This window comes from Argentina anserina, chromosome 2 (assembly GCF_933775445.1).
Source record: "Argentina anserina chromosome 2, drPotAnse1.1, whole genome shotgun sequence".
NCBI lineage: Eukaryota > Viridiplantae > Streptophyta > Magnoliopsida > Rosales > Rosaceae > Argentina > Argentina anserina.
Genome location: NC_065873.1, coordinates 17,927,112 through 18,067,931, shown reverse-complemented (window position 1 = coordinate 18,067,931; position 140,820 = coordinate 17,927,112). Strand labels below are relative to the sequence as shown.

The 140,820-nt window shown below is 37.2% G+C and overlaps 18 protein-coding genes across 32 annotated transcripts in view; 11 read left to right on the top strand and 7 right to left on the bottom strand.

Annotated features, from left to right (window-relative positions):
* LOC126784578 (protein LOW PSII ACCUMULATION 1, chloroplastic) overlaps positions 1–909 on the top strand; it is a 2,633-nt gene extending 1,724 nt beyond the window's left edge. Inside the window, exons 4-5 of one of the 3 annotated variants that reach the window (XM_050510045.1) lie at positions 57–218; positions 830–909. In XM_050510045.1, coding sequence (XP_050366002.1) covers positions 57–195 — 139 coding nt within the window. In that variant the 3' untranslated portion in view covers positions 196–218; positions 830–909. Of the gene's footprint in view, positions 1–56; positions 316–829 lie in introns of those variants that run through there. The other 2 variants (XM_050510046.1, XM_050510044.1) reach the window with 2 other exon arrangements.
* A 451-nt stretch (positions 910–1,360) lies between these two features.
* LOC126783667 (photosystem I reaction center subunit IV B, chloroplastic) lies at positions 1,361–2,494 on the bottom strand. Its single transcript, XM_050509175.1, has 3 exons — positions 2,128–2,494; positions 1,664–1,729; positions 1,361–1,564 (listed from the first exon to the last, which is right to left on the bottom strand). The coding sequence occupies exons 1-3, from the start codon at positions 2,383–2,385 to the stop codon at positions 1,460–1,462; spliced, it is 429 nt and encodes a 142-aa protein (XP_050365132.1). The 5' UTR covers positions 2,386–2,494; the 3' UTR covers positions 1,361–1,459.
* Positions 2,495–3,343: 849 nt separating this feature from the next.
* On the top strand, positions 3,344–6,992 carry LOC126784088 (uncharacterized). The gene is made up of 7 exons (XM_050509585.1): positions 3,344–3,475; positions 3,566–3,640; positions 3,742–3,876; positions 3,971–4,093; positions 4,604–4,739; positions 4,816–4,873; positions 4,953–6,992. Exons 1-7 carry the CDS (start codon positions 3,358–3,360, stop codon positions 6,048–6,050), a joined length of 1,743 nt encoding a protein of 580 aa, XP_050365542.1. The 5' UTR covers positions 3,344–3,357; the 3' UTR covers positions 6,051–6,992.
* A 6,274-nt stretch (positions 6,993–13,266) lies between these two features.
* Positions 13,267–18,590, top strand: LOC126783276 (uncharacterized). 2 transcript variants are annotated; one of them, XM_050508716.1, is made up of 6 exons: positions 13,267–13,517; positions 14,248–14,394; positions 14,665–14,744; positions 14,911–16,761; positions 17,415–17,565; positions 17,667–18,590. In XM_050508716.1, the coding sequence occupies exons 2-6, from the start codon at positions 14,265–14,267 to the stop codon at positions 18,389–18,391; spliced, it is 2,937 nt and encodes a 978-aa protein (XP_050364673.1). In that variant the 5' UTR covers positions 13,267–13,517; positions 14,248–14,264; the 3' UTR covers positions 18,392–18,590. The 2 variants fall into 2 exon arrangements, with proteins under 2 accessions (XP_050364673.1, XP_050364674.1); XM_050508717.1 differs by lacking the exon at positions 13,267–13,517 and adding an exon at positions 13,941–13,985.
* A 3,280-nt stretch (positions 18,591–21,870) lies between these two features.
* Positions 21,871–23,650, bottom strand: LOC126782414 (uncharacterized). The gene has a single exon (XM_050507654.1). It carries the CDS (start codon positions 23,350–23,352, stop codon positions 21,946–21,948), a length of 1,407 nt encoding a protein of 468 aa, XP_050363611.1. The 5' UTR covers positions 23,353–23,650; the 3' UTR covers positions 21,871–21,945.
* Positions 23,651–23,791: 141 nt separating this feature from the next.
* On the bottom strand, positions 23,792–26,318 carry LOC126782415 (tetraspanin-18). The gene is given in 8 exon segments (XM_050507656.1): positions 23,792–24,115; positions 24,547–24,750; positions 24,972–25,076; positions 25,186–25,266; positions 25,721–25,745; positions 25,747–25,809; positions 25,975–26,092; positions 26,095–26,318. Coding segments are annotated over 8 exon segments (837 nt in total). The 5' UTR covers positions 26,261–26,318; the 3' UTR covers positions 23,792–24,040.
* Positions 26,319–36,045: 9,727 nt separating this feature from the next.
* On the top strand, positions 36,046–37,026 carry LOC126784560 (uncharacterized). Its single transcript, XM_050510023.1, has one exon. It carries the CDS (start codon positions 36,070–36,072, stop codon positions 36,874–36,876), a length of 807 nt encoding a protein of 268 aa, XP_050365980.1. The 5' UTR covers positions 36,046–36,069; the 3' UTR covers positions 36,877–37,026.
* A 19,574-nt stretch (positions 37,027–56,600) lies between these two features.
* Positions 56,601–63,252, top strand: LOC126782339 (uncharacterized). Of its 7 annotated transcripts, none has more exons than XR_007670755.1 (18): positions 56,601–56,840; positions 56,936–57,023; positions 57,117–57,219; positions 57,300–57,374; positions 57,462–57,578; positions 57,693–57,766; positions 58,009–58,111; positions 58,242–58,284; positions 58,712–58,774; positions 59,180–59,409; positions 59,954–60,074; positions 60,166–60,269; positions 60,497–60,610; positions 60,692–60,862; positions 60,965–61,108; positions 61,194–61,339; positions 61,498–61,725; positions 61,918–62,604. XR_007670755.1 is itself a non-coding variant. In XM_050507563.1 (16 exons), the coding sequence occupies exons 1-16, from the start codon at positions 56,954–56,956 to the stop codon at positions 61,644–61,646; spliced, it is 1,827 nt and encodes a 608-aa protein (XP_050363520.1). In that variant the 5' UTR covers positions 56,602–56,953; the 3' UTR covers positions 61,647–61,911. The 7 variants fall into 7 exon arrangements, 1 of the variants encoding a protein (XP_050363520.1); XR_007670753.1 differs by adding an exon at positions 62,728–63,252 and having other exon boundaries at positions 56,602–57,023; positions 61,918–62,338; XR_007670754.1 differs by lacking the exon at positions 61,918–62,604 and adding an exon at positions 62,728–63,244 and having other exon boundaries at positions 56,602–57,023.
* Positions 63,253–66,128: 2,876 nt separating this feature from the next.
* On the top strand, positions 66,129–75,083 carry LOC126785439 (CLIP-associated protein). 3 transcript variants are annotated; one of them, XM_050511135.1, is made up of 21 exons: positions 66,129–66,702; positions 67,255–67,410; positions 67,509–67,571; positions 67,778–67,846; positions 68,012–68,165; positions 68,459–68,617; positions 69,001–69,098; positions 69,314–69,388; positions 69,505–69,573; positions 69,689–69,774; positions 69,857–69,974; positions 70,084–70,182; positions 70,264–70,618; positions 70,778–72,564; positions 72,780–72,881; positions 73,491–73,595; positions 73,683–73,757; positions 73,843–73,911; positions 74,063–74,131; positions 74,282–74,383; positions 74,841–75,083. In XM_050511135.1, exons 1-21 carry the CDS (start codon positions 66,370–66,372, stop codon positions 75,000–75,002), a joined length of 4,305 nt encoding a protein of 1,434 aa, XP_050367092.1. In that variant the 5' UTR covers positions 66,129–66,369; the 3' UTR covers positions 75,003–75,083. The 3 variants fall into 3 exon arrangements, with proteins under 3 accessions (XP_050367092.1, XP_050367093.1, XP_050367091.1); XM_050511136.1 differs by having other exon boundaries at positions 68,456–68,617; positions 70,862–72,564; XM_050511134.1 differs by having other exon boundaries at positions 68,456–68,617.
* Positions 75,084–81,273: 6,190 nt separating this feature from the next.
* On the top strand, positions 81,274–81,939 carry LOC126785465 (two-component response regulator 24). Its single transcript, XM_050511166.1, has 2 exons — positions 81,274–81,577; positions 81,691–81,939. Exons 1-2 carry the CDS (start codon positions 81,353–81,355, stop codon positions 81,862–81,864), a joined length of 399 nt encoding a protein of 132 aa, XP_050367123.1. The 5' UTR covers positions 81,274–81,352; the 3' UTR covers positions 81,865–81,939.
* Positions 81,940–86,838: 4,899 nt separating this feature from the next.
* Positions 86,839–91,063, top strand: LOC126785446 (chaperonin CPN60-2, mitochondrial-like). The gene is made up of 17 exons (XM_050511143.1): positions 86,839–86,981; positions 87,076–87,100; positions 87,196–87,327; positions 87,643–87,802; positions 87,903–88,078; positions 88,182–88,277; positions 88,408–88,512; positions 88,672–88,758; positions 88,837–88,926; positions 89,037–89,117; positions 89,207–89,275; positions 89,445–89,618; positions 89,701–89,800; positions 89,878–89,981; positions 90,219–90,324; positions 90,435–90,513; positions 90,627–91,063. The coding sequence occupies exons 1-17, from the start codon at positions 86,944–86,946 to the stop codon at positions 90,733–90,735; spliced, it is 1,731 nt and encodes a 576-aa protein (XP_050367100.1). The 5' UTR covers positions 86,839–86,943; the 3' UTR covers positions 90,736–91,063.
* Positions 91,064–96,990: 5,927 nt separating this feature from the next.
* Positions 96,991–102,009, top strand: LOC126785447 (transcription factor PIF1). Of its 3 annotated transcripts, none has more exons than XM_050511144.1 (9): positions 96,991–97,161; positions 97,789–97,880; positions 97,963–98,716; positions 99,056–99,154; positions 99,237–99,302; positions 99,414–99,479; positions 99,645–100,031; positions 100,343–100,439; positions 101,151–102,009. In XM_050511144.1, exons 1-8 carry the CDS (start codon positions 97,159–97,161, stop codon positions 100,436–100,438), a joined length of 1,563 nt encoding a protein of 520 aa, XP_050367101.1. In that variant the 5' UTR covers positions 96,991–97,158; the 3' UTR covers position 100,439; positions 101,151–102,009. The 3 variants fall into 3 exon arrangements, with proteins under 3 accessions (XP_050367101.1, XP_050367103.1, XP_050367102.1); XM_050511146.1 differs by lacking the exon at positions 96,991–97,161 and adding an exon at positions 97,462–97,680; XM_050511145.1 differs by lacking the exon at positions 96,991–97,161 and adding an exon at positions 97,462–97,698.
* Positions 102,010–104,146: 2,137 nt separating this feature from the next.
* LOC126785463 (uncharacterized) lies at positions 104,147–107,013 on the bottom strand. Of its 2 annotated transcripts, XM_050511163.1 has the most exons (8): positions 106,914–107,013; positions 106,775–106,806; positions 106,654–106,695; positions 106,358–106,399; positions 105,779–105,880; positions 104,926–105,014; positions 104,711–104,761; positions 104,147–104,627 (listed from the first exon to the last, which is right to left on the bottom strand). In XM_050511163.1, the coding sequence occupies exons 1-8, from the start codon at positions 106,985–106,987 to the stop codon at positions 104,604–104,606; spliced, it is 456 nt and encodes a 151-aa protein (XP_050367120.1). In that variant the 5' UTR covers positions 106,988–107,013; the 3' UTR covers positions 104,147–104,603. The 2 variants fall into 2 exon arrangements, with proteins under 2 accessions (XP_050367120.1, XP_050367121.1); XM_050511164.1 differs by lacking the exon at positions 106,358–106,399 and having other exon boundaries at positions 106,914–107,000.
* Positions 107,014–108,014: 1,001 nt separating this feature from the next.
* On the top strand, positions 108,015–109,655 carry LOC126785457 (ribonuclease H2 subunit A). Its single transcript, XM_050511157.1, is given in 3 exon segments — positions 108,015–108,253; positions 108,255–108,614; positions 108,616–109,655. Coding segments are annotated over 3 exon segments (885 nt in total). The 5' UTR covers positions 108,015–108,058; the 3' UTR covers positions 108,946–109,655.
* A 1,805-nt stretch (positions 109,656–111,460) lies between these two features.
* LOC126785441 (probable disease resistance protein At5g66900) lies at positions 111,461–115,106 on the top strand. The gene is given in 7 exon segments (XM_050511137.1): positions 111,461–111,520; positions 111,616–112,287; positions 112,376–112,716; positions 113,195–113,550; positions 113,711–113,922; positions 114,089–114,483; positions 114,485–115,106. Coding segments are annotated over 7 exon segments (2,526 nt in total). The 5' UTR covers positions 111,461–111,477; the 3' UTR covers positions 114,992–115,106.
* A 1,523-nt stretch (positions 115,107–116,629) lies between these two features.
* On the bottom strand, positions 116,630–119,815 carry LOC126785451 (26S proteasome regulatory subunit 4 homolog A). Its single transcript, XM_050511149.1, has 6 exons — positions 119,260–119,815; positions 118,223–118,468; positions 117,566–117,735; positions 117,270–117,486; positions 117,033–117,173; positions 116,630–116,930 (listed from the first exon to the last, which is right to left on the bottom strand). The coding sequence occupies exons 1-6, from the start codon at positions 119,740–119,742 to the stop codon at positions 116,847–116,849; spliced, it is 1,341 nt and encodes a 446-aa protein (XP_050367106.1). The 5' UTR covers positions 119,743–119,815; the 3' UTR covers positions 116,630–116,846.
* A 4,526-nt stretch (positions 119,816–124,341) lies between these two features.
* Positions 124,342–124,782, bottom strand: LOC126785464 (S-protein homolog 1-like). Its single transcript, XM_050511165.1, has one exon. The coding sequence runs from the start codon at positions 124,780–124,782 to the stop codon at positions 124,342–124,344; it is 441 nt and encodes a 146-aa protein (XP_050367122.1).
* An 8,584-nt stretch (positions 124,783–133,366) lies between these two features.
* On the bottom strand, positions 133,367–133,762 carry LOC126784087 (S-protein homolog 1-like). The gene has a single exon (XM_050509584.1). The coding sequence runs from the start codon at positions 133,760–133,762 to the stop codon at positions 133,367–133,369; it is 396 nt and encodes a 131-aa protein (XP_050365541.1).
* Between the last annotated feature and the right edge of the window lie 7,058 nt (positions 133,763–140,820).

Here is a 140,820-nt window from a genome sequence, read left to right as displayed (position 1 = left end):
ACTCTTACGTTACCATCTCCTGATGAAGGCCAAATCATTTTTATATGTACTTTTAGGTACATATCTCTACGCCTCGATGGTCGTGTTCGTGGCAGTGGCAGAGGTTACCCGCCTTGGAATGCTTTTGTTGCACAGTTACCTCCTGTTAAGGGAATGTGGTCAGGTCTTCTGGATGGTTTTGATGGAAGAGTTTGAGCAAACAAAAATTGTTTCTATAGGTTAGTTTCTAGTTTTATATCACTTGATATCAATTCTTATACTCTGAATTACAGTAGATATGCTTATAATTACTACATCTTGTCAAATTCAGATTCGTATAAATATAATTCAGATTTCCTTTCACCCCCGGAAGTGTGCACATAGGAATTTGTATGGTGTTTGCGGTGGCATGATAATGCATATGCTAACTGTATTAGAAGTTTCCTATTACTGCTGAGAACAAAAACATTGGATACCTAGCTTCAAATGTCTATTTGAAACAAGTGGAAAAATCAAAACAGTGGAAACAGGAGGGAGCATAGTTCACTTGCTCAGTGATTCACTTGGAAGTGTCAATATCACCTTACATGTGATAGGAACTTAGGCAGTGATGATAGGAAAATGTTAAATTATCTTCTGCAGATATATCTTTGCTGAAACAATGTCACTGTAATAATTGTTAGTCATGCATTACTTGTGAGCAACTGCAAATTGCTGAGTACTGTGAAGTGCTGTGTCATTTCTTAGGCATTGATGAGAAAGTCAGGCAACATGTCAAATTCATCCTTTAGGTTCTCTGTCAACTGGACTTATTATTAGCTGCTTAACTACCTTTTTTGTGTTTTCAAAGAGAACAATTTCGAGCAATTGCATGGTGAAGACGAGTGTTTTTGAAATTCACACCTGGTTGGCACTCACCATCAATGAGAAGCACCTAATACCTCTTCATGGGAAATTTGGAATTTAGACTCTGATTAAACTTTCTAATGACACAACTTCCTATTTCTTGCTGGCATTCTGTGTTCTTTTCAGATTTTAATATAGATACAGCTAGGAAATTGCAGGAGTTGTGTGTATATAAATAGCTGAGGCTAATCTTTACATTAGGATCAATAGACCTATATATATCAAGAAATTTATTCGGCCTTGTGGGTGTTGAAGTCCATTTTGGTGTCAGTCGCAGCTTACTTTCATGAGCAATTCATTGATAATTTTTTAGTTCAAAGTAGATTTGATTTGAATGAGTTGGTTCGAGTTACTTCCATTAGTTCCCTCATGCTTGTTTTCAAGAAATAGCTAGAAAGTACAATTAGGAACACACTCTAGGAACTCTATTCATTTGGATCTTTACCAAACTTGTAGTTGAAAGATAATTGGGAGGTGGAAGAAATCAGAGTATGATACACATAGGGGATGAAACACGAAACTGATTGATAGAAATAGAATTAAGATCACAATTTACATTGCAGCTAGCACAAGCTCATTTAACTTCTTCAATCTCGTCCAATGCATAGTTATTTGTGGACACATTTGCGTAGTTAACTTTGTTGAATCTAACCACGACTGGGTAGCGGGTGTTGGGGTCCTGCATAGTAAAAAAAACAGCAGAGATATTAGAAACCTAAACAAATCCTGAACTTGTTCATTGTCATTTGAAATGACAGAGAGGTGCTAGAGGCTATACCTGATCCACAGCTACAACAGATCCAATGCCTTTGAACCAGTAGGACTCCCTCCTGAGAATCTTCACCTGTGAGAGAATAGGTTACAAGGTTATTCATCTAAAGTTGTGATGAAGTGTGAGTATGATTGTATGAAGTACTCAAACTAGTTGCATTCATTAGGAACTTAATTGTCGCAACTGGCCCGAGTGTTTTGCTCGATCTTCTGATCAAGAACACATATTTTCTGGTGAGTTCTAAAGATTGTTATATATTCAGAGTATTAGCTGATGCTTCTACAAAGTCCTTGATGAGTTTGGTGTCTTGTTTCAGTATTTTCTACTACTGCATATTTATCTGAACCAGAATTTACTATGTTGTGTTTTTGAACTTAAGACCTCCTGTAATGCTCTATTACCATGTTAGACAGCTGCCTAGAGTCTAAAAGCTTAAGCATATATGAAACTAAGAACAGGGTAAAACTAACCTTGGTGCCTCTCTTGGGTCCAATTGGTGGTGGCTTAGGCTTTGCTTCGGGGGCCTTGGTGGCTGCTGCGGCGGGCGGCGCTGCTCCTTCCTCGGAAGCCCTGATCACAAACCTACCACTGCTTGTTCTGGCATTGGTGTTGGTCTTGGAAGAGAAAACCAACATGCTAGTCCTGCCAGCCGAGGCAGCGTTGCCGGTTGCAACATTAGGTGTGACAATAAATCCTGAGGCCGCTGATGCCATGCTGCAGCTAGCCATTTCTTGGTCTCTTTCTTTCTGTTTGTGATGAACGTAAGTGTGTGGAGAAAAATTAGATTAAGAAAGAAGAAGCCAAAGAAGATTGAGAGGCTTTGAATGAATTGTCCCAAGTGTTTCTATGCGTCTGGGAGCAATTATCTGATCCTTCAACGTGGGAATAAATCCATTTCCGCCACTAGGGTCCTGACACCTGTGTACCATATCCTTCTTGTTTGGATAATGTGATTACAAGTCAACTCTTTCGTTCAAGTTCAACCAGCACGAGTCGACTCACTGAGTGTGTGCCAAACACAATCACCTCTTGTTCGTTTTTTTCCTGGGTGGAAAAATCCTTGTAATGAAAGTGCAGTTTACTTGCACGGTAAAGAATCTTAGAGGAGTCTCGAGTCTCTATATATTTGCAGTTTTGCACATTGTTAATCGGTATGACATTAGTTAGGTGCAAGATGCTTTTGTACACAAAAACAACCCAATTAAGTTAGTTTAGTCGTCCAACTATACATTCATTACGGATAATTCATATTTTAATGCTTATTACTAGAACAAAACTAACAATCATACAATAATGAATTTATAGAGAACATCATATATAATTACATGTGTCTCTTTTAAATTTTAAATTGTAATAAATAAAATGTGATGCGAATAACTCCAAGTTATAAAAGTAACAGTTTTATACCTCATTGATCTCATACATGGTCTTCTGACTTTGCAGAAACCTGTGTTTTTCAGTAAATAATCGCCTGATTGCTGCGACTCCGTGATATATTTCTCTCATTTAAAAAAAAATTATACTTCCGGTTTGATTAAAAAATATAGTAGGCCCTAAAATGGAAATTGTATTTTCAAATGATAATGTTTTAAAACCACCCGCACGCTCCTCACACGTGCCGTTTGGCGCCTAAAAGAGCCCACTACGAGTCTGCAACTTCTCAAAAAAATCGAAACTAGGGTTTAGCCCACCACCCCAAAATGAAGCGTAAGGTTCCCGAACGCATCCCCAAACCACAATTGCAGATCCGATCTCCTTCACAGAGACGTCAAGGCCTTCGTCGGAGCTCCGATTCCCTGTTCCCCCCAAATCCCACAGGTTTCGCTCCCAAACCCTAAACTTGATCTCAAATCGATCATATTATTAGGAAATTACTCTCCCCAGCTGAAATCGATGCTCAATTTTCAGACACCAGCTGCAGGAAAGGAGTCAAATCTTTGAATCTCGATGACGAAAATCGCAGACCTCCGAGAATTGAATCGGGTAAACATTCCCAAGCTCTCGCATTTTTCATAGATTAATAACTTTTGAACTGTTCTTGATTCAAAATTTTGGAATGGTTGATGTTCTGATGCAAAATCTAGATAATGCCAAGACTTCCGAGTATGCCTTCTTTAAGAAATTGAAGGAGGATGTGAGCAATAATCATCAGTCTTGTTGTTCTAAGAGTAATCAGGCCTGTCGAGGAAGCAGTTCAAAGCCGAGAGACAGTTCCGGAGGTCATTATCTAGTACAATTTTTGAAGAGGTGATTGTTTATTTAGGCCATTTAAGTGTGCCCACCAGATGTATGACGAAATGCCTCACTGTGCAGAGAGGACTAGCAGTATTCAGAATAAGTGCGATAACATCAGGTCCGCGGGGGTCAACAAAGATGCCATACCGGAGGGATTTGAGTCATCTCACGCACTAAATGGCAGTGCGTTAAGAGAGACAGGTATTCAAGTGAGGTATAGTTAGATATTTACCGCATGAATCAATGCGCTAAGAATTCTGCTGTGTTATAGTTTTGATTGGCACCTGTGTGTATTGTTTGCTAAGTCAAATCAGTTGAGTGGAGAAATATAATGCAGAGTTATGGTTTGAATTAGTGATGTAGATTATGTGGCTCTAAGTATGCAGCTAGGATAGAAATTTTAAAGTTTGTCGTCATATATATACTTACTACTTTCATTACTTTTCGTAGAATTAAAGAGGACAAGAGCTTGTGCAATGTTGGAGGATTTGAACGGGAAAGAGAGATATATGGTAGATGAAACTGAAAACACCCTGAAACATAAGGGTATTTGCATGTCAATCCTCTACATTCTTTACCATGCTTTGTTTGACTTTCCAATCTTCTTCCAGCAATTTTGTTTCTGATGCAACTAGGTCTAAATTATTGGTCTTTTGACAGACTTGTATATGCAGTTATGATGACACTGTTAAGTAATTCTAAATCATTTAGGAAAAGGATTAGATCTCTTTGAAGAAGTAGAATCTCAAACCAGGCACACAAATGTATTCGAAAGGAAGAGACGGAAATTACTTCAGTGGGTCAGAGAAACCTCCTTTCCTGAAATTGATGATTATTGTATGGATGGGTGAGATATGACATTCTATATGTTCTGTAAATTGCTTTATGTTTTTTTGTTGATTATTCAAGATATATGTTCTCAGGTCCAATTTGGTATCAGTCCTCCTCAATCGGCTGATCCCGAAGAGCTGTGAGAACAATGTATCCTCTTTTAACTTTCAGACCTTAACTTGTTCTTTTTCATGGTTTTTGATTACTGAAAGACTATTTGGTATTGCAGAGTGTTAAGAATCCGAAGTTGATGGAAGTGTTGCCCAGTGAAAAGTCTATGCCACTTCCATCCCTTGAGTCAGATATTCATTTCAAGGAACTTCAATTGCCACCTGCGGAAAGCCTTATGGATCTTGGTTCTGACCCTTTTTCGGGTGATTCTACATTATCTTGTTTGTCAAAAAGATCCAGAGGGATTGTTTCTTGCTCCTATTCTCCAACTAGTTCTACTTATAAGAACTATCTTGATTACACAGTGTGGGAACCTGACTCTGCATTATTACTAGGAGGAAGCGCAGTTTCATGTCCAAATATTGATTCAAATTCTATTCTCCCACTCGAAGAATTTGGATTGGCAACATCTGGCTGTGTCAAAGAACTGGATATATTATATCCGCCACATAAATATATGCATGGAAGAGAGCCATATGCTCCTATGCTGGGTTGGGATTTTGATAGGATGGACGAAGGAAAATTATCTAACTTGTCCAGACACAGGGCTGACTTGGAACTACTAGGAAGTTGTACAATGTCATGTCCTATGATTGATTCAGTTAATGTTTTTCCATTCAGTGATAATGGATTGAGGGAACCTAGCCATGTTAAAGAGCTGGATATCTTCTGTCAGCCAAGTGAATATTTGGTTGAGAAACCACAATGTGCCCCTATGCTGGGCTGGAATTTTGATAGCACAAATGAAGAAAGTAATGCACATAGCTTATCAAGATATAGAGCTGGTTGTGAATTATTGAGAAATAGTGCAGTATCAGGCTCTATGGGTGGCGCAGATTCTGTGGTTCCATTTAAAGAATACGGATTGAGGGCGTCAGGTCATGTTGAAGAGCTGGATATTTTCTGTCGGCCAAACAAATATTTGGATGGAAAAGAGCCTTGCACTCTGATGCTAGATTGGGATTTTGACTATGCAATTGAAGAAAGAAACTCATCAAACCTATTCAGACATTCAGCTGAATACACACCTGCATGCCTGACCAGTTATAACAAAAGTGATGTTGAAAGACTGTGTCTTGAAGGCAGATACGACCTACAATCAGATTTCAGCAAATTGAGCTCCCCTCAACCCTATCCTGCATACCAAACGATCTAAATCAAGCCAAGGGTTGCATTTATAGCAGCGTATGGGAAGGTGGCACAACCATTTTTCCTCTCCAAAATGATCATTGGTTTAAGCGGAAGATTATCAATGAGGGGCATCCTTATTCTAATGCAGAATCTCTCCTTCAGCTAAGTAGTTCCTCGGGGGAGCATTACCCATCTACTTGCCATGCTCTAGAATTTCCTGGAGAGGAAGGTATATCTTCCCATCTTCTTACTTATGATGATATGAACATCAGATGCCTGACTGACTCAACTCATAAAAGAGCTGTGACTTATTTCATGAGAGATAATGTTAACATCCACAACAGCTCAGCCCTTTGCCTCCAGATATCGCTCAACAGACAGAAGGCATGGCCCTTGGGAATTGATATTGATAAGGCAAGCTGGGATGTGAGTGAGAGGGAGATAAGTTTTGGCTGTGATGTCAATCAAATTTAATTGTGAAGTGTAATGGCTGGATAAGCTTCAAATTTTGGGGCAGACATTAGTTTTTGAGGGTCGCAGCAATATGTTCAGGTAGCAGTTGCAACATCTATGAATCACAGTACAGGCTTTCTTTATTTTCTGATGAGATGATAACTAAACATCGGGGGTTGAATGCTCATTATGTCAAACCATTATTATCTAGCAGGTTCTTGCTAAATGTTGTCTGCTCTTATCAGAAAGAATGCAAGTTGACATTTGCCCCAGGTTCTTGCTATATATATGTTAACGTCAACTTTTAGTGTCAACAGCATGATAACACATTCATACCTCTCAGGTGGCTCGGGATTTAGGTGGAAGTATGATCACTCTCGTGTAGGTTCTACTTACGCCAATGAGTTCTATCATTTCGCAATATGTAAGCGCTCAATATGGTACAAATAGTTTTACAGTATTTCATATGAAACTCAAAGTATTGTACATGTGAATGGTTTCTTTAGAATCAAGGCATTTGTTCGAATTGTTGCTAAACTTAAAATGAGAGTTCATATTGCTTCCTCTTACCATGATTGGATCAAGTTGTCAAACTTGAATTGAAAGATGTTAGGTACTGGTAGACCGTACGGATTATACTTCAACTTTCAAAGTAGTTGAGACGAGGGCAATAGTTAATTTCTTTGACATGTCATGTAAAATGAAAACTCTTAACAGATGATTGTCATTGTGGAGGACCCCTGGATGTGTTATCAGATTAAAACCGTATTGATTGTGAAATTTTATAACAACACGAGTGATAAAAACCAGTGGTTGCAAAAATTGGTTCTAGAAACAAAAAGAGAGATCTATGGAGATTCAGGAGGATGGACCCCAAGAAGTCATGTATCTTTGATTTTTGTTGGAACTATTATCGTGACACATATATAAGAGGTAACGATATATGTAGTTAGTATTAAATTTTCAATCTGAGTGAATTTCTGAAGCACGCATCTCTAACGTGTTCATCTAAACCTAACAGATAACCACATTCTTGTTGATGTGTTAAATATTCTAATGTATATATTTGTCACTTTATTTAAAATTTTGTTCAATTATCCTTTTATGATTTAGTGAACTTTACCTCTTTATGATTTTTAAATGTGGTAGAAAATCATCATATGACTATTGTCTTACATCTCGCAATTGATTTCGCATCCTCGAGTGGCAATGAGTACTTTTTCTATTGAGAATTTATCTTTCTATGAGAAGTGGCACTTTGCACACTATTGTGTAAGACTAATTGTAGTTCAAACTACAAACCCTTCTTCTAAGTTATACCACTTCAACATTCAAATTGAAAAAGGCTATGGTGGATGGTGGGCGCCTAAGACGAAATTAAGAACCGAGAAAATGGAAGCTGTGGGTAAAACACTTTTCCTTCGATCACTCGAAATGGGGCTGATTGGTTGATGTTTAATTTATCTTTCGAGCTTTGATATATAATCCTAACACTTAACTAGACACGCAATTATAATTAGCAGCATATGTGAATCATAATATTATGTTAATCGATGAAGATGACTTGATCAATCGGAAACAAAATGGTGAGTCATTTTCATTTACATGTGCACCCTATATGATTCAACATTGACAAAACTATCAAAGATTTGAGGCCCCTCCCAGATTTTCTGCCGGATTATATTACACACTAGTTGAGAAACTAGTCTTTACCCCAGCAAACGAGATAAATTTAGACAATTATGCTCATAGTTATTTTCAAAACTAAAAGACAGTAATGTACATACAAATGAAAGTCACACCAAGTATGGTTCTCAATTCTCAAACATATGTCTAAATTTTCGAACATACTTTAATATGAATTTGTAAAACGAGAATATGAAAACAAATAGGAATACAGACACGTGTACAAATAAAATGTAATTTATTGATAATCAAGCGCGATATTACAATCTTTGTGAACTCATGTGATTCTATCTCCGTATGTAACTTGGCTTAAGGGTGATATGCACTTAATCTTGAGAGTTTGAGTTTGAGTTTGATTTGGTTTTGGATTTGGATTTGGATTTGATGAAGAACGAGCAATTTGGTAGCTTGATGATTCTTCGTGGGCTTGAGTTTGGATTTGGATTTGATGAAGAACAAGCGATTTGGTAGCTTGATGATTCTTCGTAGACTTGAGTTTGGATTTGGATTTGGATTTGATGAAGAACGAGCGATTTGGTGGCTTGATGATTCTTCGTGGACTTGAGAGACTTCGGGATTTCTCGAGAGTGATTTTCTCTCTTCTTCTCAAGTCCCCTTCTCTTCATGTTGGAAGGGGTATTTATAGTGTTAAGACTTCTATTTTATAAAATATTTTAATGACACTAAAATAATTAATTTCTTTAATTGTATAATTAAATCAATATGTATATTCTGATTAATTTAAAATTAGTTATTCTCATAACTAAATTAAACAGAAAATAATTGATTTAATTATAACCGTTAAAGAATTTATTAATTTAATCAAATGTTCAATTACCATTTCGAATCGTCAATGACATTCAATTTTCCGATTTATGTCGGAATCACGTAGCTTCAATTACGATCATCCATTTATGTGCTGACACAAGTTTTATTCGGATCCACACTAATTTTATTGACTTTTAGGCCACATGTGCAATTTTGTCGGGTTCTTGGTCGATTTAATCATTTAATGAAGATGATTTACTTCATTAAATTTCATGTGTTTACATAATTCACTGAATTCCGAATCGAGTCATATATCTAAGTATCTTATCAGGACTAGGAAGTTGCTATTTGTGAACGAGAAGTTAAGCTAAGATTAGCGGCTGTTTGTGTGTTATGGTTTTCAGTCAAATCTGTATTCAAGACGATTTAGTTATAGGGTTTCTGAGGCTGGTACATTGGGGATTAATCAATAGCAGTCGCAAACACCATTTTATGACCTTTTACAATGTCACTTGATGAGTACAAAGTCACAAACATTTGTGTGTTGCATTATTGTCTTTGGCCCCAAATTGGGAGAACCATCATATTAGTTGTCGGAATTAAATAAGAGTTTTAGTTAAGATAGAGTGAGAAAATAAATATCAAATCCCCCACTAGTGTCCTCTCAATATATGGGCAAAAAGAAGATCTTTTGTCTTCCAAGTTCTTCATCGTGATCTGTGGTAGGTCCTTCCATTTTTCGTAGCACATATAAGTTGAGTAATCATATCAATGCCAAATATCTTACCGTGGGATTGAAATGTTAGTGACAAATTGATCAACAATTGTTGGCCTATAATATGTTTTACCCTATGCCTTTCTCTTTCCCTGCCACATTTTTCCCCATATGCTTTAAAATGTGATAATGCATGGTTAAAGCTTTAGTTTCCTTTTCATGGTAAAAGTTTCACACTCTCATATGATCAAAACACACTTAGATGAGTTAGATAATAGCTGATCATTTACTTTACCAATTATACTTTCTAGATCTTAAAGTATAAGTAATTGAGCACGGATATACCTTTATGGCTTAATCCACATTTAGATGAACGTCAATCAAATATAGATACAACACACCAAACTACAAGTTGAATCCGAAAATCCAAAACCCTTTTTTCACTATCACACTTAATCCAAACATATAAATAACGCTCCGAGATGTACAAGCATTGCCAACAAAAGAAACGCCGCTTAATATCAGACCTGGCCCGTCGGTTGTGCCTAGTGTGTGCCAACATAGTCAAAAAATTTGGAAGGTTAACAAAATTTTTGTATCACTATGTAACAACTGGTTTTTTGGTTTGAGTTTTGGATGTGTGTGTGGAATCTCTTATCCCCAGTTTGAAACCTCTTATTACTTTTTTTTTTTTACTAATTTTCCTAAATTTCATAAATCATAAACTCATAATCTACTCTCATTCAAGTCAATGACTTCCTCACTTCCCTCACAAACACAGAGTCGGCCAGTTCCCTGACTCAGTGACTCCCCTCATTTGAGTCATCTAGCTCAATAACTCGTATAGACCACTAAGACAGTGAGACTAGTCGTCCTCTCCCTTTCTCTGGCCTTTATTCTCCTCTCCTCTCCCACTCTCTTGCCTCTCCGAGACTTCAATCTTGACGAGCAATCAAGCATCATTAGGAAGACGAGATGAATCTGGGTCCAAGCTGTCAAACCTCCAACTCTCAATTGTCCAACTCTCCAAGGTATGTTAGTTATTTAGTTAGTCTGAATTGAGTGCTTGTTTTTTGAACTCTTTTCAAACTGAATTGATTGAACCACCAATTGTATTATATTGAATTTTGATGTTGATGTTGGTCTTGAAATGAAAATGTGATAGGGGAGTTGAATTTCGTGTGATAGGGGAAATTACTGTTAAATTTGTATTAGATTGAATTGATAATTAAACTTTGTTTGAATATATTATGTTTAATGTAATGAATTTTGAAGTCAATGTAACATGCTTACAGAGCATTCATTTTAAAAGTCAATGTAACATGCTTACAAATTATTTGCTTTTGAATTCAATCTATTATGCTTTTACAGAAAATTTTATTTTAGTCTTCTATCTTTTTGTTGTTGTGATCTTAATTGTTGGTCTGCTTATATAGATGTCTATTTGGGATACTATGCTTCTATTTTTGGTTTATTGTTTCCCTTTTTTCATGAGCACATAAGGGGTCACATTTGATATTTCGCACAAGGTCTCCAAATACAGAGCATTCATTTTAAAAGTCAATGTAACATGCTTACAAATTATTTGCTTTTGAATTCAATCTATTATGCTTTTACGGAAAATTTGCTTTTAGTCTTCTATCTTTTTGTTGTTGTGATCTTAATTGTTGGTCTGCTTATATAGATGTCTATTTGGGATATTATGCTTCTATTTTTGGTTTATTATTTTCCTTTTTTCATGAGCACATAAGGGGTCACATTTGATATTTCGCACAAGGTCTCCAAATACGACGGACCGGCCCTGCTTAATATACATGTCGAAAATTGAATATTACTGTAAATGTATTTGATGTTCTTGAATAATAAAACATAGCAGGGTTATCATACTTAAATGACCAATTGTCAACAGAGAAAAACGACATACCTTACGTGCCCCCAACAATTTTTGGGAATGTCTCATGTTTGCACTCTTCTTAAAAAGGAAAAAAAAGAAAAAAAAACAGAGAAAAACAAATTTGTCATCTAAAATTATGTTCGCAGTGCATCAAGACAATTATACTTTGTTGTTTAGTTACCCTATTAGATTTTCACTCTTAATTTGCTCTAGGAGGGGGCTGAATCTTTTCTGTCTTATGTCGTAACCTCTGCTATCAAAACAAACAAGACCCATAAAATTAGTAAAGAATCTTCTTATCTTATTTCCTGAGCAGTAGTAATTTCAATCTTTTTTTATCTGATATCAATTATTTGAATATCATACCCAATTATACCTAATTAAACAACTACAAAAATTGCATTGGCATTAGATAATTGACCACTCTGTTTTCTGGTATCCACTAGACTATAAATTCTTTAATCAAATCCTCAATTATGATTGGAGTAGGTAGGTGTGCATGTCCAGGGATTCAAAGACTTTATATCAAATCCTTTTAGGAAAATACTGCTGGACATAATTATCAAAGGGAGATAAACCTTAAAATGAAGGGCATGCATGGACATGATTATTGTTTATGTACTAATTACTTGAAGACTCATTCCCACATAATATAATCGAGGTTTTGAATTGATGGTAGGGAGATATGCGAAAATTCTGATCATATACGTAATATAGATTCTTGATAACGACCATTACATTCAATGATGACTATATGTATGTGGTCATTTGATGAGTTGAGCAATCATAATATATTTTTTTACGTATACTTATGGTTTCGTGTGAAAAAAAAGTCATCAACAAACAAGATTTTTTTACCTAAAAAACAAATCAATACTCCATATTGCCATAAAACCATAGAAGATTTGGGCATTTGCCACTACTAGGAGCTGTAACGATACAGAGAACCCATGCCAGTGGTAAATATCTGGAAAAATTGATGGTAGCCAGACCCAATAAAGTGTGGCAAACCGTATCAGACTCTGTAATGATCAGTAACATCATTTGGTCAAAAGTATGAGATTCTTCCTCTAAAGTCTAAAGTACAATACCCCATTTTTCTATCTAGGTCACCAAGACACAATTATTTTAGCTTATAATATCAATCAAACTAAAATTACATCTTCCGCTTGCAAAAGTGAACAATTTCAGTAAACATTCATTCCACACGCCCTCGCAAAAGAAATCAAAGATCATTAGTCTTACTTCCTTCTAGAATTCATTTGGATCACTATTAAGTTCAAGGTAATAATATAAAGGACTATACAATTTCAAGGAAGACCCCTCAATCTACGTAACAGAAGTCATGTACGTCAACTATAATTACGTATAAATTAAGCTTAAAGAACACATTTACCGGAAAAAATAGAAAAAAGATCTTCTACCCAAATCACTCTGTCCGTATAGTTTGCAAAACAATTCGTACAAACTACAGAGAATCAGTCAAGTAATGAATTTAGCATTGAGAAAACATCTCAAAGATTGCATCAATATATCGGTAAATACACTTAGGCCAGGAGTGAAAACTTCGTAGAATATAAGGTCATAAACAGAAAAAAAAAAAAAAAAGAACCAAGCCCTGTAAATATGCCAGTATTGTCTGATTTATCCACAATTTTTTTTTCTTTTTTTCACACACACACAGACCTCTCTCTCATAATCGTCGTCTGCTTCTTCCTCTCACTTTCTGTCTCATAAATCAAATCAATCACACACGTAAACCAGTCCCCCATTTCCATTTTCAAGTCCAGACAACACACCCCACACAGAGCTAACCCAACCTTCTAGAGTCGGTGGAGACTCATCCAACTACAAGAAGCAGCACAACCATCTCAAACTCAACAACCAACCCCACACGCTTAGCCGATCTATTCAGATACCGGTGTAATCTCCGGCCACGTCATCACCGGAATGAGAGCTCCCGACCACCTCAACAGGTCTCCCAATCTCTCTCTCTCTCTCTCTCTCTCTCTCTCTCTCTCTCTAAAAAAGAATGCAGCTTGATAAAGACTCAAACTTCAAACTCACTTTCCGATCTCGCATTTCTCGAAGCTTTGGCGAATCTAATACTTTCCCAGACCCAATATTCTCTTCCTTTTTTGGGTTTAATCAAGCTCAATGATTCTGTTTTAATTGGGATTTCTTTTGCTAATTTTTTCGATCTCCCAAAAAAATAAAAATCCAAACTTTATTGGGTTCCTTGCTTTTTTGGGGCGATTGGAACTTGTCATAGTAAAGTGAGTGATCAGTGGTTTTGGTTTTGGTTTTGGGTTTATATATGTAATTGGTTCAGAGCTGTTCCCAGAATTTGATGTGATATTTCACTCCATTCTATTTGTCTCTATTACCAATCACTCCCTTCTCCCTAGTTTCCTAATTGAGATTCAAGTTTCAAGCTTTGAGAGGTTTGTGCTGGTTTTGCATGAAATACCCCAAAAAAAAAGGACCCTTTTGCGCTTTCTGTGTGGAATTATTAATCATGATGAATATATGGTAGCTTGGAATTGTTTGTTGTTTTGTGATTTGCTTCGGTGTAAGCTGTCTCTTTTTTTTGTCAATGGTTTTGCTCAGTTGTTTGACTAGTGCAGATTTCTTTTATTGCTTTAACAATTCAAAGAAATTGGAAGTGATTGAGTACTGGGATTAATGTATTGTGTGATGCAACAGGTGCTGAATTGAAGGGGATGCATAGCAGCAAAGCCCACAACGGCGATAAGCCGATCCCGGGATGCCTGGGAAGAATGGTCAACCTGTTTGATATGAGCACTGGAGTTTCTAGAAACAAGCTGCTCACTGATAAGCCTCACCGTGATGGTAATTCGCTTGATAATTTGGTCATCATTTAGATATTTAATGTCAAAAATAGGACATAAAATTTAGCTGTTCTCTTTCGTTTGGATTTTGAGGACACAATCAATAACATTATGTTGATGGCTAAATTTTGGTTGGATAGTTACTTCTCTTTCCTCTATTGCCTACCTTTTCATCATACAAAGTTTTGAAAAGTCCAATGGTCAAATAGATATGTTCAATTTTCGGCTGGTCTAAGTAGTCAAATATAGTACTGAGATGCTGTTTTGGTAGGCTCTTCACTCTCAAGGAGTCAATCGGATGTGGTAACAATGCTGGGTTCCCCCTATGGAGATCAGATAGAGGATAAAGTGGTAAGTTTTATGCAGGATTTCTACGACTAATAAAATTATAGAAGAGTGATAACTAGCGGAACAATTTTCTTGTATTTAATTCAAAATGTCAGTTTCTAAATTTGGGTTGGATTGAATGGGTGGTTTTTTTCTTACCTGATTTCTGATGGCGTGTTACTGTGTTTAGATTGTTTCAGAATTGAGGAGAAGTTCATCAAACAGTAAAGCAAATGGCACACCGATAAAGATGCTTTTAGACCAAGAAATGTCAAAAGAGGTGGAAACTAAGAAAAATCCACCTAATGTAGTTGCCAAGTTGATGGGTCTTGATGCTTTTCCACGACAGCTACCTGATTCAGCCGCTCAAAGAAGTAATGCAAGCAATTGTTCTCATTGTACTAATAATCATTCCAGTGTACCATCCGGATGTTGGCAGCAAGAAGATGAGTTTTTAGACAAGCAAATGCAGCATGAATTCCATCAATGTCCACAGCAGAATGATTACAAAGATGTTTATGAAGTCTGGCAGCAACCTCAAAAGACTAGTTATGGAAGAAATAAATCACCACAGAAGGGAAGGTATAATGAGAAGCAGATGGATCTTGTTCGTCAGAAGTTCATGGAAGTGAAACGCTTGGCTACAGATGAGAGGCATCGCCAATCCAAAGAATTTCAAGATGCACTAGAAGTATTAAGTTCCAATAAAGATATGTTTCTCAAGTTTCTGCAAGAGCCAAATTCCTTGTTCTCTCAACATCTATATGACTTACAATCTCTTCCTCTAGCCACAGAGACAAAGCGGATTACTGTGCTTAGACCTACAAAGATGGTTTCAAACGACAATTTTGTGGGATCAGGGAATAAGAGTGATAAACAGACAAAGAAGTCATCCCAGGTATGTCAAGCTGTGTGGGAAAGCCACCATGTATACCCTCCTATCATTGCCGATCAGAAAGTCGATGAGTACTCTGCTCCACCAACTCGTATAGTGGTGTTGAGACCTAGCACTGGGAAGACTCTAGATGGTAAGACTGTGGTCTCTTCCCCTATCTCATCAGCAAGGTTACAGGGTGAAAACTTCTATGAGGAGCATGAAGATGATGAGGTGCAAGAATCAATAGAAGTTGAAGAGGAGATCACACAGACGAAGCGTGATAATTCCATAGGCCACCGGAGGGATGAAACTTTGCTTTCCTCTGTATTTTCCAATGGTTATACTGGGGATGAGAGTTCGTTTCACAAGTCAGAAATTGAATATGCAGCTGGAATTCTCAGTGACTCAGAAGTCATGTCACCATCTCCTAGGCATACATGGGATTACATCAATAGGTTTGGCGGCCCTTTCTCTTCTTCCTACAGCCGCATGTCATGTTCTCCAGAATCATCTGTTTGCAGAGAAGCCAAGAAGCGACTTTCTGAAAGATGGGCCATGATGTCATTAAATGGAAATCCGCAGGAGCAAAGACATGCCCGAAGGAGCTCTAGCACGTTAGGTGAGATGCTTGCTCTATCAGAGGTTAAGAAGTCAACAACATCTGAGGATGAAAGTAGTCACAAGGAACAAGAACGAAGGGAATCAGTTTCATGCTTAACTAGTGAATCCAGTAAGGAACGGTTAGTTGATTCTCCTTGTCTTTTGAGGTCAAAATCTCTCCCTGTGTCTTCTGCAGTATTTAGCAGCCCGGTCAACAGTGCAATTTCAGATCATGGCAAGATAGATGTTCCTAAAGAGCTGAATAAGACAAAGAGCATGAAGTCATCATTGAAAGGGAAAGTCTCAAGTTTGTTTTTCTCCAAAAATAAGAAATCAAATAAAGAGAAATCTGAGGCATCTCAAGCAAACTATGAATCTCAATCTTCCTTTTCTGGACAATTGAATTCCCAAGTTCGTCCTGGAATTACTAGTGATGATGCATCTCAGTGTTCCAATGATGGTGGATTTGAAGGGTGTTTTTCTCCTGCTCTATGTGGTGCTTCAGGGAAAGACTCTCCGGTTGTAACAAACGTCGAACAAAAACAAGGGACATCTCCTTGGGAGGTAATTCAGTACTCTATTCTTCCATTACTACCTTCTTAAATGTAAAACACCGAGAAAAAAGAGAAAAAGAAAAAAACATTTCTATTAACACACCCTAATTTTCTATTTGCACACACCTCATATTACTCCTATAATTTAATTGTATTTGCAATTTTCCCCTTAATTTAGCTTTAGAGGGGGTGTGTTAATAGAAAAATAGGGTGTATTAATGGGTTGTAAAAGGAGGAAATAGTTTTGAGGATGTACGTTAGTATATCCGGACTCTGGTTGCTCCTTTGCTTTACATCTACCAGCTATACCAAGACGGAGAATATATTACCATGATATGTTATTCTTTTGTTGTTTGACCACTCACTTATCAGCATTTAATATGTTAGTTTTACTAGACATGGGTTCAAGTGTGGCAAGTACGATATTTGGGGTTTCAGGGTTTAGGGTACTCAATGGAATCATTAATATGGAAAGTTTATATGCATGTCGATGATGGTTTGTAATTCAAGCTTTTATTAGTGGGTGAAATTGACTGCATTCATTTGACTGGGCATTGCAAATATGGTTTCCTTTTCTTTTTTTCCCCTTCTCTTTTCTTCATATTCTTGGACCTCAAGTATTTCCTGACAATATCATTGAATATCACTTATTGGAATCCGCAGGTAGGATTGTCTTTGGCAAAGCCTGTGGCGCCTGGAAGTGTTGTTGAGAATCAGGACCAGCCAAGTCCAATATCAGTTTTAGAACCGCCATTTGTAGAGGATGAAAATATTATTCAAGAATTTTCTAGATTTTTAAAGCCAGACCACCTAGGTAATTTCCCTTCTCTCTTTGATTATTTTCATTACTATTTATTTCTTATTTTATTCCTTCTTTGTGGCTGTCTTATTGAGGAGCTTTGTTTGTTATTACAGGAAGAAATCTTAAGTCTAACTTAATTGACAAATCACCGCCAATAGGATCAATTGCTCGGACCCTATCGTGGGATGAATCTTGTGCAGAGACTGCCACACCATATGGTCCATATTTAGTAAAATCACCTTCAGTTTCCACTAGCACCGAGGAAGAAGAACAAGACTGGCATGCTATAGTCCAAACTCTTTTATCAGCAGCCGGCCTCGATGGTGAGCTGCAATGTGACTCATTTTTTGGTAAATGGCATTCACTTGAAAGTCCTTTGGACCCATCTCTCCGAGATAAGTACGCCAATCCGAATGACAAAGAGCCTTTGCACGAGGCAAAGAGAAGGAAATGGCGATCAAGTCGGAAGCTTGTATTTGACTGTGTTAATGCAGCCCTAGTGGACATCACTGGTTACGGTGCATCAGACAGCGGCAGCACAAAGACCATTTCGTGCAGTGGGGCCCACGACAGGTACTTGGAGGGCAATACCTTCTTATTGGCAGATCGGGTATGGTCCCGGGTGAAGGAATGGTTTTTGAGCGAAGTGAGGTGTGTTCCGGAGGACGGTGGGGACATCAACAACCAGGAGGTGGAGAGGGTGGTGAAGAAGGAGGTTGTGGGGAGAGGGTGGCCTGAGCAAATGAGATGTGAGATTGACATTGTAGGAAAGGAAATAGAGGGGAAGTTGCTGCAAGAGCTAGTGGAGGAGGCCGTTGTTGATTTTGACAGGGAGTAAATGAAACCAATAATTTCATGTCATTTTTTTTGCTCTTAATCAATTTCATTGTAACTATTATTTGTGCATTTGATTTTCAACAATTATGGTCCCCCTACCCACCTTAGTTGTTTAATCCCACAAACATTTCAATGATTGTTTCATAATTTGTGTCCGTTATGTTAATATACTAGTGTATAATAATGTATGTTACTTCCTACTTCCTAGCTGACTTTGTCTAGCATTCAGATCATCACTCTTGTTTGTATTGTGTAAGGTGGAATGTTTAATAGGAATTGACAACAAATATTATGTGTCAAATTGCTGTGTTATTGCCCAAGTACATCGTAAATGAATCATCCAACCGTTAATATGCAGGTGTAAGTATTTTTCGAATCATTGAAAACTTTTAACGTAATCCAAAATCATGAAAACTAATCTGGAATTAGGTGGCTTTTACAGAAAAAAGTCCGGGACGAAGCATCAGAAATATTCCGTTTAGTCATTTCTGGTGTAAAGCGAGAGAATGGAAACATTTATAACTGGCTTTCGATAGTTTGTTGGCAAATACTTCTATGTTGGTATAATATTCTTCATGTAGACACATGAAATGCCAATCCTGAAAACTAACTGTTGGCCCCAGAAGTATTAATGTGATGTGGTAGCTGCTGCTGCAGATCTTTATTTGTTTGGTTGGAAATTGATGAAAGAATTTAGCAACTCCTATTGGATAAGAGTTTGGATGCCAAGATATAAATGGGGGTTCTTGCAAGTAGGTGTGGTTGATGGATTAGCAACTTCTCTGTTTGGATGGTTATGGCATCCAAGAATTTCACTTGAATTTCAAGCATAGTAGACAACAAGTGAACGCTCACAAAAAGAAAAAACAACAACACAAGTACCGTAAATTTTGGCAAAATGACTCCTCAAATTTCAACATGTTTATAGTCAATGTTTGTAACTTGGTATCCTCAAAGACTTTCTAAACTCAGAGACTAATCGACGGCAATGTTTATAATCAACATGTTAAACTGCTTCCTCCTCTGGTCACAAAAAAAATAAATTGGAACTTAAAACTCCAATTAGCTTCGGTGAGATTCGGACCTGGGTAAGAGGGATTCTCACACGCTAATGTGCGTCATTGATTAATGTTTAGTTTGAGCATCCCCTCAACAATTTATGTAATTCTTCTTACAATGTCTCCGAAAAAATCATTATCCAGAAAAAAAAAGACAAAATAGAACAGAAGTACTGAACAGAACTCAAGGAGGACCAGATATATACGTGTTACAGTCTTGCAGACTCTCATAATCAGACAATTAGTACCCAAAAAAAAAGTCATTGCAAGTAGAAAATTTGAAAAATGAGCATCTAACTATCAACTGTCTAATGAAGTCATGAGTCAGAAACCAAATCGATAATAAAAAACTTCAGACTTCTCAGAGTCCCTGTGAGATCCCTAAACTTGCTGAGGCCAACTGTTCTGCAGGCCACAGAAATATAGTATAGAGTAAAAAAGGACAGGAGTGACAAAGATTTCGCAGAAGGGTCGATGTCGTCATCATGATCATAGAGATCCAAATTCATATCTCTGTTGCCAATTTTCAGATTCCAGCTACTCTCAGAAGTTTGGTGTCATTTCATAATGAAGAAAGGAGAGAATATGCAGCAGAGTAGCAGTAGTACTAGCTCTGGTGTAAGGAAACTCGTGACCGGAGCTTCATGACCATCCATGGAATCAAAGTGAGATAATTATGACAGTCATGGAGTTCTTGAAGGCTGAATGAAGCCAGAGATGTATAGGACCATTTCTAGTGCCTAAAGAAAGGACAGCAAAGAGAATATTATATGTCACTCGCAGTTTTGCATGCATGACATAAATGTGTCCATGGTCCCTTCCTTTTGTTTTTTCATCACTGTTAATCTTGACACATGAATACAGTAAGATGCTAAGTTTTATTTTTATTTTCAAAAATAAAAAAAACTATAGTTGAAGACTCTGGACTTCGGGAGCATCATAATAAAGCTAATATCAAAGATTTGGGTGTGAGTGAACTTAAAATTAAACCACGAAATCTCAGATTGTGCTTCATACCATTACCAACTATGTGCTCCATCCCTTATTACCACATGTTCCTGAGCATGGCAAAACTTACCATACCATGATCGCAGAAAGAACTTTAGAGCAACGAAGCAATCAGAACTACTTTGAGATCTTATATAATACGCAAAATCACAATACATTAATTTCACCAACACAAAATGCATATCAAATCAAAATAAGCGAGTGAACAATGATATGCTTAAGAAAATGGCGATCGGTTCAACCGGAGCTTAAATCCTGCTGCATCAAGAGGAGAAGAACTTAAGAAAATATTCATATTGATATGAAAGTCCGTAACATTGTTTCATTTTTTTTGTAATTTCAAAAGGGTGGGTCTATTACCACCCCACTATCTACTTTGTTCACCATTCATGCTCATTTCACCCCATATTTTTAATTTTAATATTAAATTTATTTATTTCACAAACTTTTTTTTTCAAAAACTGTCCTTATATGACATATTGAATTGAAAAAGAAATTTTTTATAGATCTTTCAACTAATTACACCATTATGGATTCATATACATTTTTTAATTTTTTTTCTAGAAAAAATTTCAGTGTTTATCTAATATAAATGACAAAAAAATCATAGATTAACAACTTTGAGTTGTAGAAACAAAATCATAAATTATCAAATTTGAGCAATGAAAAAAAGTTTGATTCCGGTGTTAAATTTTATTTATTTATGATGTTCCCGAGGTGTTACAATTAAGTTCACATTAACAAATTACATGTGAATATCTAACAGAAAATATGGAAATTTTTCAATAAAAAAGTGAGATATATTTTCATATTAGGGTGGAGAAGATTAATATTGCATGACATGATTAATTAATTATATATTTTAGAAAATTGTTGTACTGAATTGTCATTTTATACTTGGGTAATAGTCTTTCAGTAATTGAAATTTTTGTGGGATGAACAATATAATTGGTGGGGTGGCAATAGCCGTACCCTTCCAAAATCACAGAGCTTTGAAGATACATATAATTTTGAATTTACTTTGTTACAATGCAAAATCTTCCAACCAAGGAAACTGGGGTTCCTACTTACAGAAAAAAGAAAAAGAACAAAGAAACTGGGACTCATACCATCGTGACTAGAAATTTCTTCCCTCTGTTAGTTAGTTTAGTAGTTTTAATGAGCAGCCAAGTAAATTCAGCATTTCCCCAAACAATGACCTCACCATTTTGAGGGAAGTAAATAAGTAAATTTGCCGACCACTATTTTTGTGTCAATCCTTTCATGACATGTGTATTTTCACAACTCATATTTATATAATAATTGAGTAATTAGACACATGTCATGAATTTAAAAAGGTGTGCACAAAAATAGTGATCGGCAAATTTATTTACTTATTTTAAGAGTCTAGATATATCATTCTTAGTTACAACATTTGAAGAAAGTTTGGAATGAATAAAATGCACGACTTCATATCAAGCCTCAACTTTAGATACTAAAAGCAATACAATCACTCGGAGCAAATCACAACTAAACAGTAGGCTAAAAGCCTCAACTTCTTGATCAACATTGAGAGCCATGACGGCTTTGGTAGTCTAGGAACTGGTGTCGGCCACCATGGAAGAACTAATGGCAAAAAGTGGCCATCAACACTAACATTGCCCATCTCAACGAGCCTTGACACATCTCCCGTTCGAATGTTGCACAGGCAAATTTCATGATCAACATCAAGATACAACATGTCACCATTATTTGGATCAATAGCTAAATAGTCCCCAACACTATCAAGACTCAATCCCAGAGAATAAACTCCGGTCAGTTTCCAACACAATTCACTGCTGCCGGCTCCATTCTGATCACAAACTTGTTCTTCTCTCCAGTCCCAAACATATAGAGTATCGTCAGTATCATCTTCCTCTTCCTCCCCGTAGTAACACATACGTAGACCCCCTTGACACACACCAAAGCAGTTAATGGTTTCATGGTGACTCTTTACTATTTCACCATCAAATTCCATGAAACGAAGTTTATAATGATCGCCATTACCATTGCTGTTGATCATAAAAGGATCCATCCCAACATGACGGTTGGTAAACCAATCCCACCAGTACAACATTCCATTGTAAGCACAGCTAACCTCGCTTATGTTCAAATGCAAAGGAACAGGGGAAGCTATGATCGATTCTTTCCACTCACCTGTTTCAGAAGAGAAAATCTCTGCAATAAATTTGGAGGATTGATAAGGATTCGCCTCGTCTACAAATGGAAGTATCCTAACAACCTTGCACCTATAATCAGCATTAAGCAAAATGGTGTTGTGTCCTGTTCCTTCCTTCGTGTAATCATAGTAGTTGCCATCACAGATGATTGCTGCTGGTATTTTCTTGTGTGGCCAAGTATAGGACCGCGGAGATGGAGGAAGAGCAACCCATTCCAGAGTGTATGGATTGCAGATGTAGTAGAAGTCCATCCCATTTTCGCAGCACAAAACTAAGTCGTTATAAATTGCTTTCACAACTGGCTCATCTTTCAATCCATGGAAACTCATGAGCTTTCTGAACACTGGTGCTAGCAGATTGGACGACCGGCATGATGGTGACCATGAAAGTTCCACCCCTTTGCGGTTTATCAGAGTACGAATGGTCACTGGCGCTTCCACAGCAGTAGTTTGGAGATGGTATAGAAAGCGGCCGATGAAGTAGGGATCTGAGATTAGAGCGTACCAACGCTTGGAGACACACTTCAACTGGAACACAAGCTTATAGCAAGGAAGTCGACAAAGGATCTCGACCAATACAACGCCAGGCAGATCATCAATATTCATATGAATTGCTTGTGATTCTGACCTTTCATGGATGGATGAATGTCGAGGAGGCCGGTGGCTCATTGACCAAGTAGGATCCTCCGACTTGTTCATTCTGTAGCAACAGCATCACCTCCCTTTATGCAGAAACTTAACTTGGAGAGAGGAGACCCAACTAGCCAGAATATATATCGCCAAATTCTTGCACAAAGTCCTACCCTTTCATCAATTCCAATCCTAATCGACTCATGCTTGTTGGAGGAGGATTACGGACAAAAGGTTTGGGTCAACTGGGAGGATTAGTTTTCTTTTAATTTGTTTTTAGTGTCTGTTTTTGGTGATGAAAGCTGAAAGGGCGGGGATAATTAGGTAGATGGAGGCATGGGGCATGGTACTTGATATATTATTTTCTGTTAACATCAGTGGGTTATTTTCCTAGTTTCTTTCAGATACAGTTCTGACTTCTGAATGGAGGACAGTACAACACAAAAGTCATGGAGTTGCTTCGATGTAATCTCTATTGTTTCATAACTTTAAAATGAATATGATGATGGTCACAAACAATATATCAAAACCTTTCTACTATTATCATAATATCGTACTGAACACATATACAAATTGATACCAGGCAAAGCAGGCAATAGACTAACACACTTTTGAGAACTTTGTATATACACATACACCAGTGTCATGTCCATATGTATTAGATACCAAATTTAGAAATGATAGCATGCAGAAAGCATTTGGAGATGAGAGAATGATGATATACAGTCAAATATCAATGAAAAACCTTTCTCTGTCTTCACTGCCTGGATTTCATACTCATTGATGCATTCTGATTTACGGAATTGTATTTATCACCAGTGCTCAATCCATACTGCACAATGGGAGAAGAAGGTTGTATTAGAGAAACAAGGTTTCACACCAGCACTATTGTAAGAAGATCCTGATATAAGCATCTACTACGAGATTCCACATGACTAATAACAGAATGAACTAAGGATTCACGCAATGAACTGCAATGAGTGAAAACAAATCCATTTCTAAATTATATACTTTTCGGACCAAGAATATGCTCTTAGGTTCATATTGCTTAAAATCAAGCGGAGCATGTTTATAGGCAGCATCCTATGTCTTCTTTACCAATATTTTCTGATGAGTCCTTACCTTTTATGTTTTCTACCTTCTTCATCATTCACTCTCACGAAAGAAGAGGGCAGACAGAAACTAAAGATAAAGTTTTGCTACTGGAAAATAGGGGATCAAAGTAAGAGATTGTGGATTTCGGATACTGCACAAAAGAAATACCTTATCTCTTATTCGTGAGCTCCAAATGTCAGAGTGAGTGCCTCTACCGTCACCCTTGCTTGATGCAGATGCTTGGATTGACTGTTGATTTAGCAGGGGCTCCCAGGTTCTACTCCGAGCACCATACTCATCTTCAACATCATAGTCAGTGTTACGAGTAGATATCATGCCTCGTAGAATGATTGCAATTAGCAGAGATAAAGTCTGACCTTGCAAGAAAGATGTATATGAGAAAACAATCATCAAACTCAATCACCAGAACAGGAATGCTCTCATATGCTTAAAGGCAGCCATGTTTCTTGAAAAAAAAAAAGGATCCTGCAACTGTGTACTTGTGTTATAGCAGTGTGAATGAAAGACGGGTGCTGATATTGATACTATGCAATAAAAAGGGCATCAAAGACATCATCATCACTGCAGCATACCTGTACTACAACAACAGCTATCCCAACCCACTTACATATGTCAATGTTCTTTTCAATGAAAGATCGCAGACTCTCAATTTCCCCAGTTGTGTCAACTGGAATATCCTGTACAGGCATAATAAAACATCGTTAATTTTATTGGGTAAACAAGCCAGGTCAAAGGCCTTGCAGATATTACTTGAAATAATGTTCTATATTGTAAACAACACAACACCTTGTCCCAATGGCGATCAATTGCTATGAAAGCTACCAGAGCTGCTTCCGCTAAAGTTAGTATTGTTATGAGCAGACTGTACTAATGTTTGCAAAGAGTTAAGAGATATTAGGACATAAAATGAATCGCTTAAACTCTTGAACAAATATTCAGTCTGTACAATCCAACTTGTATGACATAACTCATTTTAACACTTTAACTAGAGCTCAATGCCTCAACAATCAAACAATTCAAAATTGTAAATAATGTTCTTAGACTGTATATATATGCAGTGGGATAGTAGGAGCTGGAAGACAGCATAAACCAAGGGATTTTTGTAAAATCCAGTTTCTCTTTCTCTCCTTCTTTCTATTTTTGGGTAAGTTCATCTAGTTTCTAATATGAAAAATCTTAACAACCATCTACTTCTCCGGTGTCAATCTACAAGTTTCACTAAGCAGCCAAACTGACCAATTGAACAGTCTGAAAACATCAATCTAAGCTACAGAAGTAACGAGGCAACAGTATAGAAATCCGATGTATACTTTAAGGATACGAAACACAGGCAGCAGCCGTTGATCGATACAGCCTATGAAAGTAATGCAAAGGAGCAAAGCCCCCACTCCCATAAAACAGTAGATGAACCTGCCACCAACAACAACAACGTCACATATAACATCACACCAATAGACATCACCTCTCCCTCTAGAAACTTCCAACCAATTCTAAACATGTAAATATTCAATGCCAAATTCAAAAATAACAATCAAAACCCTAGAAATTCACTAAAATTCAAGAAACTTAAATTACCAAGGAGCAGGGAGGTTCAAGGCGTTCAGTTGAAACCCCAAGCCTTCATCCAACCCAGACACCAGCTGGACTCCGAAATTGACCTGATCGGAGACCGCGCCGGCGCCGGAGCTCAAGGAGAGTCCGGGGAGGGAGCCGAGGGCGGAGGGAAGACCGGAATGTGTTGATTCCACGGATCAAGCATCCACGCCGAGTAGATTAGGATCGAGACGCCGACGAAGGCTTGGAGGAAGTTGAGGAACTTAAGCACGAAGGCCAGGGATACGTGGCAGCAATTCGGGCGCATTTGGATCAAGAACCCTAACCCTAACCCTAACCCTAAGTTTAGAGAAATCTCGATTTAAATTTCGAGTGTTTTGTTTCTGGGTAGGAAATTTGAAAAGGATTGTGAAATATGAGTTCAGGGCCTCTGTGTGGGCCCCAAACTAGAGGAAGGGAAATTGTTTTACCGTTGGTAAGAATCCTATACCAACTGTCGGAACTCGGAAGCTTCTTTTTTTCGCTTGGTTGTTTTATAGCGGTAACTTTAAAAGGGATTTGACAACCGTCAAAAGCGATGGCGCCAAAATGCCAAATTATGTGTTGGGGTTTATGGAAGAAGCCATAAACCCGTGAATATTTAATATGAAAGTAGTCATTGCTCATCTTTCGTTCTAACCTTGATGCGTAACAAGGCTTATGAATTAAAGAAAATACTAAAGGCTTTTTTTTTTTAAGAAATAAAATGGTTATGTAAATTATAATTAGTTTAGTGTTTTTGTTACAGTTTTATGCGTAGTATTGGCGGTATTAAGAGGTTGCAGCTGCAGCTGTCTGTTTCCTTTCTATTTTTTAGTTGGGTCCTTCTCTATCTATATATTGGTAAGTTTCATTTCTTATGTATGCCTATTTATATTCGTTTTGCAGTTATATTTGGCTATCTTTTGTTTAACTGTTAGATTGATAAGGGTCGTTTTTTTTTTGGCAGATCCCCTTTTTGTTTTGGCTGAATGCACTTTGCACTGTTTTGGTGAGTTATGTTCAGTTGTGTAATTTGGGGAACTTGGTTGTTATTGTTGGCTTTTAAAAAAAGTTCATGACTTATTATTTTTGTTTATTTATTTATATAATTGGGTGAATGGGTTGCATACTAGCTATGGCTCTGCCTCGAAGAAAACCATCGGCGAGGATGAAATTCTTCCAAGACAATGTGTTCATAAGTACCAATGAGACTAATGTTGTTGGAACTAAAGGGACAGCGGTTGCAGAGGGTAATATATCAGTGGGAATAGTCTTTGTTTCTTTTGTAAAATATTATTAATAGATTTTTTTTTCATGCTGCTCTATTACAGTAATTGTTTTGGTTTAATACATGCCTTGCTGGCTTTAGGTGAGGCTATTGTGTTGTTATTTGAAATTGAGTTTCAAAGTAATCCTTATTAGTCAATGTGTGTGTTGTAGTGTGAAAGAGGTGTCGAAAGAAGAGGCAAGATGAAGGGTACGGTCTTCTTCTAATAGTGCCAGTGTAGTTGTGGACAAACGTAGTAGGAAGATAAGAAGGGTTGAAGAAGTGACTGGTGCAGCACATTTTGTTGGACTGCTCATGGAGGCTGACAATGATGCTCAACTTGCTGAACAGTTGCCTGGGTATTTGTTCTTTGACTGCTTTGTTTGGTTCTATGGCCATGGAATCAGTTTTGATCATAAATTTTTTAGTGTTGGACGTTTATGTTTTGTTGCTATATATGCAGATGATAACGAGTTCACATCGAGTGCATGTGGGCATGCATTATAGCAGAAATAGAAAAGGTAGTTTATTCTGTTAGTTGTTTTAATTTGTTCACATGTGGGGCTGATTTCGGGTATGGAGAAGCAAATCAGCGACATTTGAAAAACAGCCTCTTATTTACACTTGATGCTGTCAAAAAGGCCGAGTTAAGCTTGATCAATTGAAACCAACTCCTGAATTGCTTGAGTATCTCTTAAATCCAATCAATGGTCGAGATTGTATGTTGTTTAGGGACTATCCATCTGTACAATTCTATCTTTGTTTATGCCTCGATAGGGGTCAAAATTGATTGCAATATAAACAAATTAGGCATCATCATCTAGTTCACGGATCTAAAAAATATGTGGAGGACCGCAAGTTTGATGGGCTTTTACCCGGCCTGGCCCGCGAGAAAGTCATCTTCCGTGGGTAAAACCAGATTCGGCTTGTCAAAAGCCCGCAAGGCCTGCCCCGTAAAAACCCGCGAAGAAACAAAATATTATACATGCATATAATATATTATACATATATCAGTTATATATTTTTTGGTAATAATTATACATAAAATTATATATATGTTAATAATACTATATTTAAAATTTTTATATTTATTTATATTATAACTTTATATTAGATTTAAAATAAAGTTGTAGCATTATGAAGCAACTATATGAAGTTTATGATGTAAACTTCTCGATATTAATCGACACCAGCTGATGTTATCGGTATTAATATTTAGGAACCCTGTTAAAATTTCATCTAATTCGGACCTCGTCTAATCGTCAGAATTTCCGATAAACCGAAAAAAACCACTAATATGCCTTAAGTGAGGACCCATTACCAGGATGGAAACGTTGAAAGCCGTTTGCATATATGAAACCATCTAATTTTTATCACCGATCCTCATTTGGCAAAGCTCCGATCAATGAGGTTTTAATATATCAAAATGCTTTTTTTTGTTGACCGTATGTACGGACGATCAAACTATGTCCAAAACGGACGAAATTTTTACGGAGTCCCTAAATATATATATTGATCACATCTGCTGGTGTCGATCAACCGTATTTAGAACCGGAGTTTTCGATCGCCGAAGTGTTCACTAATGTATCATAACCTTTATACTAGGTTTAAAATAAAACTATCGCATTATGAAGTGACTATATGAAGGAAACTTCTCGGGGTTAATCGACACCAGCTGATGTGATTAGTACTTATATTTAGAGACCCTGTATAAATTCATCAAATTTGAACCTCGTTTCACCATCAAAATTTCAAGTAAACCGAAAACACCAATAATATGTTATAAGGGAGGACCCATTACAAAAATATGAACGCCGAAAGCCGTTTGCATATCTGAAATCACCTAATTTTTGTTACCTATCATGCGTGGTCGCACCAATGAAACTCATTTGGCAAAACCCCGGTCAATGGGGTCAATATGTCAAAACGCCTCCTTTTTGGTTGACCGTAGGTACGAACGGTTAAACCATGTCCAAAACGGACAAAATTGTTACAGGGTGCCTAAATATATAAACCGATCACACCTGCTGGTGTTGATCGACCATATTTCGAACTTAAGTTGTCGATCGCCTAAGTGTCAATGTATCATAACTTTTATATTAGATTTATAATAAAACTATCGCATTATGAAGCGACTATATGAATAAAACTTTTTGGGATCAATCGACACCATTTGATGTGATCGATATATATTTTTAGTGACCCTGTAAAAATTCTATCCAATTCGGACTTCGGTTGACAGTCAGAATTTCCGGTAAACCCAAAACACCACTAATATGCCCTAAGCGGAGACCTATTACCAAGATGCGAACACCGGAAACCGTTTGCATATATGAAATCACATAATTTTTGTCACCGATCATGCACGGTTGCACCGAGGAAACTCATTTGGTAAAGCCCCGGTCAATTAAGGTTTTAATATGTCTATACAACTTTTTCTTGGTTGATCGTAAGTACGGATAGTCAAACCATGTCAAAAATGGATGAAATTTTAACGGGTTCCCTAAATATATATACCGATCACATATGCTGTATCTGCTGGTGTCGATCGACCATATTTCGAATTGGAGTTGTCGATTGCCGAAATGTCCACTAATGTATCATAACCTTTATATTAGGTTTATAATAAAACTATCGCATTATGAAGCGACTATATGAAGGACACTTCTCGGAATCGATCGACACCATCTGATGAGATAGGTATATATATTTAGTAACTATTTTAAAATTTCATCCAATTTGGACCTTACTTGACCGTATGAATTTCCGGTAAACCAAAAACACCACTAATATGCCCTAAGTGATGACTCATTACCAAAATACGAATACTGAAAGCTTTTTACATATTTGAAATCACCTAATTTTTGTCACTGATCGTGTGTGGTCGCAACGAGGAAACCCATTTGGCAAAGCTCCGGTCATGGAGTTTTATTATGTCAAAACGCCTCTTTTTTGGTTGACCGTAGGTACGGACGGTGAAACCTTATTCAAAACGGACGAATTTTTACAGTGTCCATATATATATATATATCAATCACATTTACTGGTGTCGATTGACAATATTTTGAAATTAGAATTTATTTGTGACTTTTTGTAGAATGTTTTCTATTTTTTTATTGTTATAAACCCTTAAATAAGAGTATTATGTGTATTAAAAAAACTCGCAAGACTCGGCCCGGCGCGCAAAAGTCTGCAATGTCCGCTTTAGGTGGGCAGGCTTAAATATGAATATTTGTGAAAGTACCCGACCCAACCTAAACCGTCACTTATTTAAATGTACTAAGGCCCAGACTCGTCAATCATATGTCGGGCCGGGCTGAACTCGGCCCATTGACGAGCCCTATAAACAATGAAATTGCACCTTATATTTTTAAAATTTACGGATAAGTCCATCATTTAATAGGATCTATCTTGCCTGTTGAGGGTGAGACCCCTAAATTTGCTCAGTTGTACATCTACGATACTTGGAATGAGGTGAGAAATCAAATGAACATTCTAGATCAGTCCTCTGCAGCAAAAATTGACCCGAGCACTGTTGCTTCTTTGATTACCATGTTTGATGAATTTAGTGAGTGATCAAAAACATATCGGGCTATAAGAGACAGATATGAATCAAATGTGATACCTTCAGTAAGCATGACACTTCAGGGTACTTATGAGTTGGTAGCTGTATTGAATCCATTTCGTGTCTCTGTATTTTAACTTTAGATGGCTTTTGTCTACATAAGTGACATAACATATTGAAATAATATTTGAATTAGCCTGATAGCATGAAATATCGATTTGCTAGATACTTAAAATGTAAGGACGAATCATCATGATTACTAGATTTGTATAGTATCACAGCTCTAAGTTTGAGATATTTTTGTTGCTTTGCGTAACTACACATGGATTTCTTAGTTCTATTCACAGCTCTCAGTTAAAGATATTATTGTTGCTTTATATGCCTAATTTACATATTGGTTTCTTACATATTTATCAACTCCCTTAGTTTAGCTATAATTCCACACTTCAATTTGGACATGGTTGTGATTCCATGAATGAATCAGTGGGGCTAGCAAGCTAGGCTTTCAATATAATTCCCTGACAAATGCTTTGGTTAATAGAGTTTTATCATTATCTTAAAAATGAACTGAACAGAGTATGTATCATTATCTTTAAAAAAGAACTAACCAGACTACATTTAGTAATTTAATGACTATTCAATTATGACTAAAAACAAGCGTAATTCATCAACAACATTTACATTCATCAGTCATCACTCCATCATATATGAATAGTGATTGGTTTTGATGTAGACTAGGACATGAGAATTTATTCATGTACAGTCTCTTTGATTTTATTCATTTCATTTAACATTTTTTATAATGTTGTTGTCTTTTTTTAATAATCATGAGAGTCCGTATTAAGACACGATGACATTAAACTTAATTCTGACTTATTTGATATTGTTATTTGATTGGTGTTGTGAGGTTTGATTTATTTATTTTTCTACAGGTTTTATGCATTGTAATTTTCTCAGTTGCGTTCCACAGTTGTTTGTTCCCCTGGTGTTCATTGTTTCGGTGATTCTATGTATATATCCAGGTATTTTGTTTTGGTTTGTTGTCTGTGATTATAATTATGGGGTTTCTCTTTTTTATTTTGTAAATTAAAATGTGTGTTATGGTGCGTCTTTTGTCATTAGGTCCTCTTTTTATTTTGTTTGCTGGTGGCCATCAAGGTGTTGGTAAGTGTTTTACTTTCTGCTGTAGTTTTATCAGTTCAATTTAATTGTTAGGTGTGTTTTGGTACTTATGTTTTGGGCTGTTGGTTATTTCTCTGATTTGTGTGTTGTAGATATGGCACTTGGAAGAAGACCTTCTGCAAGGATGAAATTTTTTCAAGATAATGTCTTCATAAGTAATGCAGAAGACATTACAAAAAACATAGAAAAATGCCACAAATGCAAAAGTCACAAAAGTATAGATTTGTGGCTTTTAATAGTGTGACCATTGTAAAAAAAATCTCACATATTTCATGTAAATATGATAATTTAATTATTATAATAATTAAATTACTCACATTTGCTTAAAGTTTATGGCATTTTTTATAATGCCACCAAACTAAGACCACACATGTTGCGTGTCATTTGTCCAAGTTTTTGTAGTGGGATAATCAAATAGGAACTCAGGGGGCATCAACTGTGGATGCGGTAGTGGGATCAGGTATATTACGGTACGTGGCACCTTAGCTGTTAGCAATGTCGATATGTGATTATGTCTTTTGTGAGTAAAAAGTTGCTGGTCTGATGGTTGTGATAAAATATTTTGTTTAGCAGGTGTTTGATCGTAAAATATTTGTGTGCGATTTTAAACTAGGTTTACTATAAGTATAGGAAAAGGAGAGTGTATTCAGTACTTCAGCGGAATGCGGGCACCAGTATCACATGATGAGGCACGTGACTCTTCAAAAACATATGTTAGTCACCGTCAATTAACCTAGACCCGAACCCGGAATATAAACCCGGAATCCTTAATTCCAAACCCAACTCCGCTCAGGCGACCACTGTCCGTGCTCCGGCAGAGGATAAAGAAACATCAACGGCGCCCCCAATCTAGCCAAGAGATTATCAAGAAGGATTGAAGAAGGTCGCAGGAACTTGACTCTTCACCGAGAACTTCGAATCCTCTAATATGCCTATGTTTTGGTTTTGCCGAATGCTTGCTTGAAACTTACATAGAGGTATGAGTTTTCAAGAGGAGAAGGAGATGAATTGAATGATGGTGATTGCTTGGCCAACGATAGCCGGAAGGCGTTGGCACACAGCGGCAAAGCCGCATCGGTTCGTCCCGATGCAGAGAGAAGAGAGAGAGCTTCGTTAAAGAGAAACTGATGGGATTCTTAAAATAAGAAAGGATCTGATGGCTGAGATTGGTTTTGATAAATTAACGACTACAATTGTCTAGATTTTATTAAAATATAGAACGGTGTTTGAGCACCGTGGTGTATACCATCTGATTCCTAGGAAAAGACCAAAACAAACACAACTCAAAACCATATCAAAGAAGATCGGTTTGTACAGGAACCTTGACAAAGCACTCCAGTAATTTTGTGCTTATGCTGTTAACATTAATGTTGATTGAAGAATCTCCATCAAATCCAACCAACTAGCTAGTAGAGTCCTTGTTTGTGTTAAGAACTAAAATTTCAGCGAGAACATAATTATTGAGAATCCGAAAATTCGAAATTTTGATTTTAAAAAATAATTAAGTAAATTGATGGAAATTTATATACAAACATATAAATTTTGAATGAAACTTTGAGAAATATTTATTTGATAAATTATCTACTATATGTCATAAGAAATTATTATATAACTATTAGTTTATAATGAGTTATAGTAATTTGAGGTGAAATAATCGTCGAACATTATTTAAAATTTACTTAAATATATATATAATGGTGATCAGGTGCGGACGTCCCGATTCTGGCAACGGCACACCGCAATGGCGCGGCACACCACCACAAGCACACTACCCACCTTCCGGCGATCCCGTCTGTGCCAGCCGGAGCTCCATCGGTGACCCAAGGCGACTGCAAAATGCAAAAATCAAGTTTTTAGACATATTTTGGCGATTTCGCGATTCCGGCCACCGTGGGTCGCCGATAGAGGTCCGGACGGCACAAACGGAATTTCCGAGAGGTAGGTAGTGCACTTATGTTGGTGCGCCGTGCCGTTGCCGCCTGCCGTCCTCGAAAATGGGACGTCCGCACCTGAAAAGCCTTATGTGTGTGTCTATATATATATATATATATATATATATATTTACTCAAAGGGAGACTAAGAACATGAAATTACATGAGTGATTTAGAACCATATAAAGGATCTATGAGGTACAAAATTTTCACTATCTTCATTAAGCCCTTGAGTAAAATCCTGAGTATATTGTGAAGAATAGTCATTAAATGATACCTCCTCTTTATAATTTTGTATATACTGACTTGTATGCCAATCATAGGGGTCGTGAGTGATTGGCTGTGGATTGTGGTACTGGTAGTTCTCGTTCGGATCAAGAATTTTTTGACTTTGACCATAACCATAGCTTTGTGAAGATTGTGCATCAGATTGGGTCCATATGTTTCACTTGATTGCATTTCATTAGATAATAAATACGGTGGATAAGGCATGTTGAATTTCCTCTATAAGGGTAAGGTTCATCATTGCTTCCTCTTAGACCAAAGTGGTTCGATTCCCCTCAACAACTAGTTCTGTTTTATTTCAATTTAAGGTGAATGTTGAGACATGGAATGCAATATATAATAAAAAAACCATATATAACAATAAGTTTGTGTGGTAGAATTGACTATAACTTTGTGTTTGCAAAATGATGGATCATATGTTCGATTCTCTTAACCAGTGATTTTTTATTTTATTTGAAGTTGGTCTGACACGTGGCGATATTATGAAAATATCGGGAAATTTAGAAAGTTTCCGGATATATCAGGAAATTTTGGGGAATTTCAAAATTTTCCGTCGAAAAATTATTAGTATGTAACAGATATATTCATATGCTGAAAAATGGAAACTTTCGTGGAAATATCGAGGAATTTATGGATATTTCAGTCTTTGGTTTGTGTAGCTAGAGGAGACTTGACAAACGTTTTTGTCTCTGGTAAAGTCCTTGTTTGTAGCTTGCGAGGAGACTTGGCTAGAGTCTTCATGGACCAATTCAAGATACCGTAACAGATTTTAAAAAAGGTTAATTTTATGGTTGTTTGTCCCGTTATTCCTTAATATACGATGGTACTGGTTTTGATTGGAAGATCAATTTAATTATAAAATTCTAAACATGGATTGTATTTGATGAAATTGGTCCACTAATTTGAACATTTGTAGTTCATCATATATATCTTAGGAGCCACTATTAACACAACCTTATGTATGTGTTATTCGTTGTTATGTGTGATGTACCATTATATCTAGATATATTTACTTTTTTTTTTTGAGAAATATGTCTTTACCTTTCCTCTTTGTTGATGGAGATTTTCATTGTCATTGAATCATAATAATACTGAATATAACCTTTTTATTTCTTTTTTCCATTTTTGTGTGGGGGCAACCAAGAAACATAAAACTCGGCGCCTCGGCGGTATGTTAACGAATTGGTATACTACAAAAACGAGACTTCAAAATGTACACAGAAAAAATCTAAGTAGACCCAGCATATTAAAACTTTCCAAATAACCCACTATTTCATGTTTAAGACACCGTGTTCTCTAACTTCACAATTTACTATTCAATCAAAAAAACTTCGCAATCGACCTTATACGTATCATAATTCCTTGTATTCCTTCAGTTTCTACATCAAAAGCATCTTGAACAACTTTGAAGCGAGTTTTTCGTCAAGGGTCTTGGAAAAGATGGAGGAAACTATGCGAGGTTTCTTTTCTTCCTCCAAATCAAAATAGCTTGGACCATTCAAGGAACTGGTTCCAATTTTGAATTAGTTGCCAATACTGACTATATGTTTGGAGTTTCCACATATAAATATGATTGGAATTGAAAACTCGACCGGCAAGTTTGTAATTTTTTAATTACTTAGTCTACTTAGAATTCTGATGGGTACATTTAATAAGGGAAATTATGCTGTGCGCGAAGTCATATGATGCAGCAGCAGAATCTATTATACACACTCCACATACAATATGTGCATTTATTGACAGCCCTCAATCTACTATTGAATTATATATGTATAGCATGCAGTGGTGCACTGTAGCTGAACCCAATTTAATAACACCCAACATAAATTTAGCAACTGTTTTCTTGCGCGTGAGTTTCACAATCAATGGACGGCAACGTGACCATGAAGAGCACCTTCCAATACTGGCTGGTTAAGCATCCAACAATCCTCAACTTCAAATGGATCCCGGGGGAAACTCCATGCTCTACTCCACTATTCCTTGCAGTCACCATTGGTTCCTACCTCGCCCTGACTCTGTTCCTCTCCAATATCCCCCTCTCGCTCATCAAGCCCCGCCGTCTCAAGCCGGTTACTATCGCTCACAACGTAGTCCTGCTGGTGTGGTCACTCATCATGTCCGTGGGTTCGTTGGTTACCATTTTCTCCCACGCGCCCTACCCGTTCTGGATCATCTGCCTGCCGCCAAAAACCCCGCCAACTGGGCCACTCTTCTTCTGGGCGTACATCTTCTACCTCTCGAAAATCTACGAGTTTGTCGACACCCTCCTCATCATCGTCAGCGGCTCTTTCCACCGCCTCACTTTCCTCCACGTGTACCACCACACCATGGTGCTGCTCATGTGCTATCTCTGGCTCCACACCTCCCAGTCTCTCTTTCCGGCCGTCATCGTCGCCAACGCCACCGTCCACGTGGTAATGTACACTTACTACCTGATGTCGACTCTCGGAGCGAGGCCCAAGTGGAAGAAGAGAGTGACCGAGTTTCAGATATTTCAGTTCATGTCCAGCTTCGTCGGGTTGGTGTGGATGCTCTACTATCATTTCAACAGGGAGTGTGGTTGCTCTGGGATCTGGGGATGGTGCTTCAACATCTTCTTCTACGTTTCTCTTCTGTTTTTGTTTATGGACTTCCATTCTAAGAGTTATGGTACCTCCAAGAAAGATATCTAGCTCATGTTAGAATTTTCAGAGAAATCGATCGAAAATCCAAATTGAAGATCAGCCATTCATGATCAATCGATCATGGACTAGTACTTTGTATTCTCTAGTAGAGTCTTATGTCATAGATTCACTTCTGTAACATGAATTATATCTTGCTATTTTGAATCTACAATTGAGAAACTTATTTTATTAATCCTAGATCATCATCAACACTACAACAATAATACCCTTTTCCGACCATGAATTTTCGGACTAATGCATTTTTTGGTCGGTAATAATGATATTTCCGACCAAATATACTTCTCCGTTGAAAATACAATTTTGAGTTAGATTTTATTTCTGACAAGCTGGCACGTCGTCGGAAATGTGGTCGGAAATAAATAAATACGACTAGGTTTTTATTTGGTCAGAAAAAAGACAGTTATTTTCGATGATATTTTGTTTGGTTGGAAAGTCATAAAAAAACATTTCTTAATAACTTCTATTCGGTCGGATAGTCGTCGAAAACTACATAATTATTTCTTATGTAAATTATTATTTTTATTTAATGAAAGGTGGTCACATGACATAGTATAATCAATTAAAAAGTTTTTATTTCAATAAACAAATAAAGAGCCTCCTATTTGATATATGATAGTTTTTTTAAGGGGTTTGAAACCCAATCTCACTGTACTTTTCATTTATTAAATTATTAAAATAATTATAATATAGAGACATAATACCTAAATTCTATGCTAAAAAAACAATAGCTTAGAACAAGAAAATGGGACTCTCAAAGCACACAAATTAACAACAAGGAGATACAACTCAAATTGACCCAAAAAAAAAAGAGATACAACCCAAATTGGTCCATCAGGAGGCATTGAATTATTTGTGCTGTTTTGGATTAGTGATATTGAATCAGTTTAACCGTTCTTATTAAGAAATAAAAAGAAAATAAACCTTTTTTCCTGACCACGGACACGCCGCAGCACCATGTTATAAACTCTGTGAGCTCCGAGCACGTTTCAAGCGGTTTAAGCAAGCTTTACATAAGTACGGAAAGGGAAATTCAGCGTTCTCACTCTCTTCAATTTCAAGTCTTTCCAGCCCAACACTCACATCCTCAGGTCATACTAATCACTCTTTGCTTTGATCACTCAGGTTCTAAACCTATCTGGGTTTCTTTGGAATTATCATTTCGCAATTTATGACTTTCGTTTTATTTAGTGTGTTTTTTTCTATATTGAAGCTTCAATGATAGTAAAAAGTTTAAATGGGTAGTTTTGTCTCAATTGATTTGGATGAATGTAAAACTCAGGTCTTGTTTTGTAATCTTAAACTTCTGCTTAACAAGCACTGATCTTCCCACTTTTGGCTATTGCGCTTCTATACAATTAGACACATACCTTGAACATCCTTGTTAGTGTTGCAGAAAGAAACCTTTTTGATAGGTTCTGTAGAAGTTAAAAAATTTCAAGTGGTGATGTTTGAAGGCACTTGAAACTGTGAAGTGTGAACAGATTGATGACTATGGAATATGGATACAATTCAACGAACAGGTCTGTAACATGGAGGTTTCTTTGTTTTACGTTTTACGTCTATAGCAACTGTTATATATGGTTTTGATGAATCTTTTTTGGTTGGACCCGGCGATTTACGTCTTCCTGAATTGGGAGAGCAAGAACAAGTCTCTCTTCATTCTTTAACTGCTCTGCTCCCCTCAGAAAATGTTATTTATTTGTTGTTTCTATAAGATATACTGCATGCAGAGTTTGATACTTAATTTGTTTGATCATGTGTAGATCTGTTGGATTATGTACTCGGTACACTGGTGATACTACTTGAGTTGTTTACGTTCTTCTCTCCTTAGTTGTTTCCCGTCTCATCATTCTATTTATGCATATACTCAAATTCTTATTTCCAGTTTCATTATATATACACATATGATCGATATGATTTTTTTTATCTGTGATTATCCTCTAATATATGCGATTTAGATAAAACATTGGTTGACTTTGATTAATTCTCTGGTTTGGGATTTCCATGATTTGTGAGATGAATTTGGCATATTGATTAATCACTCTTATCTTTTTGTTTTATTTTTTCTCTTCTTTTTGGTGAAGAAATTAGTCACTCTATCCGTGTTGTACATAACCTGAAGTCTTTGTCTTTCCCTTTTGTGTAACAGGGATAGAAGCTCACAGCAACAAAATTGCGGAAGAGCATCATTTCATACCTTTTCATTTCAGAAGATTCTTGGCCTAGGTTTCACTACAGAGAAGGGCTACAATCTTCATGTTTTAAATTTAAGAAATAAGAGCAAAAAATTTATGCTCTTTTATGTCCCCGGTGACCAAGTGTACTACTATGTCATTGTTTTATTAATAATATTCCTGGTACCATTAAGGTTTCTCTAAGTAGATTACGAAAACCAAACCTGGAAAAATTGTAGTACTGGTCTTCTAAATTTTAGTAACTTTAACAATTTCTGACGAAACACTGAGAAATAATTAGCAGAAAAAATACAATTTTTGACGAAACGTACATCAGATTGAAACTAAATGGTTAGAAATAAAAAATTTGACAACGTTATGGTCGAAAATATTTCGTCAGAAATGATATTATTCTCGACTATTTTCTGATGAGGTTTTTTTGGTTGGACAGAGTGACATTTACGACGGAGTTTCCCACAGTAACTTTGGTCGTAAATGACTATTATTTATGACCAAAATGGTCTAAAAAGAACATTTGTGACCGGAGTAGTACCGACCCAGCCCGACTAGATTTATTTGGTCTGAAAAAGTATTAACGACCAAATTAGGGTTTTTTGTTTTTTTACTATTTTCAGGGTCAGAAATCATGTTTTGTGTTGTAGTGCAAGATCTCTTACAATAATTGATTCGCCAGATTGAGTTGTACGTCGACCAAATATTAGGTCCATCGTGCATGTGTTGCAGCAGTTGTTACTGAAGTTATAAATTAATGCATGTCGGGCTATGATCTAACTGTTTAGTTTGTAGAGCGAGGCTTCAAGATTATTGGGTTTAGGGTTTAGATAAAATATTGAGATATTTGTTTAAATTTAAGCTATTTGGTTTTGCTTTATATATATATGCCGCTTCAGGTGCAGACATCCATACTGTGCGGATTCGCCGATTCCGGCGACGGCAGACCACAACGGCGCGGCGATCCCGTCTGTGCCGGCCGGAGCTCCATCGGCGACCCACGACGACCAAAATCTGCAAAAATCAAGTTTCTGGGCAGATTACGGCCGCCGTGGGTTGCCGATGGATCCCCGACCAACACAGACGGGACCGCCGAGAGGTGGGGAGTGCGGCTGTCGTGGTCCGCCCTGCCATTGCAACCTGCCCTCACTGAAATCGGCAAATCCGTACCTTACTTAAGGTACGGACGTCGACACCTGAAAATTTTCCTATATATATATATATATGCTAAATAATATATACACAAATATTGACAACATTAACATATATATAGATTATTGGGGTAGCTAGGTACGTATAAGGAAAAAAATTTATTTTTATTACTGCACTAGCATAAGGAAATAGGAAAAACAAACTTAAAAAGAAGCTACAGCCACTCCAAGCCGATGCTTGAGATTTAACTCATGCAATAAGACATTAGCAACCATTAATCCCACAAAGCTTTCACTCTTATTCGAAACGGATTGAAAAGCGAACAAAGCCAACTGCAAACAAACCAACAACACAAAAAATAGCAGAAAAAAAAAAGTTAACCTAGAGCATAGAAAACACCAAACCCAAACCACAACCAACAAATCGATTCTACAAAAATGGCAAAACCAATCAACAAATGAACAAACAAAAGATAACCAAATAAGTTGGAAGACCCATTGAGATGACAAAAGAGACCTAAAATTGTGACCCAAACAGCAGAAAACGAAAAAAAAAAATCATTCACGCAAAGCAATAGAAGTAAGAGTATCCAATCTTGTTGTGTCGATGACAGACAAAAATTGATTCCACACACGAACAAAGTAGTCAATTATGGCAAAAAAAATACGACCATTATCAATCTAACAGTTAAACATAAGTGTGACACCTGGCTAGGGAAGCTAGCATGCAGGCAAGTCATGAATCCCACATCGCCCGCAGGAAAGTGGAAGTTGTGCTTATATGAGCAGAGTCAGCTTCCCATAGTGAGATGTATTTTGGGGTGCTACCTCAAGAACAAAACTATGCAAGTCAGTGGGCCCAAAGCGAACAATATTTCAGCTATGTGGACTGGGCTGTTACATATGGTATCAGAGCTTGTCTGCGGTTAGAAGTGTGTGACGAGGACGTCGGCCCCTTAAGGGGGGTGGATGGGGGGGGTGGATATATGTAACAGCCCAGTACACATAGCTGAAATATTGTCCGCCTTAGGCCCACTAGCCCGCACGGTTTTGTTTTTCAAGTAGTACCCCAAAACACGTCTCACTATAGGAAGTTGACTCTGCTCATATAAGCATAACTTCCATTCTCCTGCAGGCGATGTGAGATTCATGACCTACCTGCCTGCTAGCTTCTCTAGCCATGTGTCACAATCCACCCCCCTTAAGGGGCCGACGTCCTCGTCGCACACTTCCGGTCGCAGACATGCTCTGATACCATATGTAACAGCTCAATCTACATAGCTGAGATATTGTTCGCTTTGGGCCCACTGGCCCGCATATTTTATTCTTGAGGTAGCACTCTAAAATACATCTCATTATGAGAAGTTGACTCTGCTCATATAAGCATAGTTTCCACTCCCGCGGGCGATGTGGGATTTGTGACCTACCTACCTACTAGCTTCCCTAGGCAGGTGTCACAATCCACCCCCGTTAAAAGGCCGACGTCTTTATCGCACATTTTCGGCTACGGACAGGCTTTGATACCATATGTAACAGCCAAGTCCACATAGCTGAGATATTGTCCACTTTGGACCAACTGGCCCGCACAGTTTTATTCTTAAGGTAGCACCCCAAAATGTGTCTCGCTATGGGAAGCTGACTCTGCTCATATAAGCACAGATTCCACTCACCCGGGGCGATGTGGGATTCATGACATACTTGCCTACTAGCTTCCCTAACCAGGTGCCACAATCCACCCCACTTAAGGGGCCGACGTCCTCATCGAACACTTCTAGACCTAGACAGGTTTTGATACCGTATGTAACAGCTCAATCCACATAGTTGAGATATTTTTCGCTTTGGGCCCACTGTTCCTCACGGTTTTGTTCTTAAGGTAGCACTCCAAAACGAGTCTTACTATAGGAAGCTGACTCTGCTCATATAAGCGCAACTTCCACTCTACCACAAGTGTTGTGGGATTCGTGATCTACTTGCCTGCTAGCTTCCCTTACCATGTGTCACAATCCACCCCTTTAACGGGCCGACGTCCTCGTCACACACTTTCGAACGCGTATAGGTTTTGATATCATATGTAACAATCCAATCCACATAGCTGAGATATTGTCCGCTTTGGGCCCACTAGCCCGCACGGTGTTGTTCTTGAGGTAACACCCCAAAACACATCTCACTATGTGAAGCTGACTCTGCTCATATAAACACAACTTCCACTCTCCCGCGGAAGATGTGAGATTCGTGACCTACTTGTCTACTAGCTTCCCTAGCCAGGTGTCACAATCCACCACCCTTAAGGGGCCAACGTCCTCGTCGAACACTTGCGGCCCTAGACAGGTTTTGATACCGTATGTAAGAGCTCAGTCCACTTAGTTGAGATATTGTTCGCTTTGGGCCCACTGGCCCTCATGGTTTTGTTTCGAAGGTAGCACCTTAAAATGAGTTTTACTATGGAAAGCTGACTCTACTCATATAAGCGCAACTTCCACTCTACCGCAGGTGTTGTGGGATTCGTGATCTACTTGCCTGCTAGCTCCCCTTGCCATCTGTCACAATCCACCCCTTTAACGGGCCGACGTCCTCATCACACACTTTCGAACGCGAATAGGTTTTGATATCATATGTAACAATCCAATCCACATAACGGAGATATTTTCCATTTTGGGCCCACTGGCCCGCACGGTTTTTTCTTGAGGTAGCACCCTAAAACACGTCTCACTATGGGAAGCTGACTCTGCTCATATAAGCACAACTTTCACTCTCCCGCGGATGATGTGAGACTCGTGACCTACCTGCCTGCTAGCTTCCCTAGCCAAGTGTCAAAAGAAGGTAGTCAAATATAACTACAAAACAAATATAAATAGGCATACATAAGAAATGAAACTCACCAGTATATAGACAGAGAATGATCCAACTGAAAAACAAAAAGAAAACAGATAGCTGCAGCCCCTTAATACCCCCAATACTACGCATAAAAACTGTAACAAAAACACTAAACTAATTATAATTTACATAACCATTTCTCAGTCCAGTTAAAAAAGTCTTTAGTATTTTCTTCAATTCATAAGCCTTTTTACGCATGAAGGTCGAATGAAAGATGAGCATTATGTCCATCTTCATATATGGGTAGGTTAATTAGGACATGAATAAATAAGAGTGCATGCATCAAATGTGTGGAGACCAAAAAAATATCAATGTGATGCTTATGATGGCCTACATTATATCTTTATTGATGAAGAGGTAACTACATTGCACATGATTATGTGCAAAAACTAAAAAATATATGTTCTATATTGCTTACCATTTTTTCTATTTCCTGATGTCTTCTTTTTGGTCAAACATCATATTCTATATTTGTTTTTGATCAATAAGAAATACACATTCTGTCGGTTTCCAGCTCATGTATTTTTCCTAAGATGTTTTCTTAGAGTATGTTGTTCTAATAAGGATATGGAATCCTTATTGATGATGTTTTACCTATAATCCTTTTGATTACAGAGAAGGAGGAGGCTTTACAGCCTACCATTATTAGAAATAAGATTCATATTTGGTGAGGAAACATGTTTGTCCTTATGGCTATATAAGGTGGGGTTCTGCTCTACGTTTAGGTATCGTAGAGATAAAGAGTAAAGTGTGTTTCATTCTCGATTAGAGGGTGATAAGGGATAGAGAGAAGAGTCCTTATTGTCTTAGTTTCGTGTACCCATTATCATTATAGTGGAAGAGTGTTTTTTGTCAAGTGGATGTAGGCAAAGCTTTTTGGTGAACCACTTCTTCCTTTCCTCCCTCCTATCCTCCTAGCTCCTCTTCTTCTCTTCTCTGCTTTGGAAGCCACAATTGTCACAGTCCCTAGGGAAAACCTCATTTTTAATCAAAAAAGTACTAGAGTCGTAATGCAGAATATCAACAAAACCATAGTATAAACCAATCCAATAACCAACAAGAACAATTTTATAATTGGAGATGATGTACAGTGTAAACCAATAAGCAACATAAGTAATTTCCCTACTATTAAGCGTGGGTGGATTTTACTGTTCACAGCTTGACACTGTTCATAGTACAGTGTGAGGACAGTTTACCCTTATATTTGGCTGGGTTTGGATAAGCGAGGGAGGGTTAGAGTGGTCATTAGAGAGCTGTAGCCTTTGCAAACACCTATTCTTTCTCCTTTTCTGCGACTACAACACCGCTCGGTCTCTCTCTTCCACCGTCACCACCGTAGTCTTCGCTTAAAACACCCGTTCTTTCTCTCTTTTTTGCGGGTGTGGGGGAACTTATGTGTCAGACGAGTCGGGTTAGGTGGAATTTTTATGTAATATGTGTGTGGGGAGGGTCAAGTTTATATGCTCTGTATTTCAGTCAGGTTTAGTTTTGCGGATGCATGTATGGTGTTCTGTTTTGCTGCCATCTGTTGGATGTGTGCTAAAGAAAAAAAAGAGTTGTGGGTCATTGCTTACAAGAGTGCTTTAGGCTGGTAGCTCACGATTTGCTTCCCTTTTTCTTTTCCCCGATTGTTTCCTTCTCACCCGTTTTGCAATTTGCCTCCTTTTCTTGGATTTGTGATTTCTTCTGTACCCGTGTTGTTGTGTTTGCGATATGTGGATTGTGGTTGTTATATTTTTTGCTGTGTGTTTTTGTGTCTGTGGGTTGTTGTTGTTGTTGTTGCTTGGATATGAGAGAGAGGGACGTCAGAGAGAGTTTTCATGAAATGAATTATGGGTAGTTCATCTAGATCAAACTCTGAAGGTATGGTATTTCATTTCAACAAATCGTTGAGTTATCTTATTTCGATCGAATCATGAAGGTCTGGGCTTTGCATATGTGATTGATTGCTTTTGTGATTTTTCTCAGTTACAAATAAACAAACCATGGTTTGATTTGCTGTGGTTTATTATGGGCATTCATTAGAGAGTTTATTTTTGTTTCAGAAGTCTTATTGATAATGAAAATATGTTTTGATATTTTGCTCATGGAAGAACATGAAGGTATGTGCATTCGATTTAGTTTTTATTTTATTTTTTATTGCCATTCTGGAGATTGGTGAGTGTAATTTGAGATTGATGAGATTTGGTAGGATTAGTTTTGGAGTAGGACGGTCTTGTATTACAAGTGGATAAGTATCCTAGCCTAACAAACAATTAAACTCAAGCTTTAGTATTGATTGATCAATTCTATTTGTGGCTACTCTCTTAAAAAATATAGCACAGATTTTGGATATTACCAACACCAAGTTTTTTAGCTTAGCATTGATTTAGGTCAGAAGAGGACATGGATCAATAGATATGATTAGTTTTTGGTATTTTTCTTTCATGGTGACAATTATGATTTGATAGTAATCTGTGTGAACAATATACTGTCAAAAAAGAATGGATTTAAATAATTGATCATTACAATCATTTTCCGAATACAGTTGCTATATCTCCAATGGGAACGTCCTGTACCTAAAATCGATGGTGAACAGATAAAACAACGAGGGTTGCTGCCCCATGATCTCCACAGTTGAGGGGAACTGCCCGACCATGATCTCAACACCTCCGATAAATATTAGAGAAGATGGATGCATCAACACCCATCACTCTTCCAAATTTTTGTTATTGCATAAACAGAATATTAAAAAACCTGAGAATCAAATCCAATATCAGAATTTCCAGCTCAGGAGATTGTAGCAATACACCGTGGTGGGTAAACACTAGCAAATAGAAAGCTCAATCTAGGTGAGAACTTTTTGTTCTTTATTAATAGAAGATTCAAGCATTATGTTTTTTATGTTTATGTGGCGAAGCACAATCGTTGTTCTGGGTTTTAACTCAACTTTATATAGGTAGAGTGTGGGGGAATCACATTATTGGATTTGCATCTAATTAAATTGTGTGATTTTCAATTACTTTTAGAACCATTTTGTGTTGCTGATAAGTTTTCTTTGGAAATTTATATTATCACTGGGTAATTTATGAGTTTGAGGAGATATTGCATGTCTTGCATAAGGTGCTCGATCTTGCATAATGCATGAGTTTTTGGGTGAATTTGTGTTGTGATGTAATGGAGATCATGCCAGGCCATATGGTACCTTTTTGTCACATAACTGTTGTTTTTCTCATTTACCACTTGAGTTATGTGGTTATCGTTCTTTCTAGATTCATTGATTTGCAAACGACTTTTAGCTGGAGCATATCCCTTTCCATGAGGATTGTGTGATAAACAACTCAGATGTTTTGTTCCATGTGAATAGCCTGACTAAGATTTTGCTCTAATTCCCTTTTCCCGTTTTGCATCAATGAGGATTTAGTGAAGTTACTCTGTTGTTTTTCTTTCTAGGGATCTATTAAGTAGCTTTTATTCCATACTAAAGGTTGGTGCACTCTAAATGAAAAGAACATTAAACCTAAATCTATGTAAAGTTTGCAGAAGTCTGGACTGTACTACTATGATCCACTAATCCTATTATAGCATTTATTGAATTATGGCCCATATTTCTACAAGTTCTTTAGATTGGGTTGATGGTACCCACTACTAAACAATGAAAAAGTCCCCAAAAAAAGAAAAAGAAAAAAACTACTAATGCTTTTCTTTTACCTCATTTTGTGTAGTACTGATATATTAATAACTGCTAACTTAAAACTATTAGTCGGTCGGAATTTCATTTCCATTTACATATAAGACATCTGGGTCTTACTCTCTTTTTTTGGCACTGTTCATCTTTGCACAAGGCTGTCTTTTACTATGTATTAATTATTTGTAATTTTCTACATTTCGGGGGTAGAGTTGTACTACATGTCTTGCGGTGAAGCTTAATGAAATTCTATTAGGAGCATATATAACAAGCAAACCTGATCCAATACATAGTTGCTTCACTGATGGAAATTTGGTTACTTGAGCGGCTTGGCTAGGCCACTTGGAGGTCATTTCTCAATTGAGCATTGCTGGATATTGGAGTATCATTCTGATTTGGTGTTACCGGGTAATCCTTTTACCCTCAAAATGTACATTTGCCAAGTCATTATTCGGAATAAATTTAACAGATACCCTGCACTTCAGCTTTTGGACCTCACCTTTTACTGAATGTTTCTTTGGGGTTTAACTTATTCATTTTATACTTTAGTGAGTTTAAATAATTATTACTTGAATAACAATTAACAGGCTAATGTGCTTAAATATATAGTTTACTAATATACTGATAATATAAAGTAATGCTGCTCTGATTCAAGATGTCTACAATATCAAATTAGTCTATTACAAAAAAATGTCTTTAGACTCTCTTCTGTTTAGTTTTATACTTTCGTTTACTTTAAAGTTTAAACTAATCAGTATATATTGCGCTCTTCATTGACATGCCTCAAACTGGTATATAATCTACTTTTAATTAATATGTCACCTCGACTCTAATGGGAAGACAAGCAGAGGCTTTCTTTGGGTTTTCATGTTCAGAATTACTCAATAAAAGATACTATGAAGCTAACAACTACCTACCTAATATATTTAGTTGCAGGAAAGGGTGAGAAAACTAGTTGTAGATAAACGTCGATTTGTAGTTGATGTGAGCTTTGATCATTGTGGGTCATTTATTTTTGTAAACATGAGCTGGTTGTATTCTTTAGTAGTATGAAGTATCTTTTGGTCTATGTGATTATAATAGGTGTTCGTGTTAGGTTCCTAAAATTTAATATTAAATTAAATGGAGTGTGAGCGTAGAATCTTGGTATTTTTGTAAGTTCAACTCTTTAGAAAATGAGTTTTAAGTTATTTCATGTACAATGAGTGAAGTTATATTCTAATTTTTCTCTGTGCTATGAGTTGCAAAAATATGGCATATACTTTATACTGTTTTCAGTTTTTATCCCAGTTATATGCATTAATCCAATGACAAAGTTAAGGGCAAAAGAAGGGACTTAAAGTATTACTTTCTGATGGGTTTCTGCTGTATGTTGGCTTATTTACTATATATATATATATATTATAGCTCGGTTAGTTTAGGTACAGTAGCTAAAGTACGTACATTGATGGGTCTTTAATTGGGCTGGGCTGCTTCGGCCTGTTCTAGAGTCATCTCCATGTACAAGTCGCCCTTATCTCTATCTTTGTTTCCACGTCGGTTGAATATCGCATATCAAACAGAAATAGAGAGGAAGGAAAACGTGATTCTCATAGATTTGGTGATCATCCAACGCAGCATATAGCGAGATCAAGAGTGTGCCGAGACGAAAGAGAATAGGAATAGAAGGGAGTTTGGTCTGCAACAGAAGAGAAGAGGACAAAGTTCCTTCTTCTTGGCAAATTTCTACATGTAATTCGGTTTAGTTTTGTGAACTCTGAGTTTGGTCATTTTGCTTCGATTTGTATCTGATTTTGAGGCCGACTTACAACCGCATCTGTGTTGGGGTGGGTTTCTGTGGTTATTTGATGAAAATGAGATTTTGTTGTTAGGTTCAATCAATTGAGTTTTAGTTATGGGCGAGTCTTTCCTTTGTTATTTTTTACCTGTGTTCTGATTTCTGACTTTGATGTTGTTATGTACAATAAGTTTTATAATTGGAAGATTGTTTGTTTGTTCTTTTTCTATTTGTGTTTGTTTTATAAATTACTTTCATTGTTATAATTGAAATAGAGAAATTGACAAATTTTAGATCTAACCCAAAAGCTAAAAGATCTGATTACAGCAAGATTAAAATGAAAAGGAGTTGATTTGCAACTTATTGCATGCTCTAATGTCACATATAGAAACCTTGAGAGAATGAACATGAGAGGGCATGTCAATAAGTTGTTCATAATATTCTATTTCCTCTCACTCACATTTGTAGGCTTCAAAGTTTAACAACAAAAAATTAAGTAGAAACAAAGTTGATCAGGGAAGAGACCCACGAGTTTAGAGAATGTGTCAAAGGAAAATTATCAAAGAAAGATCTCAGGCTACTGTAATTATCAAAACCTAATCTCTATCCAACACTTGCAAAATAGAGACTTGGGATTAGGGTTTAGGGAGAATAAAAAAGGGTTGGAATCAGTTTGTATGTAATTTAAATAGAAGCAAAATAGTCTTATGTCAAACATTAACTAATTTGATCTAGAGTCAGATACCATAATCGAGCTGGGGTCGATTTGAGCTTACTTTCTAGGCACCACATATAATTACTATGATGCTCCTATATATTTTCAATTTTTTCATTTTGCATCAGTCTTTCTTCTAATGCCAAGTTCGGATAATCATGTTCAATAACTATTTTGTATGTGTTTTTCAAAGCATTGTGTTTCTTTGTTGTTTTGCAGATTTAACGCGAGTGTTTTGTTAGTGTTCGTCCCTTTAGTGCTCTCTGTGTTGCTATTGTTCCCATATTCTTCAGGTTTCAATTTTGTTTTTCTTTACTATTATGGTTATGGTTATCAAAATGTATTATATTTTCAAACGCCACATTTTTTTAGATCATCGTTGTTGTTCACATAGGTGTTCAAGCGAATTTGTGTTATGTTGTTTCTGGAAGGGAAGTTCTAAATTCTGTGGATTTTGTGGTGTTCCTGATGGACAATAAATTAGGTATGTAATTATGAGTGCGAATTCATTTTTTGTTTTGTTTACAGCATAGGTACATTTTCATAAATTCTAAATGGATTTGTTACATTCTAAATGTTCTTAATGATAATGTAAATGTGGCGCGCATGTTTTAAAGTTATTGTATGTTAGTGTGATTGTAAATTGTTAATGTAATGTCTTAGTTTTAATTTTGTTGGTGTTGTTTAATTAGTGACTTTTTTTCTATGTATATAATAGTTGTGTCGCAGCAACCCCGCCGACAAAGGCCATCCGGAAGAATGTGAGTTTGAACATCTTTTTTATGGAAGTAATGGTGTAGTGCCAATTGAGGCCTCAGCTGTTGCTCCAAATATTCTTAATGATGTTGTAGATATGACAAACATGTTTTAGTGTTTCAGTCAGTGTGTTAGTGTGATTGTAAATTGCTAATATACTGTATTAATCTTCAATCTGCTAATCAAATATTTAAATTTGTTTGCATATGCAACATCCCAACATGCATCTGGGAACAGAGAGCTATCTGAAGGGACAATAGTTAATGAGAATGGTTTCAATTATGGTATGATTCATGCCCTTCATTAATTATTCAGGATTGAATTTGGTGAACAGATATGAGATGATTCATTAGTTATACAAATAAGTGTTGTTTGTATTTTAAAATCTATTAATTAATGGATTGAGAGAAATGGTCTATTTTAAAAAATTTGTGTATTGTAGATACATCACGTAGATATGAAATAATGAAGTATTTTCAAGAACATCTTTTCCAAGAAGGTGATCATGCTACGACTTTTCCTGGGGAAGGTATGCATCTATAGTAATTAGATCTTTAATTTAAATTTTTCATGTTCATCTTCAGTTATAACATATGGTATTGTGTTTTTTAGTTGTCAGTTGTCACTCATTTCGCCTTTTCCTTTTGTATTTGCGTGTATTTTTTATTTTATTTTTGGTATCAGCTATGACGCTTTTCATTATTGTTTTATTTGATTTACGTGTAGTATGTACAAGAACGTACAGTCAAAAGAGGAAATTTGAAAGAGGAGAAGCGAGCTCTGCTAATCAAAGAAATGTTGTTGGGCAAGCAACAAATGATGAAGTTATGGTTGCGGTTATTGAGGACAATGCAAGTATTATTTGTTTTATCATTTGTTTTTATTATAAATATTGTTTTATGATGTTGATATGTTATGTGGAATGTTAAATTATATGCGAATTTTTGAATACCATTGTTACCGTCAAGATGTTAACTATTGACAATTAAATGTTTTGACTTACATTAGAGTAATATGGAGCATATATTAATATTTCTGTTTTCAGTTGAGCTTTTCATTGATTGAAGTAGTTAATCATTATAGTTAGTTCATGATTGTTGTTTATTCGTGGCAAATAAATATGATTGATGTAACCGTATTGTTTTGCAATTAATGAGGGAAGTAGTCATATGAATTCAAGCGGACATGCATTTTACCAAAAAAAGTGAGGAGATTCTGTCTTTGATCTATTACTACAGTTCTTTTACAAAGTATGTCATGTATGGTGATTGATTTCAATATGTTTTTATTTCAGATGTGTTTACCGACTTAAACGATAGTGGTGATGATTGATATAAATGTGTTCACTCTGATGCAAACTTTTAGTTGGGAGAGGTAAATAAACCGAAATCTAGAAGATCACTCATTATTTATACATAATGTTGTCAGAAAAAACGAGTCAGACTTGAAAAATCAAAACCAACTCCTGAATTACTTGAGCAATATTTAAATCCTGACAATGGTCGAGATAGTGTACGTTTTCGACAAAATATACGTTTGTACAATTCCATGTTTGCTTATACATCGATGGGTACAAAAATTGATTATGGTATAAGCAATGGATGTGCACCTTATGTGTTTAAAATTTGTGGACAAGTTCATCATTTGATAGAATCAATGCTGCCACAATGTGGTGAGGCTCCAAAATATGCACAATTATATATTTATGATACGTGTAATGAAGTTTCAAATTGTATGACTGTTATTGATCATTCTCATACTTCTTAAATAGAACCAAATATCGTTGTTGCGCTTATTGAAATGTTTGATCGCTTAAGTGAATTGACTAAAACATATCATGCTATTAGGGACATATTTCAATATGATTCTTTGCCTTCGTTAAATATAACTATATTTGCTCCTCAACACGTGATAATAAGCAATATGAGCGTCCAACTAATGATGAGATATGAGGTTTAGTTGTTGGTGATATTGGTGAATTTGATTTAAACAAGGATATAATTGTTCAATCTACAGATGGTTATTTGCGTCGTATTTCTAAAATACATCTAAAATACATGGTGATATAAATCTATTATTAGAACCAGTAGTAGGTAAAGATAATAAAGAACCATACATGATGTCAATGCGGAGTTTCATCACATATTATCTTAATTATAGAAATAATAGTATGAACACTGTATTGAAAGGGGGAAGATTGTTTCAACAATTTTTAGTTGATGCTTAAGGTACTATCGATGAAAATCATTTGAATTATATAAGACAAAATCAAGATAAATTTTGTATTGCAAAATGCGATGAGATTTATACTAATGTCTCATATGGAGAAGAAAATAGCCGCGATATTGAACGAATTATTTTTCCAAGTTCACATACGGGTTGCCCAAGAGATATGGTAAATAATTATCACGATGCAATGGCGATTTGTCGTCAATATGGAAATCCTAATTTATTCATTATTTTTACTTACAATCCTAAATGGCCAAAAATTGTAAGATAATTTAATAAGCATATGCAATATAAACAAGAAGATAGACCTGATATAGTTTTAAGAATTTTTCAAATAAAATTAAAAGATATGATTGAATATATCAAATCAGGAAAATCTGTTGGTCAAACTAGAGCTCATGTATATACAATTGAATTTCAAAAGAGAAGATTACCACATGCTCATATCTTATTTTTGTTAACAAAGAATTATAAGTGTCACACTCTAGATGACATTGATTCGATAATTTCAGCTGAGTTATTAGATAAAAAATCAAACCCAACTCTTTTTAATATTGTTAGCCATTTTATGATTCATGGACCATGTGGACCTATAAATTTGAAAGCTCCTTGCATGCGTGACAAACACTGTTCAAAGTCTTTTCCTAAACCATACACTAATTATACTATATTTGAAGGGATCAATGCTCCTATATATAAACGACGTAACGATCCTACAAAATTTACATAAAAAAATGGTATTGAAATTGGAAATGAATTTTTTGTTCCATACAATATTGAATTTCTATTGAGATACAATACTCACATTAAGATTGAATTATGTTCACAGTCAATGTTAATTAAATATTTATTCAAATATATAAGTAAAGATCATGATAGAGCCCGAATTCTGATATATGGAGAAAAACATGATGAAATAAAAAATTACTTAAATTGCCGATATCTAACTCGGCATGAACCTATTTAGATAAGTTTTTTATTGATGTGCATTTATGAAGTTATCTTAAATTGAATTTAATTGGGGCCTTTTCTTTTATGTAGGTTTTTGTTCCTGATTTGCTAATGTTTGAACTCATTTAAGGTGAGTTTGTTTCAGTTTATGATTGGTCATGGGTTTTCATTGCATGTGTCTCTTTCTTGGATATGTTTTTGAATTTTTGTAGTTTCTTTTAAAAATCATTTTTGGGTTCTTGATTTTCACTTTTATTCCATTTGAAAATGCCATTTACTGGTGGAAGCTATCTTTACGTTGATATTCCATATGTTATTTGCTATATCTACACGCTTATTTGTTTTATAAGATCTAACTGATTAACTTTGTATTAGGTTACCGATGTTGCCGATCGAATTGGTGTAGGAGTGCAATTCAGACTTTTTGGTTATTTGATTAAAAAAAAGGTATGGATCCACTTAATTATTTGTATGTTTAAGAATTTGGGGTGTGCGCATTAGTATTTTGTTACATGTTGATCTTTTGAAACTACAGTGTTTTTAACTACTTTTCATCTCATCTAACATTAGTATTTACCTTTATAAGGTATTCTATTCTAATGGATAAGGTAAATACTTCCCTACATTTTGTAAGCTTCTGTTTTATCTGAGATTTCTTACTTATTGACATTTTGTAAAAAAAAAAATGATATACAAGTACTAAAACCCTATGTGTCGTTAGGTGTTGTATTGCTTTAGATGTGTACCATAAAATATGAGGTTGCAAACAAGAATGACATATGTCAAAGATTAGACTGACCACTATAAAAAAAACCCATCTAATAGAGATGGAACATATTGCAAGCATAACCTTTTAAATTCCAAAAATTAATTTAGTGAAAATAAATCAGGTGTTAGGTGTATACTTATTTAATGGTGGGCTTTCATTTTTCATTTTTATTGAGAGTTTTTTTTCTTTATCCTCAGGTATGCTTTTATTTCATTTCTTCTCTTTTTATACAAAAGATTATCTATTGGTTTGGTGAATTTTGGCTGTAACTATTATGATTACTAGGTTTTGGCTTGAAATTTTATTGTATATACTAGAAAATTGTAGGGATTATAGTTAAAGGTCGAGCTTTGAAGTTCTCTTTTGAATTTCACTATTCAATGTGCAGTTTTAAAGTTATTATGGAATTGCCTACACTCTTGCAAGGTCATATTACGATTCTAACTCTTTTATAATTTGATTGGGAGTATATTCATTCAAGAAAGCATAATTGAGCAAGTAAGCATTACATTTTATAGTTTGGTCGTTGGAGAATATACTCAACATATGTATTTTTTTTAGTCAATTCAACAGATGTATGATTAGTTGAGTTTTGGCAGGTAAATGCTTACATAGAGATGCCAATCTAAGGTTATTTTGGTCAATGCAAGTGTGTAAATGCTATTAAAAGAGAACTAACATAGGGATGCCAATCTAAGGTTATGGTGAGCAACATGACCAGTCATATCCTTACTTCATCAAGTTTCTCATTTTTGTTAATTTAAATTCAAAATTTCATTGCAATATAAATACTCATGCTTATATTTCTCTATTTATGCAGATATTATAGAGTAAAAGTTGTCAAATGATGTTGAGCACTAGAATGCAATTGTGATCAAGATTGCAGAGGCATGACTTTGCAACATATGAAAGTTTGTATCACAAGTTTTCTTCCATATCTTAAATGTAATAATAAAGTTATACAATAGGTTAAACAACTTCAATTTCACAATTTCTTTTTTCATAAACAAACCCGCAACAAAGTGTGGGCAACCTATCTAGTATATAACTAGACATGATCAAGAATCAAACTACAGTATAAATCAATGATCAATATACTAATAACAAAACAACTAAGAACAAGATTAACTCTAAGATGATCAAGAATCAAGAAAAGTAGAAATAACCAACTAGTAGACTGTTAAATAGCTAGATAAGCACATATATAGTACGTAGTGCTCAACTGCCTGCTACTTCTATTTTCTATATGACTTAGGACCTTATGTGGTTAACTAGGGCTAGTAGACTGCGATTGTTTCTCTTTGCGATGTAGCTGTAATGCTTATTGTGCCCTAATAAAGCTAATTGGCCGGCCATAAATTGTGATATTTTCATGACATTGCATTATATGGCGCTCCAAACTAGCTTGATAATAAGCAACTCAACCTCAGTATGGTGTTTGGTTGATCTAACTTAAATCACTCAACTCTTTGCAATGCGGCTTATTGTCACGAGCTTACTCTTTTGCTATGCAACTCGTGCGGCCTTAGCAGCTCCCTTATGCTAAGTCAGCCTTACTCTCGCAAATGCCCTGCTAGAACAATTGAAAGGCAAAGAAGAATATCTCGAAAGAGAACTTATATTGAACAAGAGAGAACTTACAAGTATGCTTGATAGCTTGCTTGATTACTTGATGGTGTAAATGAGAGGGGTGCCTTGCTATTTATAGGCCTCCTCATCCTACTTTACAAGTTCTAGATACTTCTAGGACTATGTATATTCTAGATAACTCTCCTTGAGTCTATCCAAATCTACAAGGCTAGAGAGTTCTAGATGACTCTCCTTAAGTCTATCCAAATCTATAAGACTTTGAGATTATCCTTGAGTGTTCTAGAGGATTCTTGAATAGTCCAGTTCCACTAGCCTCTCCAAGGTTCTAGAGATTTCCGGAAATGTCCCAAGGCTTCTTGAGACTTCTAACATCTTCTAGGTTCTTCCAAAGGGTTCCACCATATTCCGGACCCGCCTAGAATGCTCAAGGTAAAATTTTGCTTAAGTTTGGCGGGATGTGACATTATGCTAGCTTGATCTCACTTAAATTACTGATTTGTAGCTAGAATATATTGATCGAAGATAAGACAACATGATGTGGAGTATTAGATATAAAAACTTCGTGAAGAAAAATCATTGTTCCAAAAATCCGCTGCTTACTCTGCTTAGGCAGCATTTAGAGCAAATGCACCTATTTAGGGTGAGTTGGACTAATTTTCAACACGAGTTGATATACTATTCATGTAAATTAGTCTTCGACTATACAATAATATGAGTAATGTATGGACTAATTACTATTCATGTATATAAAACACATATTTCTATTGAAAAACAATAAAAATATCCAAGTGGCACCATGTGCAAGGATCAAACATATGCAAGTAGGCTCCGCATGTCAATTGGTTACCTATTATGAAAATTAACCCATGAATTGATGTGATCAGGTGTGCTCCATGTAGGACCCAAGTCTAACCCGGGCTAATTTTCTTCCGGTAGATGCATGTTTTTCCCCAAACCTCAATCCAACCCACCAATTGCTCCACTGCAGCATTTGCTCTTACGCACTAGATCTTGACGGCACGGCAAGGAATGTCCAAGTGGGGCTTCCGGACGTTTTAGAATTTAGAGTATAGACGGTTGTTTAAGCGGCCTAGGCGGACTCTGGCGGGTCCAGCGGACCAACGTTTGACTTTATATTTTATGTTTTAAGAAAGATCAAGGTTCTCCTAAGCTCAAAACGACGTCGCTTCTCAGGACGAATTTTCTGCGCAACGTTCTGCTCTTTAATCCCGCACTCTATCCGAGCTGCTTCTTCTTCCGCCGGAATAAGCTCTCAACATTTTTCCGGTGAGTTCTGCATCCCGTACCTCCGATATTTCGTAATAGTGGCAATACCAATTCCGGCAATCTCCTACAATCTTCTTTTCGAACAAAACGCGCAGATTGATTTCTCCTTAACCATGAGCGAGAGTGAGATTCCGTCTCTCATCTCTCTCTGCCTCGACGCAGTCAAATCCGATCTTGTTCGCGGTAAATTTCTTACTCAAATTCACAATAGCACCTGATTCATAATAGCAGCTGCGTTTTCAGAACTTGAATTCGGAATTGCATTTTTTTTTGCAGGCGATGATCTGCTTCCGATTATCCAGGAGCTCCCTCCGAACTTGCTCGATCTTCTCGTTTTGCGGTTGCCGCCGTTCGCCTTGCAGAAGCTGCACCGAGAAATGTAGGTTTTCATGAGTTTACTCTAGGGTTTTCGAATTGTTTTTCGGCCTTTTTTGTTAATGGAATTTCTTGTTCAAGCAGGCCTTATGATGATCAAGAGGATGAGTTTTCTGATGAGTGCATTGGAAATGGTAGAAAGCGAGGACGGTCGGCGAGGTTGAGTGTTTTCGTGATCATATTTGGTTTGATTTTGTAGTTGAAATGAGTTTAGTATAGCTGTGAATGTGCCTGGTAATGTTGCAGGTCAAGGAAATTCGACAAGGCGTGGAGAGAGTTTTATAAATCGCGGTGGCCAGTGCTTGGTAGTAGGATTGAAACGGATGACTGGCAGCAGATTTATTGGGAAACTCATCTGCAAAAGTATGCATTTTCTTTTGGTCTATATTTGTTTAGTTATTGATGACAGGAAAGGAATTGATAACTTATGTTAATGGTTGACTTGGCATTTTTGTTTTGTGAAACCATAAAGAACAGATGTCTAGATGAAGTAGCAGAGCTAGCTTCGCTGCCCTCATTTGATGGGTGCCTTGGTGATGTCAAGATTTCAGGTATACTAGCGTGGCTGCTTTAATATAATCCTTCTTAATGATATCAGTTTGAGCTTCTCTATGTGCTTGATTGTCATCTTTACCTACCTGTATTAAACTGAATGGAAATATGTCTCTTGTATTATTATTATTATTATTATTATTATTTGAAATGTGTCTTCCTTTTCATGAAGTTTGTCTATTCAGCATACTTGCTAATTTGTTATGTGGCTTATCTGATAATTTGTGATTCTTTTATGCAGACTCGTTATTGAAATTGATAGGTTGTGAAGGTGATATGGCTACGTCAACTCCTGGTTATTCCACACTTTATCACCATTTTCTACACTTTGGTTATTTAGCCAGGTAAGTTTGCAATTGGATGAGAGCATAGTCCCTGTCCTTCCGAACACGGTGGACTGGTTGTATAACAGACTTCAATACTTGTCTTTGTGCAAAATTGATGTTCTTAGATTGTGCTCTTATTTTTATGCAGAACCTTGAGACTTCAAAATGTTTTTTGTGGGGAAGAAATTTGTGTAAGTCACTCTATTCATGTATAGATGCCAAGAGAGTTCCAATTTAGATTAAAAATTAGTTGGACAAACCTTATGTGCATCTGAAAAAGAATAGTGTTACTAGTTACTACTACCAAATTACAAAAGTCTTATGCATCTATTCTGAAGACGTACCAGGAATCTGTCTGGACAAACCATTGTGCTGAATGCCATACCTTCAAGCTCATTCCCTTCCCTATACATAGCCATCCCTTCAGTGGCTCAAAAACAGAAATAAACTAAATGACGTCACTAGAGTTGTGAGGAATATCATGATAAACAATGGCGAAGACATTTATTGGCCAAAAGTAGCCGTCCCCTAAAGCCCTATGTATGCTTGATTTTATATATTTTTAAATTAATGCGACTCTAATTGGTTTGTTCACGACTGTCATATAATCTGTTGCAGCACTTATTGAAGAGCAGCAAATTGCAGAGCTTGGAAGTAAGGTGGATAAGATCCAAGGACCATGTATGCTCATTTCTTCCTATTAATATGTTGGGAAGCTTCTTTCTCAAGGACAGAATACTTCTCTAGAAAATAAGCAACTTTTCTGAATTTTTTTTTGTAGCTTGAAGTTTTATGCTCTAGTTAGTAGGTGAGCTGAGACTCTGGTAGAACTTGTATCTGACAAAGTAAGATATGAAATGCAGATAAAGATACCTCTCTCATGCTGCGGATTGGGATATATATGATTTAGTTTTACCTGCTATACCAATTCGCAAAGTAAAACAGAAATTTTCATTGTGATTCTCATGTACATCTCCAGATCTGATTCTTTTAGCTGGTGTTTATTAAATATTATAGAGATTAGGTGATGAACTTTTGTTATGTGCTGGTTCAATCAAATGCCTAATGTCATTTTCGTTTCTACAGATTAACGGAGTATGCAAGCTTCTCAACCAGAACAGTGAAACTTTAACCTCGCTTGAATTCATTCACTGTACACTTTCTTCAGCTTCTATCACAGAAATTTGTACTTCTCTATCCCCAAGGAGTTTGCAAGCACATGGAATAAAACACTTCTCTATCAGCACAACTAGATTTCTTGAAGCCAACCCATCGTCTGTACATATCGAACTTGTGTCATTTTTATCTTCAGGAAGGTGAGTCTGTTTTTTCAATTTCAGGCCAATTAAATATATATCTTAATATATGGCGTGTGTTCGTGACTGGTTGAAGTGGCATGCCTAGAAACTCATAAATAAGAAAATAATGTAATTATGTTTGTGTTTGTCTGTGTCTGAGTGCACTATGAATTTCATGTTGCATAACTGATCTTTGGAGGCTTGTTCAATTAAAGATAAACCAACTTCTTGTGATTCTTTCCAGATAAAGCCTTGGAATTATTGGCATTTCAATTTAGTCGACTGAGAGTTTTTAGTGTGTTGTTTTTCATAGTGCACTTGACATCTGATTCAAGTGGCACTCAAAAGCTTGTTAGAAGGACGCAAATAGGTGATAAAAGATGCTAATAATATCGTCCTACGACCATTCCAAAGGGTTAAATATCTTGATTTTGTGTTTTACTATAGGTCTACAACTTTCTTGAATCATATCCATCTGTAGGCATTCATTTGCATCTTGATTTTTTAGTTGCCCCAATAGCATTCCCTTTTGCTTCTTCAGCTCATCTTTTTTTTTCTCCAGGTCTTTGTATTGTTTGAAACTCTCCGACAACCACCATGGCCAGAAATTTGCAGAAGTGGTATTTAGTACGCTTCTCAATGCCTCGTCCAGTCTATCTGTCCTTGACCTTTCAGAAAACAATGTAAATGTTGCATTTTTTTTTTATCAATAGAAGATTTATTGTTCTGTTATATCATTTGTGCAAAGTAACATGATTACACACAACTATACAGATATCAGGCTGGCTTTCTGAACTCTGTGGGAGATCACAAAGGAACCGTCGAACACCTTTAGAAGTTGGGAAGTCCTTGCAATCATTACGGGTGCTCAATTTAAGGTTTCAATCTATGTAAACTTATAATCCTAAATTAATAATATCTGGCAGTTAAGATATCTGGATCATTGAACTTTTAATGGTGAACAGCAACTGGTTTTCATCAGTTCCCTGGGACAAGCACAATCCCTCTATTTGTATTGATATTAATCATATTATGCAACACAGCATATGTTGAACGATATACAATCATTCAGCTTTAAAACTATTGGTTATTTGTATCATTTTAGGGGAAACAATCTCAATAAAGATGATGCAGATGACCTTAGGTATGCTCTTGTTCATATGCCTAAGTTGGAGGTCCTGGATATGAGTGATAATCCTATTGAGGATGATGGAATCAGGTCAGTGGAATTCTGAATTGCTACATAAGTATTAAATGTATAAGATATTTGGTCTAACATTGTATATCATCAATGTCTCAGGAATTTGATTCCGTTATTTATGGAAGCTTCAGAAAAAGGCACTCCCCTTGTTGATTTAATGTTGGAAAACTGTGAGCTTTCCTGTCATGGAGTGACTCAACTTATGAAAACCCTTTCTAGCCTAAGCCGACCATTAAAGTCTCTATCTATTGCAGGAAATGACCTTGGCAGGTTTGTCTTATCGACACACGGCAGTGGCTTAGTTAGACACTGCACTTCTGTATTTTTGTTTCTTTCTCAAGATTTACTGTGTTCATAATTACGATTATGCAGTCAAGTAGCAGCAGCTTTGGGAGAACTTTTGCGTACACCCATTCAAGTACTGGATGCTGAAGGTATTGGATTAGGTTCATCTGGTTTTCGGGTTCTACAAGAAGAACTTACTACGGAAATAGAGCTAGTCGAGATCAACTTAAGGTTCAATATTATCATTAATACTTTTCTTCTGATTTTTGCAATTCCTGGTTCCAGAAAAAAATTTATATCAATTGATTATGTGCAGTGAAAATCGTGGAGGAATTGAAACAGCAAATTTTTTGTCAAAGATTATTTCAATGGCTCCGAAACTTGTTAAAGTCAACGCTGCATATAATCTTATGCCTGCAGAATCATTGACGGCCATATGCTCTGCCATTAAAAATGCAAAAGGTATCTGTGTTGTCTGCCTGAAAGTCTTATTATAATTCAAGTAATCCATTTAAGAGTTGCTGGTGATTATGGAGTGGACAGGTTTAGTGTGCCTTTAGCATGCCTGATTCTACATATTAAAAAAAAAACTTGAACTTTAAAATATACTTATTTGTTAGGTACTCTGCGGCATTTGGACTTGAGCGGAAATATTTGGGACTATCAGCCGGTCTATGATTCTATGCTTGCCGACATCCAATGTAATGAAGGGTTCGTTTTGATTCTTCCATCACTTACTCCAGATTTACCCTATGATGCTGACCCATAGAGAGTTGGCTCATGATGCAATTTCTTCAACCAAACTGACACGCAGTTGCCACTTCCCCACTGTGAAACAAAGTATGCAGGTATCAGTCTACTTAGTGAATGCTATGTTGTTTGAATTGCCTGCCAACTTTTCCAATGATAGGTAGCAAGTGATTGTAGTTTCACTCGTCAGTCAATGTTTTGATGACCCTTTTTTTTTTTTTTTTGAAAAGGTCAATGTTAATCTGTTCTGAATTTACTGGGTGTCTGAATTTACTCCATTGCCTATGCAGCTATTGATTTGTTAATCTGTTATGGCTAATAGAAAAATCATTCGATTATTAAATTTCAAGGTGGTCGTGTAGAAATCAGTGAGACAAACTCATAGCCTAAGATTAACATGAGGTCATCCGTTTCTGAGATGATTGATGAAAAGACACCCTAGCATTCAGCACACTGATCTGTACAAATGTGAACCAAGCAGATTACGACTGCTTCTTTTGTTGATTCGCTTGTAATTGACTTCTCTCATTACTTGCTTTTCCAAAATCACACCTTTTCCCTTATTAGTCGATCGCTCGAATCGGTTGCAGAAATAGAAGCAGAAGTGGAGGGAGATAGTTATGATAGCTCTCTTTATCTACATTGATGCATATGCAGAAGAACATAACCATGTGCTACTGTTCAGCTACTTGAGCTCACTGATGCCCAAAGGTTACCCACCATACCCTATCAGCCACCCTGTAAAGATCATACTATCTATATATTTCATATTGTTAATGTTAGCATCCCCACTTTGATTGAGCTGTTTAGTATTAGACTATTACTATTGTATCCGTGGCTAACCTAACGTGGTTAAAGTGGATCATTTTTGTAAGGGTGGTTGTTGGCTAGGCTTAGTCACGAAGTTAGGCTTTTTCATATATGATAGGCTTTTTCATATATGATGAATCTCTTTCAGTCGTCTTCTTTTTTTATAACTTATCCTTTCCCTAATCTCTCATATATATTAATAATGTATGATGGTGATGATGATGCCTTTGAATGAATGACCCGTGAACAAACTTGTTTTGTTACTAATTTCTGGTTAAACGTATCATCAGTTTTGGCCGGACGAACTCTGTAATCATCAGGGGTGAAACTTCCAGCAGCCAAAATATCGAGCCCCAGGAATTTCTAGCTTTCCGCAGTTAACACGAAGTATTACTCTTAATTATGCGATGATAATGCTAGTTAAGTATGAAAACTAGGTAGCTGAATCTACCTCGCGGGAACAGAAAGTTCAGTGGCGACTGGTGAGGCAGAACTGAGAGATATTTTGAAGGAAGCAGAAGAATGTGCACTGTGAAAAGACACTGATTCTGTGCCCTTCTGATCATCATCCCCGTTTGGCAAACTTTAAGGTTTGTAGTTCTGGCTACCAACCTTGAGCTTCAGCAGTCGATCACAAATACTTGTTAAATGAAAATAGATATAACGTGTGGTGTCTGGGAAGTTGGTCCGGACTATGCAGAGTTTTAGATTTCACTTTCATTCGTTGAGACTTGAAACAAATTAAATGGCAAGGTTCATAGTGACCAACTTCATGGGAAACATCATGCCCCATTGCCCCAACATCTTTGCTCATGTTCATTTTTCTGTTAGGTTTAAAGTCTATTAAAATTGGAATGCAGACATAGTCCATTGATCTCACTTGTTTTGTTCAATTTATGTATCTTCAGATTGACCATGATTAACAACAAGTATGGACTAAAACAATTTTCTTCATCGAAAACTCTCAAAATCTCAATGCACTTTTAGAATTAGAAGATACTTTTTTTTTCGATATAGAATTAGAAGATACTTAGGATGCTATTGCATTTTTTGCAGACCAACTGCAACTTGAATAATAAAGCCACTTAGTATGGTCGCAATTGACGTGAGAATATCATAATTGATTGAAAATCAAAACAAAGTTGGTGCCTTCATGATGTCATTACTCAGAAAACTTTATAATGAAGTATTTGATTACATGCAATGGATATTGCCATCTAATGTCATATATGAGGTCAAAATCCAACGTACGGAACCAAAATTTAGACTTAAGAGGGGGTTCAGATATAAGTGCGTAAAGTATAATAAGAATAAACTTATCACATTGCATTTGTCTTTTTATATATATATTTTTAAAACAACCTTTTTAGATTTCATAAAATAAAACAATCGAGTAATCTAAATATCAATGATGATGAATTGAGCGAACCATTCTAAAAATAAAGGGCAAACGTCTGTTTAGTCCCTGTATTTTTGGTCGGACATTCATTTAGTCTCTGAAGTTTCAATGTCATCTATATAGTCCTCGAACTTGCAACTTTTAATGTAGATAGTCCATTATGTCAATTCATCTATTAAATAATGAGGTGACCGTTAAATATCATCCCAAAAAACAGGTATTTACCAAAATGTCCTTATATCAATGTTTTCTTTTTATTTTCTTTAGTATTTCTTTTTTATAGTATGATGAGGTGACCGTTAAATACCATCCCAAAAAAACATTAATATAAGGACTTTGTCAACTAATATGGTATTATACTATATTTGATCCTGATTTATTTTTGGGCAAACGTCTGTTTAATCCATATACTTTTGGTCGGTCATTTATTTAGTTCCTGAAGTTTCAATATCATCTATATACTCCTCGAACTTACAACGTTTAATCTAAATAGCCCATTCCGTCAATTCATATGTTAAATGATGAGGTGGCCGTTAAATATCATCCAAAAAACGTGTATTTACCAAAATGTCCTTATATTAATGTTTTATTTTTATTTTCTTTAGTATTTCTTTTTTATTGTCTTTACTTGACAAAGTCATTTTCTATTGTTTCTTTGTGTCTTCATATAAATTTAACATAAGGTGAAAATCATAAATTTATTAGATAATTGAAGAAAATATTAGAAAAATACTCCTAGGGCAAACGTTTTCTAATATTTTATCAAATTATCTAATAAATTTATGATTTTCACCTTATGTTAAATTTATATGAAGACACAAAGAAACATAAGGTGAAAATCATAAATTTATTAGATAATTGAATAAAATATTAGAAAACGTTTGCCCTAGGAGTCTTTTTCTAATACTTTCTTCAATTATCTAATAAATTTATGATTTTCATCTTATGATAAATTTATATGAAGACACAAACAAACAATGACTTTGTCAAGTAAATGCATTCATCTCTCTTAAAAATATATTGAAAACAATAAAAAAAGAAATATTAAAGAAAATAAAAAGAAAACATTAATATAAGGACATTTTGGTAAATACACGTTTTTTGGATGATATTTAACGGCCACCTCATCATTTAACATATGAATTGACAGAATGAGCTATTTAGATTAAACGTTGTAAGTTCGAGGAGTATATAGATGATATTGAAACTTCAGGAACTAAATAAATGACCGACCAAAAGTATATAGATTAAACAGACGTTTGCCCAAAAATAAATCAGGATCAAATATAGTATAATACCATATTAGTTGTTGTATAACGAGTTTTAGGTGAGAACTCATGTCCTTTCATATACAAAGATAGACTTGTGCCTAGGCTAAGTAGTGTTGGGCCAAACTATTCCAAACTGACAACTTTTAAATATATATTTTTATTATAAATTGGGTAAAATGAGCGCACATTCAATACTATAAATATAAGTTGTTACAAATATTTTATCTTCTCTCAGTGCTAATAATACTTAGATTGGGTTTAGTAGTTGCATTAAGATCGAATTTTATACAATTTTACAATGTATATATCATGATTGTGAAGAATGACAAGTTTCTCATAAACACTAGTGTTTCGTGCTCTGAGCACGATATTAACACAATCAGAATTTTTCATTGTAACATTTTCGAGACTTTCTACAGGTATGTCAGCAACAGTGTTAGTGTTAGACAATGAACACATTTACAACGATAAGATACTGACAGCAGTCTGAAGACAAACCATATCAACCAACATGATTCATTGGACTCCTTTCCGAAGTATCATGAGTCTTTTTTTCTTACCTCATAAGGTAAAAACATTGAAGTAACAGAGGAAATGAATTTATTGCAACACATTAATACACATTGAATTATCAAATTGCTGCACCTAGGAACTTAATTTCAAAATTCAAGCCCACCCAAATCAGGAATAAACCAGGTTCTCCTAGAATGGAACTGTGATTTGAAATATTTTATTTTCTCCTTTTTTCTTTATTGAAGAAAAAAACACTTACGTAATTACGTAAACCTAAATAAAAAATTAAAGACAAATAAAATAAAGACACTGGTGACGACGATCGTTGTTGTTCACTGTATTGTACTATTGTAGTAACTACCATGTACAAAACAGTAAAGAAGACAGTGGTAGAATCCGTAAATTACATACAAACCAAGGGCAAATACCTTAACTGCCCCCCAGTCTCAACCATTTTCTTCATCCTTTCTTTCTTCTCTTTCTTTCTCTCAAAAATCTAAACCAGGAAAACAAGCAAGCACCCATCACTAGGCTTCAGCCTCTCTGAATTATATCCACCTTTTATAAATTCAACTCTCTCTCTCTCTCTCTCTCTCTCTCTCACATTTTCACACTACCACTGACTCAGTGATTCAGTGGCTCAGTGACTCGGTGACTCGGTGACTGACACAGCAACACAATCGCATGCCCTAACTCCGGCGGCCGGAATCACTTCAGATCTGAGCCGTCCAGCACCAGATCACGCCGCGATGGAGCAAGCGCTTGAACTCGCGCGCGCCAAGGACACGAAGGAGCGCATGGCCGGAGTGGAGCGCCTCCACCAGCTTCTCGAAGCTTCCAGGAAGAGCCTCACCTCGCCGGAGGTCACCTCCCTCGTCGATTGCTGCATGGATCTTCTCAAGGACAACAACTTCCGCGTCTCCCAGGGCGCTCTCCAGGCCCTCGCCTCCGCCGCCGTCCTCTCCGGCGACCATCTCAAGCTCCACTTCAATGCGCTTGTCCCCGCCGTTGTCGAGCGCCTTGGCGATGCTAAGCAGCCCGTCCGCGACGCCGCCAGCAGGCTCCTGCTTACCCTAATGGAGGTTTGTTCCTATTTTGCCCTCCACAGTTTGTTCTAATTCCTCAAATGTACTTCAATGCATGCTAGAATTGATTTACTCCGAATCCGAATCCGTATCCGTATCATCTACCTTGCTACTTGAAAATATATTAAAATGTTGGATAATTTGGTCCTTAGGAATAGTTGATGAAGTCAATTTAGTGGATGTAGTTTGGATTTGTCATTGGTAATTTTAGTCCTATAGAAGGCCACATTAGAGGTAATTATGCTGTTAGGCTGGTTTGCGATGTAGTGGTTATTGCTTACTGTTATGGTGTTTTTGCCGTTCACTCCAGTGGCCTACCGCAGAAGTTGGTTGCTATCTTCCAGATGATATGAAATTGGTAATTGTAATGGCACACAAAAACTGGGGAACTATTTGCTTCACCTTTTGTTTGAAGCTAGCATCTACATTAGTGTTTACAGTCTTTTTGACTTTGTAGTCTTTGGTGTTACTTTTAAATTTCAATGTCTCCTTCTGAAATTTCTCTCCGACAATTACGTAGTCTGAATTATTGTTTTATTTATGCTGCAGGTTTCTTCTCCGACGCTCATTGTTGAAAGAGCTGGTACTTATGCTTGGAGACACAAAAGCTGGAGAGTTAGAGAAGAGTTTGCACGAACTGTCACCTCAGCAATTGGTCTTTTTGCATCAACTGAACTTTTTCTTCAGCGTGCTATACTTCCGCCGGTGTGTTTGCTGACTTCTATGAATAAGACAAATATTTCTAACAAGTTGAGATGCTCACAAGAAACAAACTAAATAATTTCATATCTTTTTTATTTCAGATTCTGCAGATGTTAACTGATTCAAATCCCGGTGTAAGGGATGCTGCTATACTGTGCATTGAGGTTAGTGGTACTGGTCTAATACTTGCAGTTTTATGTAAGATATTAGAACTGCTCCCCTTATGCTTCCCCCCCCCCCCCCCCCCCGGTAATTTTGGTCCTTCTGAGATGCTTCAATGCCATATTATTGTATAGTATATCTATCTTTTATTGAGTTGGGATTGGATTTGTTGCTATATTCCGACTGTTATACCTTTTCCGATTCCCAGGAGATGTACACACAGGCAGGGACTCAGTTCCGTGATGAATTACAGCGGCACCAGCTTCCCATGTCCATGGTGAATATCTAATATCCAACTGAGAAAATATGACGTCTAATTTCTGTGCAGTATCCTTTACTTCATCATCATGTTTTCCTAGAACTTCAAATATTATTTGATTTGGTCTCCCAGATGTTAAATGATACTGGTTGCTCATTGGGTTCTATACAATTTTCCGTGCAGGTGAAGGATATCAATGCAAGGCTAGAGAGGATTGAACCTAAGAACCGCTCATCGGATGGACTTAGTGCTGTAGAAACGAAGCCCTTGAGCCATAACCCAAAGAGAAGTAGTCCCAAGGCTAAGAGTTCGTCAAGGGAAAGTTCTCTATTTGGAGGTGAGAATGCTTGTCGTTCAATTGTGGGGTGGTCATGAGGTTATGTGCTCCCTAAGAAGTGATTAAATTAATCTGGTATACATTTAAATGGTGAACGCAATTTTTTTATATAAATAATGTTGAATTTCATGTCACGTACAATGATACAATAATTCCTCCTCTTTGTTGTTGGTTTTGAAAGTCGACTGTTTTGTGGTTTGGTTTGGCTTTAACTAATTGTTGTCCTAGTCATTGAACATGTAAGTTTCAGGATTTACATAATGTTGATTTTTCTTGTCTGTCCCATGCAGCAGAAGCTGATCCAACTGTTAAATCTGTAGACCCTATAAAAGTTTATTCTGAAAAAGAACTAATAAGAGAAGTGGAGAAAATAGCTTCTACCCTTGTACCAGAGAAAGACTGGTCAATTCGGATTGCTGCAATGCAGAGAATTGAAGGGCTTGTATATGGTGGTATGTCTGCCTACTCTCTCCTACAGTTCTCTTCATTATATATATGCAGAAGCATAGGGGTTATGTTTGAGTGATTGACTTAGGCAATTCATGCGGTTCTCTTTAGACATTGTCAATGCATTCTTCTTCATGAATTCTGATTGTTTATTTGATTAGTGGTTGATGCATGTTCAGTTGCTTCTTGTGGGAATACAATTTTTTCTGCTGTTTTCCAAAGTTGATGTTTGATGAAAGTATTGTTGTGGCCTACTTATTTCTTATCTGCGAACACGTTCCAATTTGCATTTTCGAACATGTAGTTGGGGAAGTGATCATTGCCTTTAATTCATAGAAAAATACATATTTTTCGGGTGTAGACTTTCCTAATAATCACTTCCTATCAGGTGCTGCTGATTATCAATCCTTCCGGGGACTTCTGAAGCAACTTGTTAACCCTCTAAGCACCCAATTATCTGACCGAAGGTCTAGCATAGTGAAGCAGGTATTATACTAATCTCTCATTTTAGGATGTTGGCTCATAATCAATTTAGTGATCTCTGGGTTTTATGCAACTTTTTTCAGTTCGTATTTGGTCCTTAATGTAAAAACAGTGATTTAACTGCTAAAGGCACTATTTCTTGTGGTTCATTTGCTCTGATATATTGTTTTTTCCTATAGGATAAAGGGGTTCTTATCACTAGTTTAATTTGTTTTTAGGCTTGCCATCTGTTATGCTTTTTGTCGAAGGAGCTATTGGGAGATTTTGAGGCATATGCAGAGATTTTCATTCCAGTAAGTTGATATCATCTTACCGAAAACAATCCTTAAGTGGTCACCAATTAGGAAGAAAAAATAATAAAAATCCTCAAGTAAAAAGGTGGTACTCTAATTTTATCATATGTAACCAGGTCCTTTTCAAGCTGGTTGTGATCACTGTACTTGTAATTGCAGAGTCTGCAGATAACTGCATAAAAACGGTAATTCCAATTCTATTGATCCTTTTCCTTTTCCTGCTACTTTTACCTTTCTTTTTTCCTCTCTTTTTAGTTTTACAGAATATTCATTTATGAAAATTTTCTTTCTGCTTTCCAGATGCTGCGTAACTGTAAAGTTGCTCGAGTGCTTCCTCGTATTGCTGATTGTGCTAAGAATGACCGTAATGCAATACTTCGAGCAAGGTATATATATGACTCATGTTTATATGTGGCCGCTTGTCAGACTTTGTTTCTGTTTGAGTCACTAATATGTCTTGTACTGTAGGTGCTGTGACTATGCACTGTTGATATTAGAGTATTGGGCTGATGAACCTGAAATACAGAGATCAGCAGATTTATATGAAGATCTAATAAGATGCTGTGTTGCAGATGCAATGAGCGAGGTATTCATATCAAGTTATCAACAATTCATATATTGTATTTTCTGACTGAGGTGAAATGGTTAAATGTTATAGATTTCATATGTGAACCTTCCTATGTATAAATTGACAGGTCCGTTCAACTGCAAGAATGTGCTATAGAATGTTTTCAAAAACTTGGCCAGAGCGTTCCCGAAGATTATTTTCACTCTTTGATCCTGTTATTCAAAGGGTATGTGCTCTTAATCTTAAGGATGACTTGATTCTATCTTATGCTCAGCTTCTTATTTTAATGTTAAGAAAATTGCACCAGTTAATCAATGAAGAGGATGGGGGGATACATAGGCGTCATGCTTCTCCTTCTGTTCGTGATAGGGTTACACCCGTCTCATTCACTCCCCAGCCATCTGCATCTTCAAAACTACCTGGATATGGAACTTCTGCTATTGTTGGAATGGATAAAACTTCAAGTTTATCCTCTGGGACTTCTTTCTCTTCAGGACTTCATCTTTCACAAGGGAAGTCAGTTGCTAAAGGTACTGAGCGTAGTCTGGAAAGTGTGCTGCATGCAAGCAAACAGAAGGTCAGTGCAATTGAAAGCATGCTTAGAGGTTTGGAGTTGTCCGGACATAATTCTTCTACACTCCGGTCATCTAGTCTGGATCTAGGTACCTTATATCTTGCATTCTTTTTTAAGTTTCCTCGCCTTGATATAAGTTGTGATTTTTAGTACACAACCCACTAGATAATGTATGTATGTAAATAGTTAAAATCTGGTTCATTTGTGAGCGGCTAAATTGTTTTTTTTTTTTTTGCCCCTAGTGCAGGAGTTGACCCTCCATCATCTCGTGACCCACCATTTCCTGCTGCTGTCTCAGCTTCTAATCATCTTTCAAACTCTCTAATGACAGATTCAACTACCTCAGGTATCAAAGGTAGTAACCGCAATGGTGGCCTGGTTTTGTCTGATATCATCACGCAAATTCAAGCTTCCAAAGATTCTGCTAAATCATCATATTGTAGTCATTTGTCAGCTGAAACACTGCCAACTGTTTCATCCTACACCATGAAGAGGGCTTCTGACAGAATCCACGAGAGGGGTTTTATTGAAGAGAATAATGAAAGCAGGGAGGCTCGGCGAACTCTGAATCATCATGCTGACAGGCATTATCTGGACTCATCTCAAAGGGATGGAAACTTTAGGGATTCACATAATAATCATATTCCCAATTTTCAAAGGCCCCTCTTAAGAAAGAATGTAACAGGAAGAATATCTGCTGGCAGGAGGAGAAGTTTTGATGATAGCCAGCTCTCACAGGAGATGGCAAATTATGTAGAAGGTCCAGCATCACTAAATGATGCTCTGAGTGAAGGACTTAGTCCCTCTTCAGACTGGTCAGCTAGGGTTGCTGCATTTAATTACCTTCAGTCTTTGCTGCAGCAAGGCCAAAAAGGAATTCAAGAAGTGATTCAGAGTTTTGAGAAAGTAATGAAGTTGTTTTTCCAGCACTTGGATGATCCGCATCATAAAGTTGCACAAGCAGCCCTTTCAACACTTGCAGATGTCATTCCATCTTGCCGTAAGCCCTTTGAAAGTTACATGGAAAGGATCCTACCTCATGTTTTCTCACGGTTAGTTGACCCAAAGGAGGTAGTTAGGCAACCTTGCTCAACAACTTTGGTTATTGTTGGCAAGACATACAGTGTAGATTCCCTCTTACCAGCTTTGCTCCGTTCACTAGATGAACAGCGATCACCAAAGGCTAAATTAGCTGTTATTGAGTTTTCTATCGGTTCATTTAACAAACATTCAGTGAATCCTGAAGGTTCTGGTAATAGCGGCATTCTAAAATTATGGCTTTCAAAGTTAGCTCCATTGGTCCATGATAAAAACACTAAACTGAAGGAGGCAGCTATTACATGCATAATCTCTGTATACTCCCACTTTGATCCAACAGCGGTGTTGAATTTTATTCTTAGCTTGTCAGTTGAAGAACAAAATTCTTTACGAAGAGCCTTGAAACAAAAGACTCCTCGCATTGAAGTGGACCTTATGAACTTTTTGCAAAACAAGAAGGAGCGTCAGCGCAAGTCTTCTTATGATCCATCTGATGCAGTTGGATCATCTTCGGAAGAAGGATACGTAAGTGCATCAAAGAAGAGTCATTTCTTTGGGAGGTACTCTGCTGGTTCAGTTGATAGTGATGGTGGGAGGAAGTGGAGTTCCACCCAAGAAACAGCCTTGGCCACTAGTTCTGTTGGCCAAGCTGCTTCTGATCACACTGCTGAAAACTTTTATCAGAATTTTGAGACTGGTTCTAACACTGATAGTCTTAATTTAAAAACTAAGGATCCATCTTATATGATCAGTGCCATGAGTCAGAATTCTGGTTCCTGGTCTAGCCCTCTGGACAGTGGCGATGGTAGATTAAATTTAGAAAGTTCGCGTACTCATTCTTTGGATGTTAACGGAATTTTAAACTTGGACTATATTGGGGCTGCTGAGAGCATGGGGCAAACTGAATCTTCCACGGACTTGGATCAGAATCACCACCAACCTAAGGTCAATTCTATTCCAGAGTCAGGTCCCAGCATCCCTCAGATACTCCACCTGGTGAGCTCTTTAACTTTACAACCTCAAACTTACTTAATTGTATGTTTCTCGTCTCTCTCAAGTTCATTATCAGTATTTTGTGATAAAATGACACTCACTATTGATTTGCTTCCCTAAACATGTCGATTGGAATTTGTACCGTCAAGAAAATATTGATTATAAATTTGCACTTTCTAGAGCTTTACCCTTTATATAATTACTGTTTTGTTTGATAGATTGGCACTGGAACTGAGGAAAGCCCTGCAGAAAACAAGTGTGGTGCTCTTCAACAGCTAATTGAAGCTTCAATAACTAATGACCACTCTATTTGGACCAAGGTTTGTTGGTCTCATTTATTGGCGCACTAAATTATTTTATGCATGTGTGAAATTTGTTGGAACTGGTTTTTTTTTTTTTTGGGGGGGGGGGGGGGTTAAGGAAGGTTGAGTTAGCATGTATAATGTTATAACGAACTCTGTTCTTCATTAGGAGAATGATCTTTAAACATGGGTAATGTACTTGGCGTTCTGCAATTCTATTGGGGAGAAAGAAATACGCACAGCTTTCAAAATGGTTGTACTATTAAGGCTAACTCAACAGTTTTAGTATTAAGGGTAACACAATATCATGAATCGGCCGTACAGTTGATATAATACTGTTATAGTTAGTTTTCTTCCTCCATTTAGCATTCGAGCAACTTTCTTTAGGGAGAAAAAACTCAGAGCGCTAGAGCTATAGGATCAGTTTTTGGGGGGATAAGCTTGTTGCATTCAAGGCATCTTTGTTTGAATCTTCTGTTTTCTTCCTCTTCTGCTCTTCCCGGGGCAAGGAGTTTCATACATTGTTGTTATAACAGACCCAAATTATATAGCATGTTTATTTTCTCATAGCAAAGATCTTTGGTGTGATATGATTAAGGTAATGATTATTTTACGTTATATGTGCAGTACTTCAATCAAATTTTGACAGTTGTACTTGAGGTGTTGGATGATTTTGACTCCTCCATCCGGGAACTCTCTCTTTCGTTAATTATTGAAATGCTTAAGAACCAGGTACATTATCTACTGTTTTGGATGGTGTGAAAGAGCATATAGTTTCTAGAAATTTCTATTGCTAATATTGTTTTCGTTTGTTTCCAGAAAGAGGCAATGGAAGACTCTATTGAAATTGTAATTGAGAAGCTGCTGCATGTTACAAAAGACGTAGTTCCCCAGGTACTTCTTTTTTCAGCTAAGGTTAATTATTTTCTTTGTTTACTTTTTGTCTTTCATGTCTCCAATTAATCTAGTTCATGTTCAGGTTTCAAATGAATCAGAGCACTGCTTGAGTGTTGTTGTGTCTCAGTATGATCCATTCAGATGTTTAAGTGTATGTATTTATTTACATTCCCCACATAGCTGTGTGAAGTTTTTATTATCGAGAAAACTGGATTCTGTGTGTGTGTGTGATCGGTGTTCATCTTTTAGCTTCTTGCCCTTCTGTTTACTAATGAGTGGTGTTATCAATTGTTGATCTGCAGGTCATTGTCCCTTTATTGGTAACTGAAGACGAGAAAACTCTTGTTACTTGCATAAACTGTTTGACGAAGGTATTACACTAATCTATTCATATGAATTTTTAGGATGGTGATGAGTGCATAAGACACTTTAAAAGTCTAGATATAAACTGTCGAGGTTTATTGGTTGTCTCTCGGCAACTATCTCTCGGTTTCTTGCTAAGCCTTTGTTTTCTTGTTCAGCTTGTAGGCAGGCTTTCACAGGAGGAACTAATGGCTCAATTACCATCTTTTTTGCCTGCACTGTTTGAAGCGTTTGGAAACCAGAGTGCTGATGTTCGCAAGGTAAGGACTATAATGTCTTATGACTCTTATCCCTTAATCCCTGTGTATGCATAGCCATTCAAGTGATTAGACAAAAAATGTCAAATGGTCTAAGTTAAGTTGCTTGGTATATTTTCTTTTTCCAGATACTTATTTGTATTATGTTATGTGTTCCCCTTCATTCCTCCATTTTTTTTATACCTTTGCCATCTGTGGAGGTGTTACTGAGATTAAAAGGAAGTTTTCTAGGAATTTACATCTCATCTTCTCTTAAGAATATTTAATTCAAAGGAAGTTTGGAGATGGTAATCGATCAACTTGACAGTTCAAGTTCAGTATGATATGTTTCATTGACAGTTGGGTCATTCTGGAACCAGACAGTTGAGATTGGACTTCTGCAACAGTTGTGATAGACTTCTCAAGCTAGTGGAATATTTATATTATTATTTCTGAATTAGTGCAATGCTGTTGTTTGCAGACCGTTGTCTTCTGTTTAGTTGATATATATATCATGCTTGGCAAAGCATTCTTGCCGTATCTGGAGGGGCTCAACAGCACGCAGTTAAGGTTGGTGACTATTTATGCGAATCGAATTTCACAAGCGAGGACAGGCACACCATTAGACGCTAACCATGATTAGCGGTTCAGTTAGGTAGGAATTGTGGGTTTGGGTGTTGACAAGTTCATCTGTATCTTGTATATTGTGTGAATACGTTGTGTTCATTTTTGGTTTTTGTTTTTTTTTGGGGGGGGGGGGGGTGGTTTCTCATGTTTGTATTCTCATTCCTTATTAAATTCTTATCGAGTCTGGTTTGGAGGTAGTGTTTTGTGGGAAACATTTAGTGTTACAGTGCACATTTTGTAATCTAGATTTCCCAAACAGCATTTATATATGAAAGAAAGGTTTTGCATTACCAGTTATCGAGTGATTACCGTTTTGAGCTTCATGTATGCCCTATTCTGCTGGCCCTTTAAGAATAAACGTCAAATGGAAGAATGAGATTCAACAACGGGAGTTACTGAAATCTTGCAATGTTAAGGTCCCATATGGGATATTGACTTGACAAAGTGCTTTAGCTGCTTTACAAAAATAAACGAAGTAGCGATGCAACTTAAAACCTGAGGTGTGATGTAGAGTTTCCTCAAGATATCCAATGTAGATTGGAGATAGCTTGCATGGTTAGTCACTTGCGAAGCGAGTTTGTGCAGAGTGGGAAATGTGAATGAGTTGGGGGAAGTTTTGCTCAGATGTTAAAGGCAACCTGCAAACCAGCAAGAATGGTAGAAAACTGAACTCATAAGCAAGCATATCATGTGAAGTGTTCACACGGTAATGCTTCTGCTTTCGAGTAATTAAGATGCATAGAATCGATGAAAATCTCAGATATTACCTAATTAAGGATGAAACAATCTGGTTTTCCAATTATGGCGCCTCAATTATGCACACATATAATTTCCATTATGTTCATTTCTATAACAAACAGTGAAACAAAAGAGAACGATATGAAAATATGACTATTTTGATCCTCTATGAATGCTGATTGACATGAATAGATTTGAGGCTTATAGTATTCATTATGACCAACCTGTTATTTAACAAGTGAAACTTATAGACATAATATTGTAATGATACTCACTGTAAGTACTTAAATTCTACGTACAACCAATCTACCATGATAGTAGATTTACTCAAGCATGTGTTTAGCTCATTGATGTTTGCCTTGTCTGTTACAGTTTGCTACGCTGCTTTGGGGTATGAGAGCAAGGATTAAAATTTTGGCGAGAACAGAAATAAGATCCGAAAATTTGAAATTTTGATTTTAAAAAATAATTAAGTAAATTGATGGAAATTTATATAAAAATATGGAAATTTTGAATGAAATTTTGAGAAATGTTTATTTGATCAATTATCTACTATATATGTCATAAGAATTATTATATAACTATTAGTTTATAGTGAGTTATAGTAATTTAAGGTGAAATAATAGTCGATTATTATTAAAAATCTACTTAAAAAATATATATATACCTAAAAGGAGGCTAAGTCATAACGCCTTATTTACATATAATAGATTAAACATGAGTGGTTTAGAACCACATAAATGATCTATGAGGTACAAAATTTTCACTATCTTCATCATGTCCTTGAGTAAATCATGAGTATATTGTGAAAATAGTCATTAAATGATATTGTCCCTTCATAATTTTGCGATACTGACTTATATGTCAACCATATGGGTCGTGGGTGATTGACTGTGGGTTATGGTACTAGTAGTTCCCGTTTGAATCAAACATTTCTCGACTTTGACCATAACATAGCTTTATGAAGATTGTGCATCAGATTATGTCCATATGTTTTCACTTAATTGCATCTCATTAGTGAATAAATATGGTGGATAAGACATGTTGAATTTTCCCCATAAGAGTAAGGTCTATCATTGCTTCCTTCTAGACTAAAATGGTTATAATCTTCTCAACAACTAGTTCAGTTTTATTTAAATTTTAGGTGAATGTTAAGACATGGAATGCAATATATAATTAAAAAAACCATATATAACAATAAGTTGGTGTAGTAGATTGTGCATCATATTGTGTCCATATGTTTTCACTTGATTGCATCTCATTAGAGAATAAATATGGTAGATAAGACATGTTGAAATTTCCCCATAAGAGTAGGTACATCATTGCTTCCTCCTAGACTAAAATGGTTCGATTTCCCTCAACAATTAGTTCGGTTTTATTTCAATTTTAGGTGAATGTTGAGACATAGAATGCAATATATAATAAAAAGAGCCATATGTAACAATAAGTTAGTGTAGTTAGTTGACTATAACTTTGTGCTTATAAAATGATGGATCAGAAGTTCGATTCTCCTAACCAATGATTTTTTATTTTATTTTATTTGAAGTTGGCCTGATATGTGTCGATATTATGAAAATATCGAAAAAAAATCGAAAGATTCCGGAGTAATTGAGAAATTTCAAAAATTTCTATCGAAAAATGATTGGTATGTAACAAATATATCCATATGCCGAAATATAAAAAGTTTCACAAAAATATCAAGAAAATTATGGATATTTTAGTTTTTGTATAGGAGTACAAACCAAGTTGCTTGGCATGTCAATTGTGTTTAGAGAACATGAGAAAGAAGAGTTTCTGGCAGCTGGAGGTGACGGCTTTATTGAGAAGCCTCTTCATCCTTCCAAGTTTGTTCCAATCCTGCAGGAGCTGGACAACAACCGAGAGTGAAAAATAGAGGACTCTTGTTTAGTTTTTGTTCAAGTGGTTGTGGACTTTCCCATCCTTTAATGTTTGAATAAAATGGAGTTTTCTTTAATGAATAAAGTCAAATCTATGGTATTCCTTCGTCTGTAATGCATTAATTTGGTGAACACTGAAATTCAAGACTCTACTGCTAGCAAAAATTCTTACGTGTTTAAAGTTCTGATACTTAATCATGTTAGTATTAATCTCAACTATTAAATTTTAATTATTAATAACAACTAACAATGAATATATTGCCAACACATCATAATATTTGAAGTACGTAAGACATTGCCATACTACTAGAACTATAATCCTTCCAAACTGTCTGAATGAAGTTTGAAAGTCGAGTCCGACAGCCAAAAATATCAGTGATAATTGTACCATGCATTGCTTACTTTATTACAGTAAAGTCAGTAAACCATTTGGGACCATTTAATGCAATTATTCAAAAAATATCAATCATTCACACCATGTACTGGATTTTCCATACAATCACGTCAATATCTCTTCGGACTCTAGTTCATTGCATGCATACCATTACTGGAAAGAAGTAGGTGCCATTTCTTTCCTTTCTGGTAAACCCATGTGGATGTGTACGTGCTAATGCCACCTAATTACATGGACCTGGATAAATCTGTTGACCATGGTGTGCAAATGAGGCATCAGTTCTATTTTTGGGTGCCTGGCAAGACAACCAGCTGGCTGATTTATGTATGTCTTTTTCAGATTTCCGCCATGTCAGAAGGACAAGCTGCATATGTCCTTGTCACAGTTTATCAAGCCAAACAACAATATCAGATGTTAGTACGTAGCATCTTTTCTAATGATGCAGAAGATAATGTGCTACAGCAAACTGAAATTTCTTTCACCAATGACATTAGTTTGAAAATCTATGTCCACACTGTTACACCACGTACGCTGCCACGTAAGATGATAAGACACGTGTCAAGATGTCTAACTACTTTACCGACCTAATAAAAAATATATGATTAAATATTTATAACATTTTATACTTTAGATATAAAAACAGTTTTTTCTTTCTACTTTAAAACTAAATCAGTACATCATTCAACTTTTATTTTTTAATAATTTTGCTTATCCCCATTAGTTTTTCGTCAAAAAATTCCGTTATCACGCTAATATTTGTAATATTTGACATTTTAAACGATTGAAATATCCCCATCATAAATCAATTATTTTATTCATTTTTAAATATTTTTTTAACACTTTGATTAATTATATTTCTCTCTCTAGGTTGATTCTAAGAGGATTTTTCTTCCGATGAAGAACTAATGAGAAAATTGACATTTTCTGTTGATACTCGATAGCATTGTCATATTGTATTTATATATATATATATATTTGACGATTTGTATTGATTACATTGTTATTATATATATTTAATAGCTCATGTATGATAAACAATAAATTAAATTTAAAAACAAGAAAAACCAAAAGAAAAAAGAACAAAAAAAGCTGACTTCAATTAGGGGTATTATAGGCATTTTAATGGCTTAAAAGAATATTTTAACGGTCAACTGAATGAATAGACAAAACTATAAAAAAAATAAGAGTTGAAAGATATACTAATTAAATTTGAAATTAAAAGGACAAAACTATTTTCACACCTAAAGTATAAGGTATCACAAGTATTTAATTCAAAATAATCAAAACATAGACGGCTAAAATCTAATGACCCTGAATTAATTTCCTAAAAACGTTGTTTGAAATAGGCAATATTTTCAAAGCTAAGTAAAGCATGGTGTATAATCACATGGAATTCTTTCTTTATACTTGAAGATTTTTTTTCTTTTCGATTAAGTTATATACTAGAAGATTTGGGTTATAAAATTATGCCAAATTCAAATATAAGGCTATATCGGATGGAAAAAGTTAGGGGGCGGTAAGAAAGTAATGGTGTGTTTAGATGAGGAAACTATAAATTCCATGGAGTTTATAAATGATGGAATTTTAAAATCCATCAATCTGAAAATTCATTATTGTGAATTCTATTGTTTGTTTATATTTATGTGGAATTTGAAGTTCATGACAAATTAAGAAATTTTGAAATAAATTAAAGAGATATATATAAAAAGAGTATTATTGTAGGAAAATAATAAAACACTAGAAATGAATTCGCAAATGACACATATTCTGTGAAGAATTCAAGTGGGGAATTTGAACAACTAATTAATTCCTTTTATTTTCCACAAAAATCTAGAATTTCCAACTCATAGTTGCCAAATGAGGAAATTGTCTTTTGGAATTATAAGATCTTCACTTTCAATTAAATTCCCTCATACTTTTCCTCATCCAAACACACCATAAGAGTAGGTTAGCCTTAAGTGTGAAATGATCTTTACTTGTCACTTTCATATTGTTAATTATGCAAAGATGCTTGCAATGCATAAGCGTCTCATCTTTGCATATCAACAAATAAGGAAAAAAATCAAACACTCTTAGATTTTTAGATCTTCAACTAAATCTAAGTGATATACTCTATGACTCTTCAGTCTTTTCTTGTACCCCACAATTTCATTGGGTGCGGCTATTGTCACTCCATATTTCATTTTATTCACTACAACCTATTGTTTTAATAAATTATTGTAATACCCTGATGTAAAATTACTGTAATAAACAATAAGTTGTTTAAATTTACAATTCATTTTTGTTTATTTCACAAAATATACATTTATTAATATATATATTAAATAGTTAAATTGAAACTAATGAAAAGATTGAAACCCTTATATTTCTGTAATATTGTTAAATTGAAGAGCATGTTTTTTTATTGGGATTTGAATTTCAATGTGATTGAATTTATTTTTTTAGATGATATTTTTAACTTAACAAAATTATACTATTAATATACGTACAAAGGAGAAAACAATAGTATATGATTCTATTTTATATTTAGAAAACCTAGTTACATGTAGTAGTAATTGCAAATGTTTTTCTTAATAGAGATTGTCAAAATAAATCTGAAATAAAATTTGATCAAAATTAGCTTAGAATTGAAAAAAAAATATGTAATGTAAGAAGAGAATGTAGGGTGAACAAAATAAACTTAAAATTGAAAAAATTATGTTAGGTGAACAAAGTAATTTAAAAATAGAAAAACGTGGGGTAAAAAGAGAACGTGAGGTGAACAAAGTGAACTATGAGGTAGCAATAGTTGCACCCTTTTAACTTTTTTCCCACGCTTTTTTTGTAGAAAATCTCTTTCCCGTTGCCATTGCTGCCCTTTAAAATGGTTAGAATTCAACCATAGGAAGAACACACCAACCTTCAATCATATACAGTAGCAAAAGCAGAATACTCTTCCTCCATTCCATTCTGCATTATAGTTTTAGGTACTTTCTAAACTTCATGCTCTCATATGTTGTTGTATGAAGAAGTTATTTTCTTTTTAGTACCTGACAAATGAAGAAGAGAACATAACCAACCTTTCAAGATGAAATTGATTGGTGCATTATCTGCATTTTGACCAAAAAATATGAATTCTGTGTTCGGACTTCTGAGTTCTGTTCCTTTTGGCAAAGAAAATCTCTGAGCCTAGCCTGTATCTCCATATACACATTCAAATGGAATGTTTAAAATGCGAAGGCCTTCTTATCATGTTTAGGAAATTTTGACATATTCTACTCATTTTTCACCATGGCTGTCTTTGTCTTCCAGAAAAACAGACTTTGAATCATTTAAATTGTTCGCAGGAGCTGCAAAATGTTGAGGAACACAAATGCAAATGAGGCTGCAGCCAAGATAACAGCTCTCGTTGTAGATGACAGCAGGATCAACCAAAGGCTTCACCGCAAGCTCTTGGAGAATCTTGGCATTGAAAACCAAGTCGCAGGTAACGGAAAAGAAGCTGTTGATGTCCATTGCTCTGGTAAACAGTTTGATCTTATACTGATGGACATGGACATGCCTATCATGAATGGCATTGAGGTAACAAAGATTAAAACTAATGTTGCCTAAGAAATTGATTTTCCAGCTGATGAGTTTACTTGCTGATATTTCTTAACTGATTTGGACTTTTTCGGTTTTCTTTTGTACAATAGGCAACAAGGACACTGCGTGCAATGGGAATTCGAAGTACGATTGCTGGTGTATCATCACATTCTCACTTTGAAACTGTACAAGAGTTTGTGAAGGCAGGACTAGATGACTACCAAGAGAAGCCCTTAACCATTTCTAAGCTAGTTTCCATCCTCCAGAAGGTCAATAGCAACTAGTGCATATTTGAACTTCATATGGATTACTAGTGGAGAAACGAACATCCTGCTTCTCATGTAACACTCTGAATATGAAGATTTAGTATGTTGGAAGTTTTATGATTGATCGGGCCAGTTGTATAACCAATAATATCTAGTAACTTGAAATCCTGTTGTTTTCTGATCAATGTAATATTATAACGTACTTTATATACAGTACATTGGTATTTTTTGTGAATTGTGACCCCCTTTCTTTGAGCTAGTGTCTATTAAAAAGAACAGCCATTTTCACCTGGTCACTAATTGACAAGAATTCCATGCCCATTTTAGTAGTGTAGATAGATTATAAGTGCAGTTGTTGTGGACGGAATGTTTATCTATACGAGTCTTCCATAATTTTACAAACAAATTTGTCTTTTCAGACCAACCCGAAAGAATATTTAAATTACACATATGCGACATAACATTTCTAGTTCTAATAAAATTTGATCCGTCCAAAGCTATATTATAATTCATAGGCATAAATGTCGATTTGCACCCTAAATTTGGCTGAAATTGTCAATTTGCACCCCGAACTTGCATTTGAGTCAATTTACCTCCTAAATTTGGTAAAAATTGCCGATTTACACCCCGAACTTGTATTTTAGTCAATTTACCTCCTAAACTTGGTAAAAATTGCCGATTTGCACTCATCCGTTAAATTTAACTGTTTCTATCCAATTTTACGTCACATGTCATGCATTTAAGAGGTAGTATTGTCATTATATATTTATATTTTTCTTAAAAATAAATAAAAATATTCTTTAAAATGAGGATTATTTTGTTAATCAAATTATTTATTTACATCTTTTTTTCTACCTACTTAACCCTACTTTGAATTATATATTCAATATACCCACCCATTCAAATATAGTGTGTTGTGTATAAATATATTTTTATATGTACACATTGTTGGAGGATGAAAAAAACGAGAATAATAACAACGTAATAGAACAGAACGTAACCGTTTATTGATTGATAATGAGGCCAATATATAGGCATTACATAACCACAATCCCTTAGGATTCAGAGTCCTAATCTATTACAGAGATGCGAATCTATCTCTAACAGAAAACCTAATAAGATTAAGACACACAATGGTATAATAGTAATTCTCTCGGAACACACATTTATTTTAATTTTCAATGTATTTATTTATTTATATTTTTTCTAATATCTTTTAACATACCATATCACATAAAATAATAAATATATAATCAATAACATGTTTCGAAAAAACAAACATTGTAGCAAGTGTTCCTCATAAGTAATTTTATTAATTTATTTCATTATTCAATATGAATAAATATATAATGACAATAATACCCTTTTAATGCATGACATGTGACACAAAATTGGATAGAAACAGTTAAATTTAACGGATGAGGTGCAAATCGGTAATTTTTACCAAGTTTAGGAGGTAAATTGACTCAAATACAAGTTCGGGGTGTAAATTGGCAATTTTTACTAAGTTTAGGAGGTAAATTGACTCAAATGCAAGTTCGGGGTGTAAATTGACAATTTCAGCCAAATTTGGGGTGCAAATATTAATTTAAGCCTAATTCATAATGAGTACATTTTTGCCATTGAAACTTTCATGGTAAAAACCTCCCATTCACCAACGAAATTTTGAAAACATGAAGTGTACGTTGACTCTTAGTACTCACTTTGAGTTAAACATAAGAATATTAATATGGTGCAACTATTGCCACCTCAAGATCTATTTTGTTCACCATCTCTACTCATTTCACCCCACATTTTAAATTTAAAATTAATTTGCTTATTTCACCAACTTCTTTTTCTAAGTATGTTCGTATATGACATATCAAATTTAAAAGAATTTTTTTAAAGAAAACCTTTCAATTAATTTACATCAATATAAAAGGAAAGATAATGTTCCCAGTTATGATTCTATTAATCTAATTCATATATTTCTTCTTCAAATATTTCTTTGTATTTTTTAAAATAAGTTTTAGTGTTTATCTAATATAAATGTCAAAAAAATTCATAGGTTAACAACTTTGAGTTGTAGAAAAAACGTCGTAGATTATTAATTTTGAGCAATGAAAAGAAGATTGATTTTAGTGTTAAATATTGTTTTTTCTAATGTTCATATGTATTATAAAGTTTTTATTAAGTTAACAATAATTATTTATAATTTAAACAATGAATTACGTATGATTATCGAACATAAAATTAAAAAAATTCAATAAAAAGATAGAAATATTTTCATATTTAGGTGGAAAAGATCAATATTTAATGACAAATTAAAAATATATTTTGTATACATATAATTATTTGATTATGTAATATAAAAAATTAGTGTACTTAATAGTCATTTTGTACTTGAGTAATATAGTATTTCAGTAATTAAAATCTTTGTGGAGTGAACAAATGAGTTGATGAAGTGGCAACAGACGCACCATATTAATATGGGATAGTTTTGAGATTCTCTCCCCTTGTATAAAACTAAAGGCAGTGAGTTTTTCAGTTTTTATATGCATCAATAAGATGCACTGGTGGTATATATGACTTAAATTTTCAAATATATGTATGTGTTTTTCAGTTTTTATATGCATCAATATGATGATTTTGTTAAAATGGTCAGAATTATCGAATGAGTCGCATGTACCTCAAGAAACTAATATGTATCTTGAGCTTGAAGATCACGTACTTCGCCGTCATATTTATTTCATTTCATATCCTGTAATATGAGATATGACTAATATCCAATATTTGTCCATGTTTTGCCTAGAATCATGCACGAGAGCATGAGACTTGCTACATATCCTATTAAATAGAATCTTTTTCACATTTTAGTTACGACAGTATATATGTAGCCGGAACTTGTCTCTCTTTTAGTGTATACTACGAAGAGAGCCCGCGCCAGGCGCGGTTTTGATGTGTAATCAGTAAAACATTTATGAGTGTAGTTAGTAATTAGATGATAATATCACAGAGTTTTACATAATAGGATGATATTATATATTCCGTTAGTATATTACATTAGATGTTTTTCCTTACATCTTCATTGGAGATTGCTTGCACAAAACAGTAGCAGACTATAATACATGAGTACATGCTATATTACATGAGCTCTCTAATTGAACAAAATCAGCAGCTGCATGTTGGAGTTTGCCCAAAAAAAAACTCCATTGTGATGTGTTTATCAAAATTTCACCCAAAAGTTAGTTGAAGCTGCAATGTCGATTACCAAAGATTTCATCAGTAAAGAGATGAAGATGATGCTCTTCAGTCTCATTCCCTGTGAAATGAATGTAGTTAATTGGAGAAAATTATATCATTACAGGAAAATAAATATATTAAATGAGATAATTTGTTGTGTGGTTACTGTACCTGTTTTCGGACATTATACATTTATACCTCCCTTCACTTTGAGCACACGAAAACCTACTTCTTAAAACGGAGAGCCTATTGCCTATACATACCACAGAAAGAAGAAAATATCGGCATATATGAAACATAAGATCTTTTTATTGGTAGGATCATATGAGTATTTTACTGATTCAATACTGATATGCAAAAGCCTATTCGCCGTTGGATTCAATTTCTCCTTACCAAAATGTAGAAAATAACTGGTATCCAGTTACAATCCATTTTCTTATCCAATAGCAGCATTGTATGATACAGCAATAAAGACACAATAACATTAACTCCAACTATTCTCCAGTGAACTTTTTTTAGCAGGTAACTATATGAAGCTGTGAGGTCTTGCTTCCAGTTTAGATATTGAGGAAATTGTTTCCTAACACGTACAACACTCATACATCTCTGCTTTTTACCGTGCCATTTCTTGTGATCATCCTTTTCTTGCCTCATCACAGGATCTAGCCACTCTAATAATTTAGCGTATTTCCTCTGTTACCTGAGCTAGAAAGTTAATTAGTAGGGGACTTCTGTCCGATATAATGATTTGGATTGCCCAACTAAAACTACAATGCAAGCTATAACAAAATTTTCACTAGTTCCATAGTCCATCTGATAAACTCATTAAGCTATCAATAAGCACCCCTATTATTCTTTTTTCTTTGAAAGGGCGCCCCTATTATTCTTATTCCCTTGATATCATAATTGATCTCTTTAGAACAGAGGTTGATTCACTTGGTCCTTCAAAGAAGCCTTAAAAGAACATATCACAAACAAATAAATGGAGCAAACTGAAACTGAAAACTATTATCTTTGATTTTGTCAAAGACAGTGGCCTTTAGACATTTGATATTGCCATCCACCAAATTGGGGTTGGAACTATGAAATCAACATGAGCAACCAAAAGCAACAAAAGAGCTAATCAAATAACTGATAAAGAATATAAAACACCCAAAATGGTGAAAATCTAGATTTTGATCAAACCCCAATTCAACAATACCCTTAAACCCACAAAATTGAATTTACCTAATTAGAAAGCCTGGAAACCATTTAATTGAGCAAACCCCAATTAAACCCAAAAAAAACTATACACAATCCAAAGGGACAGACCAAAGTCGGAGGAGTATGAATCTAAGGGAAGAGAAAGGAAATTAGCAGCTGATCGTAACCCAAAATAACCCTCTTGAAGACCTGATGTTCAGTAAGAGGAAGTTGTAAGAATGAAGACAACAAAGAGCTAGAGGACAGAAAAAAAGATAGCATGAGCGAGATTCTATCCCCTAAGCCAAGCGAAGCCGAAGCCAAGGCGTAACAAAGAGAATGATGAAGCCGACCTGATGTATATAGTTCAGTGCTGGGCTGGGCTCGGCCAAGTGAGCCGGCACTGTAGATAAGCCGGGACTCATCCTTAGTATATAGTAAATTTACTTCTCTCAAGATTAGAAAAACCTAGTAGAGAGATAAATTGTTGTTTTGCGAAGCTGACAGCCCAAAATAGTCCGTGGCATTGGGCTTTTGTAAATTGCCTCTCACCAAAACCCTAAACCCTACAACTTGCCTTCTAGACCTTTCTCTGCTCCACATTTTATACTCTCCTCCCTCTCCTCCCGCCCCTCTCACTCTTCCTTCTTACCCAGAAAGCCAAACTTGTCCCTCTGCAACTTTTAATCCACCATGTACCGCTTCGCCACTAACCTCGCCTCCAAAGCCAGGTAAAGATCTCACCTTTAACCCAAAAGTCTCTTCCTTTGATTCAATTCTCTTCTGGGTTTTACTTATTATTTTCATTGCTCTTGTGATTTTCAGGTTGGCTAAGACCAGCGGCCAGCAGGTACTTGTTCTGGGCTTGTTTGCTTTTTTCAAAGTTTCGATTTTTATGCATTGTTTGAATTGGGTTTTTGATGGGATGGTTTTTGAATGGTTCAGATTGGTAGCAGATTAAGTTGGAGTAGGAACTATGCTGCCAAGGATATTAAATTCGGTGTCGAAGCCCGATCATTGATGCTCAGGGGTGTTGAAGAGCTTGCTGATGCTGTTAAAGTCACAATGGGGCCAAAAGTAAGCGACTGTTTCATTGTATTAGTTAGACTTATGCTATGTGACTTTTGACATTCATGTATGTAATATGTATATTGATTTCGTGGTAGTAGTGTGCGGCTGCAAATATATATTACTTTTGTTAGTGCATTGGTTCTGAATGAATCTGAGGTGTGTTTGTTATCTGTTGTTGGTTTTTCTTTCTGTTTGTTGAATTTGTAGGTTTGCAATTGTAGTTTGATGCGATTGAAGTGTGAATGAAGTTAGTTTCAAGTGTGTTCAATATGGAGGTTTTGGCTTGTTATTGTGGTTGTTGATGTTTGTTTTTTTCAACAGGGGCGCAATGTTGTTCTGGAGCAAAGCTATGGAGCCCCTAAGGTGACAAAGGATGGTGTCACTGTGGCAAAGAGCATTGAGTTCAAAGACAAAGTCAAGAACATTGGTGCTAGTCTTGTAAAACAGGTCGCAAATGCTACAAATGATGCTGCAGGCGATGGTGAAATTCCATTCATTGTTATGATGACCTTTTCATTTCATTAGAATTTTAGGATGATCATTGACACAGCAGTATGAATGTTTTTGTTTGTGTTTTGCAGGTACCACTTGTGCTACAGTTCTCACCCGTGCCATATTTACCGAAGGATGCAAGTCAGTGGCAGCTGGAATGAATGCCATGGACCTAAGACGAGGTATCACAATGGCAGTTGATTGTGTTGTGACAAACTTGAAGAGTAGAGCTCGGATGATCAGCACATCTGAGGAAATAGCGCAGGTCCGCTTTGTTTAAATTTCATAGCAGAAAAGGAACAGCATGAGTGATTAAATTCTTTGAGATCTTAATCCTTTTTACTGATAAAAATTATTTTCTTGAAAAGGTTGGCACAATATCAGCTAATGGTGATCGAGAAATTGGTGAGCTAATAGCCAAGGCTATGGAGAAAGTTGGTAAAGAAGGGGTTATCACCATATCTGTAAGTTGGTTCCTTAAAATATTCCTTCTTTTCAATTCCTTTCTTTGAATACTTATCTTTTTATGACGTTTAGAACTCTGCTGCATTCTCTATCCATGCTGAAAATATTGTCCTTGTTTAATTATGTCAGGATGGTAAAACACTCGATAATGAATTGGAGGTTGTTGAAGGAATGAAGCTGGACAGGGGTTATATATCCCCCTACTTTATCACCAATCAAAAGAACCAAAAATGTGTAAGCATTTATCAATTAATTCTTCCTTCTTTTGCTATAAGAGGCCTGTGTTACATGGTTCTCCAGTGTGAAGGTTGTTGCCATTGCATATATGAACTATCAGATATATAGACAACTGCTTTGTTGTGGGTTTTTACTTTTGACCTTTTATTTTAACAGGAATTAGACGACCCGCTTGTCTTAATCTATGAAAAGAAAATCTCAAATTTAAATGCTGTAGTGAAAATACTGGAGCTTGCATTGAAGGTAAGTGATTCTGGGGATTAGTGAAGTCTGTTGATTATGCTTCTCTTGTTGTTTTTGGTGATTAGTTTTGGTTCCCAGAAGCAAAGGCCTCTGCTGATTGTTGCTGAAGATTTTGAAAGTGAGGCACTTGCGACGCTCATTTTAAACAAGCTTCGTGCTGGAATCAAGGTGATCACTATTTTTCATTATATATGCTTGGTGTTCACTGTATAAATTGATGACTACTGTTATGCCAGCTGGTTCCATGGTTTTGATATTATTCTTATAATGTGTTTTAGGTGTGTGCAATTAAAGCGCCTGGATTTGGAGAGAACAGGAAGTCTAACTTGCAGGACCTGGCCATTCTTACTGGAGGCGAGGTGGGCAGATTCTGTAGTTTTTCACTTTGCCTTGTACACAACAATATTTTGTGTCTTTATTTGACCTCTGATATCTTTCATCTTTATAGGTGATAACTGAAGAACTTGGTCTAAACCTTGAAAAAGTGGGTCCTGAGATGCTTGGAACATGCAAAAGGGTGAGATACGTCAGCCTTTTTCTGTTACCCTTTAAATAAATATTTTATATAGTGCATGGAAAGAACAACGGCTTGTTCCAACTCACAATATGCTTCTAAATGAGTTGAAATGTGGACTATCAAATTGTACGGTTTGTTTCTGACTTGCATGCATGGTTTGGAATTGTAGATTACAGTGTCGAAGGATGATACTGTCATTCTTGACGGGGCTGGTGACAAGAAAGCTATTGAAGAAAGATGTGAACAGTTAAGATCATCAATTGAATTAAGTACTTCTGATTACGATAAGGAGAAGCTACAAGAGCGGCTGGCAAAGATTTCTGGTGGTGTTGCTGTTTTAAAGGTATCTTATATAATTTCTACTGACTTTAAGGTGCCTACACAGTAGCACAAACAAGTTACTTTAACCGAGTTGTTTGTTGTAGATTGGTGGAGCTAGTGAAGCTGAAGTTGGTGAAAAAAAGGACAGAGTTACTGATGCTCTAAATGCCACCAAGGCTGCTGTAGAGGAAGGGATTGTACCTGGTAAATATTCTAGAGAATATGTTGATTTTGTAGTTCAAGAATTTATCATGGTAACTAAGAGCTGCTTCCGTGTGCAGGTGGAGGTGCAGCACTTCTGTATGCTTCTAAAGAGCTGGACAAGTTACCGACTGCAAACTTCGATCAAAAGATTGGTGTGCAGATCATTCAGAATGCTCTTAAGGTTTGCTATATAACTCCTTTTAATCCTTCTAGGGCTTTCCTATTATGAAAATGAGTAATTTTTCTGTTATGTTGCGTGTAAAATGAACATTAGATAATGTGTAACTAGTAAGATCTACTGAGACTAGCTAGAAGTATCTTTAATAGGAGGAACATGTATCTGGTAATTTCTTATACATTCTTTATGGGATAGTGCTAAGCATGTAACTTTTAATCATATGATCTTACTCCTATCTAGATGCCTGTATACACAATTGCTTCCAACGCCGGAGTTGAGGGGGCAGTGGTTGTTGGCAAGCTATTGGAGCAGGACAATGCTGACCTTGGATACGATGCAGCGAAGGGTTCGTTTTCTCTATATCTTTCGATACCAGAAGGGTGTTACTGGAATTAGGTGTGGTAGACGTGTCTACCATGTGAGACTTAGGTCATAATATCTCCTCTGTCCTTTCAGGTGAATATGTAGACATGATAAAGGCCGGTATCATTGATCCCTTGAAAGTCATCAGAACTGCCTTGGTAGATGCTGCAAGGTAATTCATCTATATTTGAATGGTCTCTTCTCCAATATGTTCATTTCCTTTTCTTTCGAGCTTATAATTCCTGAATTGAAGCAGAAGCAACTAAAAATTTTCAATCTGTGCAGTGTCTCCTCGTTAATGACTACCACCGAGGCAGTTGTCGTCTCTCTTCCAGAGAAGGAAGCACCTGCTATGGGAGCTGGCATGGGAGGAATGGGAGGCATGGATTACTAGAAGTTCAATCACCAGAGCCTCTGCTACAATCTTTAAACTTTGAACTGACCTTTCGATTCCTTTTTTTTTTTCTCTTTTTTTTTCCCGATGGTGTTGTTGGAGGCCGAACATGAATGTAATCATAGTGAAATGAGGTTTTAACGTGTAGGAAGATTGTAGTCTCCGGTGCTCTTAGTCGGGCAAGGGATTTGTATTCTTTTCACCAGACTTCACAAAGTCCCTCATGTTCGAGTGCATGCTACATTGATAGTACAAAAACTGAAATAATCTGCGGGAGAAAATCAACTTGGAAATGCTCCAATTTATTCTGTATCAACAATCTTCCATTTTTTCTAGGCAACAATGATTCTCCTGTTTCTAAATTATTTCAATTGGTGCTGACGAATCGTACCCCTTCAACCCCAGATTTATGTGGTTTAAAGTAGCAACATATCAATGATGAGGTTGTGTGGGATTGTGCCAGTTGGTTGATGGAGAGGAAGATGAGTGCGTCACTTCTTCACACGATGCCGAGAGGGAAATCGGTTTGTTGTTTTTGTTTCTTGATGATTCATCTATTAACGGAGGCATATAGTACCTCAAAGCTACGTTAGTGTGACACTTACTTTTCAAGTCTTGGGTCATAGATTTCGGTTTGTTTGACATTTTCAGTTGTATAACAATGTGCTAGTTGAGAGAAAAGCGATAAATGGTTATACTACTTTTTGTTAAGTAACAAGTATTTTAAACACACAACACGTAAATCAGATCTTCGACTTGAAAATTGAAGTAAAATATAGATCTAAATCTTACGTTCGAACGACTATCGGCGTTACAGTGTATGTAATACTAAAAATAGAAATTATAACCACCATAAAAAATGTACAAAGAATGTGTAGATTTTGTTTTGCTCTTTAAAAATTTCCAGCTGTCATTTGTTAGTCTTATTATTTTTTATTTTATCTACGTAATAAGTTTTTATCTAAAATATATTATTTTATCTCATTATCTTCTTATTCTATTCTATGTGAATTTTTTATCCAAAAATATCTCATTTTGTCCCATATAATAATTTAAACTAATCACTAATAAAAAAAAGAAGAAGATATTGAAAATAAAATAAAAAGAAAGAAGAAAAACAATTAATAAAGTGGGGTGGAAGGATAACGAAACCTTGTGTAGTATAGGTGTCAAGGAAACCACGAATGTCTTCGTTGGCCTCTCCCTGTGGATCGCCAGAAACCAAGTGACCCGAGTCAGTAAGGCACATAGAGAGGAAGAAGAACTCCAAATAATTAAGGCAACGCATTGACTCTAATAGTTTTCCTGTTGATGATGATGAATATACACACAGAAGAAAATAGAAAATCATCGTAGCACATGGAACGATAATTAAGAAACTAGGGCTGAAACCAAAAATCCAGATACAGCATGATCAGCTAACTACAATTCCTATTTATATTTATAACTGTTCGTTGCAGAGTTTTGGACTCTCTCGATTACAGATATGGATACAATGCATGTCAGGAATTTTTATAGGGAGTTATCGCATTGGCAATGGAATCAGCTACATTTTCTATTTCATAATTTTGTAACAGTCTGCATTCGTATAGTACCCCGCCATGTATAGAAAAGACAGTGTACCCAAAATAGGCGCAGTAATTTCTTTTCAATTACTTTTTTCTGTTTTTCCTCCTGTAATTTGTTTTTAGATTGTTGAGTGCGATCGAAAGGAAAACTCTGCAAATCGAGAGTGAGTGTTTGAGTTGGGTTTGGCATTTGCCAACTCGATCGAGCGCGCGCAACGAATATATAAGAGGTTTAGCGTCATTAGTATTGAAGCAGAGAATGATACATAAGTAAACAAAAAAACCAATGGTATCGTAGGTTTCAATTTCCAGTTCCAGTATAGTAGATAAAAAATTCTAAGCAAATATATATCTTAAGCCGTAGAAAACATTTTCAATATTCGATTTTGTAATGTTTATGCTTGAGAACTAGTGATCAGTGATGTAAACATACACAGCATGGAAGCAGCCACATATACATATGACAAGTTGGGAAGTTCCTAAGGGAGAAATCACTACCAAACCCTGCCACCAGGTAAATTCGAGTGTCAAACTGGTTGTTGACTTAAGAACTGTAGTCTCCAACGCCTATTAGATGGGAATAACAGGCCTTTCCATAGTTGGTAATAGATCGATGCATAAGAAAACATGTTTGCGGTAAATGGAAACCATATTATTACATATCAGCTAAGCATAGCTAGGGAAAGAAGACTAGCAACCTAGCAAGACCTGAACCCTAATTAATCGTATTGGCCAGTTGTCATTTTTTGGTATGTTAGCTTGAAGCCTAAACAAACAAATCGTTAATAGAAACGGCCTCATTCTTATATTAATCTAGTACATGTTCTTTTCTTCATAATACATTTTCTGCTCATTTCAATTCAATATATTAACCTTGATTCAATGTTTCATACAAATTTATAATTACCTATATTATACACGCAGAAATAGAAAGTTTTATGTAGGTACGTACTAATACTAATAGTACTTATAGTACTGAAAATTCTTCCCTCCACCTCGTGGTTCTCCTGAACCTACGTGGCACAACCACAACCATGTACTAATCAATTTGGGTTTGACAAATATTTCTCCGTTAACGTCATAGTAGTGATTGCAGAAAAAGAAAAAAAAATCTATCTAGGAATAGAGAGGAGAGAAACGAAGGAGAGGATATGTAAATGTTTTCTCTGATTCTTCTTGCTCTCAACAATGAATCAATATGTATATATAAACAAAGTATAAGAAGGAGAAGGAGAAGACTATAGATGGGGGCCATGGGGCTTCCCTGATCGTAGTTAAATAGAAAATTAGAGTTGAATATAATCAGAATCGGAATCAAAGAAAGAAGAACAATTGCCAAATCCATTTTTTTTAGTCATAACGATGAAAGTTGATAAAAATCCGACACAAATCACCCATTATTGAACTGTATTAGTTCAGCTCCGAACGAAAATAACACATCGGTTGGACTAAATTTACATGCAAAAATACTTGAATTTTTTTTCAAGTTAAATGACTTACAAGAATTTTTACAATGCAAACCCGAAAAATCGGGGTATTACAGATAAACTCTAACAAAGAGGATAAATAAAAGCTCAATCCGTCATGTGTACACCCACACATGCAAAATCATAGATATAAAAACTCATAGCAAATAACAATCCCTCAGCCAAGAAACCCTTAATTAAAGGACGGGATGAGCTGGTAGCATTGGCAGACAGTTGTGAGATACCAAGAATAGAGAAAATAGACATATTATGATGCTTCTTGTAAGGATGAAAAGAATGTAGAGCAGACTCTCTGAATAATTCCAAAAAATTACGTTGGGCTTCCAACACATTAAAAATCTTACATTCGAAACGTACCAGATTCCTAGTGATCAATTTTTATACTTCTATTCAATTCTACTTCTTTCTTTCTCTTATGGGTCTCCCAAAACCCAGGAATCTAATTATCAAAAACCCAAAATCGTACTATCATGGTGAGACAATCAATGAACGAATGAGAAGAAGATAGACAATGGTTCTTACTATGCTGACGCATTGGTATCTATGTTTCCGAGAGACCACCTTCATGGACTGAATTAATGAAGATTGATTACTCTATTTTGATGATGACAATGCAATCATTTTGGGTGTTCATTTAGTTGGTTGAAATTTTTGGTGAAAGAGTTCAGTTAGCGCGTGTGGTACCCGATCTCTGTTAACAAAAGAAAAGTGACCTCCACCTATAGTACTAGATTTGCATATGATATGATGAGGAAGTGAGTCGTCATTTAGAACATAGTACTGTTCTGTGATCCTGGTAGCTAGACAATGCATATGACACAGGTAGAATCATGTTCCTGATCCCACGTTCCGATCGTCCCACCACAACACAAATTGACTTGGATCCATTCGCCAACCGTATCTGTAAATTAGGTCAATCATCAACAACAGCGATAGTTGGTCTTTTGGACCCTTGCATATATATGCATGGACGCCGTTAAACCCTAAACCCATCTTCGATCAAACTTATTTGTTAGCCAGATTAATTGGTTTACAGACGTTGATCGATTCACATATATCAGGCAATTAGTATGCATGCATGCATGCCAATTAAACCACTTAAGAGTCTCTAAGTGTACGTAATATATTGCCAGTGTCTTATTGTTGGCTTATTTCTCTCGAGTTTAATCATTTGTGGATATATAAGTGAACACTAATCACACAGATTTAGGCTGGTGCGCGCGTGCTCTCTTTCTTGATCATCACTTTGTCTGTCTTGTCAATTACTATATATACCTCTCGGGCGATTAATGAATAGTTTTCCAATTCAGGCCTATGTTGAATCTTGCTAGCTATTTTCTTTCTCGCCTGCTATGTTGCTATTCAACAAGAGCACATTAAAGATTGAAATTAGGATTGAGCTCACTGCTTGAGCTGTCCGTATAGCTTTGGAACACATACAATGTACGTGCAAATTAATCAGAGCTATATATGGAAGATATAACAATCCTCGTCAGACATGTTTGTTAGTTGAACAATAATATAGAATTATGGGTAGCTAGGTCATCTCAGCCTTTTTTTAGTGTTATGGTTTTCTTCTATTTTCATTTGCATTTGAATCGTGTAGCTGATTTAGATGCTCCACCGAACAAGAAATTATATCCTACTCAAAAACAATACAAGACAAAAGAGACAATCCACATCAAAGTACAATAGAATTGAAGAAAGTCTATATATAGTTGATTTCAACTCTCATTCACTATTGACATATGAGCAACTCAAACAGTTTTTCTATAATTTTTTTAATTGTATAGAAATAATAAATGAATATTTATTTATTCTGCATGCTTTAACTCCAATAGATTTCCTTTTTTAGAGTTTTCAATAGAATTTCCACATTTCTTCACTATTTTGAGATAGTTATATATAATCTGTTGTAGTAAATAGCCTTAATTTTCTCTAAAATAGAATAAAAACAAAACATGGGGAAGCTATTAGAGTTTCTATTAACCATCGACTACCGATTTGCTGTTAGTTTCTATTTGAAAAGGTTGGTTTTCAATATATAAAAAGAAAACTGAATCCGATCAATTACTAAGTTATAAATTTTTTAAATACATTATGTATAAATTATCGTAAAAATATTTGTATGCATCTTGTTAAAAGTTCGACTTGTTTATTAATTAAGCTTGACTTATTGACTTTTATAATATATATAAAGTAAAATTTTTATATAAGAAATAAGATTAAAAATATAATATTAGTTCGAAATAGCTGAAATATTTATTTATAGAATAATTAGTTAAAAATTTTAAGTTCTATAACAAGTTTGATTTGTTATTTTTAATTTATTACAAATAAAATGAATTTTGTGTGATGCAATGACATTAGATTTTTTTTAATTTTAAATTTCTAAATTTTATTTTCGTATGAATCAAACCAACTCTATTCAAGTTCGATCTCATTTAATAAAATGAGCCGGCTCGAGCCCAACTCGAGTTTTTTCAAGCCGAGCCGAGCTTGAACATGAAAAATAAAAATCAAATTTTAGCCCGGCTCGAGCTCGATCGAATGAAAACAAGCCAAACATGAACAACCTAGTATTCGGCTTAACTCGGCTCATTTACACCCCTATACGTACACAAAGGATCTCAAAATTAAGAAAATATTTAAGAATTCGATCACGAAAAGGATAGAGTAGGTTTTCACAAAAATAATTGGAAGGTGCAGTAGAAAACCTTGAAACAGGTAATTTTAACACTCTACCGCACACTCAAATCAAACTTAATAACCAACAAAATATAACCGAATGTTTGAGAAACATGTTAGTTTGGAGTTTTGGTTCTAAAGAACCTCAAGGGGCACAAGACAACTATACAATATTGCAATTGGAAGAGGACATTGAACATGGAGCTTGGACACTTATCTGAACACAGATCTTAGACTTGGACAACAATTAATTCTAATTAACCTTAAATAAAAGAAAAACTTATGTTCATGCATTAGAGTACGATAAAGGTCCTTTACTTTTCTAGTTGAGAACCAAGGGATTATGGGAAGTTAATGTACTGGAGTTGCCAAAGTATATTTGTTCGTACGTGTATGTAGAATCGTACAAACTCGAATCGTCATCGTTGTTTTTCCAAGTCCGGGGTCCAAATCTACTTCTCATTCGCAAATCGAAAAATAATATGGAAAAGAAAGAAGAGTACAAGCTCCTCAAGTGGGGTGATGTTGCTCGTAAAAGATTGCACCTTTGAAAGTCTTATCATCCAAAACTGAGGGGGTCGGTTTGTGATAGATTAGCAAGTTTTGTTCGAGTTGGAGCTTCTTGTGGTGGAGAAGAGCCATGGAAGCTAAGCTGAGCAGAACAGAGCAGCAGAGAGTGAATGGTGAGGAAGTTAAAAGCTTATGTTTTTGATTTGCGGAGGTTATTTAATGGGTGGTGCTTAGTTCATTAACTAGTGTGGTTACGACAGAATAAGAGAAAATGATAAGGGATCGGACTCGACTCTCTACTCGGGAACGACACACTGCGTCGCGTCAAAACTTGATTTCGTCCTTTTCTTCGTATTATTCGGAGAGAGAGAGAGAGAGAGAGAGAGAGAGAGAGAGAGAGAGAGAGAGAGAGAGAGAGAGAGAGAGAGAGAGAGACCTTATCTCTTGGAGGAGGAGGAGTGAGCAGCAGCTTGCATTCACTACTTAATACCGGTAGATGCGCGAGAGCAGCGAACATAGTTAGAAACCAAAACCAAACCCAAAACCAGAAGCAAAACTAGTCCTCTGTCTATATATAGAGTTCGAGTTTTTCAAAGATTCAGTCTTTAGTGTTCAAATTCCAGTCTTTCTTTTTTCCTTGTTGGGGTTCAAGTTCCAGTCTTGCTCCAACAACAGAATCCTTGCATACTTGGGTAACTTATCTATGCCAGGTTGAAGGATTTGAATACCAATTGGGGTTTCAGGTTTGGGGGTGTGTTCTTATTCTCTTATTCTTATTCTTGTTCTTATTGTTTACATAGAAAACAGAAATGAATCACTTCGTCCCGGATTTCGAAATGGACGAGGATTACTCTATCCAGGCTTCTTCTGCTCGCGCGAGAAAATCCGCTATGTAAGTTCATATATACTCTTCTAGCTCCATCTTCAAATCCTTTATTCGAATTCGAATTAATTGATGGGTGCAATATTGATAGGCCGGACAATGAGATCATGGAGCTGGTATGGCAAGAGGGTCGGCTAGTTATGCAGAGCCAACTCCAGAGGCCGCAGAAGAAGACCAGATACGACGCTGTTATTCCCCAACAGGCTGTAACTCCGGCCGCGCCCCTACCGCAGCAGCCGGATAATCAACCACAGCTGTTTATGCAAGAAGATGAAATGGCCTCCTGGCTACAGTACCCTTTAACCGAGGACGACTCTTTCTGCGCCGACCTTCTTTATAACGACTCCAGTAACGTTCAACCCAACAACAACAGCCACCCACCGCCGGTCCATCCTCTTCCGCCACCTAGGAGGACCGAGCTCCAGAACTTCCTCCACTTCTCCCGACTCAACAACAACAACAATAACAACAGGCCTCGGTATGGATCACCGGCGGCGGCGCCGTCGAGCGTGGTGAGGGAGACGACGGTTGTGGACTCGAACGACACGCCGCTAGTGGGCCCGGACTCCAGGGTTATGGCCGCCTCCAACAACAATGCTAGCCCGGGCATCAGCATGAGCGGCGGAGGAGGAGTTGCCGCCACCGGTACGGCTACGGCGTCCGCCGGGAAAGACGTTGTGACATGCGAGATGTCGCTGACGTCTCCCGGCGGAGGCTCTACCAGCGGGAGCGGGAGCCTAAGCACCGATCAGATGACGACTGAGAAGCCCCCGCCGCCTCCGCCGGTGGAGGATCGGAAGCGCAAAGGAGGTAGAGACCCCGACGACGCCGAGTGTCAGAGCGAGGTGAGTAGTCTATTATGTCTAGTCATTGATTCGGTAACTATGTTTAATTAACTGTCTTAATAGTGATTTAGTTATCATTTAATTACTTTACCCGAATATTCTCCATCATTGGGAAATGGAATTAGATGGTGACGTGGGTAAACGTGCGCACCCAGCCTAGGCTCTAGGGCCTCTAGCTATATCCCAATACAATACGGACCTAGGACCCAAGTAAACCCTTGACACTTGAGTTATTTATTGTACACGTGTCGGCCGCAGGAGTGCATAAAAAGTTGACTGAGTTTTACTAAGAGGAACACCAACACTCCTAACCGTTGTTTTCTTTCCTGTTTCTATTAGGATGTGGAGTTGGAATCTCCCACAGCAAAGAAGCAAACCCGGGGATCGACTTCGACCAGGAGATCGCGAGCTGCGGAGGTCCACAATCTCTCAGAAAGGGTTCGTAGTTTTGACGTTATTTTTCTAAGTAGAGTATGTTACCTTGTTTCCTATGATGTTGAACATTGGATTGCCTGTGCAGAGACGTCGCGATAGGATCAACGAGAAGATGAGGTCTCTACAAGAACTGATACCTCGTTGCAATAAGGTTGGCATTTGTATTATTATTTTTTAGTTCTTTTAATAGATGTGAAATAAAGGTTTCTTTGATGGTCAGATTTTGACAGTACGTGGTTCTTTTTTTCTTTCTTTATATCAGTCCGACAAAGCGTCAATGCTGGATGAAGCAATTGAGTACTTGAAATCACTTCAGTTGCAAGTACAGGTATGATCTGTTTTTATTTTCAAGTACCATGTTTACATTCTGGGAATTGGTATTTATACCTCCCTTTTCACATGAACAATTGTTGATCAAGCGAAACTGTGAGTGCAAATCAATTAAGCTCATGCAGTATTCATAACAAATTCAGTTTGTAACCAATTTCTGCAGATGATGTCCATGGGATGCGGGATGGTCCCTATGATGTTTCCTGGTGTTCCACCATATATGCCAATGGGGATGGGAATGGGCATCGGCATGGGAGTGGAAATGGGAATGACTCGGCCTATAATGCCATATGGTAATGTGTTAGCTGGTTCTACCATGCCAACAGCGGCTCAGATGAGACCGAGGTTTCCTGTGCCAGCATATCAAATGCAGACTATGCTTCCCAATTATCCTAACAGAGTCCAAGCAACTAATACATCGGAACATATGTCAAACTCACTTGTGACACAAACTCAGAACCAATCACGAGAACCAAATTTTGCAGATCCTTATCAGCAGTACTTCACTCCCCAGCAGATGCAGATGCAGATGCAGATGCAACTACAGCAGGTACGGGTATTGCAGAACACTACCTACAACTATAAGTTATAAATAATCTTTTCATTCCAATGGGTAATGTCTTTGATTCAACTTTTTGTCAATAAATAGCTATAAATCCTTATGTAGAAGAAATCATTGTTTAAAGAAGATCTAATGTCAGGCTGATAGTTTAAAATCCTTACAGTCAAGATATGCTGAAGCAAAGATTGTTCTAATCCTTATTCTCCATCTATTATGAAACTTAATTAGATGTTCTGTCGTATCTAATGAAAACTAAAATTCTTACCTGACCTTGATGTTTTTTTTTTTGTATTTATCAGTCCCTTTCCTCTTTACAAAATCAAGCTATGGCTCAGCCAAGTTCTAGCAAGCCAAGTTCCAGCATGGGACCAGAAAATCAAGAGAGCCATCAATGAGGTATGCCTTTGTCCTCTATCTTGGTTTCTTTCATACAAATTGGAAGATTGTTCTGGATCTAATAGGCGGGTAATGTTGAAATGTAAGAGGTACTAGCTCATTTTTGTCTAGATGACTAGTTAGTACGTTAAATAGAAATACTCCTCAGTCCCAGTGAAACACAGAATTTTATCAAGGGATATCACTCTCTTAGAAACTCTCTATTAAATCTACTGAGTGGTTTTTAAGAGATATTATCAAGCAAAAAGGGTTGGATATCATTGGATTTCTCTAATGCACTTGACATTTATAGAGAGGGTAATGTATCATCAGAAAGTTTTGAGACTTGAGATTTGGCGGGATTTTGTAGACATTTTCATACTTGAGCTCGTTTAGGTCTTCTTAGTTTCAGATATTTTCAATAAATTATCCTTGTTTTGACAAGATTGCCGAAAAAAAAATGCCTAAAGAAACAAATTTCCTAGCTCAGGAATTGTTGGCTCCTTTTCCTGTTGGAAATTGAATGTGATTCTAGGAAAATGTATGTAAGTTTATATAGGGGATTTTTCGCTCATTCTGGAGATACCTAATTCCCAAAAAGAAAATGCAAACAACAACGAACCTAGAATACTGTGTCAAGTGCCCTGAAAGTAGTAGTGCATTGTGTTTTTGATGGTGCTTCAGAGATATTGTGAAGTGTGATACTGATGGTGCAACTTTTTTGTATTGCAGGTTCAAATTTTTGCAGATCGATCACAGAAGGCATTTGCCTGCGAAGTTTTGTAGTCTTAAAGCTCTGAGAGTAGCTTTTTCTTGCCTTGGTGATGCCATGTAACAAAACTAACCTGTAACTATTAGAAGTTTAGAACCCCATATATAGCAACAAATATACTTTAGCGTTGTTGCTCCTTATATATTTTAGAAGTTTAAGATCAGATATACATAGATTTAGTGATCCCATATTTCATAGAAATGCCTGTTCTAAAAGGAAGCAATCTTTAGGTCGAATGTTTCTGGAAGTTGTAGATGAAATCTTATCGAAGACATTGCTTTCACTTTCTGGAATGAGCGATCTCTACTTCAATGTTTACTTGACATGAATTTTTACAGAGAAATGTGATCCATCAATAGGTAGAAGACCACTAGATAGTGTTAAACAATACTGGGATCTGAGAATGTTGGGTGCATTCTGATTTTGATGTCCTACAGTAGTCGAGAGGTGAACTGAGTTTTCCTACTTGAAAATATGCATGGCTGAAAAACGAGGGTTGAGACGCCGAAGAAGTTTTGTCGCAAAGGTTTTTCACACGTACTTGACTAATGAACTTTGATCTGGAAAGAGTTGACTTAATTTGCTCCGTCTAAGTCGGAGCTGAGAATACCGAAACCTAGGGTTTCTGGTGCAAGCGGCGCTAGGCTTCAGCCCCTTGCTGTGGGATCCTCTGTGCGTCGACGACATGCAAGGTGGGTTTAACGTGCGAGATTAGACTCCGTGCGTGTAGACGATCTCCACCAACGGTGGTTTTCACTTTCGGAAGGCGACGATTCGAGTCGAGGAGATTACTAGTAGGCAAGGTGGGGTTAGCTTTCGGCGCCGGAGTTGTTCCCTCCTGCGGTGATTGAGGTAGTCGAATTGGATTTTGATTTTAACGGAGGCAGTGTATGTTGAGAGTTTGGGAAGGCATGGCAGCGGCCTTTCCAAGTGTTCTTCTTCCGGTGTTCATGGACTCCGGGCCAACTAAGGCACCGGATTGATGCGACGGCAGCTGCCCTTGAGGTCTCGGCTCCGACTAGATTCGTCGGCATCAGAGGAGTTGTGGGTTGCTAGGCTTGGTCTTTTGGGCTGTTTGCTTTATGGGTCAGGTCTTGTTTTTTCTTTCTTCTTTTATGTTTTGTGGGTTTGGTCAGATTTCGAACCTCATGGGTGAAGACACTCCTTTAAATTCTTGGTTTTCAACCATTCTTCCGTTAGGGTACGTAAATTGATGCCTTAGGCCCAATTCGGTTGATGGAGTCATCGGAGCTTAGCGTTTGAGGAGTTACATACTTGTTTTGCATTTTCATTCTTAAATATCCGCTTGTTTTGGACTTTTTCAGACTTTGGTTTAGTTAATAAGCACGTTTTTACGCTTTTCTGCTTTCTTAGTTGTTAGCGTGTATGAGAGATGACATGTCATCTCTTGTATTTGATCCTTGTGGTCGTAGAAGGGCTTATGCCCAATGAAGTTAATTCATTCCCCTAAAAAAAAAAAAACTTTGATCTGGAAAGACATGTCCAACGATTTTTTTCCTTTTCATCCTAGCCTATGTTCCATGACGAACCTTACGTTGGTACAAGCCTCTCGTGAAGAATAAAATGCAGACATTGTTCATTGGATAAAGAAATTTGTATGCCATGAACTACTGCCGAAGATCTTATGTGAAGAAAACAAAAAGAAAATTCAATGGCGCAGTTGGGAAAAGTTGTGCCACACAAAGCATGAGGGAGAGTTGGGTTTCAAAAATTTGTGCCTATAATCTCTAAATGCTTGCAAAACAAGGCTGGAGATTAATCAAGAATCCAGCTTCTCTTATTACTCGAGTATACGAGGCAAGATATCATTCTCACTGGCTCACTGCACATTCAGGGATGAAGAATTAGGTAATCGACCCTCATGCTCTTGGCGGTAGTATCTTGCCGTGTCAACCAGTCCTACCTGCAGAAGTGCGCACTGGCAAATTGGTAATGGTACACATTAATTCCTGGACGGACAAGTGAATTCCAGATTGTCCAGCATACATGATTCTCGAACCATTTAACTGTGAGTGCAGTAATGTTTCTGATAAATTGATTCTACCTCTAGAACTTGGAAAGAATCATCTGTATTCACAGAATAACGCTGCAAAGATCTTAAAGTATTCCTTACAGTCATAGATTGCTCCAACACATGGCAAAATAAAGAGGCTGCTATGCTGTTAAATCAGCCTATTAGATTGGAAGATATTGAGTCGTGGGTGTTCTTTCAGGTGTCTTCTTTCACCTTGACTCCTTAAGGCTCTTGTCCATTTGTCTCTCCATTTTTCGACTTTAAAGAAAGGATGTTTGAGCAAGCAATGCCTCTCAAAACTGATCAAATCCAAAAGTCGCTTATAGTAAATTGGGGAATTTGGAGTAACTACACTGGTCCAAATCCAATCATAGGGAAATTGCACAAGACATAGTTTGCAGTACAATAACCACCAGCTAGCTCACTGATAACAATCGGTACAGCCTCGAATACATAAGAGTACATGGTGGTCTCCTTCCCATCCAGGTCATTGAAAGCTTACCGTCGATGGGGTGTTTCTGCCTAATCGAACTGAAGGTGGAATTGGAGGTGCTCTCAGAGAGAATTCCATATCTAAGCTGTGCGTGCCTTAACATTTCAGTTCTCTTATGCTTCTTTTAGTCATTCACTAATCTCTGGGTTCAAATTCTGTCATGCACCTATAATACTCGAGTTCAATTGAAACCCTTGATTACTGCTTAGTTGTCCTTTGGTTGATGTTACTTTTCTTTAAATCTAATTTCACTCCACGGTAGTACTTCAATTGTATACTTCAGTCTCGACTTTAATCACTTTTTAAAAATTATAAATGTCCCTCAAGAACCTTTAAAGTAAACTTATGTCTAGTTGATCCTTGACTTTTGTACATGCATTTCAACTTGATGAAAAGCACACATTTAAAAGTACCATAACATTAGCAAACATACCAAGTAATTTATCTTTAGTTTGGGGAAAAAGTGCCCCTGGTTAACCAGCCAGTATTAGAAGGGCAGGCATCATTCTAAAAAAGAAAAAAAGAGCAGGTGCATAGAACACAAAACGAAAGTTCTAATAATACTAGAAGTTTGGAAACTTGTCTCATTTTTATGTCTGTAATATAGTATGCTAACAAGAGATGCAGATTCTTAAGCAAGGATTTTTGTATGATGCCTCCAGCCAAGCTATTTCATATTATACCTTACATTCAAGCCTGAAGACCCTATTCCTATTCTTCAGACACAGACAGAAGATTGCAAAAGTGCGAGACCAGTACCTGTCTAGAGCACTCTATAGTCCTCATGCTAGTGTTGGGGAAGACAAAGACGCGAGTGGCAGAGAGTATCCAAATCGGGTTTCAAGTCCCTCTCAGAACTTGCTCTCATCTATTACAGGTCTGTAGTTATGGGTTGATGGCAGATAGGATCTGAAGACAAAAATTTAAGTGGATTGATGTTATGATCATGCGGCTGATTACTGTTCACAAAAGCATAAGCAGATGGCAATTACCTTGTCAGTAAGTAACCGAAACACCTCCACCTCCATAGCTTTATCAAGTTCCTAACAGTAATTAAACAGCATGATTAGGAAAAATTCAAGCTGAAGAGTTTGAATCAAAATCATGTCAATGTGAGATACAAATTTAAACAAAGATTACACTATGCTAATTAAGATCATGTCTAAATGAGAGAATGTTTGACATAGATAATAGTCATAATACTCACATTCTCCGCATCTGTAGAACAATCTATACTCCCAATGAGCTTTTGAAGACTTTTGTCTTTCAAAGCATCGCGGAGTTCACTGGAAGAAGCTGCAGTAGAAAAAACAACAGGGTCTGATAGTTAGAAAGACAATCTCAATTGTCCTAGAATTAAAATTCAAATCTGCTCGTCAGCTGTGTAGTAAAACATTTTTTAAATGCAGAATTGTTCAATCCTGCAACTCATACAAGGAGAAATTCTACCATCAAACATGTGGAAATGGGAGAGGTGTCTACTAACAACATTCAGAATAACCGACAAAGTTTAAAGACATGCTGCTGACATGCATACTGAATTGTTGCCTACGCTATACCAGACTACTAAACCGATTGATCAATTTAAAAGACCAGCAGTTTAGCAGCCTGGGGAAACATTAATAACAGCAAGTTAACAGCCATAGAAGAAACTTCAAGACAAAAAGATAAACTTAATACAGTTAAAAAGTCATAGAAACAAGAAGGAAATAAGAAATATTTCATAGAAACCATAACACCATGGGTTTATGAAAAGTTTTGGAATAAACCACAGTATAACCCCTGCTAAGTTACAAAATAAAGTAACTCATTCTGGTGTAGGTTTTAGAACAGCCTAGTTCATTCTCCTCGTTGGCCTTTGTAAGGCTGACAGGCCACATGAATCTAATTTCTTTTGAAATTGTTTTTATAAGTCATTTAAATTGGAATGTTCATTGTTCAAACTCTAAAGCCTTTTAAAGTAAGATCTTAGAATGCTTAAAAAAAGTTTATAAAATAGGGTTGCAATTTTCACCCAGTAACCCATTTCAAGTAGACTTCCAAGCTGTATAGTTCCATACCTATAGCCTCTAGTTGATGCCTTTCAAGCACAGCACTTGGTTCAGTAACAGTTATTGGCCTTTCAACCAGTGATTCTGGAGCAGCAGCTGAAGAAAAAGAACCTGCAAAATAGAATTGTTAAAATCAGGACATAGAATGTCCCTGCTATTCAGCAAGAAGGAAAGATAATCATTTACAATTAAATCAAGTTTTCTTCAAAAGTAGCTGTGTTTATTGACATAAAATAGCAACTCAATATTATGACATGGGTACGCATTGTTAATAGAGCGCAAAAATGAAAACAGAAAGGTCCATGCTTTACTATGATTCTGAGTAAGAGAACAAGCTCTAGCATGTGAAAGTAAACCTTTCATGTCAAAAACTCAAAATATATCACTGGAAAACAAAAATCCCCTCACTTTTACTAAACAACAACTCAGGCTAGGACACCTCCTTATCTTGGGTACCCTTAAGCAGAAATGAATTCATATAATCTTCTGTAATACGCGTGAACAAAAACTACTATAAACTTCCAGGTTGGCCTATGAAAGCAGTTACATTGTCCAAGTGCATAAGAAAGTAAGCAACAGACTTCGTACTTGATGTTTCCTCAGATTGCACTGGCAAAACACATGTGCTCTCTGCAATGTCCAAAACATGAGCTCAAATTAGTCCTCATATCAATGTCAAAACAAGCAATCTTCTGAAATTCGAGCAACAATAAGTCATGCCTCGGTGTTTTCACAAACACAATCATATATATATATATATACATGATTGGACTCTGCATAGCTGTAACTATGCAGAACATATATACCCTTCATCTGATGTGTGATTTTCACTAATATCTTAAACTTGGGCACAAAAAAGACACATAATTTTGCAAGTTGCTTACTTGGGTTTTCCTCTGACGGCAGTGGCGAAACGCACGGGGTTTCTGCAACATTGAAGAAGGAGGACCCAATTCAACGTTAGGAAAACATTTGGGTAGGAATAGCAAAAGCAAAGTAGCGTACCTTTGTGCTTCTTGAAACACGGCACGGAACAACTGCAGTGGAAAGAAGCAAAAGATTGTTTTATTGAGACTCAGAAGCAGCAGTAGGAACTAGGAAGCGGTTTTGTTAAGAATGAAAACAAGGAGGAGTAGTAGCTTACTAAGGTGCACGGCATGAAGGGCACTTGTACTTGGATTGAGCTTCGTTGCAGACTTGGCACACTCGAGGACCCATTGGAGACCGAACAAGAGCTATGTTTGGTTTTCACCGCTTTATATTACAACCAGAAGCGGGTACTGTCTCGATCGAAGGTTTGATGAAACTTATTAAATACCAAGAACTGCCCTCATAAACTTGAACAAATTAGACACCGTATCCCGCTCCTTTTAAATGGAATCTTTTTTCTTTTTTTAACCCTAAACCATCACTCTCACTCTTCTGCGACACAGCAGCGCCACCGACCACCCATCTCCAGGTCGCGCCGCAGCGGTCCGGCGTCATCAAGCCACCAAATCACCACCATTAGAATCCTCTCCTGATTTCCTACAAAACCCAATCTCCAAAACACAGATGCAATCTTATTAGAGGCCGTGGAAGTTCATCTGCTCTGTTTTTGGTAAATCTCTCTCTTCTTTTCCTTTTCATTTCAGAGTCCTGTTGAATTCAAAGCCTTAATCAATTTTCAATTTCAGAGTCAATTACTATCTTGAGTGTGATTGGCTAATGTGTGGTAATTTCGCTTTAAAACAAAGCTCATATCTGTAGACTTATGATGAGTAGCATTGTTTAGATTGAACTATTTAAGTGTATGTACATATAGACACGATTAATTTTTTAAATAGTCTTCTGTGTGGTTTTCATAAAGATAGTGTAAGTCAGGAATGTTTATAGATAGTGTTTGTCTTGTTAATAATGAAATTCTAAGTACTTAATGGGGGAGCGGTTTTGTTTATGTAATGGCTTTGTCTTGTCAGTAAGTTATTCTCCACCTGAGTTCTTGAATATTGGCCTAGCTTCTTAAATCTTGGCCTTGCCATTGTTTGTATGCAGTTCTTTCTCATAACATGATTTCATTATGAACAGTAGATCATTCATTGCGGTCTAAATTATAAATTATAAACTGTGGGTTTTGTTGTCCATTGGTGACTATTCACCGATTTTAATTTTTGATTCAGACGATTTGTTCTAAGTTCTGATTTCTAATAAAGTTTGGTAAAGTTAAGGTTTTTTAAGCTTTGAGAGCTGGTTGATATATTTTCGGGAAACAAGAAGGCCTGGGAAGAAAGAATTAGGTGTTGCGGTAGAATGGGATCTGGCACTACACTTCCCCTGTGGGCGTCAGAACCTTGTATCATGGGCATCGATGAAGCCGGCCGAGGCCCTGTTTTAGGACCAATGGTGTATGGATGCTTATACTGTGCTTGCTCATATGAAAAGACACTGTCCTCTTTGAACTTTGCAGATTCAAAGACACTAAAAGAAGAGAAGAGGGAGGAATTATTTTGAGAATCTAAAGGCTGATGGATCAATTGGGTGGGCTGTCGATATCATAGATCCAAGAGAGCTTTCAGGTAAAATGCTAAAGAAGAATAAGATAAACCTTAATGAAATATCACATGACTCTGCAATTGGCCTTGTTGCTAAGGTACTCAACATGGGGGTTCTTCTAACTGAGGTTTACGTGGATACAGTGGGAGATACTGAAAAGTATAGATGTAAACTGTCTGAAAGATTTCCTGGTGTCAGTTTTGTTGTTGCAAAGAAGGCCGATAGTCTTTACCCAGTTGTTAGTGGAGCTAGCATAGCTGCAAAAGTCACAAGGGACAGATCCTTAAGGGACTGGGTTATTGATGAGACAGCTGGAAAATATGCACAAAAAATTTGGTTCTGGATATCCTGGAGATCCCGAGACCAAGGCCTGGTTGTAACATCACAAACATTCGGTATTTGGATTCCCATCATTGGTACGTTTCAGCTGGGGCACATGTACTCCTTACTTCAAAGACATTGCTGAAGTCCTATGGGAATCAATGGATGAAGATGCTAGCAGTTCTGCTGGGAAAAGGCAACTGAAATTAAGTAATTTTGGTGTCACAACATCAAAGAGAAAGATTGAAGAAATAGAATCAAGTGGTAAAGGACGCTGCAAATTTTTTATGGCTCGTAAGCTTGAGCAAGTCACTCATTTCTAAATAAAGGATTAAAGGTGCAGGAGAGATGCCAGGCTGGATGTGGGAACTCCTTAGTCCCAGTGAAACACATAATTTTATCAAGGGATATCACTATCCTAGAAATCTTTTTCTTTAAATCTACTGACTGGTTTCTAAAACATATTATGAAGCAAGAGTTGGAATTTATTGGATTTCTCTAATGCACTCCACCTTTTACACATTTATAGAGGGTAATGCAGTCATCAGAAAGTTTGGGTTCTCTATGATTTGGTGGAATTCATACCACTCATTGTAAACATTTTCGTACTTGAAATTATTTAGGCCTTCTCAGTATCCAATCTTTTAGCTAGCTTGTAGTTTTCTGTTGTTCTACAGGCATGTCTCTGTAATGTGTTGAGGGGTGAAATTGTTAGTTTTCCCCTTCATGTATCTGTCCTGATGTATTGGGTCTTATTTTCCGAGAATCCCATATTCCCATTCGATTTATAGTCTTGGCAATCTTGTCAGAACAAAGATATATTATTGAAAGAGATATCTGTTATAGGGGGAATAGCGCTGAAGATTGTCCTAGAATCCCATATTCCCAGAAGGGTATAGCGCTGAAGATTTTTCACACATTCGTGGGATACCTATATCCCAAAAAAGAAAATACAGACAACAACGAAGCAAGAATACTGTGTTAAATGCCCTGAGGACGGTAGTGCATTATGTTTTTGTTGGTGGTTCAGAGATGTTGTGAAGTATGATACTCGTGGTGAAACTTTTCTGCATTGCAGGTTCAAATTTTGTCAGATCGATCACTGAAGGCATTAGCCTGCATTCCCCTGCAAAGTTTTGGTAGTCTTTAAGCTCTGTGAGTAGCTATTTCTTGTTTTGGTGATGCCACGTAACAAAACTAACCTGTAACCAGCTGCAACCATTAGAAGTTTGGAACCCTGTAGCGACATACTTTACTGTTGTTGCTCCTTATATATTCTAGAAGTCTCAGATATACATAGATTTAGTGATCTCATATTTCATAGAAGGGTCGTTCAATAAGGATCTTTAGATCGAATGTTTCTGGAAGTTGTAGCAGAAATCTTATCAGAGACATTTCCTTTTCCCTTTCAATGTTTATTTACGGAGAAATGATTATCATTAGGTAGTAGATCACCAGATAGTGTCAACTACACTGAGATCTGAGAATGGTACCGTAGGTGCATTCTGGTTTTGATGTCCTACAATGGTCGATGAGGTGATTGGTAACCTGAGCCTTTCCTACGTGAAATGTAGTTGTAAAAACGGGGTTGAGATGCCGAAGAAGGTTCTTCTGTACTGAGGCCATCTCCATCCCATTTGTGTGAAGTGCTAAAATGCCAGATTATTGTAGTTGACTAATATTTCTGGTGTTTCCTGAATTGCTACTACATGGGATAATTGTCATTACTAGTCACAGTTTTACACAATGCAGATGCGTTTTCTTTAAATTATTGTAGCTGTTGTGTTGTGCTGTGTCATCTTCTTGAACAACACTAGCAAACGACTTAATCAATTGTCTTCGTCTCCTTTCTATATATCATTTTCATTTCTTCTTTTTGTCTGAGAAGGGAAATATCATTTTCATTTCATATTGATCACTTCCTCGAAATTCCGAGCTTATAATATATGCTAGCGTAAGGAGTACTCTAGTAGAATATATGCTCATCAGATGAAGGAAATGAGTATAAGTAGTCTGCATTTCAGAAGGCCTGTCGATCTTGTACTCTTATCGATCACTGATCACTGATCACCAACATCTACATAAGTAATATGCACTAGTTTCCATTCTAACTCTGAAGTTTAGAATGTATTGTCTCATCACCAAGTTTTATTTCTAAGATTGATAGAAAATTTTGCCATCCCCACGATTGAGTTTGAAGTTAAATATTGACCACTGCTCAAGTGGAATTGTCAACTCAGATTTTTTTAATAGATAATATATAGGGGCCAAAAGAATGATCTTTTGTGAATTATCGATACATTACTAAATACTAAAGACTTTTTTTTGAATAGCTTGATGGGAAACAATACACTACCTAGCAGCATGTCGAATGAGTTAGAATGTAAATGCGTTATTCTTTTCCCGAAAAAATGAGAGAAAGAAGAGTACTCGCAAAATTGACTAAAAGAAAGCATAATTGTCTTGCTTAACTGAGTTCTGGAATGAGAATGAGAATCTTATGCAGAAAAGGAGTGAAAGGCAGATAATATATTAGATTAAAAATGTTGCTTCATACTAACAAAGTTTACACCCATACATAGACGCGTTCCTTTCAATCATTGTAGTTCTTGTGCTTTATCATCTTCTTCTAGAAAGTCCAGCAGACCACTATACAACATTTTCATACTGATCATTTCCTGGAAAGTTCTAAGCTTATGAACAACGCTAGCATAAGGAGCAACATATGCTCTCTACATATAGCATATGCATTCTCACAAAAAAAGAAGGGAGCAACATATGCTCTCCACATGAAAATCAGCACTCTAGTAGCTGTATGAGTAATCTACATTTCAGAAAGCCAGATTTATATTGAGATGGTGTTCATTGTGTACTCCGACGACTCACCAACATATATAGGTAACATGATGATCAAGTTTTTATTCTAAGACTAAACTTTGTAATATGTTTTGTAATCAGTAATCACTAAATTTTATTTCTGATTTTGATGCTAGATTTTTATGTTTGTATGAAGATGGCTGGAATTGGGGAGCTAGCTGCAGGAGGTGCAGTAGGACTAGCATTTTCATTGCTGTATAACGCTGCAAGCGCGCTGGTCATCGAATCCAATCAGTTTAAACCCCGTCTCGAACAGCTCATGGTCACGTTAAACAGCTTAATACCATTGATCAAAGAGATAGAAGATGGTAACAGGGAACTGGATCGTCCCAATGAAACAGTATATCTTCAAAGGAAACTGGTGAAGGGCAAAGAGCTCATTGACAAGTTGTCCAAAGTTGGTGGTTGGAATTTGTTCAAACCTTACTACAGCAGACAGCTTGTTGAATTGGATAGTTCTCTCAACGGGATGTTGCAGAGGCTAATACCAGTGGGAGTAAGGGATGGCCAAGATATATTGATTGAAGTAAGGTCCATAAAGCGCATGATGATCCAAAATGGGCTGCATGATGATCAGGTACAGAATCAAAATCCAGTTGGTGATGGTGAAACTAGAGCTACATCACCTTATCCACCATCTTCCCCTATTGGATTAGATGAGCCTTTAAGGGAATTGAAGATGAAGCTTCTTCATAATGATCAAGTGTCAATGCTTACGGTAACTGCTCCCGGAGGCTCCGGGAAAACCACTTTGGTGCAAATGTTTTGTAATGATCAGGAAGTAAAAGGTATCATGACTCAGCTTAACATCAAAGTTCATACTTTTTCAGTGTACATCTTACTACTACTTTCTAATATTCATTTCATTTGTTATAGAAAAGTTCGACAACAGAATCTTCTTTGAAACTGTTTCGAGCAAACCCAACTTAGATGAGCTGGAAACATCTCTGGAGAAATTTCGAAAGGAAGTAGAAGGAAATGCTGCACTGCTGGTGCTGGATGATGTTTGGCTTGACTCATCAAGAACCCTTCTTGAAAAGATACATCAACGCAGCGAATGGTCAAGTTACAAGACTCTTGTGACATCAAGAGAATTTCCAAAATATGGTTCCCATTTTCCTTTAAATCCATTGACAGATGATGAGGCAATGACTCTTCTCAAGGAATCTATATCCCCGGAGAATTCCTCTGGTACTGCAGATGAACTTCTGGAACAGGTGATTAGTTTCTGATCTTGCAATTCATAGTTTATATATATATATATATATATATAATATATGCTACTTAAAGAGGGATTGCCTCATGATAAGAGCATAACTGAATATAATCATACATTCTAAAGCTACTCATAGGGTAAGAATAAATACATGGTAAACTACTGCTTGTCGCAGATTTGATCACGTCAACCGACAAGCTAATGTAGTTGTACATCTTATTGCGCAACTAGATTTTCTTTGTTGTGTACATGACGTAGTACTCCTAGCTTTCTTATGGATGCTCTTGCATCTGATCTCTGTACTATTTTGAATTTTTTCTAGCTGTATAAAGTCTGACACCTTCATTTAAAAACATATATACTGCTTGTAATATCACCCTTGCTCAACTTTCATGAAGCCATTTTGATTGATTAGAACTTTCAACTTTATATTAGCAACTTCGATACTAATTTATTGGGAAAAATGGAAAATACTGCAGATAATAAAGTACTGTAAGAGATATCCACTTGCCATTACAGTGGTTGGAAAATCACTTTTCAGGGAGAGTATAGAGATGTGGAAAGAAAAAGTAATAGAATGGTCTAAGAGTTCTATTCTCGAAGATCAAGCTATTTTGCTTGACCGCCTTCAACCCAGCTTAGATGTTTTGGGTGAAGATGGCGCTATCATCAAGGAATGCTTCATAGACCTTGCTTCACTTCCTGAAGATGGGAGAGTCTCTGCTGGTGTGCTCATTGATGTGTGGGCAGAGCTACATAGCCTACCTGAAAATGGGGCTATTGTGAGATTGCAGCACCTGAACAATCGTAATCTGGCCAAACTTGTTATCACAAGGTATGTCTGCTTGTAAGATTCTCGTCTGGTGTATATATTATAAATGTCTTTATTTCCCTTACATGCATGACTAAATTCTACTGGTACGTGTATAGATACTATATATGTATAGTGAATAGATTTCTTCCAAGTAACTTGATTAAGTTTTGGACATGATCAGCAAGGAGAAAGAGTATGTGGATGGCTGCTACAGTGAATATTTTGTTACGCAGCATGATATGCTTAGAGAGCTGGCATTGCATCAGATTCGTCTGGACCCTAAAGGAGAGAGCAAAAGACTGAACATAGACATCTGTGGAGATCATCCTCCGCAACGGTGGATACAAAATAAAAATAAGCTGGAGGAAACTCGTTTGTTATCTATATCGACAGGTAATCCCATCTTCTGTTTCTTAGCAAAACATGCATATCAACACATGCACAATAGCAAATTAGCAATATACACACAACGTAAACAGTAAACACTCAGGCCTGAGAAAGTGCTTTCATCAATGAATTGATTTCAATCCACTCACATAATATAGCACATTGATTGCAGATGGCGAGTTCTCATCAAAATGGGACAACATACATCTAGCAAAAGCTGAGGTTTTGATTCTGAATTTTCAGACAAAGAACTATGCTTTTCCCAAATTGAATAGAAAAATGTCCAAGGGATTAAAGGTTCTGATAGTCAGAAACAATGGTTTATCACCTGCTGATATGAGTAATTTGGAACTGAGTTCTTTGCCTAATCTGAAGAGAGTCAGATTAGAGCGCATTTCCATTTCTTCCATAAGCTTGAAGAAAAAGAAAAAGCTGAGAATTCTTGAGAAGATATCTTTGTTCATTTCTTCCATAAGCTTGAAGGAAAAGAAAAACTTGAGAAGTCTTGAGAAAATATCTATGTTCATGTGTAAAACTGGCCAAGCTTTCAGCAACAGTTCAATCCGATTTTTTTGAGGCAATGCCAAGTCTGGTGGAGGTAAACATTGACTATTGCAATGATTTAAAGGTACTGCCTGCTGATCTCTGTGGTCTTCAGCGCCTAAAGAAGCTTGTTATCACCAACTGTCATAACCTATCTTCCTTGCCTGAAGAGATTGGAAAGCTGAGCAACTTAGAAGTCCTAAGGCTACGGTCTTGCACAGAGCTGGAAACTTTAAACGACTCGATTACAAACCTCAAGATCTTAAACTTCCTCGACATATCTGATTGCTTCAGCATTAAGATGTTGCCTGAAGACATTGGTCAGCTGAGCAAATTGAAGACGATCAACATGAGACAGTGCAAAAGATTACAGGGGTTGCCTACATCAATCTGGGAGCTTGAGAACACATTGAAGGAAGTAATATGTGATGAAGAGACTGAAGAGTTATGGGAACCTTTCAGAATGATCAAGGACTTGCGCATAACAGTGGTCAAAGAAGAATTCAACTTACGTTGGCTCTTTGGTCATTGATCTTAGTCTTGAGATGTGTCTTGAGAATATGTTTGAGTGAAAAGATAATAAGGACATTACCTATGAGCTTGTAAGGATTTGAGTTGTAACTGTATTTATCAAGTGTGATTTTGGATTTTTGGTTGTGACTTGTGAAGCTGCTTGTTTTATCATTTGGAGTCATGTCTGTATAATGTTTCCATTTTCAATGTATTCTGGGGATTTTCATACATAATGTTGACTATTTCTGTTAAGAAAATTGTATGGCAGGATTGAAACTCTATATTTTTAAGAGCTTTTTTCACCAACAGTCCCTTAACTCTGGTGTACCTACCAATGTGATACCTCAACTCTTAATCGTACCAATGTGATACCGAGACTCTAGTATTGCTATCATTGAAGTACTTCCGCCAGTTTTTTTCAACTTCTCCGTCATCTTGGTGACGTGGCAAGTACGTGAGGCCCACAAAGAGGGTTAAAAAACAAAATTAACCCCATCTGAGAGGAGCAATGTTTTTCCCACCCTTTACCTTGAGAAAGACACCCAATAATTCCAATTTTAGCGCCAATTTTCCCTCTCTACTCCTTAATTTGTGTCTCTTATCTAAACTAAAGAACTACCGCCAACTAGTCGACCACAATCTGATAAAACTTAGATCAATCTCATTTTCTATTTTTACCCTAGCACTTGTTAAACTAACAGAATAAATATAGAAATTTATATGGAACATCTCATTTCCACAATCTCATAAGAATATAGAAACACATAACTTAACGAAATTCAAATACATGTTTAAGTACCATTAGTTGCCACCTTTTATGTTGATCTGCCATGATTTTTGCTTGTAAGAACTAATGGTACTTAAACATGTAGTTGAATTTCGTTAAGTTATGTGTTTCTATATTCTTATGAGATTGTGGAAATGAGATGTTCCATATAAATTTCTATATTTATTCTGTTAATTTAACAAGTGCTAAGGTAAAAATAGAAAATGAGATTGATCTAGGTTTTATCAGATTGTGGTCGACTGGTTGGCGGTAGTTATTTAGTTTAGATAATAGACACAAATTAAGGAGTAGGGAGGGAAAATTGGCGCCAAAATTGGAATTATTTGGTGTCTTTCTCAAGGTAAAGGGCGGGAAAAACATTGCTCCTCTCAGATGGGGTTAATTTTGTCTTTTAACCTCTTTGTGGGCCTCACGTACTTGCCACGTCACCAAGATGACGGAGAAGTTGAAAAAAAACTAACGGAAGTATTTCAATGATAGCAATACTAGAGTCTGAGTATCACATTGGTACGATTAAGAGTTGAGGTATCACATTGGTAGGTACACTAGAGTTGAGGGACTGTTGGTGAAAAAAACTCTATTTTTAATTGATATTATGAACTTACTCTTCCAGTGATGAATAAGGATAGATATACAATGAATTAAGTATAATAAAACAATAATTTTATTGGATACAAAAAATTAGTGGTATTAAGAATAAGGAGGATTGATCTAACCCTACAAACGAGATTCATTTCCCCATCTATATTTTCAATGCTAATATAAATTCACATGTATTAGGGACAGGAAATGATAGCATCCGTTCCAGCTACAAGGCATACGTGAAAAAAGTCGACAACTAGAAAACAAGTATCTGAAATGAAGCATTGATTACTGTCTAAGCATTGCATTCCATCAGACGAGGCAGGAAGCTAGCATATATTCGAAATTTGAAGTTGAAGTAACAGCACTCAAGGATGCAACATTAAACATTTGAATTCAAAAGCAGAAGTAACTTCGAAAAAGTTTAATATTCTAAAATCCACACCACGAACAGAAAGGGATGCGGACGTATCCTTGAAAGTACACGGTCCAGGTGATCTCTTCTTCACATGTAAAGCCCTTCTGGAACACCTTCCTTCTTCTTAAACATAACCTTCTCCTTGGCCTTCTTGAAGTCTGCATGTGTCACCTGAGGCACAGAAAATAAAGATAGGAAAACAAACAAGTCAGTTCCAACAGAAGGCAGCAGCATATGGGGACTAGTTTCAGGGATTAATTATGAAAAAGGTACCTTCATTCGGCGCTCCCTCAGTGCAAGAAGACCAGCTTCAGTGCATATAGCCTTGATATCAGCCCCAGAGAACTCATCCTTAGTCATCACGAATTCTTCTAGGTTAACATCATCAGCCAATGTCATCCTTGATGTGTGAATCTGCAATCAATAATCCAAGCTCGTGTAAACCAAACAGTTCAAAACTGCACAATCTAATCACAATTTTCCGTATGGTTGTCAGTTTTTCAATCCTACCTGGAAGATGCGCCTCCTTGTCTTGATATCCGGAAGTGGAAATTCAATCTTCCTATCAATTCTTCCTGGTCGAAGCAAAGCTGGGTCAAGACTGTCAATTCTGTTGGTTGCAAGAATCACCTTGACATCACCTCTCGAGTCAAAACCGTCCAATTGGTTCAGTAACTCCAACATAGTCCTTTGTATTTCACGTTCACCACCTGAATGGGCATCATACCTGCAGACAAATGATTTTTATCATAGAAGTTCCATTTATCACTAATCTGCAATATTCTCATCAATGTTCAGTGGCTCACCTCTTTGTACCAACTGCATCAATTTCATCGATGAAGACAATTGAGGGTGAGAGATCATCAGCAACCCTAAAAAGCTCCCTCACTAACTTTGGACCATCTCCCAAGTACTTCTGAATCAATTCACTACCAACAACACGCAAGAATGTTGCTGATGTTGAGTTGGCCACCGCCTGAAACGTAGACAGAAATCACTTAAAAGATGAAGCCATATGTTGACAATAAGCACGCAGGTACAACAATTGTTACGAAGAAATGGGAAAATGTCAACTGGAAAGAGCGCCGCTAAACTACACAGGTTTTACCCCAAAAAAAAAATGTTCAGCCCAAAAACCCACGCAATGCAAAACCAGTAACAGAATATTGCATCTTTGCTAAAAATATGTGCAAGTATTGAGTCTGCTAGGATCAATACAGGGAGGAAGTCAGCAGTTTGATGATTTTGACACACCATAAGTGACAAGACGTCTTTCCAATGAAAAAATGATATGTAATGGAAACCAACATGGAAAGGAGAGAACTCTGAGACTCTTAATTCATGCAAAAAGAGAGTATCAAAGAAGCAATTATTGCAAGCAGAGTTTCCTTCTAACATATATCAGCTGGAATACAAAAAGTCATTTTGTATGCTGTGTTGCAGTGAGAAACATACAATCATACCTTTGCAAGCAAGGTCTTGCCAGTTCCGGGCTCTCCATACAAGATGACACCCTTGGGAGGCCTGATGCCAATATCTTCATAAAGTTCAGGATGTGTCAGTGGGAGCTCCACTGCTTCTTTAATCTCCTGTATTTGGGCATCTAATCCACCAATGTCAGCATATGACTCCAGGGGAGCTTTCTCAACCTTCATTACTGACACCATTGGATCAACTTCATCTTGAAGAAGACCAACAACAGAAAGCACCTACAAAAATAAGTAATAACACACTTCAGTCAACCCACAAATACAAATAAATAAATTATACAACATAAGTTATATATAAAGGAAATAACCCAAAGAATGAAGACGTTAATTAATACACATTTTGTGCTTGCCCATAAGCTAGTTACTAAATCATTATTCTAATCCATGGCTTTACGTAGCAAAATTCAAAGAAACATAGCAACTAAAAGTGAACAACAAAATCGAGGTTTTGGCCTTATAAAAACTTAACATATTTGATGATACTCGAAAGGGATAACCAAAATCTCAGTCCATCTTCCATGGCTAAGAAAGCATAGTGAAAGGAAATCAAGATTCTGGCCTTAGCAAGAACCTCAAAACAATCAAACCTACATACAATAAAAATACAGAAACTTGTGAAATACATAGCACACTCAATTGAATCCTCAATCTCATATCCTGTTTTAGAACAAAGGTCTACTAACAACCCCCTAAACATCAAGAACAATCCCTACTTTTCTGCAATTTGGAACACATTTTGGTCCCGAATCCAATGAATGTAATCAAACTACATCATCGTTTCACAACAAAAAACAAACTTTTTTTCCATCAGCAAACATCAAACACACCTATAAGTTATCCACTGCACCAAAACAAACTCTCAATTTCACATGCTGCTTTTCACAATCAACCTCATCCAATTCAATTTAGCATTTTAAAAAACCCTAACAATTCACAATCACCACAATCCAAAACACCACCAAATCCAACAAAATCAAAACCCTAGAAACCACAGAAACCCTAAAATTCACCTTATTATGCATCAAAATGGCACACCCAGGCTCCAACTGATCCTTATCCACAAACGACAAGATCCCGACGTAATACTCCGGCCCCACCGACGACGAAACAATCGCGTGATTCTCATCAATCAGCTCCTCCAGATTCCCGACGCTCATCGGCGAGCCACGTAGCTCGTCGACCTTAGATCTGTCCTCCTCCGCCTTCTCCTCCTGCGGCTTCAGCCGCTCCTGGTTCGTCACGAACTCCTCCTCCATCAGCAGATAGTCCTTAATCCGCTCCAGCTTCAGCAGCCGGAGCTTGCACTTCGTCAGCGGCGTCACCGTCGGAAGCCGCGCCGCCGCCTCCGGGCCTTTCTGTTTGCGCTGCTTGCGGCCGACGCGGGCAGGCGGAGCCGGCTGCTCGAACTTCTTGTCCTTCTTGTCGTTGCCGTCGGGCTTTCGGTCGCCCGGTAGGCCCTGCCGGTTCATGCCGCCCGGAGTTCCTTGACCCATTTTTGGTTACGGAGCTGAGAGAGAGTGAAAAGTTTTAGAGAGAAATTGGCTTTGGGAACAAGTTAACACATTTGCTCAGGTTGGGAGTGAGGTTGTGGCTTATATAGAGAGTTGGGCCGGGTTTTTGAGAGAGCTTATAGATGGGCTTCTATAAATCTTGATGAGAAAACTATTTGATGATAATTGTTTTTCTATCTAATCAAAAGAAGAGATACATTTGGTTATGTTTATTCGTACTATCCAAAACTTTTTTTATTTTGAAGGACAAAAATTTATAATGAACTAAAAAAAAAGTATATGGAGCGATGTAACAACATCAAATTGAAATAAATAAAAAACAACGAAATGCATATGTGCATTTGTAAAAACAATAAAGGATGACAAGACGCATACAAACGTTTAAAGGTAAATGTAACTAGAGGACTAGATGTCACACGATATCACTGCACTGCATAAGTTAAAGCAGTGAAAGTGTTATGATGTAACCAGAATCGTAATCGTAACATGGCCGCTCTATATGATCATAAAGGATACCAAGATGCGACACGAGAGATACGAAAGCAACCAAGGGCGTGCTCCCCTCGAGATACGTACTCATATCCGAACAACCTCGAGAGGTTCCCTCATGACGTTAGCAATCGAACTCTCATTAACCATAACCAAGGATATGGGCATTCAAACGATGACGCCCAAAATTGTCAGTTTCTTGGATCCTAAACACTAACCCAACAGTAACTGGGCCTCAAAACTCAAGCTCCAATTAGGCCCAAGCAAGTGGTCTCCAATTAGAGAAAGCCCAACTAGAGAGGGCCCGATAGGAAATACTTTGGCCACCCAATCACCTCTTTCCTTTGCCCGACTAACAGTTGCTGGCATAAAGCTACCTACCACCGGGCGTTGGAATCTGCAAAGAGAAGGTGGAGCTGGAACAAGAACCCAACTGCGTGCAGCCTAAAACCATCCCTCGCCTCTTGTGGCTCTAAACTCACATCGTCCCGGATCCCAAATCCGGATTTGAGGACCCTAATCCGGGTAACTAACGATCCGAAACTGCAAAACCACCACCCAGAGCGGCACCACATTTCCCAATCGCTGCTCTGACCTCCTTCAAGCTGGAAGAAAGGCCTCCCCAACACCTTGACCACTGGTTTCCTAATCGACACAGCCGCGCAGTCCTACTCATTTGAATGTCGAGAACAGGGCCAGATCCACCCTATGAGCCTAGGGAGGAACCTCCACGACCTTGTGCCACCACCATCCACTAGCTTCGAGCCAGAGAGACGTCATTGGTGTTCCCCTCTAAAAGGAAGGGAGTTTGCCAAAGTGGAGAAGCCAATTGTGACTGCCAACCCCTAACCCTAGTAGAGCTCTCATTTTAATTCAATTCAATATAGTTATACTATCCCAAACTTAAGAGCATCTCTATATACTAAAGAAATTTGGGGGGAAATTTTTTTTATCATCTGAGCTTATATATTAGAGTTTGAAACAAAATCTGAATAATGACGCTCTACAATAAGCTAGGGTTAGTCGAGCAAAGTAGAGCCTTGTTTCTCCTTGATTCAACAATCCTTTGGCTTAGGTGTGTCGCTCACGGAAATATTCGTACTATGGACTGGGGTTGGTTTTTAGGCGGCCATGGAATTAGGAATTTTCTTAGGTGTCTCCATATATGTGATACCCTCATTTATTGATATCACAAAAAAATTGTTGTTATTGTGGTAAATATGATTATGTTTTGGATAAATCTAGTTCTATTAGTTGTAATTACTTAATTCATAACATTTTACAAGATTATGAACAAATTGTTCTCAATATGGTAAATTTGTTTAGTTATTTGTAAATATATAAAAAAACATATGTTGTAACTTTGTTCTTAGTATTATAAATTTAGTTTAATAAAATTGTAATTTTGGTTCAAAAAGTAATTATTGAGGGTATGCTATACCTCAAAGTATTGTAGACGACCCCATGGAATTAGATCTCTTAGAAGTGAAAAAAATAACTTATTTTATGAACAAAGATTTTTTTTTTTAGAAAATGAAACAAAGGTTGTGATCTATCAATCTTTGATTTGATTTTTTATTCTTTCTAACTAGTGTAAAAATTAAATTAAATTAAATTTCTGCGAAAAAATGTTCGATAAGCCAATTAATACTTGTCCAATAGCTTTCAGTCTAGTGGCACAATGTCCTCTTGTTTGGTGACAAATTTAATTAGAAGTCAACTTACACAAGACTCGTGGTGACATTTCAGTTGTTAACCCTATAAAAAAACAATTTATCCCCATAAATGTTGTTATTGCTCTACTAATATTTAAAATTAGAGGTCATAAACAATCCACCATTTTTCATTTTCCCCATTTATGTCTTTGGACTAACTTATGGTTTTCAGAATCATACAAGTAAATTCCATCACTTCACATTCTCCACCAGCCCCAGTGTCGCATGTTATCGTTTCATCTTTACTACTGAAAACGTGAAATGTTTGTTGGCCACCGCTCCACCACATGTGGCACCAGAAAAGAGTAGTTTGGAAAAGGTTTTCCCATAAATGCCATTGCTGCTCCCTATTCACTTGGAGATGATGAACCCCTAAATCGTCATCCTTGGATTTGCAATGAGTATGAAGAACCTGATTGTTTCCCAACTGATTTACGAGGTGTACCATGTACTTCCCCAGCAGTGAATGGGTAACCCATGGTTGGCTCAGGAAGATGAGCAAGACGAGCAAGAGTGTTGAAATGTTCGTAGTCGTTGGCTTCATTTCCAGATCTTGTTGCTGCAAATTTAATTATATAGGCATATCCATCCTGGATATTCATCGTACCACTTCCACAAAATCAAAATTAAAATGCAATCAATGCATGTATATTTGCTTCTGAATGTAAATGCATGTATATTTGCTTTTGAATGTAAATGCAGATGCATACACTATATAAGAAGAATGCATTTAGTGATATTTTTTTTATTTCCAGTTCCAAGACATTTCCTATGTGGGATCCGAAGGTAAACCTAGCGGAGAAAAACCTCCTAACACTCCACGGTGGTACATCGTTGCATACCGAAGCGGATGAGCCAATCTAGAAACCGCGCATCAGGGTATCCTCAAGGCCGAAGATAATTCATCCGGCATGAGACTAATCCCTGACGGAGCCCATGTGAAATGGTTCCAACCCGGTAGTCCAAAAACCGGGTGACCTGGACACAATAATGTCCTCAATACCCTAACTCAGGCCCATTGTTGCCCAGTTAGAAACAAAGAGATATGTAATGCATCCGACAACGATCTAATCCCTAACCAATGCCACATTTAAACTCTGGTCAAAGAGTTGCCACGGTCAGAAACCACTACATTACACCCCGTGGTTTATGCATTTAGTGATTTAAAACTGGTCAAATATGAATCGAAACTGAAAGGAGTAGGCGGTAATATATCCAAGACGGATAAATTACATAAAACTAGTTCGTCGATCGGTTTCGACTAAAACCCTTCCACTATAAATGTATGGAAATCAATAGATAATTTGTTGGGAAACTTCAGTTTAATTTCAACCATAAAAGTCAAAACTCTAAATTCAGTTCTCAGTGTAAGGGTAATATTCTATGGTTTTAGACTTTTAGGTTCCATTTTGTTCTTCTATGGTTATCCTCTTAAGCTCCAATTGTAGTTAGAAATTTAAAACATAAGGCTCTAGCATTATTAATCTTCACCATTCCTAGCTCAATTGCTGCAGAAGTCATGGCGGTCATTTAGGCGATTGAACTAACTTGGGTTAGAGACTGAGAGTTTATATAGTTAGAGGTGGACTCTTCTCTTATTCTTCTTTATCTACAGTTTTCTCATCTAGTTTCTTGGAGTCTTCGTGTGGAGTGGTCTAATTGCTTGCATCGAATCTCCCAAACGCATTTTAGATCGAGCCATATTTTTCGTGAGTGCAATCAAGCTGCTGATGCTTTTGCTAATTTCGGTGTTTCTTTTACTTGGTGAGATTTAGTTCCAGATTTTTTTGTGAGTCATTATAATAAAAATCAATTAGGATTTCCTAATTTTGTTTTCGTTAACTGTTTCTTAATTGATTGAAGAATAATTGTGTTTATTATTCTTAAAAAAAAAAAAATCTTCACCATTCTCCCATTTTAATTTACGCCGGGCCAGTGAAATATCATCAACCACACTCTTATCCTTCCAAATTTTCTCTATCGGCCGGTCTTGTCCTCTTAAGTCATAATTAAAAACTAGGTTTAGAGTTTAGAATATTTATTTTAGCATCTTGTTGGAGGGCTTAAGTTTCTCATCAAGTGCTGGGAGAGAAAGCAATATTATAGCTGGGGAGTTCAAGTGTTCTCAAATCCTTGAAATAAACTCATCCAATATCAAATTAGATTCAAAACTGCGCTTGTTACATTTCAACACACTATTATTGGACGAACTTGTATTCGTTTATTTCTTCATCATATATAGCAATTTGACAGCTTCCTTACAATCTATAAACATATGAACATTAAGATAACTGGAAATATAATGCGCGCTATTCGAAACTTAATTTAATTACCACCCTTGACCCTAGCCTGTCAACATCGATGATCCTCATTGGAGTCATTGCCATGGATGAACAAGCTCGTCACGATTCGTCTTAAGGTCTTTGAGGTAAATCCCGTCATCTTTCGCAGTCCAGAAACATTCTTTCCAGTCGCATTTGTCCCGAAGCCACATATGTTCGCTCTCCTTCCAGAACACGTCAGTTACAGCGTGCTGATTGCCTGCACGCCAGTCACAAGTGAATTTTGTTGTCCCAGGAATGTTGACATGGAAACTCCAGTTGAAGTCCCCACCAGGACCAAGATTATGGATGCCGAGATCGTCGACGTCGGAGTTGCAGTGGACAACCAGTTGTTTTCCTCCACCCAAACCGTTAACGACGTGAACATGCCAGTTTGTGGGATCAAGACCGGCCCATTTGGCAGAGGACTCGGGGAAGATACTAAGGGTTAAAGCTACGCACAAATAGAAAACGGCAATGCCTTTGAGATCTTTCATTCTTGTTTCTGGAGGGGGAGCTATAGCTAGCTAGATATGATTGATAAGATCGCAAACCTCTAAATTTTCTTTATAGGCGGATTCTGGTGAATGTATTTGATTAATGCTTTCCACTCCCTCAAAAGGAGACTACGTACCGTTCCTTTTGAAGTAAACAAGAAATCAAATCTCTCCCAATAACAGAAGTAGCTCGTATTAATTAGTATATGTGTAATTTTAGTTTCAGATGGGTATATATGGCTTAGGGCACAAGGTATATTTATCTCTCCCAAGGACTAGGTCAAGGGTAAATTCAAAAGATAAAAAGAATTATGTGATCCTGCTCTAAACTCTAAAGTAAGGAATTAGAAAACGATATACTGTACTGTATAATAGATTAAAAGAAGAATAAAAAATGAAAAACAATATCTCACAAATCGGTAATATTTCTCAGGATTAACTTTTTGTTCTTCTATTTCATCATAGTAACTGTAGATTAATGTCTCGTAAATAAAGTTAGGCTCAATGTTTTAGCGCTATAATATAGCGGCAGATCCGGCGCCTCAATCTCACTTGACATGTCAAGTCACCTTATCAAGTCAGCAATTACAATAATCACAAAATGTCATTTTGAATGAAAAGACAATCTTATCCTTGTTAATTCAACGGCTCTAGATTATTATAAAAAAATTGTAGTTATTTTTTATATCATTTATGTTTTAAAAATGCTTTCAAAATGTAATTAAAAAAATATGATATATGCAAAGTATGCTTGAAATATATAGATATATATATATATATATGTGTGTGTGTGTGTGTGTGTGTGTGTCTGTATGGCGTGTGTGTGGTGCCTATATAATAATTGTATTAATTAATTATAGCCATTAATTAATCGTAAATGTAAATTAATTAAATAAGAAAGTCATGAATCTTGACATATTTGTCACTAGAAAAGTTCACCATCGACATAATTGTATTAAATATGGTATTAATTAAGATATGTATACTCTAGAAAAAAATAACATTTGTTACCTTAGATATCCCCTTAAATCGATTATACTCTAACAAAATAATATTCTCTTTTATAAAAAAACCAAAAGAATCTTACCAAAAGTTTTCATCTAAATATAAATATTATATTTACCTTACATCGTCTGAAATTTTAAAATAAATATATTTTCTACATATATATATTGTGCATATATATATATATATATATATATATTTCGCATGCACACACACATATTTCAAGCATATTTTCATATATTTAATTTTTTTAATTGTATTTTATAAGTATTATTGTGATGAAAAAGAAAAAATGATAAAAAGAACAAAAAAAATATTTTTATAATAATTTATAACTGTTGGATTAATAAGTATATGATTGTCTTTTCATTTAAAATAATATTTTTATATACTTTTAATTGTTGATGACAATATGAATTGATATGCCACGTAGGATTGCAGCGTCGGATTTGACGTCATATTATGGAGCCCTAGCACTCCTTTATTTTATTTCATCATAGGAATTTGACATGCATCTTCATTTCCAGGCGTGATTAAACTCCTCACGACATATATAACACAGTAGGTGCAAATTATCTCATGATCACCCTAGCTTTAATCTCAATATACCAACATCCAGTTCCCCAGGCCGGCGTGATTGATTCCTCACGATTACCATCTGGAATGTTTCGGAGATACATCCCATCATCTTTCGCAATCCAAGAGCACTCTTTTATAGTGGCATCTGTATCTAAGCCATGGATTTTAAGGACGCTCCGGCCAAAACACATCAAAAGAAGTGTGCTGATAGTAAGGAAGTAGCAATGAAACCGTGTTGTCCCAAGGAAGTTGATCTTGAAATGCCAGCTGAATTCGAAACCAGGAGTGAGTGTATGAGTTCCAATGCAAGATCATCTTCTTTGGACTTGCAATGGATTTCCGTGCTCGGCACCTATACTAACTGGTTCGCGAAGTGCACATGCCATGTCATGAGATCCCAGTCGGTATCGTCAGAATTTCCGAGAGACAGACTATTCATAGCTAATGATTAAGGCTGTACACACAATGAAAATGACAAGGCGTTTGACGGCAGTCATTGGTTTTTTTCTTCCTCAGCTATAGCTTGTTAGCATGAGTCAAAAAACAACAAACAATCTCACCAACCAAATCTATAGCCGTACTAATTGACAAATATATATTTGGTTTCATACTAGATAAACAGTAGTTTAGATCTCTATAAAAACCTTGTAATTGTTCATATCAATTAACAGAGTGAATATATACCTTTTCTACTTGGTATCAGAGCCTCCGTGCTCTGTTTTTCTGGGCAATTTTTCCCGTTTTTTCTTTCCGGCAGGCCACTGCCTTCGTGCTCGCAGCTGCTCCCCGCCGGCGCTCCATCACCGCCGGCGCTCCATCACCGCTGTTCCCCGGCGCTCCCCGACGTCGCCCTTCACCTGAGCCAAGCCCGACGTCGCCGACACTCCTCCAGCGCTCCCGCTGATTCTCGGCCCGACGCCGTCCGCTCCGCTCTCTCCCCGACGTCGTCCTCTCGTCACCGCTGCGCCGCTGTCGCTATCTCCGCGCTCCTGCTCCGACGCCGCTCCTCAGTCGCTGCTCCTCAGTCGCCGCACCTCCAAATCGCAGAAAATCAAATCAACCCCAAATCACAGAAAAATCAACCCTAAATCGATCTCCCGACCCGGTTCAATTAAAACCCGGCCCGAACTCGACCCGGCCCAGCCCATAAACGGTGCGGCCCGGCCCACTCGATCCGACCCGGATTTATCCCGGGTTCGACCCGACCCAGATTCGACCCGACCCGGCTTCGACCCGACCCGACTTCAAAACCGACCCGCACCAGATCCGACCCAGCCTAGAATTCATATCTCTTTAATGTCAGTGTAGGTGCACTGACAGTGAACGTGCACCGAAGACAGGTTCTTATCAGTTTTTTGGTGTTTCCGCTGCATAAATCCTGATTCTTTTTTCATTTCCTTTCCAATGGGTTCTGGAGACGAAGCTGATGTTCCGAAATTTGAAGTATCTGTCAAGAGTTCTGACAGTGGGTCCTTTGGGGGTACTAAACTCAATGGAACTAATTTCCGTAAATGGAAGCGACTTATGGCGGCTCATCTTCGCGGCATGCACAAGATGGGGCATGTAACTGGAGTCACTCAGGCTCCTAGTAAAAATGATATTATTGCCTACACTAAATGGGACGATGATGATGGCCTTGTGATGTCCGTCTTGTGGAAAGCTATGAATGACGAAATAATTGATTTGGTGGAGGCATGTGACACTGCGCAGGCAATATGGCTGACACTTGAAGGCTTATACACTAATGATTCTGATTTCATACAGGTTCATGAGTTAATGTGCACCGCTTTGACGATGCAACAAGATGGGCAACCGGTGGCGCAATATTTCACCAAACTCAGAAATATTTGGGCAGAGATCGATGTGAAACGTCCTTGCATGATCAAACATCAGGAGGATATTGTTTGGTACCAACGTGAGAAAGAGCTTGAGCGAGTCCACCATTTTCTGAAAGGTCTTGATACTAAACATAACAGTGTGAAAGGGGAATTACTCCGCCAGACCGAACCCCCTAGCTTAATTACAGCTTTCACCTATATCCGTAAGGATGAATCTCACCAGGAAAGTCTTCATCAGACACAAGTTGAAGTTTCCAGCCTTACTATTCATGCTAGATCTTCAGCACCACCCCTTCAGCAGGCCACTTCATCTCCACTTCATCACCGAGGACCACCACCAGGTTTCGGGAACCAGCCCCGCCCTCCTTGTTCTTATTGCCATGATACAAACCATGCTCGTGCAACCTGTTGGAAGTTGTATCCACACCTTAGGCCTCAAAGGCCTAATTATCGTCCTAAGGCAAAAGCAGCTATTCAACTGGTCCATGAACCAGATATTTATGGTGTGGTTGGACATGATCATCATACAGCAGGAGGAGCAACACCCATAGCATCAATAGCTGGTCGTGGTAAGATTGGTATGGCTTTACATATTTCTCACTTTGATGGTTTTGATACATGGATTATTGATTCTGGTGCGTCTGATCATATGACTTATGACAAATCTTATTTTACTATATTATCTCCCCCACCAGTACCATATGTTACTAATGCTAATGGTGAGGCCTTCCCCGTATTAGGAAAAGGATCAGTTCGTATTACTCCCACAATAGAGCTTCACAATGTCTTATATGTACCTGCTTTATCTCATCATTTGATATCTGTCCCACAAATGAACACTGAAGCTAAGTGCTCTGTGACATTTTTCCCGATGTATGTGATATTTCAGGATCTTCTCACCGGGGAGTTAATTGGTCGGGGGTATCTACGGGGCAGGTTGTTTCATCTGGATCAGACATATGCGGGGGAAAAACCAGGGGCACAGTCCCGGATCGCTTTGCTCTCCACTTCTGATAAGCTAAGTGAAGTTTGGTTATGGCATCGTCGCTTGGGGCATCCTTCATTTAGTGTTATGAAAAAATCCATGCCTACTTTGTTTATTGGTGTGGATGAGTCAGTTTTTCGTTGTGAAACATGTGTTTTGGGCAAAAGTCATCGGTCTACTTATTCCCCTAGTACTTCTAATAAAAGTATTCTTCCTTTTGAATTAATTCATTCTGATGTTTGGGGACCCTCCAAAGAATCTACTGTGTCGGGAATGCGGTATTATGTGTCATTTATCGATGATTGCACACGTCTTTCATGGATTGTTCTTCTAAAAACCAAAAAGGAGGTTTTTTCAGCTTTTCAAGCCTTCTATACCACTGTCCAAAAACAATATAATGCCACAATTAAAATTCTTCGTTCTGATAATGGGGGGGGGAATATGTGAATCGTGTCTTTCAGGAGTTTTTTAACACACACGGAATTGTTCATCAAACAACGTGTCCTTACACACCTGAGTAGAATGGAGTTTCCGAAAGGAAAAATCGTCATTTACTTGATATGGCTCGGTGTATTCTCTTTAGTGCCCATATGCCTAAATACCTTTGGGGTGATGCTGTCATAACTTCCGCTCACCTCATTAATCGTCTTCCATCTCGTGTCCTTGAAGGCAGAGTTCCATATGAGGTGCTTGCTTCCTATGTTTCCTTACCCTCTTTTCATAATCTTCCAGCCCGTGTTTGCGGTTGTGTTGCTTTTGTCCATCTTCCAAAACATCATAGGTCTAAGTTGGATGCCTGAGCGATTAAATGTGTGTTCGTTGGATACAGAGGACATCAAAAAGGGTACAGATGCTTTCATCCACCTACGAGACAGTATTATGTCACTATGGATGTTTCTTTCTTTGAGGACATGAGCTATTTTACATCTTCTGATACTGCTCTTCACGGGGAGATTCGATATTTTGAAGAACTGTATCATGGAAAGGAGGAGACAAGTCAGCTAGGAGATATGGTGCCAGATTCGGTTAGGATTACTGATGTGTCAGCTACACATGCACCACCCGATGATTCTGGTATAAACACTCCAGAGATTCAGGTACCGGAAGCTGAGAGCACAACTGCCTCCCCTACTGTTATTTATACCCCTGACCAACGTTCCCCTGATACATAAGATCACTTATCTGAGGTTAGTAATTCTATTGGGACTAGTACTAGTGAAGCTAATAGTAGACAATATATCCTGGCAAATAGGTCTACTCGGGGTCAGCCAACAAAAAAATATGAACCTACTCTTCAGGCTAATGCTAAGTATCCTGGTGGCAAATTTTATGTCTACTAAAAGATTGTCTAAGTCATATGAATCATTTGTGAATCAAATTTCTGCTGTATCAATACCTAACAAAGTGCAGGATGCATTAGAAGATCCAAAATGGAGGAAAGCGATGGAGGAAGAGATGGAAGCATTACATAAGAACAATACGTGGGAGCTTGTATCTCCACCACATGGCAAGAAGGCAGTGGGATGTCGTTGGGTGTTTACAGTAAAACATAATCCAGATGGGTCAGTAAGCCGGTATAAAGCACGCCTAGTAGCAAAAGGGTTCACCCAAACATATGGCATAGACTATGATGAGACTTTTGCACCTGTTGCAAAGATGAACACTATTCGGGTATTGCTCTCCTTTGCTGCTACCTTAAACTGGCCGCTTAGACAATTTGATGTTAAGAATGCATTCCTTCATGGAGAACTTACAGAGGAAGTGTATATGGATCTTCCTCCTGGATATGTGGCAGCTTCTCCAGATAACTGTGTATGCAGGTTGAGAAAGTCTTTGTATGGTCTTAAACAGTCTCCTCGTGCTTGGTTTGGAAGATTTTCACAATTCATGAGGAAAATTGGCTACAGACAGAGTAATTCAGACCACACATTATTTCTCAAACATCAACAAGAGAATGTAACAGCCCTAATTATATATGTTGATGATATGGTAGTTACTGGTAACGATACTATTGAGGTGGACAGATTACAAAAACAGCTAGCCACAGAATTCGAGATGAAGGACCTAGGTACACTCAAGTACTTCTTAGGCATTGAGGTAGCCCGGAGAAGTGATGGTATCTATATGTGTCAGAGGAAGTACATCCTTGATCTACTAACAGAGACAGGTATGTTGGATTGCACTCCAATTGATACTCCTATTGAGCAAAACCATCGATTAGCAGAGCACCTAAATCAGGTACCTACTGACAAAACTCGTTATCAAAGGCTAGTTGGACGCCTGATTTATTTGTCACATACCAGACCAGATCTTGCGTATGCAGTAAGTGTAGTAAGTCAGTTCATGCATAATCCCAGTATGGATCACATGGATGCTGTTGTGAGGATTTTGAGGTATTTGAAGTCAGCTCCAGGAAGAGGAGTAATGTTTTCTAATCACAACAATACCATTGAGGTTTGTGGTTTCACAGATGCAGACTGTGATGGAAATATTACAGATCGGAGGTCCACATCAGGGTACTTTACTTTTGTTGGGGGTAATCTTGTTACTTGGAAGAGTAAGAAACAAAAGGTGGTAGCTCGATCTAGTGCTGAAGCAGAATACAGAGGTATGGCTCAGGGAGTATGCGAGTTGTTATGGCTTAGAAATTTGCTACAAGATTTGGGTGTTAAGCCTAAGAATGTTATGCAGTTGTACTGTGACAACAAGGCAGCTGTTGATATTTCACATAATCATGTACAACATGATCGTACAAAGCATGTGGAGGTTGATCGTCACTTTATAAAGGAGAAGCTAGATGCTAAAATCATTAGCTTTCCTTTTGTTCATTCAGAAGAGCAACTTGCAGATATACTCACAAAAGGAGTATCTAAGAAGGTTTTTTATGACTCACTTAGCAAGTTGGGCATGGTCGATATGTATGCACCAACTTGAGGGGGAGTGTTAGCATGAGTCAACAAACAACAAACAATCTCATCAACCAAATCTATAGCCGTACTAATTGACAAATATGTATTTGGTTTCATACTAGATAAACAGTAGTTTAGATCTCTATAAAAACCTTATAATTGTTCATATCAATTAACAGAGTGAATATATACCTTTTCTACTTAGCTGACTTGTAATTAATGTGAACTGGAACTCTATTCCTTATTGATTTTTATAGCCAAATCCTGGTGCGCGCTAAAGGGAGATTCAATTTTTTTTTCTAAATTGAATGTAGTATCTAGCATGATAAATTAGCTGCATGTAAAGATGGAACTAATTGTACATAATTAATTGAAGGCGATGCTTTTGAATTTTGACAAACCATTGAAAAGCAAATAATTTTTATTAATTTCTGGCTTGATTCTAGTGTAGCTAGTTTAATGATCGACTGTACAAATTACATATATACCAGCTGTTTCTGTTCTTTTGCTCTCTGATTTTTACTTCGTCTTTGGTTCAACGTACGTCAAGCTTTTTCACTATATATATACGTTTACGATTTCTAGCAGGCTTTATTTTCTGATACAAATGATTTATAGTAGTTGACGCCTACATTTTCTTATTTAAAACATGGGTACGGTGTCTTGAATATCAATAATCACAAACCCAAACACATACAGTCCGATCGCACTCCGATGTGGTGTACACATGCATAGGTGCCGAGTACGTAACTAATTAACTTCCCGACACATCCACATGAACTATTCAAACAGAACGACATCAAGAACGTTAAACTCGTCAAGTTTGATCGATACGGACATACGGTAGGGCATGAGTGGCGTTGTTGTGTTATTGATTCTAAGACCAAACAAAAGTTTTTGTTCATGCAATTTATAATATATCGAATTGAAGGAGTAATAATTACTCATCTAAACTAATTTCTTGAAAATGATTAATTATTGGACTCTTGACATGTTAACTATCTATAAGTTATCTTCACCAATTTAGAAGTGTTTATAATATGATTCTGAAAATGGACATTGCATATTGGTTTGTTTGCAGATGGCTGGGGAATCGAAATTTGACATTTTATTCAATTATTTTATGAAAGTAATAAACATTCGTTTGAGCGCCACACAATGAAGAGCAATATTGCGGCCATTATTTCAGATTACATTCTTGTTGATAACAAAGACTAAGCTTTATAGCTTACCTAAAAGATTAAATCGAATTACCAGTGAGTTCCCCATTAATGAATGAGCTCATCACTGTTGTTAAGAATGTTCTTTATGTAAACCCCGTCGTCTCTTGCAGTCCATATGCAATCTTTCCAGTTGCACCTCGTCTGAAGCCATTTGTGATCACGCTCTTCCCAGAACACATCGAAACTGGTGTACTCTTCGCGGTCTGTGCGCAGGTAACACCAGAAAAGTGTTGTTCCGAAGAAGTTTTCCTTGAAACTCCAATTGGTTTCGGTACCGGCTGCAAGATTATGGATGCCGAGATCATCATCTTTAGACTTGCAATGGACAAAGAGAATTCTACCGGAGCTCAGTCCATTGACGACATGAACGTGCCATTTCCCATATGTCTCAGCAGAACATGGGAGAGTCAATTCTGAGAATGTCAAAGACACAACAACCATAATCACATTGTAACAACCCCAAAATTTCGAGCTTAAAAACTCAAAATTCTAAAGTCGTTAAACACAAAATAATCTCAATAAAATCGAAATCATTTAAGTGTAACAGCGGATCAATTCTGAGATCTCAATACAACTCAGACAACCAATTATTACAACCCAAATTATAATCCATACACAAATGGAAATGTAATAATTCTCACAAATCACTCACAAATCTCACAAATGAAAATACACAAATCCTCACACACGAATCCATGCTAAAATCTCACCACAAGTAGGATCCGAACGACTTCGAGCCTATGTAGTCGTCACTCAACCTCCACTAATCAACACCTGCAGAGTTATCCCCTACACCATCGAATTGGTGCACCGGGATTGTAAACACAAACCCGGTAAGCTTATAGCTCGTATGAGTAAAATCACAATACAGTTCGCATATCAAAATATACGAAAGATCTCAAAACAACAAATATAAATGCCCCCATGAGCCAATGGTCAGCCCATCTGGTTGACCCAAAGAAATATGAAATAAAAAGCTCATGAGGAAATTAAGTAACCCTTCTGGTTACCCAATGCATTTATAATACGGGTACCAAGAACGCTGGTACACATCTGTTACCCCTCTCGTAATACACCGTTGATATTGGATAGCCACCCGCTACCCAACATCCAAGATACACCGAGTACCCATGAGCAGATAACCACCCGTTACCTCACATGCAGTACTAAGGCAGACAGACTAGAGCTCTAACTGTATTGTAACTTTCGCCCGGCCAAAGGCTAGGTTTCGACTTGCCAAACACGTACAATAATCTCACATCATATTGTACCAAAAATCAGGTCCGAAGACAATTCACATTTTAACAATCACAATGTTAAAAACACGTACAATAATCACACATCATATTGTACCACACATCACGTCCGAAGACAAATCACAATTTTATTACATTCTCCGTGATAAAATCATGTACAATAATCACTCATCATATTGTACGCTTTAAAACTTTCACGATATCACCACAATAAAAAAAATCATAACAGTATATTATATAGCAAACTATATATATTCGTATTTATTACCATTTATACAATATATACATAGTCCACTATATCCTATACATGTCATGTTTCACAAACACCTGAAGAAATACGTACAATATTCTCACATACTCATGCTCAATTTTCCGTCACTGAAATGACTATTTTTAATGCATTAATAACAGTACGTAATTTAATGAACTATATATATATATTATGTACCTATTACCATTATACTATATATATGTAGTCCACTAAATTATATACATGTTATAATTCAATTGATAAACACACTTGCAAAATGTTGAATCACCATAAGGGTAGATTCGTAAATTCAGTGAGATTTTACTCACCTTATTGACTTGAGCGTAATTCCTCAATTTCCGATAATAATCCCTTTCCTCGATTTAGCGATCACCTTAAAGAGATAAGACAAGCATTTAGAATCGTTTCGTAAACCTTTAAATGCCAAAACAGTAATAAACGGCTACTGTTCAACAATTTTGGTTTATACGAAGTTACTGTTCACAGTTCACTATTCACGGTTACTGTGCAAATATACGATTAATACGTATTTCAGTACGTATAAATATTATATACGTATTTCTGTACGTATAAATATTAATACGTATTTCTGTACGTATAAATACTATATACGTATTTCTGTACGTATAAATATTAATACGTATTTCTATACGTATAAATATTAATACGTATTTCTGTACGTATAAATATTTATATACGTATTTCTGTACGTATAAATACTAATACGTATTTCTGTACGTATAAATATTAATACGTATTTCTGTACGTATACGTACTATTTAAATGTAAATACAAATTCAGTAAATAAAATTTACTAATTTACCCTTTTACAAATTACTTTTTACATTTACTGAAAGTAATTTATAATTACATTTACCGTAGGTAAAACTTAATTACATTTACCATACGTAAATAAAATTTACATTTACCGTTACACAGTAAATTACCAAAATACCCTTTCAGTCAAAACTAATTACACCGCCGCCACACGGCGGCGCGTGTGGCACACGCGCCACCTCCGGCCGGCCGCGCGTGGGGCCCACGCGCCGAGGCTAACCACGGCGCGTAGCACGCCACCGCTACCTCAAATCTATCCCTCATCTCTTCCTCCTCCTTCCTACGGTGGCAGATCCTCTCCTGCACCTTCCACGCTCCCCCACGCGCCACTACTACACGGCGGTAACCCTCTCCTCCTCCAACACCTCTGATCCTCACAAATCGATCCCAATTCATTTACAATCACAAACAACCATCAAATACAACCACACCATACCTTAATTCGAAGCTAGACCCTCCGATTTGGCCTCGGAAAGGCTTGAATCGCCGATGGATTTCAAATCCTTGGGGAGGACTGAGATCGTGCGGTTTTGCCCTTGGATCGATGGCAGAGAGCTCCAAGGCGAGGATTCGGCGTCGTGATGCTCCCTTCGTGTCCTCGCGTTGTCGGTGTGGTGCGATGGCGGCGATGAAGTTTGAGGCCTCGGGTTGGAGCGCGGAGGGACTCACGCCGGCGCGGGGAGGTGTGGCGAGCTCGAGGGTGGCTGAGGGAGTCCTTGCGGTGATGCTAGGCTGGGCGGTGTACTTCACGGTGCCTCGGAAGGAGGCAGATCGGTGAGAAGATTTTCGGAGAGAGGGAGGGCTCGGGGTGAGTGAGAGAGAGCGAGAGAGGGAGAGAGAGAAGGGAGGCGGGCCGAATGAGGGGTTTCCAATTATGGAAACCCTAATCTCATAAATGTTCTATTTATACTAGTTTCCAAATCGGAAACTAACTTCCGACGTTAATAACTTTTACGTACGATGTCCGTTTCGAACGTGTCACATACTCACGAACTCGTATCGACGAGCTCTACCACTTCCGTGAAGAAAGTTTTTGAAACCGAGCAACGGATTAAAAATCGATATAAACGTTCGGAAACGTAACGTTTTTTCGAATTAAACGTTCCGATAACGTATCCGTTTCTCGTTTCATAACGTCGTAACCAATCACATCCATTCTAATTAAATTTCACAACTTAATAAAATTAAATTCAATTTCAAATATTGTTTGAAAACGAGGGTTATTACAATCTACCCCCTTTAAAGGAATTTCGTCCCGAAATTCAAGCTCACTCAACAAACAACTGTGGATATCTGGTCATCATGTCTGACTCTAGCTCCCAAGATGCATCACCCTCATCATGGTGACTCCACAACACCTTGACTAGCCCAACTTCTCTCCTCCGTAGCTTCTTAGTGGATCTATCCAGGATACGAACCGGCTCGACAACAAAAGTGGCATTTTCCTTCACTTCAATGGTGCTATGATCGATCACATGTGACTCATCTGGTACATACTTCCTCAGCATGGAAATGTGGAAGACGTTGTGAACGCCCGACATACTAGTAGGCAAGGCTAGTCGATATGCTAGTTCGCCCACTTTCTTAAGTATCTCAAAAGGCCCAACATACCTCGGTGCCAACTTTCCCTTCTTGCCGAATCTCACTACACCCCTCATAGGTGAAACTTTCAAGAACACATGGTCACCAATCTCAAACTCCACATGTCTCCTCTTCAGGTCTGCATAGCTCTTCTGTCTACTCTGAGCGGTCCGGATTCTATCCCGAATGATCGAGATCTTCTCAGTGGTTTCCTGAACCACCTCTGGGCCCATCAGTGCCTCATCACCAACCTCGGCCCAACAGATCGGAGATCGACATGGCCTACCATAAAGTGCCTCATACGGTGCCATGCCAATGCTAGAATGGTAGCTGTTGTTGTAGGCAAACTCAATCAATCTCAAATGATCTTCCCAGCTACCCTTGAAATCCAACACACATGCTCTCAACATGTCTTCCATCACCTGATTCACCCTCTCTGTCTGTCCATCCGTCTGAGGGTGAAAAGCTGTACTCATATCCAAGGTAGTGCCCATCGCCTTCTGCAAACCACCCCAGAACTTCGAAGTGAAACGTGCATCTCTATCGGAAACAATAGAAACTGGAGCACCATGAAGTCTCACTACCTCATCCACATATAGTTTCCCAAGCACGTCCACTGAGTACTTCATCGACACTGGAAGAAAATGTGCCGACTTCGTCAATCGATCGACAATCACCCATATGGCATCGTGACCCTTCCTCGACCTAGGCAATCCGGTCACAAAATCCATAGATATCTGCTCCCACTTCCAAAGAGGAATAGTCAGTGGTTTCAACATGCCAGCTGGTCGTTGATGTTCTGCTTTCACTTGCTGACATGTAAGGCACTTCGATACAAACTCTGCTACATCTTTCTTCATACCGTTCCACCAGAATTGTCTGCATAGGTCCTTGTACATTTTGGTGTTCCCTGGATGGACGGTATAACGTGAACGATGTGCCGTACGAAGAACCTCCTCCCGAAGATCATCACAATCTGGAACACACAATCTTGTCCCAAACCTCAATCCTCCATCGGGTCCAACTCTCCACTCAGAAGGACACTCATCAAGCGTATCAACTACAAGATCCGCCAACTTAGCTCGTGAGAGTCTATCCTGCGCCTGACCCTGTATGATCCTCGTGATCAATGTGGGTTGCACCGTGACACTACCAAGAAAGGCCCTCGGTTCTCCTCCCGATGGTACCAAATCAAACTCTGATGCAGCTTCTAGCATGAACCATTCCTGGACCATAAGTGAAGCTATCACGCCTCTCGGTTTTCTGCTCAAGGCATCAGCCACCACATTTGCCTTCCCCGGGTGGTACTCTAATGTGAAGTCATAGTCCTTGAGGAGTTCCATCCACCTCCTCTGCCTCATATTCAGCTCCTTCTGTGAGAACAAGTACTTCAAACTCTTATGATCTGAAAAGAGTTGAAATTTCTCACCATACAAGTAATGTCTCCAAATCTTCAGGGCAAATACAACTGCCGCAAGCTCTAGGTCGTGTGTGGGATAATTCTTCTCATGAATCTTCAACTGTCTCGAGCCATATGCAACGACTCCTCCATGCTGCATCAACACACAACCCAAACCCTGGAGTGAAGCATCACTGTAAATGACATAGCCCCCACCACTAGAGGGAATCGTCAACACTGGAGCTGTGGTCAGTCTAGTCTTTAGTTTGTTGAATGCTTCCTCACATGCATCCGTCCACACAAACGGAGTATCTTTCTTGGTCAACTTGGTCAATGAAGATGCGATACTAGAAAACCCCTCGATAAACCTCCTGTAGTAACCTGCCAACCCGAGGAAACTACGTATCTCTGTAGGGTTCTTTGGACGACTCCAATTCTTTACTGCCTCTACCTTTGCTGGGTCCACTAGTACTCCATCTTTTGAGACAACATGACCAAGGAATTTGACCTCTTCTTTCCAGAACTCACACTTCTCTAGCTTGGCATACAGTCTCGCCTCCTTCAAGGTCTGCAACACTGTTCTCAGATGCACCACATGTTCTTCTTGTGTCTTGGAGTATATCAGAATGTCATCCACAAACACCACAACAAACTCATCCAAGTACGGGCTAAATACTTGGTTCATCAAACTCATGAAGACAGCTGGTGCATTCGTTAGACCAAATGGCATGACGACAAACTCATAATGTCCATACCGGGTCCTGAAGGCTGTCTTCAATATATCTTCTTCCTTCACTCTGAGTTGATGATAACCGGATCTCAAATCAATCTTAGAGAACACTGTAGCACCTTTGAGCTGATCGAACAAGTCATCAATCCTAGGTAAGGGATACCTATTCTTGATGGTCACCTTGTTCAGCTCTCTGTAGTCCACACATAACCGCAGAGAACCATCTTTCTTCTTTACGAACAAAACAGGTGCTCCCCAAGGCGAAACACTAGGTCTAATGAACCCTTGGTCTAATAGCTCATCGATCTGCACCTTCAACTCCTTAAGTTCATTCTGCCCCATTCTATATGGCGCCTTTGACACAGGTGCTGTACCGGGTACTACATCAATGCAGAAATCTACCACTCTTCGAGGAGGTAGTCCCGGTATCTCTTAGAACACTTCACCAAACTCAGATACTACCACAATGTCTGTGATAGTCATTTCCTGATCCACTGACTCCACATGTGCCAAAACTCCTGATCTCATGGCGTTGTCGGACTTGAGGCAACGATAACGAAACACTGGCTCTCCAGGTCTATGAAAGGACACTACCATGTCAAAACAATCAATCACAGCATGCTGTGGTCTCAACCAATCAACCCCCAAGATCACATCATAAGTGTGGTCCGGAATCACAATCAACGAAGCAGAGAACTCTCTACTTCCAATCAAAATAGGACAAGCTTTGCAGATTGTCTCTAACTCAAGTGACACTCCAAGGGGTGAAGTGACACATAAGGCGTCCCCGAGAGGTGTAGGAATCAATCCTAGCATCTCCACTACTGAACTAGCAATGAATGAATGCGATGCTCCCGTATCAAACAACACTCTAGCAAGGTAGTCAAAAAGTGATAATGTACCTTCCACCCCTGTGTCTCGCTGACCCACTGCGAACACTCTAGCTTGGCCCGCTGGTAGCTGTCTCTGTGGCCGTTCCTGTCTACCCGGAAGTGGTCGGGTACAATCTCGAGCTATGTGTCCCACTTGCCCGCACCGGTGGCAGCCTGCTCTCTTCGGCTTCGGACATGCTGAGGCGTAATGTCCCATCTCATTGCAGCTATAACACCTCACTGCTGCTAATGGTCTGACTGGTGCTGCTCTGATGGCTAAGGGTGGCGCCCTTGTCGGGGCCTGATAGTGGGGTCTTGGCCTCTTCCATGACCTATCCTTCGGCCCTGAGTGCTCGCTGCCTGTATAGACTGCCTTGCCTTTCCCCTTTGCATCTCTGTTCCCCACATCACCTGCTCGAGTCTTCTCTGCTTGCTCCAAACTCATAGCACTCTCAAATATCTGCTCCCGTGAAGTCAGGCAAAGGACTGATATCATGGTCTTGTACTCTTGTTTCAGCCCACGTAGATACTTCTGAGCTAAAGCAGTCGCACC

Bases quoted from the DNA above. Each gene is read 5' to 3' on its own strand.
- LOC126783667 (XM_050509175.1), bottom strand. From the start codon at position 2,385: ATGGCTAGCTGCAGCATGGCATCAGCGGCCTCAGGATTTATTGTCACA. The intron at 1,730-2,127 runs GTTAGTTTTACC...ATTCTCTCACAG, and splicing joins GACCCAAGAGAGGCACCAAG to GTGAAGATTCTCAGGAGGGA. The intron at 1,565-1,663 runs GTATAGCCTCTA...TTTACTATGCAG, and splicing joins CTGTTGTAGCTGTGGATCAG to GACCCCAACACCCGCTACCC.
- LOC126784088 (XM_050509585.1), top strand. From the start codon at position 3,358: ATGAAGCGTAAGGTTCCCGAACGCATCCCCAAACCACAATTGCAGATC. The intron at 3,476-3,565 runs GTTTCGCTCCCA...CTCAATTTTCAG, and splicing joins GTTCCCCCCAAATCCCACAG to ACACCAGCTGCAGGAAAGGA. The intron at 3,877-3,970 runs GTCATTATCTAG...CTCACTGTGCAG, and splicing joins GCCGAGAGACAGTTCCGGAG to AGAGGACTAGCAGTATTCAG.
- LOC126783276 (XM_050508716.1), top strand. From the start codon at position 14,265: ATGCATAGCAGCAAAGCCCACAACGGCGATAAGCCGATCCCGGGATGC. The intron at 14,395-14,664 runs GTAATTCGCTTG...CTGTTTTGGTAG, and splicing joins TGATAAGCCTCACCGTGATG to GCTCTTCACTCTCAAGGAGT. The intron at 14,745-14,910 runs GTAAGTTTTATG...TACTGTGTTTAG, and splicing joins ATCAGATAGAGGATAAAGTG to ATTGTTTCAGAATTGAGGAG.
- LOC126782414 (XM_050507654.1), bottom strand. From the start codon at position 23,352: ATGAACAAGTCGGAGGATCCTACTTGGTCAATGAGCCACCGGCCTCCT.
- LOC126784560 (XM_050510023.1), top strand. From the start codon at position 36,070: ATGGACGGCAACGTGACCATGAAGAGCACCTTCCAATACTGGCTGGTT.
- LOC126782339 (XM_050507563.1), top strand. From the start codon at position 56,954: ATGAGCGAGAGTGAGATTCCGTCTCTCATCTCTCTCTGCCTCGACGCA. The intron at 57,220-57,299 runs GTAGGTTTTCAT...TTGTTCAAGCAG, and splicing joins CAGAAGCTGCACCGAGAAAT to GCCTTATGATGATCAAGAGG. The intron at 61,340-61,497 runs GTATCTGTGTTG...CTTATTTGTTAG, and splicing joins TGCCATTAAAAATGCAAAAG to GTACTCTGCGGCATTTGGAC.
- LOC126785439 (XM_050511134.1), top strand. From the start codon at position 66,370: ATGGAGCAAGCGCTTGAACTCGCGCGCGCCAAGGACACGAAGGAGCGC. The intron at 69,099-69,313 runs GTATTATACTAA...ATTTGTTTTTAG, and splicing joins GGTCTAGCATAGTGAAGCAG to GCTTGCCATCTGTTATGCTT. The intron at 72,882-73,490 runs GTTTGTTGGTCT...TTATATGTGCAG, and splicing joins ACCACTCTATTTGGACCAAG to TACTTCAATCAAATTTTGAC.
- LOC126785465 (XM_050511166.1), top strand. From the start codon at position 81,353: ATGTTGAGGAACACAAATGCAAATGAGGCTGCAGCCAAGATAACAGCT. The intron at 81,578-81,690 runs GTAACAAAGATT...TTTGTACAATAG, and splicing joins CTATCATGAATGGCATTGAG to GCAACAAGGACACTGCGTGC.
- LOC126785446 (XM_050511143.1), top strand. From the start codon at position 86,944: ATGTACCGCTTCGCCACTAACCTCGCCTCCAAAGCCAG. The intron at 88,079-88,181 runs GTCCGCTTTGTT...TTTCTTGAAAAG, and splicing joins CATCTGAGGAAATAGCGCAG to GTTGGCACAATATCAGCTAA. The intron at 89,619-89,700 runs GTATCTTATATA...TGTTTGTTGTAG, and splicing joins GTGGTGTTGCTGTTTTAAAG to ATTGGTGGAGCTAGTGAAGC.
- LOC126785447 (XM_050511144.1), top strand. The intron at 97,881-97,962 runs GTAAGTTCATAT...CAATATTGATAG, and splicing joins CGCGCGAGAAAATCCGCTAT to GCCGGACAATGAGATCATGG. The intron at 100,032-100,342 runs GTACGGGTATTG...TGTATTTATCAG, and splicing joins TGCAGATGCAACTACAGCAG to TCCCTTTCCTCTTTACAAAA.
- LOC126785463 (XM_050511163.1), bottom strand. From the start codon at position 106,987: ATGGGTCCTCGAGTGTGCCAAGTCTGCAACGAAGCTCAATCCAAGTAC. The intron at 106,400-106,653 runs GTAAGCAACTTG...TGGACATTGCAG, and splicing joins GCCGTCAGAGGAAAACCCAA to AGAGCACATGTGTTTTGCCA. The intron at 105,881-106,357 runs GTACGAAGTCTG...TCTATTTTGCAG, and splicing joins GCAATCTGAGGAAACATCAA to GTTCTTTTTCTTCAGCTGCT.
- LOC126785451 (XM_050511149.1), bottom strand. From the start codon at position 119,742: ATGGGTCAAGGAACTCCGGGCGGCATGAACCGGCAGGGCCTACCGGGC. The intron at 118,469-119,259 runs GTGAATTTTAGG...TTATTTTTGTAG, and splicing joins CCATTTTGATGCATAATAAG to GTGCTTTCTGTTGTTGGTCT. The intron at 117,174-117,269 runs GTAGGATTGAAA...TATTGATTGCAG, and splicing joins CAAGGAGGCGCATCTTCCAG to ATTCACACATCAAGGATGAC.
- LOC126785464 (XM_050511165.1), bottom strand. From the start codon at position 124,782: ATGAAAGATCTCAAAGGCATTGCCGTTTTCTATTTGTGCGTAGCTTTA.
- LOC126784087 (XM_050509584.1), bottom strand. From the start codon at position 133,762: ATGGTTGTTGTGTCTTTGACATTCTCAGAATTGACTCTCCCATGTTCT.